This window comes from Silurus meridionalis, chromosome 4 (assembly GCF_014805685.1).
Source record: "Silurus meridionalis isolate SWU-2019-XX chromosome 4, ASM1480568v1, whole genome shotgun sequence".
NCBI lineage: Eukaryota > Metazoa > Chordata > Actinopteri > Siluriformes > Siluridae > Silurus > Silurus meridionalis.
Genome location: NC_060887.1, coordinates 27237812 through 27341188, shown reverse-complemented (window position 1 = coordinate 27341188; position 103377 = coordinate 27237812). Strand labels below are relative to the sequence as shown.

The following is a 103377-nucleotide window of genomic DNA, read 5'->3' as shown; positions in this document are numbered from 1 at the left end:
TCATGTATACTGTATCTTACATACTGAACATCATGTATACTGTATCTATATATACCTTACATACTGAACATCATGTATACTGTATCTATATATACCTTACATACTGAACATCATGTATACTGTATCTATATATTCCTTACATACTGAACATCATGTATACTGTATCTATATATATACCTTACATACGGAACATCATGTATACTGTATCTATATATATATACCTTACATACTGAACATCATGTATACTGTATCTATATATACCTTACATACTGAACATCATGTGTACTGTATCTATATATACCTTACATACTGAACATCATGTATACTGTATCTATATATCTATCTATCTATCTATCTATCTATATATATATATATATATATATATATATATATATATATATATATATATATATATATATATATATCTATATATATATATATATCTATATATATATATATATATATATATATATATATATATATATATATATATATATATATATATATATATATACCTTACATACTGAACATCATGTATACTGTATCTATATATACCTTACATACTGAACATCATGTATACTGTATCTATATATACCTTACATACTGAACATCATGTATACTGTATCTATATATACCTTACATACTGAACATCATGTATACTGTATCTATATATACCTTACATACTGAACATCATGTGTACTGTATCTATATATACCTTACATACTGAACATCATGTATACTGTATCTATATATATACCTTACATACTGAACATCATGTATACTGTATCTATATATACCTTACATACTGAACATCATGTATACTGTATCTATATATACCTTACATACTGAACATCATGTATACTCTTTCTATATCTACCTTACATACTGAACATCATGTATACTGTATCTATATACTGTATACCTTACATACTATAAGTTTCGAATAGACTACAAACTATTACTTCTTACTTATAAAGCCCTAAATGGTTTGGCTCCCATGTATATCTCCAGTCTTTTAACTCGCTACAAACCGTCACGCTCCCTGAGATCTCAAAACTCTGGGCTTCTAGTAGTTCCTAGAATAGCAAAGTCCACTAAAGGTGGTAGATCATTCTCACATTTAGCTCCTAAACTCTGGAATAGTCTTCCTGACAGTGTTCGTGGCTCAGACACACTCTCCCAATTTAAGTGCAGATTAAAAACATATCTTTTTAGCAAAGCCTACACACAACACGTCTCACATCATAACATTGTGCTCCAGAACATCTGATCACATGCACATTATCAACTTGTTCTGTTAATATCATGAACAGCAGCTAATTTCTCTCCACTGCTTCTCTTTCTCTCCCATCCCAAGGCATCCTGAGGTTTGGCCAGCTCCAGTCACGTCCCACATCATGAAGATTATAGACCTTTAAAGAAGTAAATGCCGAACGCGCAAACATCCCGAACCATCTAGAGACCTACCAGTGCCAATTGGATCCCACTACATGTGTGGAGTTTTGACATTGGACCTCCTGGAATGTTTAAAGGCTCTGGCATGGAGAAGCTGATGCTGGATCTGTGATGATCACAAATGTTGAGCTCAGTAGCTCCTAGTTCTATAACCATATAGACTGTATAAGACTGTAGAGAGAACATTACTTATAATCTTATACTCCAGTACTTATGTTAGTTCTCACTCTCCAGTGTTCTGTATTGTTGAAGATTTATGATCTTGATGTCACCCAAATGAGGATGGGTTCCCCCTTTTGAGTCTGGTTCCTCATAACATCTAAGGGAGTTTTTCCTTGCCACAGTATATACCTTGCATACTGTGCATCCTGTGTACTGTATTTATACATACCTTACATACTGAACATCATGCGTACTGTATTTTTTACATACCTCACATACTGAACATTATGTATGCTGTATCTATATATACCCTACATACTGTACATCCTGTGTACTGTATTCATATACAGTGAGGAAAATAAGTATTTGAACACCCTGCTATTTTGCAAGTTCTCCCACTTAGAAATCATGGAGGGGTCTGAAATTGGTCATCGTAGGTGCATGTCCACTGTGAGAGACATAATCTAAAAAAAAAAAATCCAGAAATCACAATATATGATTTTTTTTACTATTTATTTGTATGATACAGCTGCAAATAAGTATTTAAACACCTGAGAAAGTCAATGTTAATATTTGGTACAGTAGCCTTTGTTTACAATTACAGAGGTCAAACGTTTCCTGTAGTCATGATTTCAAACCATGACGTCTTAGTGTATTACCAACAGTAACCTTGGAAACGGTGGTCCCAGCTCTTTTCAGGTCATTGACCAGCTCCTCCCGTGTAGTTCAGGGCTGATTTCTCACCTTCTTTAGGATCATTGAGACCCCACGAGGTGAGATCTTGCATGGGGCCCCAGTCCGAGTGAGATTGACAGTCATGTTTAGCTTCTTCCATTTCCTAATGATTGCTCCAACAGTGGACCTTTTTTCACCACTTGGCAATTTCCCCGTAGACATTTCCATCCTTGTGGAGGTGTACACTTTTGTCTCTAGTGTCTTTGGACAGCTCTTTGGTCTTGGCCATGGTAGTAGTTGGATTCTTACTGATTGTATGGGATGGACAGGTGTCTTTATGCAGCTAATGACCTCAAACAGGTGCATCTAATTTAGGATAATAAATGTAGTGGAGTGGACATTTTTAAGGCAGACTAACAGGTCTTTGAGGGTCAGAATTCTAGCTGATAGACAGGTGTTCGCATACTTATTTGCAGCTGTATCATACAAATAAATAGTTTCTTCTTCTTCTTCTTCTTTCGGCTGCTCCCATTAGGGGTCGCCTCCCTCACCTTGTCACCAAAACATCCTACATGCGCTGTCCCTCTAATAAACTCATTTCTAATCTTATCCATCCTCGTCACTCCCAACGAAAACCTCAACATCTTCAGCTCTGCTACCTCCATCTCCACCTCCTGTCTTTTAATCAATGCCACTGTCTCTAATCCATACAACATCGCAGGACTCACCACAGTCTTATAAACTTTCCCTTTCATTTTTGCAGATACCCTACCATCACAAATCACTCCTGTCACTCCACCCTGCCTGCACTCTTTTCTTCACTTCTCTAACACACTCTCCATTACTTTGCACTGTTGACCCCAGGTACCTGAATTCCCCCACCTTCTCCAGCTCTTCTCCCTGCAACTGCACCACTCCACTGCCCTCCCTCTCATTCACACTCATGTACTCTGTGTTACTCCTACTGAGTTTTATTTCCCTTCTCTCAAGCGCATATCTCCACCTCTCCAGGCTCTTCTCAACCTGCTCCCTACTCTCACAACAAATCACAATATCATCCGCAAACATCATAGTCAGGAGACTCCTGTCTGACCTCGTCCGTCAACCTGTCCATCACCACTGCAAACAGGAAAGGGCTCAGGGCCGATCCTTGATGCAGTCCAACCTTCACCCTGAACCAGTCTGTCGTACCTACTGCACACTTCACTGCCGTCACACTGTCCTCTTACATGTCCTGCATCACCCTCACATACTTCTCTGACACACCTGACTTCCTCATACAATACCACAACTCCTCTCTTGGCACCCTGTCGTACGCCTTCTCTAAATCCACAAATACACAATGCAATTCCTTCTGTTCTTCTTTATACTTCTCCATCAACATTCTCAAAGCAAATAAGGCATCTGTGGTGCTCTTCCTCGGCATGAAACCATACTGTTGCTTACAGATGGTCACCTCTTCTCTCAGCCTGGCTTCCACTACTCTTTCCCATAACTTCATGGTGTGACTGATCAACTTAATTCCCCTGTAGTTACTGCAGGTCTGCACATCTCCTTTATGCTTAACGATTGGTACCAGCACACTTATTCTTCATTCCTCAGGCATCTTCTCACCTTCCAAAATCCTGTTAAACAATTTGGTCAAAAACTCCACTGCCATCTCTCCTAAACATCTCCACGCTTCTACCGGTACGTCGTCTGGTCCAACCGACTTTCCACTCTTCATCCTCTCCTCACTAGTCAACACATTTCCCTCTCCATCCTTTACTGCTCTAACTTGCAGTACATCCTTCCCAGCTCGGTCCCTCTGCCTGGCCAATCGGTATAAATCCTTTTCTCCTTTCTTAGTGTCCAACCTCTCATACAGCTCCTCATATACCTTTTCCTTGGCTTTTGCCACATCCCTCTTAAACTGCAGCCCCATCTCCTTGTACTCCTGCCTACTTTTCTCATCACTCTGTCTATCCCACTTCTGTTTTGCCAACCCCTTTCTCCTTATGCTCTCCTGCATTTCCTCATTCCACCACCACGTCTCTTTGTCTTGCTTTCTATTTCCAGATGTCACACTAAGTACTTTTCTAGCTGCCTCCCTCAACACTCCTGCAGTAGTTGCCCAATCATCCAACACCTCCTTAACACCACTGAGCCTCTGTCTGACCTCCTCCCTGAACCTCACACTACACTCTTCCTCCTTTAGTTTCCACCATCTTATTCTTCTTTCAGTCCTCACTCTCCTCCTCTTCTTCTTCTCCTCCAAAACCATCCTACAGACCACCATCCGATGCTGTCTAGCTACACTGTCCCCTGCCAACACCTTACAGTCTCCAATCTCCTTCAGGTTGCATCTCCTGCATAGCACATAGTCCACCTGTGTGCACCTTCCTCCACTCTTATCGTCACCCTATGATCCTCCTTCTTCTTAAAATAAGTGTTCACCACTGCCATTTCCATCCTTTTAGCAAAATCTACCACCATCTGCCCTTCCACATTCCTCTCCTTAAAACCATACCTACCCATCACCTCCTCATCACCTCTGTTCCCTTCACCTACATGCCCATTAAAGTCTGCCCCAATCACCAATCGTTCTTTCCTAGGTACACCATCTACAACTTCATCTAATTCACTCCAGAATCTTTCCTTCTCCTCCATCTCACAGCCAACTTGTGGAGCATAGACATTGATGACATTTATCATCATCCCTTCAACTTCCACCTTCACGATCATCACCCTATCAGAAACTCTCTTCACCTCCCCTACACTCTTACTGTACTCTTCCTTCAGAATCACCCCTACACCATTTCTCTTTCCATCCACACCATGATTAAACAGTTTAAACCCACCTCCAATGCTCCTGGCCTCACTCCCTTTCCACTTGGTCTCCTGAACACAGAGCATATCTACCTTTCTCCTCTCCATCATATCAACTATCTCTCTCCCTTTACCCATCATAGTACCAACATTTAAAGTACCAACCCGAACCTCCACTCTCCTGCACTGCTCCTTTCCCTGCCGTCTCTGTAGACGTCTTCCTCCTCTCCTTCTCCTCCTTCGGCCAACAGTAGCCGAATTTCCACCGGTACCCTGTCAGCTAACGATACCTGTGGCGGTCGTTGTTAACCCGGGCCTCGACCGATCCGGTATGAAATTCTCATTTGTGATCCGCATATTTGATTTGGCACATGTTTTACGCTGGATGCCCTTCCTAATGCAACCCTCCCCATTTACCCGGGCTTGGGACCGGCACTAAGAGTGCACTGGCTTGTGCATCCATAATGGCTGGGTTCATCCATAATGGCTGGGTTATCTTTAACTCTGATTATCTCCGCTTTTATGGCTTATTGTTTTATTAAGTAAGCATGATTAACAAAAATGATTGCAATATAAACTGACTTCAGTCAAAATCAATTTTCAATCAAATTTGTAATTTTTTTATGTATTTTGTACAAAAGCACAAATATATTTGTAGGTTTCACATGTATTTGATGGCAGGTGTCTATCCAGTACTTTGTACTGCAGATCCTAAATCACAAAAAACAATTAGAGAACAAAAGTACTTCTTGAATTATAGGGTTCCTCTGTCTGTTTAAAAATCGAGAGAAAGAACAGCACAAATACCTTTTAAGTGAAACCATGGGTGATGCTCTATCTGCTCCAGACTCGGACGGCCTGCTGGTTTGGTGCACAAACACCAACGGATCAGATGCATGCATTCTGTTAAACAATACACAAATACATAAATCAGTAAAACATAGAGAAAAGAATAGAAACTTCACCTAATAAAGATCATGCTGTATAATATTTAACCTCTTAAAAACAGTTATGTATAATATAGAAAACTCTGAAATAAATATTATTGATTGCATATTAAATTATTTACACTTATAGCTGTAATAAGATAAAACAAATAAATGCTTCTTTCTCTGTTAAAGTAAATGTACAATATAAACTTCAGCCTGCTTTGACTTATTTCATAACTTATCAGTCTTTGCAGTTTCATACCTTCAGAATGACTTCTGGAGAAACACACATGACCATGTTTCAATTCCTTCCGGGTGTTGAACGGCAAAGAGCCACACACCAGTCTGTACAGTGTCACACCCACAGACCAGACAGTCGCTGGGTCTGCCAAATACTTTTTCTTTTTAAACCACTCAGGAGGAGCGTAGCTGAGTGTGCCTGTTCATGACATTCCAGTTAGTAAAAGAAGCACACATCTCATTGCCATGCAGAACTCAGATAAGTTTTCAGAGCTTTCAGATAATATACCTGTAAATTCTTTGTAAGTGTCCTTGACCAAGTCTCCGCACCCAAAGTCAAACAGCTTAACGTTAAGGGTGTCTGTCTGAACCATGATGTTTTCTGGCTTGACGTCACGATGCAGAATTCCTCGGCTCTTGCAATGCTTCAGTGCATCTATCAGCTGAACCATCACTAAACGAGCCACAGTCTCAGGCAAGCAGCTGCCATACCTATTGCAGAACTGGTGGAGGTTTTCACATGGTTCGGGTCGTTCCAGAACTATGTAGTAGCACTTTGGCTCTTCATACCACTCCAGAATCCGCAGGATGTTTAAACAGTATGGTTCTGTATTTACGATGGACATTAAAGCTACCTCAGTGGGCAGGAAACCATGTCCAGGCTGTAGAAAAGAACGAGTGCTACATATTATAACCCCCACACTGCTTATAAAAGTGTTCTGTATTATGTGATGATGATGATGATGATGATGATGATTATAATTATTATTATTATTATAGTATAGGTTATAGTTTATTGTTTTATGTACATTAAGACATCTAGAAGAAACTTACGATTTCCAGTTTTTCAGGTGCTTTACGTTTGGAGATGTACTTGATTGCCACCTGAGAACATACGAATGTGTTCTGTAAAATTAGATGAAATTATTCCCATAAATGATCTAAAAAGGATCTTATTTTTTATTTGTCCTTAGATGTTATATAATTTTAGCTGATCATAAAAGTGTAGTAATTACATCTGCAGTTTAATTGAAAATCCTACATTGAGCCATGATGCTTATAACAATCAGCCTCTTTCAAAAGACACAATCACGTATCAGTGAACACTGCCATTCCTGATCTCATGATTAAATATTCAGCATTATGACTAAAAACAGGCCTTCCCTAATTTGTATATTAAATTAAGACATATTATAAAGTCAGAGAAATAGAATAAAACAAGAGAGAAAAGATTTACTGGCAATCCGTCTGCTTTACGTACACCAGCATACACAGAGCCAAATCCTCCTTTGCCCAGCAGTTCTTTCGTCTCATAAACCTCCAACAAATGTGCTGTGAAAAAACATCCAAAGATGAGTGTCTAATTCACATAACCAGTCCCACTGCTGTTCATTCACTTCAACTTTCTTTTGCCTTACCAATGCCTAAACGTTTAGGAGGTAGTTTAGTTGTGTTGGAGACATCAGTTTTCTCTTCTATAGTCTGTGTTTTCTGTCTCTTCTGCTGAGGCTCATTTACAGTTGGCAAGTTTGTAGATTTCCTTTTGCCACTTGTTGTTGGCTGATCAGATGCCCTCTGCTTTATATTCCAGCATCTAGTGTGCTGGTTGATGTATAAAACTAAATAAAGAAAAAACAAATAATTATTATCTGTATGAATAATGTAGAAATAATGCAGCAACACACACAAAGAAAGCAATGTACAGATTTTCCTAAGTAGACAGTGAGGGTACATCACTTTCACAAACCCTTAAAAACACTTAGATTTTTTGTACCTAGTTTAGTTTTGTTGGAGACGTCAGTTTTCTCTTCTATTATCTGTGTTTTCTGTTTCTTCTGATGAGACTCATTTTCATTTGTCAAGTTTGTTGATTTCCTTTTGCCCCTAGATGATGACTTGGGCTGATCATATGCCCTCTTCTTTATGTTCCAGCATCCAGTGTGATGGTTGATGTATAAAACTAAATAAAGAAAGTGATAATAATAATTTTTTTTTAATGATGGAGTAACAATGCAGCGTGCACACACACACACACACACACACACACACACACACACACACACACACACACACACACAAAGTGTATATGAATATAGAGGTGCTTCTAATGAAGGCGACAATGAGGGTACATCACATTCACAAACCCTTGGACAAGTTTGCATGTATTTTTTTACCTAGTTTAGTTGTGTTGGAGACGTCAGTTTTCTCTTCTATTATCTGTGTTTTCTGTCTCTTCTGATGAGGCTCATTTTCATTGGGCAGGTTATCAGATTTACTTTTGCCTCTAGATGATGACTTGGGCTGATCATTTGCCCTGTCCTTTATGTTCCAGCATCCAGTGTGCTGGTTGATGTATAAAACTAGATAAAGATAAAGATAAAACTAAATGTGATAAGAATTATATTTTTGCATAAATAATGTGGTAATAATGCAGCAACACACACACACACACACACACACACACACACACACAGAGTAAATAAATGTAGGTGTTCCTAGTAAATTAAGTGTACATCACATTTACAAACTCTTTTTTTTTTTTTTTTACCATGATATGTTTTGCCCAATGTAGCTGCCATTTTGTTTACAGTTTATTTTCAGAATCTTAGTTTTGGTTCCTTGGACTTTTTACTTTCCAAGACTGAACTCAGAAATAAATTTAGATCAGTGAGATTTAAGATACAGAGGTTTGATCTGAAGTTTCCCACTTTGCCAGTATTTATACTAATTGGGTAGAGTTTATTCTGGTGACATGGGGCATACATTTCTTTTTAACTTTCCATCGACAGAAACATTACGGTCAGGAACTGGACATTGAGTCCGTTTTAAACAAGGATGTTATGTAGTGTTTAGCGTCTTACATTTTTTGTGAAACATTACAGCAGATGGCGCTTTATTCTCGGTTTTATTTCCTTCTTGCCCAAAATAACGCATCCATCAGATATCGTTGTCCAGCAGTGAAAAGACGTCGCGTATCCATGGCAACATTTGATATTGATGCCGAAACAGTATGTGTACAGTTTTGTCTCCAGGTAACGCCCCTGTTTAGTTTAAATCTGAGGGATTCCACTACCACTGCCCTGTATTTACACATTTATATATATTCACTCAAGAACAAGAAGATGCAAAGTGCGAATAAATAAAAAAGAAGTCCAAATGAATTTACTATTTGTTGTGACCACATTTTCTCTGCAAATCAGCATTAATTCTTCTAGGTATACTTGCACACACTTTGAAAAATTCTGGACAGGTATTTTGTTCCAAACATCTTGAAGAACTAACCACAGATCTAGATCTACATGTAGGCTGCCTCAAATTCATCTGTCTTTTGACTTGTTGATGCTGAGAACAGGGCTCTGTGGGGGGGCCAAAACTTTTACTTCCAGCACTCCTTGTTCTTCTCTATGCTGAGTTAGTTCTTAATGGTCTAAGGGTTACTTACTGTATCTGTAAAAACTTTATCTATTTCTTCTTTATATTCTTGTATTTTTCAATATATATTATATATTTCTCTTTTTCTTTTCTTGTTAACTTCTACATCTTTACTCTCAGGGATAAATAAAGTGATCTGTTTTTCTGTCTGTCTATCCGTCTGTCTGTTTAAAGACATTACTGGGGTGGCTTCCATTTTACCACAGTCTGGTTGTAGCGTTCATGTTACTTAAAAAAATATATATTACCTTGATTACCTGATAATACCTTGATTCTTTAATTTAAAAAAAAAATGTAACCCCTGAACAGATACAGATAGTGCCACTGGTTTACACTCCTGTTTGAGACAGTCTTTTGTAATTTAGGATGTTTTATATTACTTTATATGATAAATAGAATTCCTTAAATTGTATTAAATAATAATTGTAAATAGCACGTAATATAACTGAAAAATAATAATAATTTCTGTAGAGAAATGGCAGTTATGTACACTTATTTAAATCAGAAAACTGATTCAGCCTTTCCAAAGACTGAGTTATCCACATGCCCTGTCAGAGAAAGTGCTCAGGGTTTCATATTGTATAACATTTTAAATGTTTTTATTATTATTATTATTATTATTGCTTTACTTCCAGTGTTGTAACTTGTCTTAAACTATTAGGACACTAATGATGGAGAGTCACACACTGTGTCAAAAACATGAACACCTCTATTTTTTTTTTTTATTAATCTAGTCTTCGAACAGGAATTACTCTTACATGAGTGTGTGAAGTTCTGACACATTGTTCTGACTTTTAGGTTCTGCTGGAGCACATTTCTTCCTGAAATTTTGGAGCTTCCAAGATGGTACTTTTTGGCCACATGGTTTTAAGTCTATATAGTACCTACTACTACACTACATAATTCAAAAAATCCAGTGTAAAACATGCAGATGTTTAGCAAGTCACGAATCAGAAACTCATAACTGATCGATCGATGCCCGGGTTACCAACGACTGCCACAAGTATTGTTAGCCCACAGGGTTACGGTGGAAACGCTGTTAGCCGAAGGAGGAGAAGGAGAGGAGGAACACGTCTACAGAGACGGCAGGAAAACTAGAAGTGTAGGAGAGTGGAGGTTATGGTGGGTACTTTAAATGTTGGTACTATGACTCGTAAAGGGAGAAAGTTACAGTGAGGAAAATAAGTATTTGAACACCCTGCTATTTTGCAAGTTCTCCCACTTAGAAATCATGAAGGGGTCTGAAATTGTCATCGTAGGTGCATGTCTACTGTGAGAGACATAATCTAAAAAAAAAAAATCCCGAAATCACAATATATGATTTGTAAACTATTTATTTGTATGATACAGCTGCAAATAAGTATTTGAACACCTGTCTATCAGCTAGAATTCTGACCCTCAAAGACCTGTTAGTCTGCCTTTAAAATGTCCACCTCCACTACATTTATTATCCTAAATTAGATGCACCTGTCTGAGGTGGTTAGCTGCATAAAGACACCTGTCCACCCCATACAATCAGTAAGAATCCAACTACTAACATGGCCAAGACCAAAGAGCTGTCCAAAGACACTAGAGACAAAATTGTACACCTCCACAAGGCTGGAAAGGGCTATGGGGAAATTGCCAAACAGCTGGGTGAAAAAAGGGCCACTGTTGGAGCAATCATTAGAAAATGGAAGAAGCTAAGCATGACTGTCAATCTCCCTTGGACTGGGGCTTCATGCAAGATCTCACTTCGTGGGGTCTCAATGATCCTAAGGAAGGTGAGAATTTAGCCCAGAACTACACGGGAGGAGCTGGTCAATGACCTGAAAAGAGCTGGGACCACCATTTCCAAGGTTACTGTTGGTAATACACTAAGACGTCATGGTTTGAAATCATGCATGTCACGGAAGGTTCCCCTGCTTAAACCAGCAGGCACGTCTTAAGTTTGCCAATGACCATTTGGATGATCCAGAGGAGTCATGGGAGAAAGTCATGTGGTCAGATGAGACCAAAATAGAACTTTTGGGTCATAATTCCACTAAACGTGTTTGGAGGAAGAACAATGATGAGTACCATCCCAAGAACACCATCCCTACTGTGAAGCATGGGGGTGGTAGCATCATGCTTTGGGGGTGTTTTTCTGCACATGGGACAGGGCGACTGTACTGTATTAAGGAGAGGATAACCGGGGACATGTATTGAGAGATTTTGGGGAACAATCTCCTTCCCTCAGTTAGAGCATTGAAGATGGGTCGAGGCTGGGTCTTCCAACATGACAATGACCCGAAGCACACAGCCAGGATAACCAAGGAGTGGCTCTGTAAGAAGCATATCAAGGTTCTGGCGTGGCCTAGCCAGTCTCCAGACCTAAACTCAATTGAGAATCTTTGGAGGGAGCTCAAACTCAGTTTTTTTCAGCGACAGGCCAGAAACCTGACTGATCTAGAGAAGACCTGTGTGAAGAAGTGGGCCAAAATCCCTCCTGCAGTGACTTTCTCAGGTGTTCAAATACTTATTTGCAGCTGTATCATACAAATAAATAGTTAAAAAATCATACATTGTGATTTCTGGATTTTTTTTTTTAGATTATGTCTCTCACAGTGGACATGCACCTACGATGACAATTTCAGACCCCTCCATGATTTCTAAGTGGGAGAACTTTCAAAATAGCAGGGTGTTCAAATACTTATTTTCCTCACTGTAGCTGATATGATGTAGAGAAGAAAAGGTAGATATGTTGTGTGTTGAGTAGACCAAGTAGAAAGGAAGTAAGACCAGGAACATTGAAGGGATTTTATTTTTCTTTTCATGGGACATCATAGACAAAATAAATTATAGTATTTTGAATACTTAAGTATATTTGAAGGCACATACTTTAGTACTTTTACTTAAGTGAAAGTTTAAAAGGGAGCACTTCTACTGAAATATAGTTCACCCAGTGCATCTCTACTTTATCTCTAATACATGGTTTGTTTACTTTGTCTAACACTGTACATATATTCAAAATATATTGCTATTATGAGTCATGTGTATTAGTTTAAGAAAGTTTACCCAAGCTGTTTATTTTTTTCTACTTTCTACAATGTCAAATAATTGCTGTTGCTCATGGTTAGAGCCTGGACACAGAAAGTATCCATTTTATCTCTTTGTAATGTGATTACTGAACACCATCTACTGGATTTGAGCTTCTTACAATCTTAAGCAACACAGGCTTTAATACATTATATACAGTGCAAAAAATAGATAAAATCATTTCACCTTTTTCTAAGATTTTTTGTTTAATTATCCAGCAGTGCTGCAGTAAAAGTTAAAAGTTACCTGGATGGTGACATGGATCTATTTCCATTTAAGGTGATTTATGGCAAATCAAGTGCTGTCCTTTTATTTGTTAGCAGCATGCCATCCTGTCCCTATCATGGTGAGTTTATTTCCGGTCGGTGGCCAATTCCTACTCCAATCTTTCTGAAAAATCATCATTGTTGAAAATCAATCTTTATGGAAACACCAAAAGCTAGTTGGGATAGTTTAGGTATTAGCCTTGCTACACAACAAAACCAGTTATACTATGTGTAAAGTGTCTTAAAAAAAATCAATAAAACATGCATATATATGAGGTTTCCATTGCCGCTGTGTCAATGGATCTCCAACGTCCTGACAAACAGATCACAAGCCATACAGGTGGGTTCTGAGCCCCCCTGCTGAACTCACTGTACACATATAACTGTGTGGACACTTCCAACTCCACCACCATCATCAAGTTTGCTGACAACACTGTTGTGGTGGGCCTGATCGCCAACAATGATGAGACGGCCTACCTACAGTCTATTAAAAACCTGGAAAAATGGTGCTAGGAGAACAATCTTCTCCTGAACGCCAGCTAGACTAAGGAGTTAATAGTCGACTTAAGCACGAAGCAGGAGCAGTCAAACCAACCGCTAAAAATCAACGGGAACCCAGTGGAGAGAGTGGACAGTTACCGGTACCTAGGTGTTCACATCACATAGGACCTGTCTTGGTCCTGTCACATCAACACCCTGGTGAAGAAGGCCTGGCAAGGGACCTTAAACTACCCTCTTTTAGGTGCTAAGGACCTTTTACATTTGCAAAATTGAGAGCGTCCTGACAGGTAGCATCACTTTGGGAACAGCACTATGCAGGACAGGCGAGCCCTCCAGAGGGTGGTGTTCAACTTAACGTACTATCTGCACCGAGCTCCCTGACCTACAGGACATCTACAGCACGCAGTGCCGGACCAGAGCCAGGGAAATTGTGAAGAACCTCAGTCATCCCAACAATGGATTATTTTCTTTGTTGCATTCAGGGAAGCGCTTCCGCTCCTTGAAAGCAAACTCAGAGAGAACAAGGAAAAGCTTCTTCCCGCAGATCATTTGGAGTTTAACTTTTTTTGCACTATTGAGACACCTTAACTCTGGACTGTCACTTCAACTCTGGACTTAAACAGCACAGTGCCACTTTATATCTCACCACACTGCACATGGACACTTTGTCAATTTAATTTGTACTGTCAATATCTTCCATACTCATTCATGTATATACAGTGGAACCCGCTTATCTCAACCTCGGTTAACTCGACAACCCTATTAAGTCGACATTTTTGAAGTGGAACCGCCAAATTCTCGCTTTGTCTAAGCATTTTTTTATCGGTTATGTCGACTTTTCCATGTCACTGAACCCTGATATCTCGAGCACAAGGGGGGAAAAATTTGCCATTTAACGTCGGTTATCTCGGTGCAGCCGCAGAAGAACTTGCGAAAGTGGCGGAAAAATCAAGCCTTACAGATGCTACAGGTGTTGTATTGTATACTGGTGAATCTCTGCTGTTAGTTAGTGCTAGTGTTCGTAGTGTTAGTAGGGCGCGCGGCTTTGGGAAGAAAAGCGCAGCCGTTGAGAGAGTGCCGGTGGGAAGACACGTACCGGGATACGCATGAGCGATAACAACGACCGTCGTGAACCAACATATACCAACAATAACGGACGGTGAGAGTGTGGAAGTTTAAATAGGAGCTGGTGATGATGATAAACAAGCACCATATGTGCGTGATTGAAGCCGAGAGCTTCAGAGAAAGCACCTGCCACGCCGAACGGGGCGCCGAAGGGGGCGTGGCAGGTGGATTCCTGACAGTTAACAAACATGTACTGTATGTACATTTTTATAGCATGCCTTCATCAAACAAATCGCGGCAACGCTGTTGTGTAAAACCCTCCAAAAACACGTGCATGCACATTCTCATTTATTTAACGCACATCATGTACATAAAGAAATTTCAAGCACGTTAATATACTGCCGCCATATTGATTTTCGTTTATCTCGATCATCGGTTACCTCCATGCTTTTTGGCAACCCCCTAGGACATCGACATAACCAGGTTTCACTGTACATATATTTTTATATATTTTCTATAGTTTATACTTTTTATTTATCTACTTTATTATTTTTTTCATCATTAAATTCTATTGCTTTTTATGCTTAAATTTTGGACGGTCGTACAAAGCATTTCACTGTTTTGATTTTATTTTATTTTTAATAAAAGAATTTATATCCTTCATGATACACAATTTATATACATTCCTGTTACGTTCCCCCTTTGACCTCTAAGCTTATCACCAGAGATTTCAACCATGTGAATCTCAGGACTGTACTCCCTAAACTCCATCAGCATGTGAACTTTGCAACGAGAGGGGCGAACACGCTGGATCTTGTTTACACAAACATCCCCAGCGCGCATTGTGCGGAGCGCCGCCCCCATCTCGGCTACTCAGACCACTGCTCTGTTATGTTAATTCCAGCATACAGACCGCTCATCAGACGCTCTAAACCGGTTCTGAAACAGGTAAAAACCTGGCCAGGAGGAGCTACTTCTGCTCTTCAGGACTGCACTGACTGGGACATGTTTAGGGAGGCTGCAACCAACGGCGATTCCATCAACTTGGAGGAGGACACATCAACAGTGACCAGCTACATCAGCAAGTGCGTTGATGATGTGACCATCTCCAAGACCATCACTACACGCTCCAACCAGAAGCCGTGGATGACTGCAAATGTGCATGTGCTGCTGAAACAAAGAGACTCTGCCTTCAGAACAGGGGACAAGACGGCCTTAAAAACAGCAAGGGCCAAACTGTCCCATGCCATCAGAGAGGCAAAGCGCGCACATGCGAGGAAAATCCACGACCACTTCCAGGACAGCGGAGACACCTGGCGCATGTGGCAGGGCATCCAGGCGATCACAAACTACAAGACAACATTACCTGCTTGTGACCGTGACACCTTCCTCCCAAATGCGCTAAACGACTTTTACGCCCGGTTTGAGATACAGAACAACGTAAGGCGAGGAAGACATCCCTCCTCCCACTGACCAGGTGCTCTGTCTAACCACAGCTGAAGTGAGGAAAACTCTATGCAGAGTTAACCCACGGAAGTCTGCCTACCTGACCTGACAACTTTCCTGGCAGAGTGCTCAGGGAATGTGCAGAACAGCTAGCAGCTGTCTTCACTGACATCTTCAACATCTCCCTGAGCAGCGACGTTGTTCCTATGTGCCTCAAGACAACGACCATTGTTCTGTTGCCGAAGAAATCTACTGTCTCCTGCCTCAATGACTATCGTCCCGTCGCACTCACACCCATTGTGATTAAGTGCTTCGAGAGGCTTGTCATGAGACTCATTTTAACTGTGTACTGTGTACCACTGTGTATAGTAGGAATGACAATAAAAAGCCTCTTGACCTTGAAGCTAAGGGGTGTTTTGTTTTCTTCCCGTGCACTGAAGAAATATAGTGATAGTGACAATACATTGACTTTCCTTTGAATTGGTCCAAACAATCATCTTTAACTCTGATTATCTCCCCTTTTATGGTTTATTGTTTTATTAAGTATTGCAATATAAACTGATTACAGTCAAAATCAATTTTCAATCAAATGTTAAATTTTTTATGTATTTTGTACAAAAGCACAAATATATTTGAAGGTTTCAGATGTATTTGATGGCAGGTGTCTATCCAGTAGTTTCTAGTGCAGATCCTAAACCAGTGTAGCTCGGTTTGCCTGTTAATGACATTCCAGTTAGTAAAAGAAGCACACATTTTATTGCTAGGCAGAACTTGTGACAGATTGAAAAAGGTATTTAAAGTCATAAATCTGTGAAGCAGTACAAATATTTAACAACTGTTGTGAATGTTTACAACTGTTTATAAAATCTGTAATGTAAATAATGTAATTTGTTTGTCATTTCAGTTCATCTGTGTTCTATTAGTTTGGTACAATTAGATCGATTGCTTTTGCCTGCTTGATCACTAGAGGGAGAACTTGCGGGTTTCTTCATTTCACATAAAGTTTGCAGTGGAGAAACTTCAGCGTGTTCATGCTTTTTCATCTCCCTCTTTTCAGAGGTATTATATTTGGAGGCACCGCTGGGATTTACTCTTCGGAGGGTGGTCTTTGCTTACCTGGCAGACAATGTCTGATGCAGTACATCCCCTAAAACAACCCAGATCAACAGTGGAGTGGAAAAAGTTCCCGCAGTAAAGGCAAGAAAGAGATAAAGAACCATCAACCTCATGCCACAGAGATCATCAGGTGAAACTCAGTGTTTGTGGCATGTTAAATCCCCTATCCAAAGACCAACTTCTCAGTGTTTGTGAGTTCCTGAACATATCAGATCGAGAGAAAGTCCCATCTAAATCACGCATGTCTCTGATCCCTCACATCCTTCAACATCTTGAAGAGGACATAGCAGAGCTAGAAGATGGTGGCATGTCTGTGCTGTTAAGTGTGAGAGATAAAATAATAGAACTGAGTACAGTCACTGAAAATGAGTCAACAAAACAGAGCCAATGCACAGAAAAAGGTAGATTGCAAAAGGAGTTGGATGAACTAAAGTGTGCAATGAAACAAAAATTGAGTGAAATGCAACAGATGGACGAATTCAGCACAAAACAAAGCATTGTCCAGCCTCAACCACAAATAGCTGCACCCTTGGTGAATGTCCAACATTCAAGCTCACCTTGGCGCAAAGATTTTAAAAATTCCTGGACAAATCGGTGAGCCAGGTCAAAAAGAAAAATTGACCTTTTCAGGTTTGGCACACCAGATTGAGAACGGTCTGAGCAGAGGCTACCCAGAATGTGAGATTTGTGATGCAGTCATTCAGGCCATTTCCACTGGCTTACAGTTACAAAGCTATTTAGAGGGAAAACCCAACCTGACTCTACCTACACTCAGACGAATTCTGCCTTCTCCCTTCCAAGAAAAAAGTGCAACGGAACTTTACAAACAACTTACCTCTGAATGCCAAGGAAACAGAGAAACACCTCAGAGTTTTCTAATGCTTGTTCTGGATCTGCATCAGAAAATCTTGTTTGCATTTCAAGAAGCAGAATGAGGCTTTAAATACGATCCAGCATTAGTTCAGAGCATGTTCTTATATACTGTACACACTGGTCCTCAAAGTGACAGCATTAAAGTAGACATGCAGCCCCTCCTTCTTGATACGAAAACCAGGTTCTGTTGGTTCTGTTGGAGAAATTAAACATTGCTTGTGCTAATGAGGCAGAAAGACAAAGGAAAAAGAAAACCAATGTGCAGCACACAACTACGGTTGTCCATTCAGTTAAGTCCAGTGATGAAACCACTGATATGAAACCCAGGGTGACTTTAAATGCACCAAAACCATCTTCCAGTGTGCTGTCAGAACTTAAAGAACTGAGGACTGATGTAGCATCACTAAAAACACTGTGCTGAAATAGCTCACATTCGGAATTATTGCAGCAACCAGCCTTTGCCTCACCCCAATGCCCAGTTCCTACACCGAGAGCCTTTGACAGAGAAATTGTTCAGTGTCCAGTGCAACCATATTGGACATCACCGGGTGCCAACCAAACAAAAGTGAACACTCAATTTCAACCCCAGTATATACCTCGACAATATTTTACACAGACTACTCGTTCCCAAGCAAGAAAGTGCTTCAATTGTCAGCAGCAAAGAACAGAGGACCCTTGCATGAACTTCTTTAAATGTGGCAGTAGTGAGCACTTCTAAGCAGGATGTAGAATCCGTGGCATTGAGCCTGCAAGAGAGAGTTCTTTAAATGGAGAGGGGTTACTTCAACGGGACAGGGAGTAACCAGATCCACTGAACAGTCCCAAAGATTTGCAGCCTGTGGAAGAACAGGGAACCAAATGAAGCAGTGTTCACGATGTAAACAGGTACTGTATTGTTCTAAAAACTGCCAAACTCACCATTGGACTGAACACCAGCGAACTTGTATTAACTCAGAGTTCAGTGTCAAATTCCTGCATAACCATGACTGTTCATGCCCCTGGCAGAACCCAAGTTAATCAGCATTCCCCTGTAACATCATTAGTTGGGAGGCAATGTCTCATTGAGTGTTACCTGCACAGCCAACAATTTCAAGCACTGTGGGACACAGGCTCTCAGGTATGTGTCATTGTTGAACTGTGGAAAGAGGAATACTTACCAGAAGTCCCATTGAGAGATGTTTCCAATATCCTTGAGGCTCCAAATACATTGAACCTTGTGGCTGCCAATAGCATTGACCTGCCCTATATCGGATATGTTGAAGTGATATTTAGATTATAATCACAGCCATCGCACCAAGCTGAACTTGTCATTTCTATGCTTGTAGCGAGGGGTCAGAACCTCTCACACCCTATCATAGGTTTCAATGTGATAGAACAAATTGTACATAACATTGAGCAAGCACAACCAAACACGGTAAACAAATTTAAAACAAATTTATCCAACTTGTGAGTGCAGAGAGCTTGTGTGAATACATAGTAAAAACTACAAAAGTGCATGTTAGCATTCCCAAACGTAGTACTGTGCAGGTCTCATGCCGAGTGTACATGCAGCCAGTTAAAGAGGACAGAACACTCATTTTTGAACCTGATGTGAACCCCCAATGGGCTTCACAGACTAGTCTAGTGAGGCTAAAAAATGGAGCTTCAACAAATATAATAATTGAGTGTACAATGACACGGATCACGATGTAATGGGCCAGACCCCAATCGGTACATTACAGCTTGTCAAGAATGTTTTCCCTGCTAGTATGTTTGAGGTGCCAGCAAACCCTATCTCTGTTGGGGTATGTCACATCCAGACTGCAGATAACTGTCATGATAAAAACAGTCCTGATGAATGGGTTCTGCCTGTTAATGTCAGCCACCTGAAGAAACACCAGAGACAGGTAGTACAGCAAATGTTAAGAGAAAAGTGCCATTCATTTTCTAAGTCAGACAACGACATTGGGTGCATTAGAAGTTTGCAATTGGAAATCTCCCTTAAAGATGATGAACTAGTCAATCGTACTTACATGTCTGTACCAATGCACCTGTATCGTGAGATAAAAGAATACTTACATGACTTCATAGCACAAGGCTGGATTGAAAAATCCAACTCATCATTCTCTTCTCCATTCATTAAATTGTGCATTAAGTGCATTAAAAAGGAAGATTGCAGCCTCCGTTTATGTATCGATTATCGGGACCTAAACAGAAAGACTCACCCAGATAGACAGTTAATTCTGAGGTTGCAGGACATTATGGACAGCTTTGGTGGTAGTTCTTTGTTTTCGTCAGGAGAAGGCCTACCACCAGGGGTTCATGTCAAAGGAGAGTAAACACCTAACGGCTTTCGTGACACCCTAGGGCCTATATGAATAGGTGCGTATCCTTTTCGGGCTAACGAATGGTCCCGCAGCCTTCCAGCGCAGTATGGAAAAGTGTTTAGAAGGCTTGCGAGGTGAGATCTGCATCCCATACCATGATGACATCTTGGTGTTTAGTAAGACTTTTGAGAACCATGTCCAGGATGTCAGAAAAGTACTGCAACGTCTTAGGCAACATGCCGTCAAACTTAAGCCAAGTAAGTGTGAGCTGAAATCTGAATTCCGCTATCTGGGTGGAATAGTCTCTGCAGAGCAAAGTAAAGTTGATCCTGCAGACACAGAAGCTGTCCGATTCATGAAAGACAAACATCCGAAGAATGTTGGTGAGCTGAGGAGAATGCTTGGTCTACTTAGCTACTACAGACAGTACATTAAAGATTTCTCTCACATTGATAGCCCTTTGTATGACCTGTTAAAAAGTACTCCAGAAGATAATCCCCACCTGGAAGAAAGCCAGAAACGATCAAAGACAAAATGCATGAAAACTGGTGTCCCATCAAGTCCCATTACCTGGACTGAACTACATCAGAGCACTCTTGATCAACTAATTGACTGTTTGCTCCAACCCTGTATTAGCTTTCCCTGACTTTTCACAGCCTTATATACTGCATACGACGCGTCAGCTCAAGGCTTAGGTGCAGTATTATACCAGGAACAAAATGAGAAACTTTGTGTGATTGCCTATGGATCCCATACTCTATCAGCCGCTGAGAAAAAACTACCACTTGCACTCAGGCAGCTTGAATTTCTCGCTTTGAATTGGTCAATCACCGAAAAATTCTGTAATTACTTGTATTATGCTCCAACTTTCATTGTATATAGTGATAACAACCCCCTTACATATGTCCTGTCAACTGACAAATTGAATGCCGCAGGTTGCAAGTGGGTTGCGGAATTGGCAGTTTTCCACTTCACAATCATATTGACCAGGCCGTGAAAATATTGATGCAGACACGCTGTCCCGATTACCCCTTGACATAGGAATGATGAGGAAAGAGTGTTCTGAGGAGTTGTCATCTGATGTAATAGGTGCAACAATTCAAGCTGTAGAAGCTCAAGAAGGTCCCCGCATCCCATGGTCCATCTCAACCAACTGTGCATCTGTTGAAGCCTGTCCAGCAGTACCGACGATAACACCATTGTCAGTGAATTAGATCAGAGAAGCTCAAATGAACCACCAGGATATCAGTCTTGTATATGAATGCAAACTGTCTGGAACCAAACCACAAGTAAAACGTCTCAAAACGTACAGCCTCAAAACAAAATGCCTGTTTCGTGAATGGAGAAAGTTCACCATTAATAAGGACGGTATCCTCTGCCGATTCACGTCCACACGCACAGAGTTGGTCCTCCCTGAGAAATTTAAAGGAACAGTCTTGCGGGAACTTTATGATGAAATGGGCCACCAAGGTACCAATCGCACTCTTTCACTTATCCGTAAACATTTCTTTTGGCCATATATGCAGGCAGACATTGAGCATCATGTCACAAAAACATGCAGATGCCTGAAACCCTATCATGAGACAAAAGCCCCATTGACAAACATTGCTACGACTCAACCCTTTGAATTGAACTCATTTGACTTTCTCCACTTAAACCGCTGCAAAGGATATTTTGAGTATATTTTTGTGGTAGATCATTTCACACGATTCGCCCAAGCATACGCCACAACCTCAAAATCAGGTAAAACAGCTGCAGATCGTATCTTTAATGACTTTGCCTTGAAGTTTGGCTTCCCTTCTCGCATCCATCATTAACAAGGTGGAGAGTTTGAGAATCAATTGTTCTAACAGCTCCAAAAATACTGTGGCGTCATAGGCTCCAGAACGACCCCATATCATCCGCAAGGCAATGGCCAAGCCGAACGTTTTAACAGAACGTTGTTACAAATGCTAAAAACGCAAACAGAAAGTCAAACATCTAACTGGAAAGACTCCTTGAATAAGCTACTGTATGCTTATAATTGTATCCGCTCAGAATTTACAGGGATTTCTCCTTTTAACCTATTATATGGAAGATCTCCAAGACTGTCGGTAGACATGTTGTTTGGCTTGAATTCAGAAATGCCTACCTGTAATCAGAAATAGAGAACCTAACACCACAAGGGGGCCCTGGAAAACTTTGTAATTTCTGGGAAGAAAATTTTTTTATAGTTGAGACAAATGGGTGGTGAGCTCCCAGTTTATAAAGTAAAGCCAGAAAAGGGAAAGGGACGATCCAGAGTCCTCCATCGCAACTTATTAATGCCTTGTGATTACCTAACCCTTGAAAATGCTCTGCTTATAAAGATCAGACCCAAATGTACATTGGAAAAGCCTCAAGTCAGCCATGTGGAATCTGACGATGAGAGAGAAGGTGAATTCGATTTCCAATATGTACCACTGCAAGTATCTCAACCAAAACATGTTGTTGAACCTGAAAGTCTCAATACCTACCACAGAGTCTGATGAGCAGCCAAGTTGGTTTCTGGAACAAGTTGCTGCTTCAAAACTTACTGTATGTGTCTGCTCATGGTTTGTCGACATGGTTGCCACCTGTTCAGCATTACTGTTACCAGTTGCCTTTTGTGTATGTAGTCCACTAAATGGGAACTATGAACTGTTAAACTTGCAATTTGCATTATGAACTGTTACATACTGGCACCTGGAACTGATGGACTGTTCTGTTTTAGGAATATTGCCTTGAACATTCTTCAAACTTTTAATGTTTGGAAAATATGGACTGTTTTGTCTAAGGAATATTGCGTCTAACAGTGTTGGGGAAATTGAAATTTTGAGAAAGCACTGGACTGTTGAACTCTTTAAACAGTCCAGTGATTTCTCAAAATTTCAATTTCCCCAACACTGTTAGACGCAATATTCCTTAGACAAAACAGTCCATATTTTCCAAACATTAAAAGTGAACGAGTGAGTTTGGGACAATCCATGGACTGTGAAAAAAACGTTTAAAGAACTCTTGCACTACAACATTTTTTTGTGAGTAAAAGACTCGAGACGACATTTATTTTGTAAAGGAGTGTGTGACAGATTGAAATAGGTTGATTGCTTTTGCCTGCTTGATCATTAGAGGGAGAACTCCCGGAATTCTTCATTTCACATAAAGTTTGCAGTGAGGAAACTTCAGCGTGTGAATACATTTTCTTCTCCCTCTTTTCAGAGGTATAACAAACTCATAAGTTTTCAGAGCTTTCAGATAATATACCTGTAAATTCTTTGTAAGTGTCCTTGATCAAGGCTTCACACCCGAAGTCAATCAGCTTAACGTTAAGGGTGTCCGTCTGAACCATGATGTTTTCTGGCTTAACGTCACGATGCAGAATTCCTCGGCGCTTGCAATGCTTCAGCGCATCTATCAGCTGAACCATCACTAAACCAGCCACAGTCTCAGGCAAGCAGCTGCCATACCTATTGCAGAACTGGTGGAGGTTTTCACATGGTTCAGGTCGTTCCAGAACTATGTAGTAGCAGCTTGGCTCTTCATACCACTCCAGAATCCGCAGGATGTTCAAACAGTATGGTTCTGTATTTACGATGGACATCAAAGCTACCTCAGTGGGCAGGAAACCATGTCCAGGCTGTAGAAAAGAACGAGTGCTACATATTATAACCCCGAACTGCCTATAAACGTTTTCTGAATAATGTGATTATTATTAGTTTGATTATTATTATTATAGTATAGGTTATAGTATACTGTTTTATGCACATTAAGACATGTAAAAGAAACTTACGATTTCCAGTTTTTCACGTGCTTTACGTTTGGAGATGTACTTGATTGCAACCTGAGACAATACGAATGTGTTCTGTAAAATTAGATGAAATTATTTACATAAATGTACTAAAAATTATCTTATCTTTTATTTGGCCTTAGATGTTATATAATTTTAGCTGATCATAAAAGTGTAGTAATTACGTCTGCAGTTTAATTGAAAATACTACATTGAGCCATGATGCTTATAACAATCAGCCTCTTTCAAATTTTCATCATTATGACTCAAATCAGGCTTCCCCAATTTGTATATAAAAATAAGACATATGATGAAGTCAGAAAAATAGAATAAGACAAGAGAGAAAAGACTTACTGGCAATCCATCTGCTTTACGTACACCAGCATACACAGAGCCAAATCCCCCTTTGCCCAGAAGTTCTCTCTTCTCATAAACCTCCAACAAATGTGCTGTGAAAAAACATCCAAAGATGAGTGTCTAATTCACATAACCAGTCCCACTGCTGTTCATTCACTTCAACTTTCTTTTGCCTTACCAATGCCTAAACGTTTAGGAGGTAGTTTAGTTGTGTTGGAGACGTGACGTCAGTTTTCTCTTTTATAGTCTGTGTTTTCTGTCTCTTCTGCTGAGGCTCATTTACAGTTGGCAAGTTTGTAGATTTCCTTTTGCCACTTGTTGTTGGCTGATCGTATGCCCTCTGCTTTATATTCCAGCATCTAGTGTGCTGGTTATTGTATAAAACTAAATAAAGAAGTGAAAAAGTGATAAGAATGATATTTTCTTTTATATTTTTTGCATAAATAATGTGGTAATAATGCAGCAACACACACACACACACACACACACACACACACACACACACACACACACACACAGCCGTAAATCCCGGTGGGGGGGGGCGGGTGTATGGAGGGGACATGTCCCCCCCATCCGAGGGTTGTCCCCCGCATCCGAGGTTTGTCCCCCCAAAAAATTAATTAAAAAATATCGCACTCTCTATTGTGAAAAATATATGTATGTACCTAAATAACCGTGTGAATAGGAAAAAAAACCCGCAAAAAATGCATTTAGAAACAGTTGAGTTCCCCCTCCCCTTCCTCACAGTGGTTTGACCCACTTCCTGCTTTCCCAGTTCATCTCACCTACTCTGTTCACACGAGTCAGGTGTGTGTCTGCGACTCAATTAATGTTCCATTATTTATGGTATTTTATTCACTTTAAATAAAGCGATTCTCTTTAATGTAGTTGATGCAGACTCATTCATAAATTAGTTGCGGCAACAATCCTGATTACTGATATAAATTTCCATGAATCTGCTCTATTAGCGATTAAAATATGACTTATTTAGTGAACGTTAGCTTGTTTACAACAGCTTGTAGCATAGTGCACTGACACTAACACACCAAAGCCGTTTCCCATGCAGTGTTTTATTTGGGACGACTTGGTATAATGTTAACATTAACAGCCACAATTAGCATATTGTTTATCTGTGCATTTATTAAATGAGACTGTGCTACGTTCGGACTGACCCTGCTGTATTTTTTTTTTTTTTTGTATAATCAATTTCTATTCTGTTCTTAAGTGTCTTCATTAATTTTAAATAAAATGTTAAACCTTTTTTTAATTCCTTGTTTTGCTTTGTCATTGAACCTGAGAAAAACTTATATAACCATATATAACCATAAGACGCAGTCTGCATGCTACAATAATAATGATAAAAGCAAAGTTTTTCACTGTGGGGACACTGTCTTTATAAGTACAATTTGACTGTATTATTTGTGTCCCCTCCAAAAATTGCTCATGAGAAATTTTAGATTTATTCTCCCCCCCCCCTTTTTTTTTACATTGAATTTACGCCCATGCACAAAGAGTTAATGAGGTGATACCGGAGAAACTGCACCTCTTCAAGTCAAGTCAAGAAGCTTTTATATATAATCAGAGACATTTTACAGATTTGAATGATGTATTGTTTTTATCTGTATGATCAATAAAGACAGTCATTAAAGTTCATTTTGTGCAAAACCCACAAAACGGCACACAGAGTATTAATTGTGTGAATCATGGCGTATTTGTTGTTTGGATTGAGACTTGGCGCATAAATAAAACAAATGTTTACTGATTAAAAATATTTTTGGGTGGAGTTTATTTTTTAATTTTATATCTAAGTGAAGAAAGGACGTTGTGAATGACTATGTTGTGCTGAAGGTTTTCATTTCGCCTCTTTATATTTAGTTATGTATTTATATTTTTTATAAAAATGGTAAAAACAGAAATGCGTGCTGAATTGATAGTGTGTTAATAAACTTTAATGCCGTTTAAAAGAATTTTTATTTTGACAGCCTAATATATATATATATATATATATATATATATATATATATATATATATATATATATATATACACAAAACTAATTAAAAATGTTGTTACCTAATGGATGTGTCCAGGCTGAACATTCACATATAGAACACAAGCAGAGAAAAGATGATGATGATGATGATGATGATGATAATGATGATCATAATGATGATTAGGGATGTCTCTGTTCTCAGTCATGTTTACATCACTGACTCCCTCTGTCTTATCCACGTTAGCTTGACTTCTTGTTTCTTTCTGCCTGCTTATTCTTAGCTTCGTAAACTAGTCTACGTCTGTGGTGAGTGAGAGACAGGACTTTATACACCAGTGGATTGAAAAAGACGCACAATTACAGGAAATCTGTTGGTGGGCTGAATTCCGCGCGCAGTGAAAATAAAAAATATTGACATTTCACCAAATCAATGGATTAAAACTAAAGTAACTAAGCTGTTTTGAAAATGTAAGAAGTAAAAAGTACAGATATTTGTGTAAAAATGTAATGAGTAGAAGTAAAAAGTTAAATAAAATAGTGGAGTAAAGTACAGATACCAAAAAAATCTACTTAAGTACAGTAACAAACTATTTGTACTTCGTTACTTCCCACCTCTGCCTGGCAGCATATAGTGCAGAACACAATGAATCCAACTTTTCTATTATTCCTTTTTTTATTTGTTAGCAGCATGCTGTCCTGTCCCTGTCATGTTGAGTCTATTTCCGGTCGGTGGCCAATTCCTACTCCAATCTTTCTGAAAAATCATCATTGTTGAAAATCGATCTTTATGGAAACACCAAAAGCTAGTTGGGATAGTTTAGTATTAGCCTTGCTACACAACAAAACCAGTTATACTATGTGTATAGTGTCTTAAAGAAATCAATAAAACATGCATATATATGAGGTTTCCATTGCCGCTGTGTCAATGGATCTGCAACATCCTGACAAACAGATAACAAGCCGTACGGGTGGGTTCTGAGCCCCTGCTGTACTCACTGTACACATATAACTGTGTGGACACTTCCAACTCCACCACCATCATCAAGTTTGCTGACAACGCCAGCTAGACTAAGGAGTTGATAGTGGATTTAAGCACAAAGCAGGATCGGTCACACCAACCGCTTAACATCAATGGGACCCTAGTATATAGAGAGGACAGTTTCCGGTACCTAGGTGTTCACATCACACAGGACCTGTCTCCAGACTTAATCACACTCACCTGGGGCTCATCATCACTCCACCCCGCTTCTACATAAACCCCTCACTCACACTCACTCCCTTGTTCGTTATTGTATGTATTCATGGTTTCATGCAGGACTCTATGTGGTCCGTTCCTTTCGGACTCCAATATCCTGTACCGGCTGCGCGTTTCCTTTCAGCGCATCTCGGATGAGCTACACTTCTCCACAAGCCCACCTCGGACTCTCTCAACCCAAGGACTGCCACGTGTGTGTGTGTGTGTGTGTGTGTGTGTGTGTGTGTGTGTGTGTGTGTGTGTGTGTGTGTGCTAGCGCGTGCGCGCGCTCTCTCTCTCCCTCACTCTTGTCATTGAAACCCGAGCGAGCTGTACTTCAGCTTCAGTCTCTGTTTCATTCGCACCGTGACAGTGTGTATGTGACAAATAAAATGTGATTTTATTTTATAAAAAAAAAAAAAAAAAAAAAAATTGATATCCTTTATGATGCACAATTTTTGTACATTCTTGTTATGTTCCCACTTTGACCTCTAAGCTAAGGGGTGTTTTGTTTACTTCCTGTGCACTGTAGAAATATAGTGGTAGTGACAATACAGTTCCTTTCCTTTGAATTGGTCCAAACAATCATCTTTTACTCTGATTATATCCGTTTTTATGGCTTATTGTTTTATTAAGTAAGCATGATTAACAAAAATGATTGCAATATAAACTGAATCCAGTCAAAATTGATTTTAAGTTATCTTTTTTTTTTTTATTGTATTATGTACAAAAGCACAAATATATTTGTAGGTTTCAGATGTACTTGATGGCAGGTGTCTATCCAGTAGTTTGTACTGCAGATCCTAAATCACAAAAAACAATTAGAGAACAAAAGTACTTCATGAATTATAGGGTTCCTCTGTCTGTTTAAAAATAAATAGAGAAAGAACAGCACAAATACCTTTTAAGTGAAACCATGGGTGATGCTCTATCTGCTCCAGACTCGGACGGCCTGCTGGTTTGGTGCACAAACACCAACGGATCAGATGCATGCATTCTGTTAAACAATACACAAATACATAAATCAGTAAAACATAGAGAAAAGAATAGAAACTTCACCTAATAAAGATCATGCTGTATAATATTTAACGTTTTAAAGATGGTTATGTATAATATAGAAAACTCTGAAATAAATATCATTGATTGCATATTAAATTATTCACACTTATAGCTGTTATAAGATAAAACAAATGAATGCTTCTTTCTCTGTTCAAGTAATTGTACAATATAAACTTCAGCCTGCTTTGACTTATTCCATAACTTATCAGTCTTTGCAGTTTCATACCTTCAGAATGACTTCTGGAGAAACACACATGACCATGTTTCACTTCCGTCCGGGTGTTGAACGGCAGAGAGCCACACACCAGTCTGTACAGTGTCACACCCACAGACCAGACAGTCGCTGGTTCTGCCAAATACTTTTTCTTTTTAAACCACTCAGGAGGAGCATAGATGAGTGTGCCTGTTAATGACATTCCAGTTAGTAAAAGAAGCACACATATCATTGCCATGCAGAACTCAGATAAGTTTTCAGAGCTCTCAGATAATATACCTGTAAATTCTTTGTAAGTGTCCTTGATCAAGGCTCCACACCCGAAGTCAATCAGCTTAACGTTAAGGGTGTCTGTCTGAACCATGATGTTTTCTGGCTTAACGTCACGATGCAGAATTCCTCGGCTCTTGCAATGCTTCAGTGCATCTATCAGCTGAACCATCACTAAACGAGCCACAGTCTCCGGCAAGCAGCTGCCATACCTATTGCAGAACTGGTGGAGGTTTTCACATGGTTCGGGTCGTTCCAGAACTATGTAGTAGCAGCTTGGCTCTTCATACCACTCCAGAATCCGCAGAATGTTTAAACAGTATGGTTCTGTATTTACGATGGACATTAAAGCTACCTCAGTGGGCAGGAAACCATGTCCAGGCTGTAGAAAAGAACGAGTGCTACATATTATAACCCCAAACTGCTTATAAAAGTGTTCTGAATAATGTGATTATTATTACTATTATTATTATTATTATTATTATTATTATTATAGTATAGGTTATAGTATATTGTTTTATGCACATTAAGACATGCAGAAAAAACTTACGATTTCCAGTTTTTCAGGTGCTTTACGTTTGGAGATGTACTTGATTGCAACCTGAGAAAATACGAATGTGTTCTGTTAAATTAGATGAAATTATTCCCATAAATGATCTAAAAAGGATCTTATTTTTTATTTGTCCTTAGATGTTATATAATTTTAGCTGATCATAAAAGTGTAGTAATTACTTCTGCAGTTTAATTGAAAATCCTACATTGAGCCATGATGCTTATAACAATCAGCCTCTTTCAAAAGACACAATCACGTATCAGTAAACACTGCCATTGCTGATCTCATGATTAAATATTTAGCATGATGACTAAAAACAGGCTTCCCAATGTGTATATTAAATTAAGACATATGATGAAGTCAGAGATATAGAATAAAACAAGAGAAAAGATTTACTGGCAATCCATCTGCTTTCCGTACACCAGCATACACAGAGCCAAATCCTCCTTTGCCCAGAAGTTCTCTCTTCTCATAAACCTCCAACAAATGTGCTGTGAAAAAACATCCAAAGATGAGTGTCTAATTCACATAACCAGTCCCACTGCTGTTCATTCACTTCAACTTTCTTTTGCCTTACCAATGCCTAAACGTTTAGGAGGTAGTTTAGTTGTGTTGGAGACGTCAGTTTTCTCTTCTATTATCTGTTTTTCTGTCTCTTCTGATGAGGCTCATTTACAGTTGGCAAGTTTGTAGATTTCCTTTTGCCACTTGTTGTTGGCTGATCGTATGCCCTCTGCTTTATATTCCAGCATCTAGTGTGCTGGTTGATGTATAAAACTAAATAAAGAAAGAACAAATAATTATTTTCTGTATGAATAATGTAGAAATAATGCAGCAACACACACGAACAAAGTAATGTACAGATTTTTCTAATAAAGTAGACAGTGAGGGTACATCACTTTCACAAACCCTTAAAGACGCTTAGATTTTTTGTACCTAGTTTAGTTTTGTTGGAGACGTCAGTTTTCTCTTCTATTAACTGTGTTTTCTGTTTCTTCTGATGAGACTCATTTTCATTTGTCGAGTTTGTTGATTTCCTTTTGCCCCTAGATGATGACTTGGGCTGATCATATGGCCTCTTCTTTATCTTACAGCATCCAGTGGGCTGGTTGATGTATAAAACTAAATAAAAAAGTGATAAGAATTATTATTTTTTTAATAATGCAGTAATAATGCAACACACACTCACACACACAAATTGTATATGAATACAGAGGTGTTTCTAATAAAGGGGACAGTGAGGGTACGTCACATTCACAAACCCTTGGACAAGTTTGCATGTATTTTTTTTTTTTTTACCTAGTTTAGTTTTCTTTTCTGTTATCTGTGTTTTCTGTCTCTTCTGATGAGGCTCATTTTCATTGGGCAGGTCATCAGATTTCCTTTTGCCCCTATAAGATGACTTGGGCTGATCATGTGCCCTGTCTTTTATGTTCCAGCATCCAGTGTGATGGCTGATGTATACAACTAAATAAAGATAATGATAAGAATTATATTTTTTTGCATAAACAATGTTGTAATAATGCAGCAACACAAACACAAACACACACACAAACACACACAAACACACACACACAGAGTAAATAAATGTAGGTGTTCCTAGTTAAGTGTACATCACATTTACAACTTCTTTTTTTTTTTTTTACCTCGACATGTTTTGCCCAATGTAGCTGCCATTTTTTTTTTTTTTTTTTTACCGTTTTTTCTCAGAATCTTAGTTTTATTTCCTTGGACTTTTTACTTTCCAAGACTGAACTCAGAAATAAATTTAGATCAGTGAGTTTTAAGATACAGAGGTTTGATCTGAAGTTTCCCACTTTGCCAGTATTTATACTAATTGGGTAGAGTTTATTCTGGTGACATGGGGCATACATTTCTTTTTAACTTTTCATCGACAGAAACATTACGGTCAGAAACTGGACATTGAGTCCGTTTTAAACAAGGATGTTATGTAGTGTTTAGCGTCTTACATTTTTTGTGAAACATTACAGCAGATGGCGCTTTATTCTCGGTTTTATTTTCTTCTTGCCCAAAATAACGCATCCAGCAGATATCGTTGTCCAGCAGTGAAAAGACGTCGGGTATCCATGGCAACATTTGATATTGATGCCGAAACAGTATGTGTACAGTTTTGTCTCCAGGTAACGCCCCTGTTTAGTTTAAATCTGAGGGGTTCCACTACCACTGCCCTGTATTTACACATTTATATATATTCAATCAAGAACAAGAAGAATGTGATTGATTATATATATATATATATATATATATATATATATATATATATATATATATATATATATGTATGTGTATATATATATATATATATATATATATATATATATATATATATATATATATATATATATATATATATACATATATATATATATATATATATATATATATATATATATATATATATATATATATATATATATATATATATACAGTACTCTGCAAAAGTTTTAGGCAGGTGTAAAAATGCTGCAAAGTGAGAATAATTAAAAGAGAATTCCAAATTAATTCACTATTTGGTGTGACCACATTTTCTCTGCAAATCAGCATTAATTCTTCTAGGTATACTTGCACACACTTTAAAAAATTCTGGACAGGTATTTTGTTTGAGACAGTCTTTTGTAATTTATATTTATTTATATATTTTATATTACTTTATAAGATAAATAGAATTCCTTAAATTGTATTACATAATGATTGTAAATAGCATGTAATATAGCTGAAAAATAATAATTTCTGTAGAGAAATGGCAGTTATGTACACTTATTTAAATTAGAAAACTGATTCTGCCTTTCCAAAGACAGACAGAAATGCTGAGTTATCCACATGCCCTGTCAGAGAAAGTGCTCAGAGTTTCATATTGTATAAAATTATAATTATTCTTTTTTTTGTTGTTGTTGCTTTACTTCCAGTGTTGTAACTTGTTTTCAACTATCAGGACACTAATGATGGAGAGTCACACACTGTGTCAAAAACCTGAACGCCTCTATTTCTTTATTAATCTAGTCTTAAAACAGGAATTACTCTTACATGAGTGTGTGAAGTTCTAAAACATTGTTCTGACTTTTAGGTTCTGTTGGAGCAAATTTCTTCCTGAAACCCTGAAGCTCCCAATATGGTACTTTTTTGGCTTCATGGTTTTAAGTCTATATAGTACCTACTACTACACTACATAGTTCCAAACATCTTGTCCTTAATGAGTGCAGGGGATCAATGAGGCTGCAGATGATAAACACTGTTTTATATGAAGCAATTCAAGCTTATTTAATCAAAGGTCCTGATGTAAAAAAAAATCCAGGGTAAAACATGCGGATGTTTACCAAATCACGAATCAGTAACTCATACCGGATCGGTATGATCGGACCACTGTACATATATTCAAAATATATTGCTATTATGAGTCATGTGTATTAGATTAAGGAAGTTTACCAAAGCTGTTTAACTTTTTCTACTTTCTACCCTGTCGAATGAATGCTGTTGCTCATGGTTAGAGCCTGGACACAGAAAGTATCCACTTTCTCTTATTGTAATGTAATTGCTGAATGCTGTTTATTATGGTGTAACACTATCTACTGGATTTGAGCTTCTTACAATCTTAGGCAACACAAGCTTTAATACATTATATACAGTGCAAAAAATAGATAAAATCATTTAACATTTTTCTAAGATTTTTTGTTTAATTATCCAGCAGTGCTGCAGTAAATGTTAAAAGTCATCTGGATGGTGACATAGATCTACTTCAATGTAAGGTGTATTTTATGGCAAATCAGGTTCTGTAGAAGGGACATAGTATTTTATTTACAAGCCGTACGGGTGGGCAAATGCATCTCATCCACCCTCACCCTCAGCACTGGAGCTCCCCAGGGTTGTGTTCTGAGCCCCCTGCTGTACTCACTGTACACATATGACTGTGTGGCCTCTTCCAATTCCACCAACATCATCAAGTTCGCTGACAACACTGTTGTGGTGGGCCTGATCTCCAACAACGACGAGACGGCCTACCTACTGGAGATTAAAAACCCAGAGAGATGGTGTCAGGAGAACAATCTTCTCCTGAACGTCAGCTAGATTAAGGAGTTAATAGTGGACTTCAGCACAAAGCAGGAGCGGTCACACCAACCGCTAAACATCAATGGGACCCCAGTAGAGAGAGTGGACAGTTTCCGGTACCTAGGTGTTCACATCACACAGGACCTGTCTTGCTCCTGTCACATCAACACCCTGGTGAAGAAGGCCCGGCAAGGGACTTTACACTACTCTCTTAGGTGCTAAGGGCCTTTAACATTTGCAACATTGAGTGCCTCCTGATGGGTAGCATCACTTCCTGGTTCGGGAACAGCAACATGCAGGACAGGCGAGCCCTCCAGAGGGCGGTGTGTTAAGATGAACGTACTATCTGCACCGAACTCCCTAACCTGCAGGACATCTACAGCATGCAGTGCCGGACCAGAGCCAGGAACCTCAGCCATCCCAACAATGAATTATTTTCTTTGTTGCGTTCAGGGAAGCGCTTCCGCTCCTTGAAAGCAAACTCAGAGAGAACGAGGAAAAGCTTCTTCCTGCAGACCATTTAGAGTTTAAATTTTTTGCACAATTATGACACCTTAACTCTGGACTTGAACAGCACAGTGCCACTTTATATCTCACCACACTGCACATGGACACTTTTTCAATTTAATTTGTACTGTCAATATCTTCCATACTTATTCATGTATATACATATATTTTCATATATTTTCTATAGTTTATACTTTTTATTTATCTAGTTTATTATAAATTCTTTTCCTTTTTATGCTTAAATGTTGGCACCTGCACACGCTACCTTTCCTCAGTTAACATTCGCTTCTCGCGACTTCTGCTATCCTACCTCACAGCTCCCTGGTTCTTGGACTGCACTTTTTTTGTCTTCAGGAGGACATATTGTCTGATCAGCCTCCGCTGGACATGCTCATCCTCAGCCAGGTTAGCTTGGCGAGCCGCCCACGCTCGCACTCCTTTTTTTCTATAGACCGCACGCCTGCTTCTTTTACCTTTTTTTCATGGCGCTTTCTAAAGAGGCACCGGCTACACCGGTGGCCAACCTATCGCGAGCATGCCCGGCCACGTGTGTTGCACTCATCGCCGTGAGGGATTCCCATCCCTTCTGCGTTGTCTGCATGGGTCTCAAGCATGCACAAGAAGCTATTGACCTCCCGGAGAACTGTAACCATTGCCTGGCGCACCTGAAAGCTCCTGCGTCGCAGGCTCAAAACAGCCGCTTCACAGTGTGGCGATTTCGAGCTCTCCGACTCAGAGGGGGAAAAAGGCGACGCCGCTGCGCACCCGGGGGCGACTTCCTCTGACTGGGCCAACCTGTGTCCTTCCCCGCTCAAGGATTTGCTACCGGTAGACAACCGTTTCCCCGAAAGGACTGACAGGTTCTGGGATGAGGTCGAGGTGGACCTTCTCGACGGCTCGAATGACGAGGAAGCCACCCCGTCTTCCGCTGTACCTTAGGTTTCCTCCACCCCACCTCAATCGGTACTGCTGGAGCTTTGTGAATGCGCCGCCACGCGGTTTAGCATCAAATGAATGCTTCGGATCAGGAGAGAGACGTATATGAAGGTAAGCTTCTGGGACTTCCTACTGGCCAGAGAAAGCAGCTTCTTCCCGTCCTCCCTGCATGTGCGAAACACATGAAATATTGCTGGGGAGATCCGCTCGATCTAAGACGCGGTCTTGCAGGGCTTAAAGTTAAGGATAAGGCGAGTCTCGGCATGGGCGATCCCCCAGTTATCGAGCCTTCCATCGCCAGCCCGTCATTACGAGTAAGATGGATCGCTTCTCCGCGTCGATTCATCAGGCATTGTATAAAGCCTCAGCTCTTTCTATTCGAGCCCTCAATGTCTCCTCGCTCTTGTCCACGTATCAGGCCGAACTCAGGCCGGATAATGACCTTGTTCTCCGCAATGCCCGTCAAGCTGTCCAAGCGAGCAGGCGCTCTATGGCTTTATCGGTGGTCGGAGAACGCACGCTGTGGCTCAATCTATCCGGTCTCCCTGATAGTGAGAAACATTGCATCGCAGGAGCGCCGGTTGAACCTGGTCAAACTCTTTTTGGCCTGGCCGTGGCGCTGATGCAGCAACGCTGCGATGATAAAAAGAAGGAGGACAAGACTTTTAAATTGTGTCTTCCTAGGAAGCCGGCGCAGCACCAGACGCCATCTGGGCGGTCGCCTAACGCTTCTGCTGCGGGACGTCATTCCCACTACACTGGCAGAACTAACAAACCCCGCGGCAAACCACTGGCTCGGCAGAGCGGGCCCCCTCCCCCTCCCCCTCCCCGCTAGACCCTGGGGTAAGATGTCCTTCGCCGCAGCTGCCCCCCAAACCCCGCTCCTTCTGGTCCTAAACTAAAGCGGCCGACCTAATGCTTGGCTGCAGGGGTTTTTCGACCTGCGTTCATGGGCGGCCAGCCCTCCGGACACCTGTTCTACCCTCCAGGTTCGCTCCATCTGAAAGACGGAGGTTCTCTTTCAGCGAGGTCAGCCCCCCCTCGCCGGCGAGGGTCATTCTCTGTTCCGCTCAGGCTTCACTGTTCCCCGTGTCGTCCAGAGTGCGTTTCCCCGTTCCACTGGGGAAGGATGTGAGATTAAGTGCAGAAGCAGTGTCACCAAACACCCCCTTCACACTCCTTTCACAAATCTGTAGTTTGGCCAATAGATGGCGCCATAGCATCATTAATGAGCGATCCAGCCGAATCGGCTCTCGGCATTCCACCGGGCTGTGTGGGGACGCCAGGGAGTCACGAGACAGGCTGGCTGTCTGTCTCAGCCTCCGATTGGGTGATTCACACAGTCACGAGGGGTTACAGACTTCAGTTTGCCAAAACACCCCCACAGTTCAACGGATTGGTATGGTCCCATACGGACGAGAGCTCCGCTCACATTCTGAAAGACGAAATCTCATCTCTTCTCGAGAAGAGAGCGACTTAAGTTGTATTTCCGCATCTAAGCAATCAGGGTTTTTACTCTTGCTATTTCCTGGTCCCGCAAAGGACGTTTCTCTTCGTCCTATTTTGGATCTCAGAGTGTTGAACAAACATTTAAGGAAATACAACTTCAGAATGTTATCACACAGCTCTCTCATACGTTCAATAAAGCAGAACCATTGGTTTTGCTCGATCGATCTGACCTCCTTGCCCAAGTGAACAGGGAAATCTATCATCCTCACCCAGACAGGGTGGCTCTCTGGGCCTGGCCTTTGAGAGGGCAAATTTAAACACTTTGGGGCTTTCCCCGCATGTTATTGCCACAATTCAGAATGCCAGGGCCTCTTCCACACGTTCTCTCTATGATTGCAAGTGGCGTGTGTTTGAGGAGTGGTGCACGAAGCACTAGCTCGTTTCATATCTGTGCTCAGTTGCTGATATTCTGGGCATTTTGCAGGACCTTATTGATCGTGGCAGAACCTTTTAGACGATTAAGGTCTATTTAGCAGCTATTGCTGCATGTCACACCGGGTTTAGCAACACTACGGTGGGACAGCACCCCCTTATCAATGGATTTATGAAGGGCGTGCGCCGCTCCCTACCAGTCACCAGAAGTGTAGTCCTGGATTGGGATCTCTCCATGGTGCTGGAGGTGCTGGCCCAACAGCCTTTTGAGACCCTGGGGGATATCTCCTCAAGCTGCTGTCCTTCAAGATGGCTCTGCATCTGGCTTTGGCTTCTGCCAAACATGTCAGTGATTTGCATGCGCTCTCAGTTCATTCCTCGTGCACCAGATTCTCGCTCACTCCACTAGAGACATGGCTGCTTCTTGGGCTCTGTTTGGGGGAGTTCCCTTGTGAGCTGGTCCTCTCCGCACACCTTGGTTAGGTACTACCGGCTTGATGTTACCCGGACCCCGGTGGCTCATGCGGTCTTAAGTGTGGGCTCTTTGTAGCCACGTGCTACTAGGCCTGCACTTCTTTCAACCCTGTCTGCCCGGCCTAGTTATGTATGTTTCAAGAATATAGTCTCCCCTTTTCCTGACACCCAGGTTGGTCCATTCACATGTTTATAAACATGTTCTTCTTCCTGCAGGCGACCCGCTTGTTGGACATCAGCGGGGTTCGAACATGCGTGTTACCACATGTCGTGTTTTTTTCATGGCTTTTTATCCCGTGCAGTATGTTATGTCTGCTGCTTTGTGACGTGCCGAGCACCACCTTTTTGGCCATCCTCTGGCTTACAGGGCCTCGCTGTGAGTGTATTGGGCAACCAGGGAGTTGTCTATATCTCCCATAGGTGGATCTCGAACACGAGATGATGAAAGAGAACAATAGGTTACCTTCGTAACCCCGGTTCTCTGAAACATCGAGTGGAGAGATCCACCAAGTTTGCCCCGCTTGCTGCACAAGAAGCAAATATGCTCACTGAGAAAAGGTAGCGCTGTCTGATAAGCCAGACTTAGTGCAATTGGATGCTTCTGCAGAGGTCAGGTACGGATGCCCTTCCCATAGGTGGATCTCTCCACTCGATGTTTCAGAGAACCGGGGTTACGAAGGTAACCGATTGACTCCAGTCAAAATCAATTTTCATTCAAATTATATATATTTATTGTTTTTTTGTACAAAAGCACAAATATATTTGAAGGTTTCAGATGTATTTGATTGCAGGTGTCTATCCAGTAGTTTGTAGTGCAGATCCTAAATCACAAAAAAACAATTAGAGAACAAAAGTACTTTATAAATTATATGGTTCCTCTGTCTGTTTGAAAATAAAGAGAGAAAGAACAGCACAAATACCTTTTAAGTGAAACCATGGGTGATGCTCTATCTGCTCCAGGCTCGGACGGCCTGCTGGTTTGGTGCACAAACACCAACGGATCAGATGCATGCATTCTGTTAAACAATACACAAATACATAAATCAGTAAAACATAGAGAAAAGAAAAGAAACTTCACCTAGTAAAGATCATGCTGTATAATATTTAACCTTTTAAAGACAATTTTTTAATCAGTCTACACTGGCTCCCAATCAAATCTCGCATTGATTATAAAATATTACTACTGACGTATAAAGCACTTAACGGTCTCGCACCGCAGTATCTGAGTGAACTTCTGTACCAGTATGACCCTCCACGCCTACTTAGATCAAAAGGTGCTGGCTATCTGTTGGTTCCTCAAATAATGAAGACTACAGCAGGGGGCAGATCTTTCTCTTATAAAGCCCCACAGTTATGGAACAGCCTTCCAACCAGTGTTCGGGACTCGGACACAGTCTCAGTGTTCAAGTCGAGGTTGAAAACTTATTTATTTAGTCAAGCCTTTGATCAGTAGATTTTTCTTAGGTAAAGGCTCAGATCTGGAGGGAGCATGGATATAGAGTGTTTGGTGAACTGGTATATTTGTATGCTGTCGTCCCCTCACATTCACACGTTCACTCGGGTTTGTTGACGGTGGTGTGGTGGGTCGTCTCTTATCCCAGAGATCCCTCATGTCTGTGTTACCTTCTGGTTCTCCTTTTAGTTATGCTGCCATAGCGAGTCTTGCAGTCCAAACTGCACAGTGACATTAACTTTCATACACCAATAGGGACACTTAATAATCCATATCCTTCTCTCTCTCTCTCTCTCTCTCTCTCTCTCTCTCTCTCTCTCTCTCTCTCTCTCTCTCTCTCTCTCTCTCTCTCTGTCGGTCGAGTTAAACATGCTCCTGAGGTTCCAGTGACCACTGTTCCTGCCCCTCTCCCCTCCGTGAATCTTCACACTTCTGTGCAGCTTGGGATGGTATCTCATCAACAACTTGGGTGGTTCCATGTAATTCCGGAGTAGAACGGGTGCTTTTGAGGACGGATTGGACTGTAGTTGGTTTTGGCGGTCTGCTGCACTGACTCGGGAGTGCAGTTTGCTTCTGATCGTCATCACTGTACCCCGCAACTTTGTATATCTGCTTCAAATGGACATTTGGTGCAACACAGATGAGGATGGGTTCCCTCTTGAGTCTGGTTCCTCTCAAGGTTTCTTCCTTATGCCATCTCGGGGAGTTTTTCCTTGCCACAGTTGCTCATCAGGGACAAACCTACAAAGAACATATTTACGTTTAATCACCACATTATCTGTGTAAAGCTGCTTTGAGACAATGTTCATTGTTAAAAGCGCCATACAAATAAAAATGAATTGAATTGAATTGAATTATGTATAATATATAAAACTCTGAAATAAATACCATTTCTTTCTCTGTTCAAGTAAATGTACAATATAAACTTCAGCCTGCTTTGACTTATTCCAGTCAGTCTTATTATCAGTCTTTGCAGTATCTTACCTTCAGAATGACTCCTGGAGAAACGCACATGACCATGTTTCAATTCCTTCCGAGTTTTGAAAGGCAGAGAGCCACACACCAGTCTGTACAGTGTCACACCCACAGACCAGACAGTCGCTGGTTCTGCCAAATAATTTTTCTTATTAAACCACTCAGGAGGAGCGTAGCTGGGTGTGCCTGTTAATGACATTCCAGTTAGTAAAAGAAGCACACATCTCATTGCCATGCAGAACTTGTGACAGATTGAAATAGTTATTTAAATTCATAAATCTGTTTGAATGATAAAATGGTATAATGTTTGTATGTGATGATGATACAATGTTTAAGAGTGTGTAAATGTTAGAATTATACCGATTGTATATGAGTGAGAGAGAGAGAGAGAGAGAGAGAGAGAGAGAGAGACAAAGAGAGAGTTGATTGGTTAATTTGCTGAAAAAAGGTGAATATATTGAGAAATGTGAAAAGTGGATTACAGAATTTAAGATATTGGTGTATTTTCAGATGCGAGTTATTTCAAGAGTATTCATGTTAGTTTGAATTGTATGTATCAGATATTTCTAAAAAGCTGTATTAATTAATTTATGTATTATTGATTATAAATACCGTAATTTCCGGACTATTAAACGCATTCAAATATAAGCCGCACCCACTGAATTTTACAAAGATTTTTATTTTGAACAATAAATACGCCGCACCTGTCTATAATGCCAACATTGGAACTAATAACCTTTACACGGGCTTTAATGAAAGACAGTGCCTGTTACACGGCTTGTATCTAAACAGTAGCCTACCAAGAAAGTCATTGTTCACTGTCTTCCTCCTTCCTGTCACAACAATTTCTCTCCAGAGTTTTCTTTTGGCATCGTCGTGCGTTTAAAAGAAGCTTTTTTCCCAATGCCGTGCAGCTCAGAACACAGGTGAAGTGTGTTTTTTTCATGCTCGGTTGTTTTCAGCGTGACGAATCATTCGCATTTCTTGTTGCCAGTCCGAGTGAGCAGCAGGTCAAACGTCAGAGGAACTTCATCCATATTTATGATGTGGCGCTGCCCGATTCAGTGGGAGCACATCTGATTTAATATAAAGAGTTGGTCTAATGTTATGGGGCTCAGGTTTTCGGCATGAAGCTTGTAAAACCGGGAAAAACCTAGAAAAAATCCATAAATTAGCCGCTTCAATGTTTAAGCCGCGGAGTTCAAAAAGTGGAAAAAAAGTAGCAGCTTATAGTCCAGAAAAAACGGTAACTAAATATTATATATATATACATACCTAAAATGGTATATAATTAACAGTTTATGTAAAATGTTTAAAATGAAAAAGAAGACAGTTGATGAGGTTTTGCAAAGTTTATTGTTTGTTATGGCAATTGTTATGAAAATGATTTCACATAAAGTTTGCAGTGGAGAAACTTTAGCGTGTTCATGCTTTTTTATCTCTCTCTTTTCAGAGGTATAACATTTGGAGGCACCGCTGGCATTTACTCTTCGGAGGGTGGTCTTTGGTTACCTGGCAGACAACGTCTGATGCAGTACATCCCCTAGAACAACCCAGATCAACAGTAGAGTGAAAAGAGTTCCTGCAGTAAAGGCAAGAATAAGATAAAGAACCATCAACCTGAGGCCACAGAGATCATCAGGTGAAACAGACAAGTTCACTCAGTCCAAAGTAAGCCACTACTCAGTGAAAAGGTCCACTCTAGTGTCAAAATGACAACAGTGGTAGAGGAAATGGAAGTGGAGGTCATCGGCATGTTAAATCCCCTATCCAAAGACCAACTTTTCAGTGTTTGTGAGTTCCTGAACATATCAGATCGAGAGAAAGTCCCATCGAAATCATGCATGCCTCTGATCTCTCGCATCCTTCAACATCTTGAAGAGGACATAGCAGAGCTAGAAGATGGTGGCATGTCTGTACTGTTAAGCATGAGAGATAAAATAATAGATCTGAGCACAGTCACTGAAAATGAGTCAACAAAACAAAGCCAACCCACAGAAAAAGATAGCTTGGAAAAGGAGTTGGATGAACTAAAGTGTGCAATGAAACAAAAATTGAGTAAAATGCAACAGATGGACGAATAGAGCACAAAACAAAGCATTGTCCAGCCTCAACCACAAATAGCTGCACCCTTGGTGAATGTCCAACATTTAAGCTCACCTTGGCGCAAAGATTTTTAAATTTCTGGACAAATCGGTGAGCCGGGTCAAAAAGAGAAATTGACCTTTTCAGGTTTGGCACACCAGATTGAGAACGGTCTGAGCAGATGCTACCCAGAATGTGAGATTTGTGATGCAGTCATTCAGGCCATTTCCACTGGCTTACAATTACAGAGCTATTTAGAAGGAAAGACCAACCTGACTTTACCTACATTTAGACGAATTCTGCGTTCTCACTTCCAAGAAAAAAGTGCAACCGAACTTTACAAGCAACTTACCTCTGAATGCCAAGGAAACAGAGAAACACCTCAGAGCTTCCTAATGCGTGTTCTGGATCTGCATCAAAAAATCTTGTTTGCATCCTTCAAGAAAAACATGATTTTCATGCAGGACAATGCTCCATCACACACGTCCAAGTACTCCACAGCGTGGCTGGCAAGAAAGGGTATAAAGAAGAAAATCTAATGATATGGCCTCCTTGTTCACCTGATCTGAACCCCATTGAGAACCTGTGGTCCATCATCAAATGTGCGATTTACAAGGAGGAAAACAGTACACCTCTCTGAACAGTGTCTGGGAGGCTGTGGTTGCTGCTGCATGCAATGTTGATGGTGAACAGATCAAAACACTGACAGAATCCATGGATGGCAGGCTTTTGAGTGTCCTTGCAAAGAAAGGTGGCTATATTGGTCACTGATTTGTTTTGTTTGGTTTTGAATGTCAGAAATGTATATTTGTGAATGTTGAGATGTTATATTGGTTTCACTGGTAAAATAAATAATTGAAATGGGTATGAATTTGTTTTTGTTAAGTTGCCTAATAATTATGCACAGTAATAGTCACCTGCACACACAGATATCCCCTAAAATAGCTAAAACTAAAACTACTTCCAAAAATATTCAGCTTTGATATTAATGAGTTTTTGTGTTCATTGAGAACATGGTTGTTGTTCAAATTAATCCTCAAATAAAATTAATCCTCAAAATACAACTTGCCTAATAATTCTGCACTCCTGTATATATATATATATATATATATATATATATATATATATATATATATATATATATATATATATATATATATATATACATACCTAAAATGGTATATAATTAACAGTTTATGTAAAAATGTTTAAAATGAAAAAAGAAGACAGTTGATGAGGTTTTGCAAAGTTTATTGTTTGTTATTGCAATTGTCATAAAAATGGTTCCCCGTAAAGTTTGCAGTGGGGAAACTTCAGCGTGTTCATGATTTTTCATCTTCCTCTTTTCAGAGGTATAACATTTGGAGGCACCGCTGGGATTTACTCTTCGGAGGGTGGTCGTTGCTTACCTGGCAGACAACTTCTGATGCAGTACATCCCCTAAAACAACCCAGATCAACAGTGGAGTGGAAAGAGTTCCTGCAGTAAAGGCACAAAAAGAGATAAAGAACCATCAACCTGAGGCCACAGAGATCATCAGGTGAAACAGACAAGTTCACTCAGTCTAAAGTAAGCCACTACTCAGTGAAAAGGTCCACTCTAGTGTCCAAAATGACAACAGTGCTAGAGGAAATGCAAGTTGAGGTCATCGGCATGTTAAATCCCCTATCCAAAGACCAACTTCTCAGTGTTTGTGAGTTCCTGAACATATCAGATCGAGAGAAAGTCCCATCTAAATCATGCATGTCTCTGATCTCTCACATCCTTCAACATCTTGAAGAGGACATAGAAGAGCTAGAAGATGGTGGCATGTCTGTACTGTTAAGCGTGAGAGATAAAATAATAGAACTGAGTACAGTCACTGAAAATGAGTCTACAAAACAAAGCCAACACACAGAAAAAGATAGATTGGAAAAGGAGTTGGATGAACTAAAGTGTGCAATGAAACAAAAATTGAGTAAAATGCAACAGATGGACGAATAGAGCACAAAACAAAGCATTGTCCAGCCTCAACCACAAATAGCTGCACCCTTGGTGAATGTCCCCAGCTTAAAGAGGACCAAAGTTCAGACATTTATCCAACTTGTGAGTGCAGAGAGTTTGTGTAAATACATAGTAAAAACTACAAAAGTGCATGTTAGCATTCCCAAACATAGTACTGTGCAGGTCTCATGCCGAGTGTACATGCAGCCAGTTAAAGAGGACAGCACACTCATTTTTGAACCTGATGTGAACCCCTAGTGGCCAGATGGGCTTGAATTCACAGGCTAGTCTGATGAGGCTGAAAAATGAAAATGAAAAGCTTCAACAAATATCATGATTGAGGTGTACAATGACACGGATCACGATGTAACTCTAATGGGCCAGACCCCGATCGGTACATTAAAACTTGTCAAGAATGTTTTCCCTGCTAGTATGTTTGAGGTGCCAGCAAACCCTATCTCTGTTGGGGTATGTCACATCCAGACTGCAGATAACTGTCATGATAAAACAGTCCTGATGAATGGTTTCCGCCCGTTAATGTCAGCCACCTGAATAAACACCAGAGACAGGTAGTACAGCAAATGTTAAGAGAAGAGTGCCATTCATTTTCTAAGTCAGACAATGACATTGGGTGCATTAGAAGTTTGCAATTGGGAATCTCCCTTAAAGATGATGAACCAGTCAATCGTACTTACATGTCTGTACCAAAGCCCTGTATCGTGAGATGAAAGAATACTTACATGACCTCATAGCACCAGGCTAGATTGAAAATACAACTCATCATACTCTTCTCAAATCGTGTGCATAAGAAAGAAGGATTGCAGCCTCCGTTTATGTATCGATTATCGGACCTAAACAGAAAGACTCACCCAGATAGACAGTCAATTCTGAGGGTGCAGGACATCATGGACAGCCTTGGTGGTATTTCTTTGTTTTCGTCATTAGATCAGGGGAAGGCTTACCACCAGGGGTTAATGTCAAAGGAGAGTAAACACCTAACGGCTTTTGTGACACCCTAGGGCCTATATGAATGGGTGCGTATCCCTTTCAGCCTAATGAATGGTCCGGCAGCTTTCCAGCGATGTATGGAAGAGTGTTTAGAAGGCTTGCGAGATGAGATCTGCATCCCATACCATGACGACATCTTGGTGTTTAGTAAGACTTTTGAGAACCAGGATGTCAGAAAAGTACTGCAACGGCTTGAGCAACATGGCATTAAACTTAAGCCAAGTAAGTGTAAGCTTTTCAAATCCAAAGTCTGCTATCTGGGTGGAATAGTCTCTGCAGAGGGAAGTAAAGTTGGTCCTGCAGACACAGAAGCTGTCCGATACATGAAAGACAAACATCCGAAGAATGTTGGTGAACTGAGGAGAATGCTTGTCTACTTAGCTACTACATAAAGTACATTAAAGATTTCTCTCGCATTGCTAGCCCTTTGTATGACATGTGAAAAAGTACTCCAGAAGATAATGCCCACTGGGAAGAAAGCCAGAAACGATCAAAGACAAAATGCATGAAAACTGGTGTCCTATCAATTCCCATTACCTGGACTGAACTACATCAGAGCACTCTTGATCAACTAATTGACTGTTTGCTCCAGCCCCCTGTATTAGCTTTTCCTGACTTTTCACAGCCTTATATACTGCATACGGATGCATAAGCTCAAGGCTTAGGTGCAGTATTATACCAGAAACAAAATGAGAAACTTCGTGTGATTGCCTATGGATCCCGTACTCTATCAGCTGGTGAGAAAAACTACCACTTGCACTCAGGCAAGCTTGAATTTCTCGATTTAAAGTGGTAAATCACAGAAAATTCTGTAATTACTTGTATTATGCTCCAACTTTCATTGTATATAGTGATAACAACCCCCTTACATATATCCTGTCAACTGACAAATTGAATGCCACAGGTTGCAGGTGGGTTGCGGAATTTGCAGATTTCCACTTCACAATTAGATATCGACCAGGCCGTGAAAATATTGATGCTGACACGTTGTCCCGATTACCCCTTGACATAGGAACGATGATTAAAGAGTGTTCTGATGTAATAGGTACAACAATCCAAGCTGTAGAAGCTCAAGAAGGTCCTAGCATCCCATGGTCCATCTCAACCAACTGTGCATCTATTGAAGCCTGTCCAGTAGTCCCGATGATAACACCATTGTCAGTGAATAAGATCAGGGAAGCTCAAAACAACGACCAGGATATTAGTCCTGTATATGAATGCAAACTGTCTCGAACTAAACCACAAGTAAAACATCTCAAAACATACAGCCTCAAAACAAAATGGCTGTTTCGTGAATTGGGAAAGCTTACCATTAACAAGTATGGTATCCTCTGCTGAATCACGTCCACATGCACACAACTGGTCCTCCCTAAGAAATTTAAAGGAGCAGTCTTGCGGGAGCTTCATGATGAAATTGGCCACCAAGGTACTGATCGCACTCTTTCACTCATCCATGAACGTTTCTTTTGCCCATATATGCAGGCAGACATTGAGCATTATTGAGCATGACAAAAACATGCAGATGCCAGAAGCAGAAAAAGCCCTATCATTACAAGAGCCCCATTGACAAACATTGCTACGACTCAACCCTTTGAATTGAACTCAAATGACTTTCTCCACTTAGACCGCTACAAAGGAGGTTTTGAGTATATTTTTGTGGTAGATCATTTCACCCGATTTGCCCAAGCATACACCACTACCTCAAAATCAGGAAAAACAGCTGCAGATCGTATCTTTAATGACTTTGCCCTGAGGTTTGGCTTCCCTTCTCGCATCCATCATGATCAAGGTGGAGAGTTTGAGAATCAATTGTTCGAACAGCTCCAAAAATACTGTGTCGTCATAGGCTCCAGAACGACCCCATATCATCCGCAAGGCAATGGCCAAGCCGAACGTTTTAACAGGACGTTGTTACAAATGCTAAGAACGCAAACAGAAAGTAAAAAACCTAACTGGAAGAACTCCTTACTGGTAATAAGCTACTGTATGCTTATAATTGTACCCATTCAGAAGTTACAGGGTTTTCTCCTTTCTACCTGTTATATGGAAGGTCTCCAAGACTGCCGGTGGACATGAAAATGTGGAGAAATGGAAACGCGGAATGGAAGAGGCATATAAAATCGCTAGAGTGTGTGCTCAAAAATCTGCTGACAGGAACAAAAAGATATTTGACAGTAAGGTATGGAGTACCTCACTGCAACCAGGTGATCGTGTTCTTGTAAAGAACCTAACACCACTAGGGGGGCCCTGGAAAACTTCGTAATTTCTGGGGAGATAATATTCATGTAGTTGTGAGACAGATGGTGGTGAGCTCCCAGTTTATGAAGTAAAGCCAGATAAGGGAAAGGGACGATCCAGAGTCATTCGTCGCAACTTATTAATGCCTTGTGATCACCTACCCCTTGAAAATGCTCCGCTTTCAAAGATCAGACCCAAATGTACATTGGAAAAGCCTCAAGTCAGCCATGTGGAATTTGATGATGAGAGTGAAGATGAATTCGATTTCCAATATGTACCACTGCAAGTACCTCAACCAAACAATGTTGCTGAAACTGAAAGTCTCTACCTACCACAGAGTCTGATGAGCAGCCAAGTTGGTTCCTGGAACAAGTTTCTGCTTCGATGTCGTCTGTGAAGAGTGACCAAGAGGATCAAGAGCCACCTGCGGGGACCGAGAGTGCAGATCAAGAGTTTAACTTACCTGCTGACGAACAAGCTCCTGTTTCCATGTCATCCCCTGAACGCGACTAAAAGAGTCAAAAAGAGGAAACCTACCAGCCACCTAGAAGGCAAAGATACCCACCAAGAGTAATTACCTATGATGAACTTGGAGCACTGACTTATATTGTCAGGCAAATAAATCTTGCAGACACCACAACAGAACTTACTGTATGTGTCTGCTCATGGTCTGTCGACATGGTTGCCACCTGTTCAGCATTACTGTTACCAGTTGCCTTTTGTGTATGGAGTCCACTAAATGGGAACTATGAACTGTTAAACAATTTGCATTATGAACTGTTACAGTCTGGCACCTGGAACTGATGGACTGTTCTGTTTTAGGAATATTGCCTTGAACATTCTTCAAACTTTTAAAGTTTGGAAAGTATGGACTGTTTTGTCTAAGGAATATTGCCTCTAACAGTGTTGGGGAAATTGAAATTTTGAGAAAGCACTGGACTGTTTGCCTCATAGACTAGTTTTGGAGGCTGTTGAACTCTTGAAAATCAAAGAAAACATGTACTGTTGTTTCTTACCTCTTTACAGTTTTGCACTTTAAAACATTGAGGGACTGTTCTTTCAGATAAATTTTTTTTATTTGCTCCAGAAAGTGAACGAGTGAGTTTGGGACAATTCATCGACTGTGAAAAGAACGTTTAAAGAACTCTTGCACTACAACATTTTTTTGTGAGTAAAAGACTGTGTTAAAAGGGAAAGATAATGTCGAGGCAACATTTATTTTGTAGGGAAGTGTTTGACAGATTGAAATAGGTATTAAAATTCATAAATCTGTGAAGCAGTAAAAATATTTAATAAATGTTGTAAATGTTTACAAATGTTTATAAAATCTGTTATGTAAATAATGTAATTTGTTTGTCATTTCAGTTCATCTGTGTTCTATTAGTTTGGTCCAATTAGATCGATTGCTTTTGCCTGCTTGATCATTAGAGGGAGAACTCGCGGGTTTTTTTCATTTCACATAAAGTTTGCAGTGGAGAAACTTCAGGGTGTTCATGCTTTTTCATCTCCCTCTTTTCAGGTATTAGTTTGAATGATAAAATTGTATAATCTTTGTATGTGATGATGATACAATATTTAAGAGTGTGTAAATGTTAGAATGATACCGATTGTGTTTTGTTGAGGATGTTTTAATGTGTACTATTTTGGAGATGCACGAGCTCAGTTGTGAGATGGCGCAAGGCTATATATATATATATATATATATATATATATAGAGAGAGAGAGAGAGAGAGACAAAGAGTTTAACATTTGCATTGTATTCAGTGTTTAATTCTGTTAATTTAGTGTTGATTGGTTGATTTGCTGAAAAAAGGTGAATATATTGATAAATGTAAAAAGTGGATTACAGAATTTAAGATGTGTATTTTCAGATGCGAGTTATTTCAAGACCATACATGTTAGTTTAAATTGTCTATCAGATATTTCTAAAAAGCTGAATTAATGAATTAATGTATTATTGATTATAAATAACTAAATATTATATATATAAATAACTATAAATAGTATATAATTAACAGTTTATATAAAAATGTGTGAAATGAAAAGAGAAGACAATTGATGAGGTTTTGTAAAGTTTATTGTTATGGCAATTGTTATAAAAATTATTTTACATAAAGTTTGCAGTTCAGCGTGTTCATGCTTTTTTCATCTCCCTCTTTTCAGAGGTATAACAAACTCATAAGTTTTCAGAGCTTTCAGATAATATACCTGTAAATTCTTTGTAAGTGTCCTTGACCAAGTCTCCGCACCCAAAGTCAAACAGCTTAACGTTAAGGGTGTCTGTCTGAACCATGATGTTTTCTGGCTTGACGTCACGATGCAGAATTCCTCGGCTCTTGCAATGCTTCAGTGCATCTATCAGCTGAACCATCACTAAACGAGCCACAGTCTCAGGCAAGCAGCTGCCATACCTATTGCAGAACTGGTGGAGGTTTTCACATGGTTCGGGTCATTCCAGAACTATGTAGTAGCAGCTTGGCTCTTCACACCACTCCAGAATCCGCAGAATGTTTAAACAGTATGGTTCTGTATTTACGATGGACATCAAAGCTACCTCAGCGGGCAGGAAACCATGTCCAGGCTGTAGAAAAGAACGAGTGCTACATATTATAACCCCAAACTGCTTATAAAAGTGTTCTGAATAGTGTGATTATTATTATTATAATTATTATTATTTATCTACTTTTTTTTTTTACTTATCGTTAAATGCTATTCCTTTTCATGCTTAAATGTTGGACGATCGTACAATGCATTTCACTGCATGTTGTACTCTGTATGTATGTGTATGTGACAAATAAAATTTGATTTTATTTTATAAAAAAAAGAATTTATATCCTTTATGATGCACAATTTATGTACATTCCTGTTATGTTCCCCCTTTGACCGCTAAGCTAAGGGCTGTTTCGTTTACTTCCCGTGCACTGAAGAAATATAGTGATAGTGACAATACAGAGACTTTCCTTTGAATTGGTCCAAACAATCATCTTGTACTCTGATTATCTCCTCATTTCCTCTTTTGTTTTATTTAGTAAGCATGATTAACAAAAATGTTTGCAATATAAACTGACTCCAGTCAAAATAAATTTTCAATCTAATTTTAATATTTTATTGTATTATGTACAAAAGCACAAATATATTTGTAGGTTTCAGATGTACTTGATGGCAGGTGTCTATCCAGTAGTTTGTACTGCAGATCCTAAATCACAAAAAAACAATTAGAGAACAAAAGTACTTCTTGAATTATAGGGTTTCTCTGTCTGTTTAAAAATAAATAGAGAAAGAACAGCACAAATACCTTTTAAGTGAAACCATGGGTGATGCTCTATCTGCTCCAGACTCGGACGGCCTGCTGGTTTGGTGCACAAACACCAACGGATCAGATGCATGCATTCTGTTAAACAATACACAAATACATAAATCAGTAAAACATAGAGAAAAGAATAGAAACTTCACCTAATAAAGATCATGCTGTATAATATTTAACCTCTTAAAAACAGTTATGTATAATATAGAAAACTCTGAAATAAATATTATTGATTGCATATTAAATTATTCACACTTATAGCTGTTATAAGATAAAACAAATGAATGCTTCTTTCTCTGTTCAAGTAATTGTACAATATAAACTTCAGCCTGCTTTGACTTATTCCATAACTTATCAGTCTTTGCAGTTTCATACCTTCAGAATGACTTCTGGAGAAACACACATGACCATGTTTCACTTCCTTCCGGGTGTTGAACGGCAGAGAGCCACACACCAGTCTGTACAGTGTCACACCCACAGACCAGACAGTCGCTGGTTCTGCCAAATACTTTTTCTTTTTAAACCACTCAGGAGGAGCATAGATGAGTGTGCCTGTTAATGACATTCCAGTTAGTAAAAGAAGCACACATATCATTGCCATGCAGAACTCAGATAAGTTTTCAGAGCTCTCAGATAATATACCTGTAAATTCTTTGTAAGTGTCCTTGATCAAGTCTCCGCACCCGAAGTCAATCAGCTTAACGTTAAGGGTGTCTGTCTGAACCATGATGTTTTCTGGCTTAACGTCACGATGCAGAATTCCCCGGCTCTTGCAATGCTTCAGTGCATCTATCAGCTGAACCATCACTAAACGAGCCACAGTCTCAGGCAAGCAGCTGCCATACCTACTGCAGAACTGGTGGAGGTTTTCACATGGTTCGGGTCGTTCCAGAACTATGTAGTAGCACTTTGGCTCTTCATACCACTCCAGAATCCGCAGAATGTTTAAACAGTATGGTTCTGTATTTACGATGGACATCAAAGCTACCTCAGTGGGCAGGAAACCATGTCCAGGCTGTAGAAAAGAACGAGTGCTACATATTATAACCCCAAACTGCTTATAAAAGTGTTCTGAATAATGTGATTATTATTATTATTATTATTATTATTATTATTATTATTATTATTATAGTATAGGTTATAGGTTATTGTTTTATGTACATTAAGACATGCAGAAGAAACTTACGATTTCCAGTTTTTCAGGTGCTTTACGTTTGGAGATGTACTTGATTGCAACCTGAGAAAATACGAATGTGTTCTGTGAAATTAGATGAAATTATTCACATAAATGATCTAAAAATGATCTTATCTTATATTTGTCCTTAGATGTTATATAATTTTAGCTGATCATAAAAGTGTAGTAATTACTTCTGCAGTTTAATTGAAAATCCTACATTGAGCCATGATGCTTATAACAATCAGCCTCTTTCAAAAGACACAATCACGTATCAGTAAACACTGCCATTCCTGATCTCATGATTAAATATTTAGCATTATGACTAAAAACAGGCCTTCCCTAATTTGTATATTAATTTAAGACATATGATGAAGTCAGAAAAATAGAATAAGACAAGAGAGAAAAGACTTACTGGCAATCCATCTGCTTTACGTACACCAGCATACACAGAGCCAAATCCTCCTTTGCCCAGCAGTTCTTTCGTCTCATAAACCTCCAACAAATGTGCTGTGAAAAAACATCCAAAGATGAGTGTCTAATTCACATAACCAGTCCCACTGCTGTTCATTCACTTCAACTTTCTTTTGCCTTACCAATGCCTAAACGTTTAGGAGGTAGTTTAGTTGTGTTGGAGACGTCAGTTTTCTCTTCTATAGTCTGAGTTTTCTGTCTCTTCTGCTGAGGCTCATTTACAGTTGGCAAGTTTGTAGATTTCCTTTTGCCACTTGTTGTTGGCTGATCGTATGCCCTCTGCTTTATATTCCAGCATCTAGTGTGCTGGTTGATGTATAAAACTAAATAAATAAAGAACAAATAATTATTATCTGTATGAATAATGTAGAAATAATGCAGCAACACACACAAACAAAGTAATGTACAGATTTTTCTAATTAACTACACAGTGACATCACTTTCACAAACCCTTAAAGACGCTTAGATTTTTTGTACCTAGTTTAGTTTTGTTGGAGACGTCAGTTTTCTCTTCTATTAACTGTGTTTTCTGTCTCTTCTGATGAGACTCATTTTCATTTGTCGAGTTTGTTGATTTCCTTTTGCCCCTAGATGATGACTTGAGCTGATCGTATGCCCTCTTCTTTATCTTACAGCATCCAGTGTGATGGTTGATGTATAAAACTAAATAAAAAAGTGATAAGAATTATTCTTTTTTTTTTATAATGCAGTAATAATGTAGCAACACACACACACACACACACACACACACAAAGTGTATATGAATACAGAGGTGTTTCTAATAAAGGGACAGTGAGGGTACATCACATTCACAAACCCTTGGACAAGTTTGCATGTATTTTTTTTACCTAGTTTAGTTTTCTTTTCTGTTATCTGTGTTTTCTGTCTCTTCTGATGAGGCTCATTTTCATTGGGCAGGTCATCAGATTTCCTTTTGCCCTAGATGATGACTTGAGCTGATCGTATGCCCTCTGCTTTATATTCCAGCATCTAGTGTGCTGGTTGATGTATAAAACTAAATAAATAAAGAACAAATAATTATTTTCTATATGAATAATGTAGAAATAATGCAGCAACACACACAAACAAAGTAATGTACAGATTTTTCTAATTAACTACACAGTGACATCACTTTCACAAACCCTTAAAGACGCTTAGATTTTTGTACCTAGTTTAGTTTTGTTGGAGCGTCAGTTTTCTCTTCTATTAACTGTGTTTTCTGTCTCTTCTGATGAGACTCATTTTCATTTGTCGAGTTTGTTGATTTCCTTTTGCCCCTAGATGATGACTTGAGCTGATCGTATGCCCTCTTCTTTATCTTACAGCATCCAGTGTGATGGTTGATGTATAAAACTAAATAAAAAAGTGATAAGAATTATTCTTTTTTTTATAATGCAGTAATAATGTAGCAACACACACACACACACACACACACACAAAGTGTATATGAATACAGAGGTGTTTCTAATAAAGGGGACAGTGAGGGTACATCACATTCACAAACCCTTGGACAAGTTTGCATGTATTTTTTTTACCTAGTTTAGTTTTCTTTTCTGTTATCTGTGTTTTCTGTCTCTTCTGATGAGGCTCATATTCATTGGGCAGGTCATCAGATTTCCTTTTGCCCTAGATGATGACTTGAGCTGATCGTATGCCCTCTTCTTTATGTTCCAGCATCCAGTGTGATGGTTGATGTATAAAACTAAATAAAGAAAGTGATAAGAATTATATTTTTTGCATAAACAATGTTGTAATAATGCAGCAACACACACAAACAAAGTAATGTACAGATTTTTCTAATTAACTACACAGTGACATCACTTTCACAAACCCTTAAAGACGCTTAGATTTTTTGTACCTAGTTTAGTTTTGTTGGAGACGTCAGTTTTCTCTTCTATTAACTGTGTTTTCTGTCTCTTCTGATGAGACTCATTTTCATTTGTCGAGTTTGTTGATTTCCTTTTGCCCTAGATGATGACTTGAGCTGATCGTATGCCCTCTTCTTTATCTTACAGCATCCAGTGTGATGGTTGATGTATAAAACTAAATAAAAAAGTGATAAGAATTATTCTTTTTTTTTTATAATGCAGTAATAATGTAGCAACACACACACACACACACACACAAAGTGTATATGAATACAGAGGTGTTTCTAATAAAGGGGACAGTGAGGGTACATCACATTCACAAACCCTTGGACAAGTTTGCATGTATTTTTTTTTACCTAGTTTAGTTTTCTTTTCTGTTATCTGTGTTTTCTGTCTCTTCTGATGAGGCTCATTTTCATTGGGCAGGTCATCAGATTTCCTTTTGCCCCTAGATGTTGACTTGGGCTGATCATGTGCCCTGTCCTTTATGTTCCAGCATCCAGTGTGATGGCTGATGTATACAACTAAATAAAGAAAGTGATAAGAATTATATTTTTTTGCATAAACAATGTTGTAATAATGCAGCAACACAAACACACACACAGACACACACACACAGTAAATGAACCCTTTTTTTTTTTTTACCTTGACATGTTTTGCCCAATGTAGCTGCCATTTTGTTTACAGTTTATTTTCAGAATCTTAGTTTTGGATCCTTGGACTTTTTACTTTCCAAGACTGAACTCAGAAATAAATTTAGATCAGTGAGATTTAAGATACAGAGGTTTGATCTGAAGTTTCCCACTTTGCCAGTATTTATACTAATTGGGTAGAGTTTATTCTGGTGACATGGGGCATACATTTCTTTTTAACTTTCCATCGACAGAAACATTACGGTCAGAAACTGGACATTGAGTCCGTTTTAAACAAGGATGTTATGTAGTGTTTAGCGTCTTACATTTTTTGTGAAACATTACAGCAGATGGCGCTTTATTCTCGGTTTTATTTCCTTCTTGCCCAAAATAACGCATCCAGCAGATATCGTTGTCCAGCAGTGAAAAGACGTCGGGTATCCATGGCAACATTTGATATTGATGCCGAAACAGTATGTGTACAGTTTTGTCTCCAGGTAACGCCCCTGTTTAGTTTAAATCTGAGGGGTTCCACTACCACTGCCCTGTATTTACACATTTATATATATTCAATCAAGAACAAGAAGATGCAAAGTGCGAATAAATAAAAAAGAAGTCCAAATGAATTCACTATTTGTTGTGACCACATTTTCTCTGCAAATCAGCATTAATTCTTCTAGGTATACTTGCACACACTTTTAAAAATTCTGGACAGGTATTTTGTTCCAAACATCTTGAAGAACTAACCACAGATCTAGATCTACATGTAGGCTGCCTCAAATTCATCTGTCTTTTCACTTGTTGATGCTGAGATCAGGGCTCTGTGGGGGCCAAAACTTTTACTTCCAGCACTCCTTGTTCTTCTCTATGCTGAGTTAGATCAAATGTTAAATAGTTAAAATGGCTGTTAAAGGTGACCAAATAATTTTCAGATTTTAATGGAGCAAAATGGAGCACTCTATATGTGCTCATAGAAACTCATAGGCAGGGCCACTAAGGGTTACTCACTGTATCTGTATAAACTTTATCTATTTCTTCTTTATATTCTTGTATTCTTCATTATATAATAATTATCTCTCTTTTTCTTTTCTTGTTAACTTCTATAGCTTTACTCTCAGGGATGAAAAAGTGATCTGTTTTTCTGTCTCTCTATCCGTCTGTCTGTTCAAAGACATCAAAGACTTTACCACAGTCTGGTTGTAGGGTTCATGTTACTTAAAAAAAAAAAAAAAAAAATTTAAAATAAAAATAATAATAATAATAATAATAATAATAATAATAATAATAATAATACTGCAACCAGATGACCTAGACAATGTTAATACCTTGATTGTTTATTCATATATATATTTTAAACCCCTAAACAGTGCCAATGGTTTACACTCCTGTTTGAGACAGTCTTTTGTAATTTAGGATTTTTTTTATATTACTTTATATGATAAATAGAATTCCGTTAATTGTATTAAATAATAATTGTTAATAGCATGTAATATAGCTGAAAAATAATAATAATTTCTGTAGAGAAATGCCAGTTATGTACACTTATTTAAATCAGAAAACTGATTTTGCCTTTCCAAAGACAGACAGAAATACTGGGTTATCCACATGCCCTGTCAGAGAAAGTGCTCAGGGTTTCATATTGTATGCAATTATTAATATACAACCTGAACACCTCTTGCCTTATTAACACACCTGTTGCTTTATTTGCATGATTTTTCTTTTTTTTTAAGTAGTTGAAAACATTTTGGGCTCATGATTATCGTTATAATAGATATCAATTTGTGGTTAACTAATTAATATCAGTCTATTAATAGATCAGTGTGCTAAGAGTAACATTAGAGTCTTTTTACATAAACTGAGTTGACATGAGACATAAATTATAATAGGACATTATAGCCAAAATGAATCATAGTACTTTGAATACTTAAGTATATTTGAAGGCACATACTTTAGTATTTTCACTTAAGTGAAAGTTTAAAGGGGAGCACTGCTACCGAAATATATTTTACCTAGTGCATCTCTACTTTATCTCAAGTACATGGTTCGTTTAATTTGTCCACCACTGTACATTCAAAATATATTGCTATTATAAGTCATGTGTATTAGTTTAAGAAACTTTACCCAAGCTGTTTAACTTTTTCTACTTTCTACCCTGTAAAATGAATGCTGTTGCTCATGGTTAGAGCCCTGGTTCTAGTTACTGTACACAAAAAGATCTTTAAATTACATAAAATCTTAGAACTAAAGAATGTGTATAGTGTCTTAAACAAATCAATAACAATGTGCATATATATATGAGGTTTCAAATTTTTAAAGATCATATCCTTTATGATACACAATTGATATACAGTCCTGTTATGTTCCCCTTGTGACCTCTAAGCTAAGGGGTGTAACATGGGTTGTTTTTATGATGTAGCTGGAAGAAAAAGAATAAATGAGATCCAGTAGCAGTTTTTGTTTCCGTTCACTTTCCCTTGCACTGAAGAAATACAGTGATAGTGACAATACAGTGACTTTCCTTTGAATTATTGTGTTAAGGTAAGTAAGCATGATTGAAATAAATGATTGCAAAATAAACTGACTCCAGTCAAAATCAATTTTTTGGATTTTTAATTTGTATGTATTTTGTACAAAAGCACAAATGTATCTGAAGGTTTCAGATGGCAGGTGTCCATCCAGTAGTTACTCCATCCAGTAGTTACTCCATCCAGTAGTTTGTAGTGCAGATCCTAAATCACAACAAAAGAACAAAAGTACTTCATGAATTATAGGGTTCCTCTGTCTGTTTAGAAAGAAAGAAAACCATAAATACCTTATGCCTTAAACTAAATAAAGTGCAGGAATTCTTTTTTGTATAAATTCAACATACACACAAAGTGTATATGAATGTACAGATGTTCCTAATAAAGTGTGTGTAAATTACATTTACAAACTTTTTTTTTTCATCGACACGTTTTGCCTAATATAGCTGCCATTTTATTTAACATTTATTCTCCCAATCCTAGTTTTGGTTCTTACTTTCTAGGACTGAACTCATAGGTTTCAGAGATACAGAGGTTTGATCTTAAACGTCCCACTTTACCAGTATTTATACTAATTGTGTAGAGTTTATTCTGGTTACATAGAGACATACATCTTCTCTTGTTTTTGACGTTTCGATTTAACCCATTTCATCTAAGTGACATCATACAGGGTAAAAAACTAGTTCATAAAACTCCATTCTAAACAATGATGTTATATAGTGTTATACAGGGTCTTATTTTTTTCTCAAACCTTACAGCAGGTGGCGCTTTATTCTCAGTTTTATTTCCCTCACCCAAGATGGCGCATCTTCCAGATATCGTATTTTAGCAGTGAAAATGTGTTGCGTATCCATGGCTAATTTGGTCTTGATTTTTTTTTATCATTTACTGTTTTGTCTCCAGGTTACACACCTGTTTAGTGTGAAGGCGAGCTAACTCAGGGGTTCCACTACCACATCTAAACATCTAACTGATGGCAAATCCAGTAGACAAATCCATCTGTCTCTTGATGTAATCCAAGACAGACTGTACGATATTAAGATAAGGGCTCTGTTGTGTCTATTACTCTAGACAGAGCATGTGTGTACCTGTGTCCCACTGGTTTCTGCCTGATTAGACTGCTGGACATCGTTCAAGGTTGATAAGAAATAAGCATGATGCTCTTTCATCCACTGCATTAAGTTTTCTTGGTGGACCAGGGTCTACTGGTACTCTAGAGAGCCCATTTCTTTGTGCTTCTCGAAATAGCTTAAACACAACTTGTGTGCTTTAAAATCTTTGCCTGGGAGAGACCTTGCTGATGCAGTATAACTATCTTTGTGTGCTCAGTCTTGCCATAGTGTGTAATCTGTAACACCTCACCTTAGAAGCAAGGTTTTGCTGATCATTCAGTTTTAAGTCTCCTACACAGCTGTTTCTGTTTCAGTTCATCACTGTGTTTCAGCCTACATGAAATTGATGATCATTAGCACCCACTTGGTTTAGTTTGTTAACCAAAGGGTAGTCGCACCAATATTGATTTGGAATTCTGTTCGTTTACTTTCCATTTCTTTAGTTGATAATAATAAATCACTTATTTCTGAAAGTATTCCCACTATACAGCATTTTTTCCACAACTGCCTAAAACAATTGCACAATGCTGTATATATATCACATGAATAGTAGAAGTGTGCAGTAAATCAGTAATGAACTATCTTAGCAGTTGTTAGCTAGTTTTATTTAAGCTAGCTAGCTATAGTGATAATGGTAAACTTTGTAAACATTTTAAATATATACAATTTAGATTGTATGTATTTTGTACAAAAGCACAAATGTATCTGAAGGTTTCAGATGGCAGGTGTCCATCCAGTAGTTACTCCATCCAGTAGTTTGTAGTGCAGATCCTAAATCACAACAAAAGAACAAAAGTACTTCATGAATTATAGGGTTCCTCTGTCTGTTTAGAAAGAAAGAAAGAAAGAAAGAAAGAAAGAAAGAAAGAAAGAAAGAAAGAAAGAAAACCATAAATACCTTATGCCTTAAACTAAATAAAGTGCAGGAATTCTTTTTTTGTATAAATTCAACATACACACACAAAGTGTATATGAATGTACAGATGTTCCTAATAAAGTGTGTGTAAATTACATTTACAAACTTTTTTTTTTCATCGACACGTTTTGCCTAATATAGCTGCCATTTTATTTAACATTTATTCTCCCAATCCTAGTTTTGGTTCTTACTTTCTAGGACTGAACTCATAGGTTTCAGAGATACAGAGGTTTGATCTTAAACGTCCCACTTTACCAGTATTTATACTAATTGTGTAGAGTTTATTCTGGTTACATAGAGACATACATCTTCTCTTGTTTTTGACGTTTCGATTTAACCCATTTCATCTAAGTGACATCATACAGGGTAAAAAACTAGTTCATAAAACTCCATTCTAAACAATGATGTTATATAGTGTTATACAGGGTCTTATTTTTTTCTCAAACCTTACAGCAGGTGGCGCTTTATTCTCAGTTTTATTTCCCTCACCCAAGATGGCGCATCTTCCAGATATCGTAGTTTAGCAGTGAAAATGTGTTGCGTATCCATGGCTAATTTGGTCTTGATTTTTTTTTTATCATTTACTGTTTTGTCTCCAGGTTACACACCTGTTTAGTGTGAAGGCGAGCTAACTCAGGGGTTCCACTACCACATCTAAACATCTAACTGATGGCAAATCCAGTAGACAAATCCATCTGTCTCTTGATGTAATCCAAGACAGACTGTACGATATTAAGATAAGGGCTCTGTTGTGTCTATTACTCTAGACAGAGCATGTGTGTACCTGTGTCCCACTGGTTTCTGCCTGATTAGACTGCTGGACATCGTTCAAGGTTGATAAGAAATAAGCATGATGCTCTTTCATCCACTGCATTAAGTTTTCTTGGTGGACCAGGGTCTACTGGTACTCTAGAGAGCCCATTTCTTTGTGCTTCTCGAAATAGCTTAAACACAACTTGTGTGCTTTAAAATCTTTGCCTGGGAGAGACCTTGCTGATGCAGTATAACTATCTTTGTGTGCTCAGTCTTGCCATAGTGTGTAATCTGTAACACCCCACCTTAGAAGCAAGGTTTTGCTGATCATTCAGTTTTAAGTCTCCTACACAGCTGTTTCTGTTTCAGTTCATCACTGTGTTTCAGCCTACATGAAATTGATGATCATTAGCACCCACTTGGTTTAGTTTGTTAACCAAAGGGTAGTCGCACCAATATTGATTTGGAATTCTGTTCGTTTACTTTCCATTTCTTTAGTTGATAATAATAAATCACTTATTTCTGAAAGTATTCCCACTATACAGCATTTTTTTCCACAACTGCCTAAAACAATTGCACAATGCTGTATATATATCACATGAATAGTAGAAGTGTGCAGTAAATCAGTAATGAACTATCTTAGCAGTTGTTAGCTAGTTTTATTTAAGCTAGCTAGCTATAGTGATAATGGTAAACTTTGTAAACATTTTAAATATATACAATTTAGATTGTTAACTGATTGGCTAGTGTCCGCTGGTTTTTTTTTAATTATTTCTAAATATGACGGTCTAACTGTTTAGTACCAAATATAATAGTTTCTCATAAATCTAGCCATGCAAAATTACATGGTTGTATCCATGTGTTGTGTTCTGTGTGTTTGTGCTAATCTCCAGATCACAATTATGAATGAAACATGAAAGATTGTTTGTTGATATCCACGAACTGTAGTAATCCATCTGTGTGTAGTGCACAACACCAAACCAAACAAGTTGTAAACAATTTCTTTTATATATATACACATATATATTTGTTCCTGAAAATTAGTATCTAACAATTATATGATGGGTTACATTCAACTCTGAGCCCTTTTAAAGTTCTCAATGATGAGACAGACTGGTGAAAGAAATGAGGGAAATACACTACCAAATAAATAATGAAAATTCTCTTGCAACTTCTTACCATTTGCACTTGTTGAAAACAAAACCACATACTTTTGCAAATAATGTAAGAATTAAAGATCAAGCAGCCAAGCAACTCGCATCACTATGAAATTATGAGCAATGAACTGGTTTTGTTGTTAGTTTAAATCCAGACAGGTGGTCCATGCAATAGCAGAACCCCATCTTCATCATACTGACTTGGTACGTGGTACAGGATTCAACTAGTGCAAGCAGATGTTCATATCCTCTTGTTTGAAGATTAGTCACAATACTTCACTTTACTCGACTGCAACTCCTGTGTGTGCTGACCTTGCACGTTGTCTGATTAATTGACACAAGAAATTGCTGGTAGTTGTTGGGCTGGAGCTGAAAATTATTAACGAAATATCTACACAAGCAACATACAAAAAAGATTGGACTGAAAGGTGATGATTAGACAGACGTTGTACAGTAGTTCCTCAGGTCTGCGGTGATTCAAAAGTATAATTATAATACCAACTAATTTTCAAGAAACAAATGTTTGCCTTTTGATATTAATTTTCTCATTGCATATGAATGTAGAGATCTCAAACAGTCTCAGCCCAAAAAACAAAAAAACATTTAATTTCCCTTTTCAATGTCAGTTGTGAAAGTCATATGACAAATCCTTACTGAGACACAAAGCTAACAAAATGAACAAATGCAGATTAATCTTGCATGTTCAACTGCAATTCTACTTGAAGTCCATGCACTGAATTACACATAAGCTAGATCATGACAGTCTTACAATATTAGAAATGAAACATTACACCCAAAATTCAAAGTATTAGTGCATTTTTAGTCATGTGTGTGATTCCAAATGTAGAACAAGGCAAGGTCATGTTCCTTATAATGCTCTTCATCTCAATTCCTGTTTGAAACATGGGTGTGACCACACGGGTCATTGAAGTGTAGCCCAACTAGAATCACCAGGAGAACTTCTGGGAGGAGGACATCAACCTCTATTGAATTTCAGCACCCAGTTCTGATGGACTATAGCACTAACTTAACAAGATGGCAACAAGATCTTCTGTTAAATACTCTCCAGACAGCACTGGCAAACTATAAACTGGAGTCTAAAGTATCTTTTACACTCGTCTATGTTCCTTCTGAGCTTTACGTGAGTTTAAATACAAAGTCAGATCTCAAGTGAATAAAGTCTAATTGCTAATAGACCAGAACATTTCTTTTATAGGTTCAATCATTTCCACAGAAAAATATTTAAGAAGGCACTGTGGCATTAAAGGCCTTTGTCGGGTTACATTTTGGGACGACGACTTATTATTATCTATAAAATCACAATATATACATTTAACTCAAACAATTTTGATTTGTCATTAGCAAAGAGTATTATTATAAAGGATGAACTAACTGGGAGATAAAGTTTTACATATAAACTCTTTAAAAAAAATATTGATCCTTTCTATATTTCTTCTGTTTTCCCCACTGTAATAAATACAGGTCCTGGTAGGGGTACAGCTAGAAAAGAAATATCATCAGCACCGAAACAGCTGAGTGAACTGTGGAAAAAACAGTGCCATAGCAGTCTATGATTCGTTGGTAAACAAAATAGTAATTTGAGTAAAAAAAAAAAAAAAAATACAAATTATTATTTGGGAAAAAACATAAGTAAATAAATTCAGCTGTACATAAAATAATTTGCTAATTTCAAGCTCTAACATGTTTACACACTTGTTTAGAGATGTGTGCTAGAGGAAAAAGTCACAGTAGTGAACCATTTTATTCTCTTGTGTACCTGATATGAAACTCAAGAAACAAAGAGTGTGATTAACTTGGAAGCATTTTGGATAAGGGAGGGTTGAACATCTGGTGAAAAATAGGCGCCAACCATCCATTCCGTGTCATGGTGATTTAAATGGTTTCTTATATATTTTTTGGGGGAGATTTACCAAGGAAATTCATAAGAAAATATTATGGACTGCTGAAAAGAAAAAAAGAAAATGATATGTTATTTGCAAATGGGATTGCTCAGAATTCCTACAGTTCTGCCAAATGGAATCTAAAAAAAGGCTTAGTGATCCTGCAAGTAATCTTTGTGAATTCAAGAGCACAGGATTCATGCTGGATTTCTCTCATTTGCATATAGTGTCGATGCTTTCAGGGTAAGTTTATTTATGTTTAAAATATTATTTATTTTATATTTTACTGAAAAAAATTTCATCAACAAAAACCCTCACTGAATCTTTGCTCATTTCAAATGGTTCAAAAAACGCAAGACACTAAAGCACTGGGACCTGAAATGAAGATGATATTCCTAAAATAGCAAACGCAAAGGTTCTCCTCCCTCAGTCACTGCTATCGTCTTCATCCTCATCCTCAGACATGTTGCTGGTGCGACTGTACGAGTTCGAACGTGGTGGCAGAGTCGCCCCTGTAGAGAGCTGCTCATAGCAGAACTCGCATACACGCACAGGCTTGGATGACTGGCTGGGCAACAGGAACTTTTTCTCAGAGCAAGGCCCACAGACGACAAAGCCGCACTTTCTGCAGTGGTGGCGCCGGCTGACTGGCGTAAACTTCACCTTTTGGCATCTCATGCACACTGACGCCTCTGAGTCAGGCACCCATACTGCTGCATGCTCGCCCGTGGGCGATTTGCCACTCTTCTCCAGCAGGTCCGACACACACTTGTTGATGTGATTCATCCACTCAGATTTCTCCGTGGCAGTGGCGGCATACACCGCAAAAGACTTTGTTGGTGTTTTGATGAGCCAGCCATTACGCAGCTCACCCTCATCAGCCACTGTGTCGATTGTGACGCTCTCAAGTGGGATGATGTGCTGCTTGTTGTACTTCTTCTTCTGGATAACGATGTTGCCATAGACCAAAATGTCATTGAAGAGGAAAAACTGGCGGGCCTTGGGCTTTTTGCGGCACAGCTTGGTGAGAACGCCCTCGCCAATAAGCACACGGCCTGGGATGGCCAGTGGTTGTCCAGCTGTGCCAAAGCAGCCCTCCACGACTGCAATGCGCTTGGAGTTAGCTTCGCTATTTGCCAAGCGATCCACCATCTTTCAGTAACCTAGCAAACCAGAAGAAAAAAAGAGAGAGTCAATACATTATACAAAATACACTGGACTTAGCAACTCATTACATTAAATGATACTTCTAGTTCTTTTTATGCCCGTTATAATAAAAATAATAATAATACAAATCTTAATTTCTAAGATAGAAAGATTGTAATTAGGTTATTATGTGAATCTAATTTGTTCAACTTAATCAGACTCACATCATAACAATTTACATTTAGAATGTCACCACCCACAGAGAGACAGAAAGCCTATTCAGTGGAGGAAGGAAGAATTCCCAATCAGATGTAAATAAAACACACTATTAATGTTTGTAATATTTCAAGAAACAAAACTGTCAGTTAAAAGTTTCAACATTGGGGCAATTTGAAGGCTGTCTTTATGATTCCTCTTTTAAGTCATGACTGTTTTTATTTTTTTTGTTTGTTTGTTTGTTTTTTTCATTATTACATAATCACTTCACTTTCAACATGAATCACTACACCATTGTGCAAAAGAGAAAGCCTTACCCAACACCTTCACTCTACATGGTTATCAACCATCCTCAACTCTGCCCAGATATAATTACCCACACTGTAATATGCTGCATCTTTATCTTTAAAGCTAAAAAAGAAGTATATCATTTTTTAAATGATTATTAAAAAAACGAAGGTGGAAGTCGCACCAGGGAACAAGGAGCAAACGGCAAAAGTTCCCCCGAGCACTACGCTTCTAATGTCTGCAGATCTGAGTCAGTCAGGTCTTTCTTTTTTCATTGCTCAATTATTTATTTTAATATATTACAGTACAGGTAAACTCCTCGGTGTTTTCAGCACCAAACAAACCCCTTAAATCATGATCACAAATATTAGAAATACAAATATTTTCAGGTCACTTAATTTTAAGCCAGGTTTTTATTTATGTAATATGTATTTAAATTACATAGGAAATACATTACAAGAATTGTGTTTTACACAAGCATGAAAGCACAGCCACAATTTAAATAATTCTCAGACTAGGGTGCTTCTGGACTGATTGATTTTGGTACAGTCTTTACCTTAACCCGAAAAAGGTGAAAGATTTTATCCAGCAGAGAAGAGCAGCACACTTAAAAAACACCACCATAATCTAATACACCCACACCCACGTAGGTACATGTGGAGGCTTGCTTACAAACACGTCCCACACATCTCATGTTGTTTAATGCAGTGCCCAGCATGAAGGTACGATACAATTGAAATAGTTCTCTTTTTTCACAGGTCGGAGTAGAACTAAGAAGTTGTCATCGCAAGAATGATAATGCTGTTAATGAGTGTTATTATGTGATGTCTGGATCTGAACTGCAGAGGCTGCAAACTCGATCTCAGTAACACGTGCTATTTAGTCTCCATTCAGGGCAACTCAATGAGAAGGCAGAAATAAAAGTGGATTTCTTTTTTTTTCCTTTCAGAGAACAATCTAATTCAAAAGAGAACAATGAGATTGATTCCTTCATTAGATGTCCATTTTGCCTGTGGTAAAGCCGCCTTACTGCAAGGGCTTACAAAAATAAAATAAAATTAACTTGACATGCACATTTTAAACATATGTATACATTACGAGCTACTCTGGTGTCTGTAATCGTGCATGCATTTTCAATAAATAGATGCACTGTTGTTGTGTTGTTTGTGTGATTACTAAGTGCAACTCTACCTGTCTAATTTGAAGCAGCAAACTTTTCTCTTGAACGCAAATAAGATTTGTTTTTCAGTTAAAACAAACAAAAAAAGACTGATGGCTGAAAAAGCAAAGGAACACTTAAGAAAGGAAAAACAGCAGTTATTTGAAATGACTAAGAAGGAAACAATTCACATAAATTCTTTGGAAACCCCATTGGAGTTCATCACATAAAACTCTGAAACATGTAAATGACAATTTTCCTTCTTCAGCTCTTTACCTAAACCAAGTCAAGGCAAATGTGGAACAAGTCGTGTGGTGACAAGAATCTCCTCACAGCTGAATCACTTCCCCCTCTCTAAAGACATGAAAGTAACACATGGTAAACCAGTCAACCCTGAGAACTTGGTCTGTAGAAATGGAAATATGCTCACTACAGAAAGCAAATCAATCCTTCAGGGGCCTAAATAGGACGGCATAGAACACATTTTTCTTCCAATACCATGTGCACCTGATATTTATGTACCCCCAATGTTTTCTTGAAAATAAAAAAAATAAAAATACTGAACACATTTTACGTCACACTCGCTATGTAAAGATTAGAAATGGGTATAAATATATTTAAATCAATCTTATTGAAAGGAAATAAGTCATGTTTCTATTTCCAAAAATGTATTTCTCTTCCAAATCCAGTTCTTTGCCATTTGTTACAAAATCTAAAATGCAACATATTTCTTTGATATCTGGTCTACTATTTTGATGGTATTGATGGACTGAGGGTGCATTTGTAGAATGATTAATCAACCATGTAACGCAGAGGGACACTAAACAGCTCATAGTTATATCAGGAAGCATTTGATTTCACAGCAGCTTTAAAAGTGAGTCTGATACTCAGGATCCCTACTGTAAATGCCAAATAAATGTCAGAAAGACCTGCCATATCAATCATTATATCCCTTTCCTAATTTCCAGCTGTTGTGAATAAGCTGTTAGTGTAAAAATAATTATGTATTGCTGAGTGCATTCATATAAACCTTTTTAGCTGGTCCTACTGTCAGAGGTGCTGTTATAGAAAATGGATCAATCTCTTCTGCCCAATTGTATTTATGGTCCATATGAATACATGTTTCTGATGAAGGCTGGAAGGTGTGTGTTCAAACCGTTGTATGTGCCGGAAGCCTGTTCTAAATTAGTGCACTTCAGATACAGTTGCATGCAGAGTGACACAGCAAATGAAGGCAATTTATTCAATTACAATACTTGATCTGTGTATGATATAGAGCGGGCACAATTCTAGATCTAACAACCTGTAAATAAAATAACAGTGACAAATATTTTGGATTCTGGTTTGTATTTTGCTCACTGTTACCACTACCACTGCTGAGTCCAAATACTTCAAATCTTCAGCTATAATCATTAAAAAAAAATAAAAAAATAAAAAAATAATAATAAATATATATATATATATATATATATATATATATATATATATATATATATATATATATATATATATATATATATATATATATATATTATAGTAAATATACTATTTATATGTCAAAGTGTGCTCATTGTTAATTACGACCTAAGATGCTTTCAGTGCTGTTCTAAATATTAAGTGTCGCGACAAATGACAAATGTATTCGTCTAGAAAAGGACAAGTTATCATTCTATTTTCTTTATCTTCTCTTCATCTGACGTAAAAATTACTACAGAGAAGTTTACAATAAAAGCCATCACTGAAAATGAGAAGCAGAAGTGGAAGTGACATTTGAACTGAAGCGCACTACAGTCTTCCCCTGTGTCTTTTTACACGTAAAATCAAAAAGTAAAGCTACTAATAATACACTGCTCCCACGTGCTCCATCGATGAAAGAACAGCAGGGCAGGACGGCACTAAAGGCACTGAAGCAAGTAGTTTCTAAAGCTAAAAGTCTGGCTTCCACTGAACCCTATTCTCTGAAGCATGGTTCTGCTGTTCAGCCAACTTGGGCTTACATATTATATATACATTTATATACTACATTTATAGAACTAATAACATCCCATAACCAGTACTACATTACTACTCACAACCATGGCAGCAGGTGTGAAACTTTTAGTCTTCTCACCAGAAAAGTATAATGAGATAATCAGTCATGGCCAGAGCCCACAGAAAGCCACTGACCACAATCTCATTTAACAAGAAATACAAGTGTGGTCTCTCTTGTAAAGCATTACACCACAATTTTGCTGAATTCTTGATCCTGATTGGTCAGAAAAAAAAAGTGATTAAATATTGTCAAAGTGGTATAGCTCTAAATCAAACCTTAGACTTAACACCTTCTGAGGTTAAAATTGATCAGAGCAAGTGCAATTTTATTTAAGATACAATTGTTTCATTTAGAACATAATTAAAAAAAATATTCTTCAATCCATGACCTCAAGACAATTCAGAATGTAGATCCTAGGGCCAGCGCTGTGTAAACATGAGCCATCAAGCCAGACCTATCTATTTTGGTATCACACAAAGGAACTAATCACATAATACTCTAAAGCAATGTTCTTACAGGTGGTAGGCCACTGCAGGGGCATGTAGGAGAGCAACTTCAATAACTAGCTACATTTATTTTCCCATTGTGCAACAAACAACTGTACAAACAACAAGTCGAAAATACTTAATACTTAGCAACTCCTGTTTTGGCATTTGGTTCTCCATTGGAACCGTGGTCCAGCTAACAGGTCAAAATACATCTAGACAAAATAAAGGCAAGGTGAAACCAGAAGTGCCTGCACATTTCATATCCCATGAAGTTTCCCCTTTCGGGGAAATGGCTTTTCTGCTAAGCATTTTATACAGGCTGAAAGTTAAACATTGAAATGTTTACAGCACATTATTTTATTTTAAACGGTAGTGATGACTAGAGTCTGAAAAAGAAAATTCAAAATGATGTTTTGATTTCGGTTTTGGCTGCACTGTCTGTACTTATGTAGTCAGTGTATATGGCATCTTTTACTGTCCGTCATACAGCAAACTCCATTTCTCTATGGAATATTCCATGTTTCTTTACTGTTGAATAACTGAAACACGTATTTGTGATACAGGCATGTTCAGACATGGGTCCTGGCTCGAATGCTTCATCCAACTCTATGTTGCAACTTGTAATTTCCAACCTCCAACCAGTCAAACCAAAAGAAAACGCCCTATTAATTAACTTAGGGTGGCCTTTTTAACGATGCCTTCCCTCCCTGCTGATTAAGGGCTGGGAAGTCAACAGACATGTACACTTATTAAATCTACACTACTGACTATGGTGAAACAGTTGATCAGACTCTGACAAATATAAAGGATTTACTGAAGATGATTAAATAATTGTGCTATGATTTGCAAGGTGAAGAATTTGAAGTTTGCATAACAAGACTAACAAACATTTATTAATGAGCTTGTTGAATAATGATACAATTCTGTTGAAAAATAGGAAATGTGCCTCTATCACTCCAAATATGACTAACCCACATTGCTGAACTTCTGTACCGTTCAACCGAGTCATTACAATAACAACTATCAGATAATAGAAAGTCTTTTTTCCTCAGGCACACATGTGGAAACTAAAAAAAAAAAAAAAAAGTCCTGTCAGATATTATCCAGCTGAGATTTCCTGCATTTTGTGCAAGTAATCACAAGTTCGTTTCTCAGGCTTTTCCTCCTTGGCCTTTTTCTTCACCTCTCAAAGCTTTCGGCAGATTGGCACAGGGCCGAGGAAGAACAAAAGCTCAGGAAATAATGTGAATGAATCCATGTGTGAACAAATCCCTGCATACAGTGAGTAATCTCTTTGCCTCTCCTAATGCGACATCTTACAGAACCAGTCTTGCGATTTATAAAACAAACCCAAAAAAAAAATCACCCAAAGTAAAAAACAAGAACATTGTGTGTGTGTGTGCTTCTCTCAAGGCAGTGTGTGAGAGCAGTGTTCGGATAAGGGAGCAGCAGCAGGTGCAGAGCGTCTTCTCTCTGTGGAATGCTGATGCATCATTAAATCCACAGTAGACAGCTGATCCTTCAGAGACTGTCCTCTAGCTACACACCAACAGCTAAACATCGTATACATAAGCAGACTCCAGGCCAACATCCATTCACCTTCAAGAGTTTTAAAACATTTCCAAAATATTAATCAGTAAAAATGTAGCTGCTTCAATAAATTTATTAGCACTAGTAATCTTCACATTAAGTGTTAGTAACCATTGATTCCTGGTGTGTATACACACACACACACACACAGGCGATCAAAATTAGAGAACAATTTATAAACAATTGAACAATTCTGAAATAATGTCATCTTCACTGCTCAACAGTTGAAGGAGTTTTTGTCCTGTCTATACCATGCTACCAGAACACCTTTTCCACAAAATAACTAAGGCATTTAAAAAAAAAACATTATGTTGCAGAAAACACACTGATCAAAATTAGAGAACAACAATGACTGTAGCATTGAACAACAAAATGCTCTGAATGACTTCAGCACATCTGTGGCCACAGGACAGCACTAGTCTCTCACACTGCTCTGGTGTGATTTTGGTCCACTCTTCTTCCAGTCTCCTCCACAGTTCGGTGACTGTAGTGGGTTTCTTGGCCATAACTTTGTCACCAAGGATTTTCCAGAGGTTCTCTATTGGGTTGAGATCAGGACTCTGGGCAGGCCATGTCATTATTTCAATGTTTTCAGTTTCAAGGAACTGCTTTACCCGTTTTGCTGTGTGACATGGAGCGTTGTCCTGCATGAACACTGCGGGCTGATTGGGTGATGAACGCAGGGAAGAAACCATATGTTGTTGAAGAAGGTTCTGATAAACATTTGCATTCACTCTGCCATGTAGCTGTATAAACGGCCCAACTCCTGCTGCAGAAAACACGCCCCAAACCATTACACTTCCTCCTCCACTTTTCACTGACTTCTTTACACACTTTGGGTTCAGTCTTTCTCCTGTTTGGCGGGAGAAAAAATCGATTCACCAAACTATTGTGATTCTTTTTTAAACGATTTTGAGATCGATTTGCTTACCTCAGAATCGATATATATTTAATTATTTTACATTTCCAGAGAGGTGGTGGGAAAACGTTACCACTTTTATTCCAACAGAGGGCCAAACGTATTTTGTTGGTGTCTGTATTAAATGACGTCATATCCGTTTTAAGCAGGCGAGAGAAATCCAAGGCAGGGAAGTAAAGCTGTTTGAGAATTGTTTCACGGATAAAGACCCTGCTTTAGTCACAGAAAATGCGTCTAATATGGTTATCGCTGCCCAATTAACCGGCTTTCTCCATATTAAGTGCTACGCGCACACTCATAATCTGGCTTTACAACGCACACTGAAGCTGCCCGCTGTCGCGAAGTTACTCGGACGAGTACGACGCATCACTGGATTTCCAACAAAAGTTACTGGAGCTCCCTGTGCACAAACTTATAACAGACATTTTAACGAGATGGAATAGTGCCTATGACATGGTTGAATGTTTTCTGGAGCAACAGGCTGCAGTAACAGCTGCACTGCTCTCACCTGAGGTGAGGAAGAAAGAGAAGGATATTAGCACCTTGACTGAGTTGGACATTGGAACAGTTTAAACAGCACTTTTATTTTATTTTAGAGAGTATTGTTTTTAGTTATTTTGTTGCACATTTAAATATTATAAAGTTTTTGGTACTTGAAAGTTTTATGGTTCAAGGTTCTTTATGCTCTATGTATGTGTGTTCCCCTGAAATAAAAATTCAGAAAAATGTGATGCATTGTTTTTGTTAATATAACTCATATACAGTCTCTTTAAGGGTATGATCAAGTATTTGTCATTGTCTAATCTTTATTAAGCAAACAAAAATCACAATTTAAACAATGAATCGCAATAGCTACAGAATCGCAATATGTATTGAATCGGCACAAAAGTATCGGGATAGTATTGAATCGCGAGATTAGTGAATCGTCCCAGCCCTAACATATAAATATATATATATATATATATATTATAGCACTGCCCCCACAGTCTTGTACGGTGGAAACTAGGCATGATGGGTGCATCAGTTCATCCGCCTCTCTTCTTACCCTGATTCGCCCATCAGTCTGGAACAGGGGCAATCTGGACTCATCAGACCACATGACCTTCTTCCATTGCTCCAGAGTCCAATCTTTAAGCTCCCTAGCAAATTGAAGCCTTTTTTTTCCTGATAAATGGTTTTCTTAATGTTACACAGCTGTTTAGTCCCAAACCTTTGAGTTCCCTTCGCATTGTGTGTGTGGAACACAACGATCATTCAAGATTATTTTTACCACATTTCTTCTTCAAAGATGATGGTTCCCCACTATCCTTCCAGTTTTTAATAATGCGTTGGACGGTTCTTAGCCCAATGTTAATAGTCTCAGTTATCTCCTTAGATTTTTTCTTAGCTTGAGACATGCCAATAATATGTTTCTTCTGAAACAGATATCTTTTCCACAACCTATTTTGATAAATAGTTACCCGGGGTATTCGGGGGTATGTCACATCTGTACTGATAATACAGGTGTTTGCTCATTATGCCTTTTTTGTTATATTTCTCATTTTAACTTTCTCTTTCCAGTTTGTCAAATTCATCTTGTGTCTTTGCCCATTTAGGAAAATTGCCATAATCACTATATAATCTAACTGACATGCAAAAATAATCCATTTAGCTCAGTCACTTTGTATGCAACTATAACTAAGTTACTATAGGCTGCATATTCTTTTAGAACCCTGATTGAACTGATTGGAACTCCCTGTGAATTCACAGGTTTGTACACACACCTTCCAAGCCAGTCATAATTGAGTGTTCTGACAGACCACAGTATAACTATATTTATATGCAAAACAGTTGGAGATGCCAAGCTTGCTCCTGCTCACATGTGAATGTGGAAATGCAAGTCAGCTCTAGTTGAGGTAATGTAATAAGAGTGCTGGAGGATCAGGTTGCCTGCATGCTTAATTGATGAAAGATGTGTTTTCTGGGTCTCCATGCATCTGTGAGCATTGGTAACTCATGTCTTAACTGTCTGCATAAGGACAAACAGGGCAATAAAATGGACATACATTACACCGATATATTATTCAATGGGGCTTAATAAAATGTAACAGGTTCAGTTTCCGAAGTGATTGGATAATATGATTCAAATATTATTAACAGAATACGTACAAAAAAACAAAGTTCAAAGTACCATTTCAGTTTGTACTAATAAATTACATAAAAAAATGTATTATTGTATTATTCATTTACAGTAGTAAATAAAACAAATTCGCAACTTTTGTTGAGTTTGCAATACAGTACATGTACAATTCCCCTTTAATAAGGAACTATCAAAAAAAAGAGTCAAAACCTCGCAATTCTTTTTCATAGAACATAACCCCCGTGAGTATCGAGGTTGCTCTGTGCTAAAAAAATAAAGAAACTCGTATCAATTTTAAAGTAATGTGCAGCTTGTATAGCAGTACAGAGTTACTGTCCTCTGAAAATGAATCAACATAGGCATTGTCAAAATAGTTCTTAACAAAAGTAAGTACACCCTAAGTGAACATGAGTCCGTATGTCCAAAGTGTCAATATTGAGTCCGTATGTCCAAAGTTGTTGCTGGAATACTCTTTATGACATCACAGAGCTGCTAAATGTTAGACACATTGCGCTTCTTCACGTTCCATTGGAGGATGCCCCGCAGGTGCTCAATGGGTTTCAGGTCTGGAGACATACTTGGTCACTCAACCACTTTCACCTTCAGCTTATTATGTTGGAAAACCTAGTTTCTGAAGGGAGGGCATCATGTTTAGCTTCAGAATGTCACAGCACATGTTGGAATCTATGTTTCCCTCAATGAACCACAGAGAGGCTCCTTCTGGGACGATGACCATGCAAACCGACTTGCTGCAGTGTACAGCGTGTGGTCTAAACACTGACAAGCGGACCTTCTGCTACTCCAACCTCTCAAGCAATGCTGGCAGCACTCATCACAGCACTCCTCGACTGGTAGCACCTTCTCTCAGAATGAGAATTAAGTATACTTAAAGGCTCTTCTCTGTTCTGGCACCGAGGTGGTGGAATGAACTTCCCCTAGATGTCCATACAGCGGAGTCCCTGGCTTGAAGTATCTTCAAACAACGATTGAAGACATTTCTCTTCCTGAAACACTTAAATTAGCACTTTCCAAGTTTGCTTTGTAGAATTCAAGAGTTATATTTATATTAAGTTTGTAATCTTGGTACCAGTGTAGATTTATTCATTGCTAGAGACTCAAAGCACTTTTGTACGTCGCTCTGGATAAGGGCGTCTGCCAAATGCCGCAAATGTAAATGTAAATGTCATGAGTCTGTTTTTTTAAGCCAGCTTCTGCAGCTGATGCACAGCATAAGGACTTAACATCTTTGATGGACCCTTGCGAGTCCTGTTCTGAGGGGAACCCGCCTTGGAAAACCTCTGTATGACCCTGGCCACTGTACTGTAACTCAGTTTCAGGGTCTGATCTTCTTATAGCCTCAGCCATCTTTGTAGAGAGCAACAATTCTAATTCTCAAATCCTCAGAGTGTCTTTACCATGAGGTGCCATGTTGAACCCGAATCCAGTGATCAGTTTGAGAGAATTGTACTTAAAGAACCAAGTTTTAACTGCTCTAATAAAAAAATACTTGATTTTGTATGGTCCTGTCAAGCAGACAAAAAACATGAACATGATGAATAGGACATGTGGCTTTGCAGGGTTACACGATGTACAGCTGTTCTCATTCAGGGTGTACTCACTTTTGTTCAGCTATTTTGACAATAATGGCTGTATGTTGTTGATTTTTTAGAAGACAGTAAATCTAAACTGCTATACAAGCTGCACAATGAGTAAAATATATCCAAGCTTTATTTTTATAGCACTCTCCCTTGAGAATTAGGGCTGCAACAATTAATTAATAAAATCGATAATAATCTATAGTGAAATCCGTTGAAAACAAACGCCATTATCGATTAGTTGGTTTGCTCAAGTTACAAGTTTGCGTGACGGCACGATATCACAGCCCCTTGAAATGGCAGCGAGTACAGGCCAACCGGCTGCAGGAAAAAGTGTCCCCAAGTCATCCAAGGCATGGGAGCATTTATTATTAAACACAACAAAGAAGCCTGGACATGGAAGAACCACAATGATGCACGAGCACATGAAAAAACACTCTGATGTCATGGATCAAGGTGAAATATCAGCACTGTAAGCAAAAACTGTATAATCCTCATCATGTAAAAATGAAATAGTTTAAAGAAGTGCTATTGTGTAAACTGTTCTGTAAACGCAAAGACCTGTTCTGGCGTGACTCTTGAGCATCAGATCTCGCGAGCAACATAGTGATGGATTTCAATAAAACGGTGCGAACGAACAAACAATCTAAAAGCAGCACATAACAGCAGCAGTAACTGATTACATTTTTTTAGCCGATGTTTCTTTTTGATCCAAGCCTGTTAGCTTGCTGCGTTTCTCCATTCCATTCTCTTTTTATAGCATTTGTCCACTACAACAGTAACTTATCTGTTTTTAAACATGAGTTACTGCAGCTGTTCGAAATGCTTGTTTTCAGTGTTTGTATATTTAATTTATGCATATTTTACTAAACTATTGCAAAAAAATAAAAGTCACTATTAGTTATTTTAATTAGTAATTCTAGACGCTTATATCTTCACAACTGCACAAAATGTGTGTATTTCTTTCAACAAAAATCTGTCAAAACTCTGTTGTATTATATTTTATTTGGATTATTTTAAGCATGGTTGTCAACTTTTAATCTGCAATTAACATTAAAAACAATACAAATGTTTTTTTGTTTTGTTTTATCCAGTAACAAAAATGTGCATTTTTTTTTTTAAAGTACATGCATACATAAATAAACTGAATTAAAGTTTTATATAGTTATAATAAGCAAAACAACTCAATAAATACAATTTATTTTACCCGATTAATCAAGAAAAAAGTCAAATTACAGGTAGTCGTCGACTCATGACCACGATTGGGACCGACAGACCGGTCGTAACACAATTTGGTCGTAATTAGAATAGGCTATATGTACAGTACTGTGAAATGATGCTGGAAGCTGGTAAAAAAATAACGTACGCCGTGGCTAGCGATTGTGGTCGAATGGTTGTTAGTTGCATATGTCGTAAGTCGACGACTACCTGTATTCGATTATTAAAATAATCATTAGTTGCAGCTCCATTGAAACGATATAGGAATATGGTTGCTGAAATTTAAGGGGTGTACTCACTTTTGTGAGATACTGTACTTGTACTGACAAAATGAATCAACAATTGAACAGAAAAACATGCAAATAAAAAAACATTCTGTATAATATTAAAGATGTATATCTGCACAGCTAATCAACTACATCCAATTAGAGTCCATCTAAAAAACATTTTCATTCACCAGAAAAATGAATTATGTCATGATTAGTACTTTATTGCTTTTACACTCATGATATGATTAGACAGACAGCAGACGGGTGTAAAATGGACAGAGTGTGTTAAATTCCAGGAGTAGATGAGGATACTGGAACTCCGTCAACTGCCTGTAAATTTCCTCTCATTCAGAAAGTAATTCTCTGAAAAGTAGATTTACCATTTCTACTTTTTCCATTAAAAATGGATAGTCTAATTTTAATATATATTTATACAACTTGCTTTATTTCAATGAAATGCCCCTAAAAGGTGTGAGTTTTTAATCTAAGGAAGGGCCGATGCCAGCTGACTCGATGCTAATTTTGTCAACCTGGCTTTGGACTAAAATAATGTTTTCATGAACTGTGATTGATGGTTTTAGAACAATGTGGCTGGCCCAGAGACTAAAGACAACCAACAACAGTTTTTTTTTTTACATTGTTATCTGATTAAATCTTAGTATGTGGCTACCCCTATGATGCTCATTTGAAAGCCACTAACAGGAGCATTGCATAAACCTAAACAAAACTCATATTGTAGTGGTGATGGTGACGCATGAACAAAACATGTTATGGACAGAAAAATATATCCCTATGACGCTCTTGTTTCAATGTTTTTTGCTCATGTATACACTAATATCTGCTAGAGAACAGCGTGAAAACATATGTATAGCAAAGACGTCTATTATTAAAAGATCTTTATCATATAGGCTTAAACTGACATGAAGTACAGCATTCTCTCATACGGTGTGATAAAAAGTCTTAAAAGGTTTAGGCCAGTGACAGTGCTTTGATATCTAACGACTGTGCCTGTAAATAAATGTTATGAGATGACTGACTATGTAAGGCAGTAGACATCACTTAGTAACCATTGCCACGAAACCATGAACTAGTCACTAGTGTGTTAAATTGAGTACCACTGGGGAAATACCTAGAACATTTTTTTACTTCAAAAGCTATTCCCTGTTAGAAAATCACATCAAAACTGTTACACATAACAGACCATAACTCGAAATACACAGACACTGTGCCAGCGTTTCTTGCAAAGGCATTTTCTAACAGACTGGCAGCTGATGCACAGGGAAAGTGCGAATATACATCCTTATAAAGACATCCTACATGACAGCATTTAATACACCTCATTCAATCATGCTTCAAGCTCTTGCTGTTTCTAAATCCCTTTGTCCTAGTATGCGGCATTTCTATGTTCCATGTTCCATGTTTCCGCATCACAGGTCTCTTAAAATGAACAAAGTCATTTGTTTTTCTTTTAGGAAAACATTGACATTTTTACAGCTAAAATTGCATCCAAGAAAGCCATCATCTTCTTCTTCTTCTTCTTTCGGCTGCTCCCATTAGGGGTCGCCACAGCATCTCATCTGTCTTCATACCCCCTGTCCTCTACATCTGCCTCTTTCACACCAACTACCTACATGTCTTCCTTCACCACATCCATAAACCTCCTCCTCTTTTTCTCCTTCCTGGTGGCTCCATCCTCAGCATTCTCCTACCGATATAATTTATGTCCCTCCTCTGCACATGTCCAAACCATCTCAATCTCGCCTCTCTCACCTTGTCTCCAAAATGTCCTACATGCGCTGTCCCTCTAAAAAACACATTTCTAATCTTGTCCATCCTCGTCACTCCCAACGAAACCCTTAACAACTTCAGCTCTGCCACCTCCAGCTCCACCTCCTGTCTTCTACTCAATGCCACTGTCTCTAATCCATACAACATCACAGGTCTCACCAAGATAGATAGATAGATATTACATCAAAATACAAATACATTTACTTTTAAAATGTCCCTCTGCAGTGACCGTGTAAAATAAGTAATGGGAAACGTTTAATGAAACTCAATTATTCTCACTCATGGATTTATTTATTAAATCTCACACAGTATCGGAATGCGGTTTTCTGGTCTCTGGAAAAGCTGCTTGAAATTTTCCAAACACTAAATCCGTGTATTTATCGCCAGTGCTCCACTACCTACTGCACAATGCCACTGTGGGGGGGACTTTATAAATAAAAAATATAAAAATCTATTTCAAATTCCTTTAAAAACGGTAACTGCACCTTTTTTAAGTTTGAAATGATCCCGAACTTTTCCGCCGTTTAATTTGCTTCGATGGATTTTTGTAATCGAATTACTTAAGGAATCATTACAGCCCTACTGTGAACCAATCACATGAAAACATCTCCCACCCAGTACCAGCACCAGATATACCCAAGCCAAGCAATAAAATACACAAGTGCCAGATATAAACATGCACAGGCTCTGGAAATTCTTAAGTGAACTGAAATGATAAAAAGTCCAATAGTAAATACTGAAATTAGGCTATATAGTAATATAACACAACAACAACATGAGAATAGACAGTCACACCCCAAAACCTTTGACTAATCTACATATGTAAGTTTCACCCCACCTGAACAAATTACACAACCTCACACAATCCCAACACCTTCCCCTTTATTAACCAGCCAAGCAGGGTGAAGACATGATGGAACACCTCAAGAACACGTTAAGGCAACTACATTACAAAGATTATTCAACCAGAATATAAGTGGGGCAAAAGCAACCAGCATGTATATCAAACACATAAAAAAGAATCTCCCTTTGCTCTCATAACAACATTAAAACTTCATATCATAGATTTCATAAGGTGTTGGATGCATACTTTTAAAATTCTGGTCCATGTTGTACCTGACTGCATCATGCAACTCCTGCAGTGTTTTCACGTTCGTTATCATGCTGTGAAACTCCTTTCACCACATCCCACAGGTATTCAATTGAATTCAGATCTTGTGACTAGAAAGTTCCCTGAAAAATGTCACAGCCTGTTTAAATATTTGTGTTCATGAAACCAGTTGAAGATAATTTTTGCATTGTGACACAGTGCATTATCATGCTTGAAGTAACCATTAGAAGAAAACTCTAACTCTGGCAATGAAGGGATGCACATTGTCTGCAAAAAAACATTCTAACAGTCTGTGGCAGTCAAGTAATGTCTGGTATTACAGCCCCAAAAGTTTGCCAAAAAAATATTCACCACACCATTATACCACCTCCACCAGCCTGGACTGTTGACACAAGGCAGATTGGGTCTGTGGAATCATGCTGTTAGTGCCAAAGTCTGAACCTACCATCTGTGTCTTTCAGCAAAAATCTGATTCAGACCAGTCTAGTTTTTTCTTGTCTTCAACTGTCCAGTTTTGTTGAGCCTTGGCCCACTGCAGCCACAGCTTTCTGTTCATGGAAGACAGGAGTGGAATGCATGACTTTATGCATTGCATTGCTGCTACACCATCAGCTAATTAGACAATTGCATGAATGAGTGTTTGACCAGTGTATAATTTTATTCATTTTCATGAAACATCTCATATCTTTTGCAGTCAGGGACCTCTTTGACGGGTCAATAAATTCCACAGATGGCCTCAGAACAAATTTAGCCTACGTCATGTACGTCATTTAAATGTGCGTATTTTGCCTAATTTCTACAAGCATATGGCTTTATTTTCTGAACATTCTATTGACAAACAAATTACATTCAAGCAGACATTATTTATAGGTTTACTTGCTTATTGGTTGGATTGAGCCCATTAAAATCAGAGTAACAGACAAAAAGGTTAACACTTATAATACTTTAATTATAAATATAATAACTTTCATAATGGATAACGGTAATTTACATTGCCCTAACTTAATAAAATGCATCCCCTGGCTATGTTGACAGAACCTGGAGGTCCTCGAGTCATTAGTTTAAAGAATGTATTTTTAACCACAATATCAGGGAGACAGAAATAACAGTTCTAAATAAAGAACTGCTAAGACTGAATCTTGCGATCACAAATTTAGATTAAAATGTGCTTTTGCACATGCAGCCAAACTATGTTAGAACCACACACACACACACACACACACACACACACACACACACACACAAACATCCTGTTGAACCAAACCATCATAGAGATAAGGTCTACTTTGGCATTTTCATGCATCAAAGCTGGTTTTGAGGTAAAAGTCTCACCTGTAGCAATGTTCACTGAAGGATATAAACTTTGTTGGGTTATTTAAACGCTGCCATCATGATTAAACTCTTCAAACCCTAAATTTGACACACTGGCCCTTAAGAGATAAGATCACTTATAAGACATCACTTATAAGCCTTTTTGCACTTTACCCAACACTGTAGTCTGCCATTTGACTACGCTTTACTATAGCCACAAAATATATAAATAAAGTGAACATCCTGCTGGTCTCAGAGAATACACAAGATTAAAAATAGACTTCAACCTTCTGTGTTGCTTTCGAAAACTAGACGAACACGTGAAGCCGCACAAAAATGTGTGCAGTTGAAGCCAGCTTTTTGCTAACTCTGCTGTTTCTACTGGAGTCGAGAAATCCAACAAGTAACTGGAAAATGAAGAATGCAGGATTCAAAACACATCTGGGTTCAGAGCGAGCTGTGTGACTGAGAGCAATAGTGGCAGTGAAATTAGGAAAAGCTCTGTGCTTTAGACACAACACCTTTTGATTTATGCCAGGAAAAGTTTAGCCATGTTACATTTTATGCATAGCATTTTTTTATTACCGCACTTTTTTCCCACGTTTTGAACCCTGCGGCTCATTTATGAATTTTTCCTGGGTTTTTCCCGGTTTCACAAACTTCAAGCCAAAAAACTGAGCGACATAACATTAGACAATTGAAATTTCCGAACGGAAACGAAAAAAACGCACCTCACCTGTGTTCTGAGCTGCACGGCATCGAGAGAAAAAACGTTTTTTTTAAACGCACGACTATGACAAAAGATAAACTCCTGAGAGAAATAGTTGTGAAAGGAAGGAGGAAGACAGTGAACAATGAGTTACTTGGTAAGCTACTGTTTAGATACAAGCCGTTGTAACGCGTTGAGTCTGGGTCATGGGAGAGCTCGCTAACTCCAGTTGCAACAGAAATCATATAAGCACAGACAGGTTTCCAAAACTCGTGCTTTTTTATTTTTCTTGGCAACAGCGTTACGGGTTAGTCAAAGAAACTTAGAAATGAGCATCAGAAAATAATAAGGACATATTCCTCGGTCTTGCACACACGCAGTAATACTGGAAAAATGCGGCGGCAGGCTATTCCCAAAATGGCGATCTGCTCTTAAAGGAGCCACAACATATTTCACCCGTGTAACAGACACTGTCGTTAAAGCCTGTGTAAAGTTCATTAGTTTCAGTGTACGGCTTATTTATGTTCAAAATAAAAATCTTTGTCAAATTCAGTGGGTGCGGCTTATATATAGGTGCGCTTTATAGTCCGGAAATTACGATATATATAATGCTCAGTATGAATAAAATTACTTAAACTCTGTAACATTATTAAATTTTTTATTAACTAAAAATGAAAACCTGGGGCACGTACACAGTCAGTCAGTGCTTATTCCCCCACTATAAAAAAAAACTTACTGTAGCCAGACACCACCGTACTGTATTCAATTTCACCTAAAAACATTCCTACTATTATTTAACATCAAAAGCACTTAAAAAAGCAGAAAACAAAGGCAATAAACTACTGTCGATTTATTTCTCGCCGTAAAAAAAAGATTGTTTCACTTACGTGAGACAACAATATAATTCCACAAAATCCACAGATTGCGAAGCAAAGGAGTGAAAGGCTGCACCAAGCACCCGAGAAAAGAGAGCACACAATCTCCTATAGCAGTGTCCACATGACGACAACAGCAACGTGACGTCTCTTATCACCTGAAAGTCACACAGGCCATCTCTATTTCTGCCATTTTTCACTTCTCCACTCTCACCACGTGGTGCAGTCACTGCTTAAACGCTAAGCAAATGAAAAAAAAAATTTAATGTAATCTATTTACCTTCACAGCCTTTACTCTAATTCTACACTGAATCAGATGTATAATTAAAAGTTGGTAGGGTTATAAGCATTTTTTTTCCCAAGAAGGAATTCAAACACAGACAATCAAATAAATACAGAGGAAAAAAACAGATTAACATACAGTAGCGTGAAAAAGAGTTTGCCCTCTTCCTGATTTCTTATTTTTTGTCACAATTTAATGTTTCGGATCATTAAACTAATTTAAATATTAGTAAAAGATAACACAAGTAAACACAACATGCAGTTTCTTAAATAAATGTTATTATTGAGGAAAACCAAAATCCAAAACTACATGACCGTGTGTGAAAAAGTGTTTGCCCCTAAACCTAATAACTGGTTGGGCCACCCTTAGCAGCAACAACGGTCAAGTCAAGAAGCTTTTATTGTCATTTCAACAATATATAGCTGACGCAGTACACAGTAAAATGAAACAATGTTCCTCCTGAACCCTGATGCTACATACAACAAAAATCACAGAGAACAGAAAACACAGGGCCAAGGACTAGTAAGTGCATGTGTGCAACCTGGTGCAAACAGTGCAAAGACAAACACAAGACAGTGCTTTTATACACAAAACACTAATTACAAAATAAAAAAATAGCTCTGCCAGTAAACCTGTTGTAAAGAGATGTCAAGTGAACAGTAACAAAAACGTAAACAAAACAAAGATGTGCAAAAACGGCATGTAAACAGTTTATGGTAATATAGTGATGTAATGTGAGTGGTCCTGAAAAGACATGGGTGTGCAAAGTGAGTATGAGTGTGTGTTGAGTCAGAGACAACAATATTGTTGTACAGATCAGTTACACAGTGTGTGTGTGTTCAGTTCAGTGTTGGCTGATGGCTTGAGGGAAAAACTGCAATCCAGCGTTCGTGATAACATGCAATGAGTGTTACAGCACTGTGGAGGATTTGGTTCACTCATCTATGCAAAGTTGTTGTAATTTAGCCACATTGGATGGTTTTCGAGCATGAACCACCTTTTTAAGGTCATGCCACAGCATCTCAATACGATTTAGGTCAGGACTTAGACTAGGCCACTCCAAAGCCCCAGACCATCACACTACTACCACCATATTTTACTGTTGGTATGATGTTCTTTTTCTGAAATGCGGGGTTACTTTTACGCCAGATGTAATAAAACACACACCATCCAAAAAGTTCAGCTTTTGTCTCGTCAATCCACAGAGTATTTACCCAAAAGTCTTGGGGATCATCAAGATGTTTTTTGGCAAAACTGAGACGAACCTTTATATGTTCTTTTTGCTCAGCAGCAGTTTTCATCTTGAAACCATTTTTGCCCAGTCTCTTTCTTATGGTGGAGTCATGAACACTGACCTTAACTGAGGCAAGTGAGGCCTGCAGTTCTTTGGATGTTGTTGTGGGTCTTTTGTGACCTCTTGGATGAGTCGTCGCTGTGCTCTTGGGGTAATTTTGTTCGGCCGGCCACTCCTGGGAAGTTTCTCCACTGTTCCATGTTTTTGCCATTTGTGAAAAATTGCTCTCACTGTGGTTCGCTGGAGTCCCAAAGTTTTAGAAATGGCTTTATAACCTTTTCCAGCCTGATAGATCTTAATTACTTTCTTTTTCTTTTGTTTCTGAATTTCTTTGGATTTTGGCATGATGTCTAGCTTTTAAGGATCTTTTGGTCTACTTCACTTTGTCAGGCAGGTCCTTTTTAAGAGATTTCTTGATTGTGAACAGGTGTGGCAGTAATCAGGCCTGGGTGTGGCGAGAGAAATTTAACTCAGGTGTGATAAACCACAGTTTTAACATGGGGGCAAACACTTTCGCACAGGGCCATGTAGCTTTGGATTTCGTTTTCCAAAAATAATAAAAACCTTCATATAAAAACTGCATGTTGTGTTCACTTGTGTTATCTTTTATTAATATTTACATTAGTTTGATGATCTGAAACATTAAAGTGTGACAAAAATGCAAAAATAGAAATCAGGACACAAACACTTTCACACCACTGGATATCTGAATTCAGGTATTCCTCTACTTACGATGGAAATATGTTACGACGACCCCAAGTTGAAGATGGTACAACGACTGTGACAGTCTTTCCTGCTTCGTGCTGATTTATAATTTTTCTTTTCTGTTTTAAACTGAGGGCTTTCCTCTACATTTTTTCACTACCAGCAGGTGACATACTTGGGCGCTTAGAGGACATGTTTTTATCACTAAAATTGCTGTTTACAACAGAACAAATACACACCGAGGCAACTTTACTCCGTGGGCCGCTAGCGAGAGTGGGGCATCTCACCGGGCGAGAGATTCGCTCATCCCAGCTGCGCATCCAACGTGTCATACATCGTATGCTGCTGCCTGTGCCTGTTGCGTGAGATTTTAATATCGCTCTCGTCATCGTAAGATCTAACCCATCGTAACTCGGGGACCATCTGTAGATACAATACTGTGGAAATGGTTTTAGGCAGGTGTGATAAAAACGCTGTAAAGTAAGAACGCTTTCAAAAACATACTTTTTAATTATAATAATTTTTTTTTTAATCAATTTATAAAATCCGAACCGTAGTTGGTGCAACTACCCTTTGGCTTTCAATTCTTACACTTGAACAAAGTCAGGGATTTTGTGGGATCAGTCAGGTGTATGATTAACCAATTATACCAAGCAGGTGCTAATGATCATCGATTTCATATGTAGGTTGAAATAGAATCAGTAACTGAAACAAAAACAGCTGTCTAGGAGGTGTTGTAGATTTTTTAGTCTCGCTCCCGCAAAAAATATGTTCTCGCCTGCTATATTTGAGGTTTTTCCCGTCCACAAAAAAGCCTGCAGGTAAAATGTATAAGTAGATTTATTTCAATGCACTGACTGCTTCTTCCCGCTACTCTGCTTTTTAGTTTCACTTACTTCCCTTTTAAATATGAATGAAAGAGAAACGGAAAAATGAACAAACAAGGTTTTTTTTAGTTTGACTTTTTGTGTAAATGATGAACATGGACATGAACAAGGAACTTTTCAGAACATCAGCTGAAACGATATCATAAAAAAAAACTACGCCAATGTTTTGTTGTGTTCTGTGTTCCTTTCTTTAATAATGAAGTAATATCTGTAGCACTCAGCGATTCTCCTCTGTCTTGCGCTTCAGACGTTGTGCCTCGGTGTGCTCTACTAGTTAGCGCACGTGAACCACGTGACAGATGGCTTCCGACCCTGTGCCTGTAAATTGTTTTATATTATTTTGGTTGCCATTGTTGCTTTTGTGCAGTGGATAGATAACCAGTTAATTGTTTCTAGTAATTTATTTATTTATTTGTAATATTTTTAAGACCACTCTGCATGAGTCACCAGAATATTTTTTTTCCCTGCAACCCGTATACACACACACACACACACACACACACACACACACACACACACACACACACACACACGGGTATTTTGCCGCCCGCACTTGCACCCGCACCCACCCATCAAATCTTGTCCCAGGCCGCACTTGTTTGTGTCGGGTCTCGCGGGAGTGCAGGTCTCGATTTCAGATGAACTGTGTCAAAGATGTGCTTTGCACTTTACAGTAAATACACTATGTTCATGAGCATGAAGAAAAATAAATAGAAAATTTTAAATAAAACAGTAGAAAATAACACAGTCCGGTTGCATATAAAGAAAAGGAACATGCATGTGTCTCTCAAAGATGATAAAAGTCTAGTTGTTTCCTATCTTTTGACACACTTTGCAGCATTAAATGTACAGTGGGCTTGTTCAAGGGTGTCATTTTTAACAGACAAAAGAATCTCGTGTGAAACTGTCAACAACATTATATATCAAATACTAACACAAGATTTTCCATTTTCTCTAATAGTGACTATTTGTGGTTGCCAGATTAAATATTTACAGACAATATGTACTAAAGAAGCATCAACTGTTTAAGCTAAACAACTTTTATTTACCTGTGTATTGCACGGTTTATATGATCATACGTCAGTAGTCAAAGCTAGGACGTATTAACAGTCTGATGAGACACGCGCATGGAAAGCGAATCCTGTTACAAAGACACGTTTATAACCTTTTCTGACCTTTCGACTATTCTGGAATATACCTCAGGCAACTTTTGATGAAAAAAATTAAATGTAAATAATAATAAGAAATATTTTTTTTAATAAATATCATGTTTTATGTTGCTACAAAGCTGACAAATCTCACAATGTTGGAAAATGGAATAAAAAATCTTTGTTTAAATTTGACTATGATTAATAAATAAACAGTCAGTTGGTTAAAAAATAAAATAAATTGCAAAATGGCAAAAAAAAAAAAAACCTTGTCAGAGGAAAGGTCAAGGTTAAGATATTGTAGTATTTAGCTATAGTTTTGAATATGATGACACTTTCAGATTTCTCATTGGGTTAAATGTTATTGGCATTAAAATAAAAAAATAATTGTTATATGTACCGATCCATTTGAAGATTTTACACTACAGGATCACAAACTAGCAAAAAAAAACAAGCCTTCAAACAGGAACTTCAAATAAAATATTCTTCAACTTTCATTTTTTCCCCTCACCCCAGCATACATGCAATCTTTTGAAAAATTGGCATGTGGAAAGCATTTCTCCTTTTCTATATTGGCTTGACATTTGACCAAGTCTCTGAATGCTGTAGGCGTGTTTGCTATGTGTGGTGCAAAAGTGTGTCATCGCTGCCTTTCTGCCACTGCTAAGGTTTCCTTGGCGTTTACGAAGAAATTCCTGATAAGCCTCTATGACTTGTGCTAGTCAGTTCATGTTCAAGACAAGTTTTGCTAATTCCTTTTATTTTTTTCTGTTTCACAACACTCCACTGAAACTAAATATGCAGAATTATGTTGTTTTTGTCATACAGCACTTGTCACTTTATGCCAGCTGACATGATGTAGTAAAACCAAACATTTGTCCAAAACAATTCCTGATATTCCATGCACGAGGTGTACAGATGTATTTCTATTTCTGTCTCATTTATCGGTCAGCGTACATAATCATGTTTATATGCAGCACTGCTCCCTCACCCTGGCCAGTCACTTCCAATCTGTAAAAAAAAATACCTCACAGCTTCCTTCCATTTACAGTAATAATATGTTGCCGTCATCAAAAGTAACAGTGGGGAGGACAAAAAAATGTAGCAATTAAAATTAAAAGTAAAATAGAAAAATGCTCACACCATTAATAAAGACAGAAAACAAATTTAGCTTAAAGGATAAAATGTGAAAAAAAATGACTTAAAATGACAAAGGCGATCTACACTTTCTTCTAAAATGCATTACCTATATTCGATGTTAAAATACTATTTTTTATAATAGTTCTTTAATAAGCTGTGTGTTGACGTGTTGTTCGTGTCAGGTTACGTGATAAGCAGACTCTCATGTTAGTTGTGTGATTTAAGAACATTGCTATGTCACATATGCATCACCACCTAGTGTGCTCTTATCTCAGCATGTGCTAAAATTTAGGCTGAATGACCACAAACATTCTTCAATATGAGCTTTAGGTGATAAGCAGATGTTTGGTTTTTGTTAGCATGTGGCACTGGCACTAGCAGAACTTGTTCATCAACCGCCTTTTGGCTCAATGGCACGAAAAACAACGTCAACAATATTTTTTATAGGATCATTACATAATCAACTTGAGAGTATGGCTAAAACGATTCCTTGAGTAACTCAAGTAATTCGAATATTTGCCTCAATGCTTCGTTTAGTCAATTTAACTACACACGGAGCACTGTGTTTGCCCACGGACCATTATTACTGACGCACCACCTGCTGGACCGTTTTAGGGTGTTGCCAGTTCCCGGTCTCACCTTCTCTGTTTCCACGCAGGACACTTTCTCCCATCGAGGCCGAAAACATACGTACACCACTTTCCACACAAAGCTAAACGTTTATAAATGGTGTTATACCATGGACAGGTAAACACAGAAGACACTGCGGAATGAAAAAAGGCGGAACGGGGGAAAAAAGTAGCGAGGGGCAAGGAGAAGATTCAGGCCAAAGAACACAACAGAATGTTTGCAAAGTTTGTGGTCATTTTAAAGTAAAAAATAAAGAAGACACCATATTTACACACCATGTTTACCTTTTTTTTTTTTTTTTTTGGTAATTTCAGATTGATTTTTTTTTTATATTTTTATTTACGATTTTTTGGTTATATATTTGTATTCGCATTTTGATGTAATATGGCAATTAACTGCACTAGATGGTTTTAGTTTTCGCAGATTGCAATGTCAGCAATAAAAATGTCATTTTTCTGAAAAGCAAAACAAACAACTTGTTCATTTCAAGCGGCCCGTCTTTTTTTTCTCTTGTTTATTAAGTATTGCTCTGTAATGAAGAAAAAATACTTCTTATCCGATTACTGTCTAATCAGTAAAATACTCAATTACTAAAATAATCAATAACTGCATCCCTACTTCAGAGTGATACTGGCACATCACACTTTGCGGTCAAGTAATAATTTCCTATAACTACATGTCCTGTTGTGTTTTATTTCTTACATTTTTGAGTTTTTACAAATATTTGACAAGGCCTATAAATAATATCACCTGAAATCTAAATGTCCACATTCATAAAATTGAATTACTGAATACAAAAAGCTCAATGAAAGCAAAGTCTAGCCGAATAGCACACATCTAAACATCATTATAAGCTGTATTTGGGTTAGTATAACTCAGCCATATTCATAGACCGCATGCATTGAATTAATCTTAATCCCAATATCCTCAGTGACACAAAAGACAAAAAATGTCAAATAAAGTCAAATTAGACCTAATGTGTTCTGTCGGGGGAAAGTTCAGGAATAAAAATAGGCGTTATGACTCTAATAACATTCATAATCTACACTAAATGTGTACTAAGGGTGCCTGTGGAGATTATTATAGAGCTAAATGATAACTGATTGCAAACAGTTTCAAATTTGATTATCTAATACGCGGAAGAAATCACCTGAATGTTAGAAGTTATCTGGAAAAGTCGTTTTTGTTCTATTAAAACTAATAATAAAACTCAGTCAGCTCTGTGATCCATGTGGCTCGGGGTTTTTTTTTACACTAAGCTTCAGATATTTATGCCACTAATCCACTGCACAACACTGCTAGAAAACATATCCATTTCCCTGCATAAGGAACACCTGCAGGATATATTAAATATTTATATTCCCATGAAATACTAGCAAACAGAGGACAAACAAGGCCATATTAAGTACTAACTTCTTGTTCAATAGTTTGTACATTTTAGGTGAACTCATAGATGAATTCTATGCAAATCATAGACGAACCCAAACCTCAGTTTTTTACCAAAACGTTTTCCATACCGAGCCTCAAGCAGTCTTGAATACAGACTAGTCTCCAGCTAGAGGCAGAGCTTTACACACTTTTACACGAACAAAACCAGCAAAAGAAAAAGTCCTGTACAAAGCGACAAGGACAAGTTTAAGGGGACTGGATGGCATTCGGTCGGTTTGCACCGTCAGACAGTTCCGCTACTGGCCTGCTAGCGATACGATACTAATCATCGACCCGTAAACAAGTGTTACATGTTTACCGTCTTGCTCAGAAAAGTGTCCGAATCAGTGTTAGATCCGCTAGTCATTGTGAAAAGGAGAATATCTGGACGACCTGGAGGATAAAAGTATGAAAAAAGCTGTCGGTATCATTTAGCTGCAAGCTAATCTATACATGTCTAATCCAAAGCAGTTGCTTAGCTTTGATCTAACTACCAATACAAAACAAAAAAATTGGTACTGATAAGTGGTATATTAAAAAATGTAGTTTTTAAGGATTGTACCCTGGTGTGTGGGTGACGGTAAAGTCAGTGGTGAAAGTTGTTAGACGGTACACCCTGAGCTGAATATCAACATTGTGCTAGCAAGTTAAAAACTCACCCAGCGCAGGAACCGCAATGTTAAAACCGGAGAACAGCCGCGTGTACACCGCTGTCCTTTTACACCTTTAGCCGCTTTAATAGAAATGTATATAGAAGTAAATATAATCCAAACTCGCACTCGCGGTTAATCCGGAAAGTTTAATCCCTTCTGAACTTCTAAGCCGCCAGCGGTAGGACCACAGTCCACTGTGATCAACAACAATATGGCTGAGTTCAGTGGAGAGGGGAAAGAGCGACACACACTTTCTCAGTGTGAGAGACTGAACTGCTACTAACTACTGATTCCAACTACTGTTTTTAACTGTTGCTTCTAACGACTAATACTGAGTAATGCTTTTAACTACTGATATTAAGTACTGTTTTTAACTACTGATACTAATTATTGATACTAATAAATGCTTCTCACTATTGCTTCTAACTACTAATACTAAGTAATTATTCTAACTCTGATACTTACTAGTGATACTGTTGCTACTAACTATTGCTTTTAACTACCAATACTAAGTAAGTATTTTAACTACTGATACTTAGTAATACTTCTTACTACTGATACTAACTGGTGATACTGTTGCTACTAACTATTGCTTCTAACTACCAATACTAAGGAAAGTATTTTAACTACTGATAGTAACTAGTGATACTGTTGCTACTAACTATTGCTTTTAACTACTGCTTCTAACTACTGATACTTAGTAATTCTTCTAACTACTGATACTAACTAGTGATACTGTTGCTACTAACTATTGCTTTTGACTACTGCTTCTAACTACTGATACTAAGTCATTATTCAAACTACTGATACTAACTAGTGATACTGTTGCTACTAACTATTGCTTCTAACTACTGCTTCTAACTACTGATACTTAGTAATACTTCTAACTACTGATACTAACTGGTGATACTGTTGCTACTAACTATTGCTTCTAACTACCAATACTAAGTAAATATTTTAACTACTGATAGTAACTAGTGATACTGTTGCTACTAACTATTGCTTTTAACTACTGCTTCTAACTACTGATACTTAGTAATTGTCTAACTACTGATACTAACTAGTGATACTGTTGCTACTAACTATTGCTTTTAACTACTGCTTCTAACTACTGATACTTAGTAATTCGTCTAACTACTGATACTAACTAGTGATACTGTTGCTACTAACTATTGCTTTTGACTACTGCTTCTAACTACTGATACTTAGTAATACTTCTAACTACTGATACTAACTGGTGATACTGTTGCTACTAACTATTGCTTCTAACTACCAATACTAAGTAAATATTTTAACTACTGATAGTAACTAGTGATACTGTTGCTACTAACTATTGCTTTTAACTACTGCTTCTAACTACTGATACTTAGTAATTGTCTAACTACTGATACTAACTAGTGATACTGTTGCTACTAACTATTGCTTTTAACTACTGCTTCTAACTACTGATACTTAGTAATTCGTCTAACTACTGATACTAACTAGTGATACTGTTGCTACTAACTATTGCTTTTGACTACTGCTTCTAACTACTGATACAAGTCATTATTCTAACTACTGATACTAACTAGTGATACTGTTGCTACTAACTATTGCTTCTAACTACTGCTTCTAACTACTGATACTTAGTAATACTTCTAACTACTGATACTAACTGGTGATACTGTTGCTACTAACTATTGCTTCTAACTACCAATACTAAGTAAGTATTTTAACTACTGATAGTAACTAGTGATACTGTTGCTACTAACTATTGCTTTTAACTACTGCTTCTAACTACTGATACTTAGTAATTCTTCTAACTACTGATACTAACTAGTGATACTGTTGCTACTAACTATTGCTTTTGACTACTGCTTCTAACTAGTGATACTAAGTCATTATTCTAACTACTGATACTAACTAGTGATACTGTTGCTACTAACTATTGCTTCTAACTACTGCTTCTAACTACTGATACTTAGTAATACTTCTAACTACTGATACTAACTGGTGATACTGTTGCTACTAACTATTGCTTCTAACTACTGATACTAAGTAATTATTCTAACTACTTATATTTAGTAATTATTCTAACTATCGATACTAACTAGTGATACTGTTGCTTCTAACTAGTGATACTAACTAGTGATACTAACCAATGATTCTGCCTACTGATTCTAACAGCTACTAGCTAATGTGTTAACTATTCATACTAACTACTGATTCTAACTATTACTAGTAACTAGTAATAGTTACTAGTAACTACTGATGCTTAATACTATGTTTAACTACTGTTTCTACCTACTGCTTCTACCTACTGCAATGAATTACTGCTACTAACTACTTATAATAGCTAATAGTTTAAACAACTGCTTCTAACTACTGCTACTAACAATTGCTTCCACCTACTGAGTCTATCTACTGTTACTAACTACTTGTATTAACTACTGCTTCTAACAACTGCTGCTAATTACTGCTTCTAATCACTGCTATTTACTACTGCTACTATCTACTGCTTCTAACAATTAATAATAACTACTGCTACAAAATCTAGCTAGCTAACACATAATATTTGTGAACAGTTATGCATTTTTATGTATTTTTTGACTGGTTGAGATGATGTAATGTAAATCTCTGAGAATGCAAACCAAACATTGTAGTAAAATCTCTGTTGTGTCCAGCTGTGGCAAATGCAAGCTTATTTAATTTCAGCTAAAACTGCTTTCCTTAATGTTAGCAATCTTTATTTTTTTTCTAACAAGAGTTCGTCCCTCTAATCAACATGTCAGTAAATTTTGTTTTAACACAAACAATCACACACTTGAAATGAATGTGGGGAGATGCTTCTCTGGTATAACTTGTTAAAATGAGATATAAGTTAAAGAATCTGAGCTTCTGCTTGTGCAGCACCACTTCTGTCAGCTATTACAAAATAGCACTTACTGACAAATGCCAAGTTATCAAAGGTTTTAGTTTTTGTCCATCCATTCTTAGAATATAAAATAATTTTGGGGGTTACAAATAATCTGGAAGCAAAACAAACTTGGCAATGGTTACAAATACTTCACCAGCAGTTACACATTATTCACCAATCTCAATAACTGTGAAAACACTCACACTATCTTACCTCCTGCTTGGGCCCTTTCTTTTCTGAACACTTTCTTCGCACAGATAGATCACTCTCTGCATTATTTCTTAGTGAAATCCATTTAAAAGGTTCTTTGGTAGTTAGAAGCTAATAACACAGACAATGATAGCACTTATTTCAGTTGTACCATAGCGGAGAAAAATGTTAGTAATTGAAACTCAATTTTATGGTCTATTGATCTGCTAGTTTTATAGAACAAATGACCACATCAGGCTCTAAATCAGTTTAAGGTTCAGACAAATCTTTTCTATATCTATAGTCACTTCTGATCTGGCATTTTGTCAGTATGTAACAAACCATAAGCTCTGGGTAAAGTATAACCAACTACTGGTGTGAATTATGAAAAGGTTGTGAAAGGACACAAAAATTAATGGACAAAGACATTTAAAAAAATATATTTTGTGGTTGTATTATAATTCTTAAGTAAACTAATCATATCACTGGTCATATCACGTTTTTATGAGTTTATTTAGAATGTTCACTCTTTATTTTTTCCCAATTTACATCAATTATTTGGAAAGGTCATTTATTTATTTGTACAGATGATACATCCTGATGATGCACCTTTCAACACCACACATTCACGCCTTGTAGCAATTTAGTGTAGTCAATTTCCCCTATAGGAGGAAACCAGAGAACCCAGATGAAACCCCATGAACAAAGGGAAAGATGCACAGAATCTCCAGACAGAAACCTGAGCTTAGATCATGAATTTCTCAGACAGTAATAATTCTCCAGGTAAACCAACAAACAAACAAATGAGAAAACTATAGTATGTTTGCACCAGTGGCGGCTACTGGTCTGTCAGAGAGGGGAAGCTCATTTTCGGCCTACATCATAAAATTGTCTATTTATTTAAAAGTAAATTCTGCCCTACGTTCCTTTTCAAGAAAATGGTCTGTGACCCTGTCGTACCAACTAGGAGTCTTTTCAAGTGACTTGACCAGTGTCCTCTCAATGGCCAGCAGAGCTAGGCTGCTTAAACGGCCTTGGCCCATTGTGTTTCGGGTGTAGGACTTGAGTCGCTTTAAACAGGAGAAGCTCCTTTCTACACCTGCAGATGTAGCTCCAATTGTTGCCACTAATGAGAACAGTTTGTAAAGCTGAGGCATTGCACTGTCCAACTCCATGTCTTTAAGGAACACCAAGTAATCACACAGCTTTCCCCTGTTACCCTGCAAGTCCTGATCTGAATACAGGACTTGAAGTTCTGACCTCAGTCTTCCTGAATCAAAGTGATGGCCATGAATGAAGGAATGAATGAATGAATGAATGAATGAACGATCTAAAAAAAAAATATTAAACTCTGTAAAACTGAAACAAGGAATGTGGTGTATAATTGTGTGAAATGTATGATGAAAATCAAGCAATTTCGCCAAGCAAATATCAAAGAAATAGGTTGCAGCAGTTTTATTTCGACTGAACTTGAGAAATCCGCGATGGGACTGAGCGCGAATAGCTTCAGTGATTCCTTATAGTACAGAATCGCTGTCAGTCAAAAGGAGATGCAGTCTTTCGACAGACCCTCCAATCATCACGCAGAAGCTCGGAGTCCGGGCCAGCCCACTCCCATTCACCCCAGAGACGCTGAGCGTCCGTGGGCGGGACATAATCGCAGCGTTTATCCAATGACCGTCTAGTTTCGAAGCGCTGAAAAAAACCGTTCAAAGCAGCCCCATTGAAGTCAATGGACGCTGGGCTTCAATAGGGAAATGCACTGTGACGCTGCGGGAATGTATGAGAAGGAAATCGAGTCAGCCGTCCTGCTATATGTAACTGATTCTGAACGAACTCGTCTTTGAGATGAACGTTTTCTAACGCATTTTTAGTCAATAAAATGTTAATACAATAGTACATATTTGACCATTAATTTTGTGACATTATAAGGGAAGCCGAGCTTCCCTTGCAGTCTTAAAGAAATCGCCTCTGGTTTGCACCCTCCTCTGCTTTGACCAGCACGCGCGCGCACACACACGCGCGTGCGCACGCACGTCAAAGCGCTCGTTCCAGCTGTGATTTAAGAGCGCGCGCATGAAGCCCGGAATTTGTACCTCCAGAGAATTCACATAAGTCGAAATGACACTTGTGGATGATTTTTTTGCTCGTGATTTTATTTTAAAAGGTTTTTCGAAGCATGGAGGACGGAAACACGGCGTAGATGCACAAATCCGGTTGATATTGGAATTCTCCTGTGATGATGTCTAGGTATGAATAAAACGCGCGCGCATTCACGCACTTCATCACTTCATCATATCAGTAATTGTGAGTTGGTTACTGCCAATATTGTGGACTACTGTTCATGTAGTAACTGTCTGCTTCATGCTTTGGATTGAGGAGAACTTTTACGCACAGGAGATGCTGGAAGAGCCGACAAACTGCAGCATGTGTTGCTGCACTACTCTGAACAAAATACTGACCCTCGCCTTCATGGTCGTACTGATGTTTGGGATATTGTGTGGAAACTCGCTGACTTTGGCCGTGGTGCTCGGAACGAAGCATTTCCACACACCCCAGGGATATCTGAAAGCCTCATTAGCAGTGGCGGACATGTCCGTAGGGATTCTTGTGGTTCCTCTGTCCGTGTACGCAGAGATCAGACTCCTGTTGCCGGATGCGCCCCCGGGCTGGACAGCGCGCGATTCCCAGCACACGCGTTTCCACCCGTGCATTTTGATTGGTCCTGTGTTTGCAGGCTGCACTCTGGTTTCCATCACCACCGCGTTTCTGCTCACGATTGAACGCAGCATTGCTGTTCTAAAACCTTTGCACAAAGACGCAGTTATTACCAGACGAAGGACGTGCATGCTGATAGTATGTTCCTGGACGGGCAGCTTCTTCTTGGCGCTTTCCCCGCTGATCTTCAGCAGCGAGATCGCGCTGGAGTATAACGCATGCAGCAGAATGTGCAACTACGCGTTAGGAGCCGCCGAGTTTCCGTCCCGAGCTTGGCACATCCTCTTACTTTTCCCAGCGTTTGATTTTACACTTCTCGCAGGCACTGTTGTGACGAACATCATATCCTTCACTACGATCCGCCATCATTCGAAGAAAAGAAGGCGTCTGGCTCAAGCGGGCTGCCAGAGCACATCAGGACCGACTTTCTCCGACATCAAGGCTGCAAAAACAATCGGCGCGCTCACGCTGGTCTTCACCGCCTCCTTCACTCCTGTCGCGGTGTTCGTAGTGGGAAACGTGACTGGAAAGACATGGTGCAACTTCTCGTTTTTTGCTTTCTGGATCCTTGCAGCAAGTAGTTGCTGGAATGTCATCATTTACAGCGTAAGGGACCAAAAGTTTCGACTCCGAGCGCGTCGGCTTTTGGTCTTCTCAAAAATTAAGGATTCACCCTGAAGCTTCACAATCAGGACTTACAAATGAGTTCTTCACATTTCACAGTGATTTTTATATAGAAAGCTATAGGACATATCATAATATAATATTGCACCAGTCAAGTTTATTTCTATAACGCTTTTCACAACAGACATTGTCTCAAAGCAGCTTTACAGAATTCAACAGTTAAGGTGAATGATGTGTGTTTATCCCTGATGAGCAGCCATGGCCAAACATAGGATGTAGGATGTTTTGGAGACAAGGTGAGAGAGGCGAGATTGAGATGGTTTGGACATGTGCAGAGGAGGAACATGGGGTATATCAGTAGGAGAATGCTGAGGATGGAGCCACCAGGAAGGAGGAAAAAAGGAAGGCCAAGGAGGAGGTTTATGGATGTGGTGAAGGAAGACATGCAGGTAGTTGGTGTGACAGAGGCAGATGTAGAGAACAGGGGGGGTATGGAGACAGATGATCCGCCGTGGCAACCTCTAATGGGAGAAGCCGAAAGAAGAAGAGCAGCAATGGTGTCTGTGGCAAGGAAAAACTCCCTTAGATGTTATGAGGAAGAAACCTTTAGAGGAACCAGACTCATAAGGGGAACCCATCCTCGTTTGGTTGACATCAAGAGTGTGATTATAAATCTTTAAACAGTACAGAACACTGGGCAGTGAGAACTAACTAGCAGAGTTATAGTGAGGTGTGATATTGAAGCTGTGTGAATACTGACTCATCTGATGTCTGAGTGTTTTTCCTCTAGGGGTTCTGATAAATCATGGCAAACCAACAAACAAATGATTTATTTGAAATAATCCAGAACATCAAGATGTATTATAGTGAACATATATGGCTTAGCACATCAAAATCAATACAGTGCTATATATATGTGATGAATGTATTAATATTCAGCATAGTTCTGGTCAACGTTTTTGTATATTGTATATAATGTGTAACATTTTATCCATTTTACTGAACCTATAGACCTGTACAGTCTAAGCAAAACCTTACAGTTGTGTTATTTCATCCATATGGTTAATCAAAGGTCATGCATTTAGTATTTGTCTTATATTTAAACGTATTTGATTTGTCTTGTATTTAAGAATATTTTCATTGTGTAATATGTATGATTATTTTTTATACATCTGGAAAAAAAAAGATCCTATCCAAAATGTTACCAGAATGAGAAAGATTTTGATGTTGACTACAAATTTAGTTTTTCTTCATTGTTGCCGTTGAAGAAAACAGGGTGACCCTGAATGTCTTGATGCATGTTTCTCAGAGCTTACTCTCATGATAATATTACTGATAAGTCTTTCTTCTCAATGTTTCCCCCTGGCCCGTGTTTACCTTAACAGATGGAATTTGCTGAATAATGGTTTGTATCGACATGGGATTTCTGGTTAACTTGCTTTGGCAAACTATACCATGTGGTTTTAGTGCTCAACCACACAAATCAAACAAGTTTGTGTTTAAACGGGATTAAATCAAATTTATATAACCTTTCTAAATATCCTTTAGTTTCATATTCTATGTCTCACTCATGAACCTTACACGCATGTAACAAAAACAAGTGCGTGAATGCTCCATTTGTTAACATTCTATACAATTTGGATATACATCTTAGAAACATTCTTAAATAATCATGGTACAACTTCATTTTCTATACATAATAATTTAATGCTAATATTTCAAATTGTATCGATATTTGTATAACATTTTAAAGGCTGGCAAAAAAACAATAACCTCAAAACTTGTCTTTTCCTCCTATATTTTGTATATGCAAGATCCTATGCCTTGGGTGGGAATGACTTTTGAATAGAATGCCATGTTTTCCTGTGAACACACGAACACACACACACGCAAGCACGCACACACACACACACACACACACACACACACACACATATATGTTTGTGGGAGAAAACATACAAAGACACAGAGGGAATAGTTAAAAAAAAAAAATATCCTGAACACTTGATTGAACCAAGAAAATTATTTTGCTTCAGCTTGGAGAAGATGTGGTCTGCTCAGCTCCTCTACATTTTGAATTCATTGTGGGATTAGTTTATTAAGGTATGATATTTCAGAGTATAAATCAAAGCAGCCTATAAAAGAAAAGAGAAACTGTAAAATAGACAAGGTTTCGGTGTTGAACTGAGAGAAGTGCAACTCTCAACATTTCTAAACAATAAATGTAGAAATAGGAAGAGTTACGCAAAATGTGTTTGAACTGTGTAATGTGTCATGATCAACATTTTAGCATTTGCTAATTTAGCTATGACTACAGACATCCTGGACTTTGAGTTACTGTAGCATGTACAGCCAGTAATTAATTAATTAATTAATTAATTAATTAATTTTTTTTTCTTTCTTTCTTTTATCTTTCTTTCTCTCACTCTCTCGCTCACACACAGACACACAGACACACACACACACACACACACACACACACACACACACACACACACACTTCGGAAAGAATTTTGAATCACTTGGATTCTCATATTAAATAAATAATCAAGTCTACATAATGATAATTTAATTGCACTTCGGAGTCACTGGCAATCAAAATTAGAGAACAATTTATAAACAATTAAACAATTCTGAAATAATGTCATCTTCACTGCTCAACAGTTGAAGGAGTTTTTGTCCTGTCTATACCATGCTACCAGAACACCTTTTCCACAAAATAACTAAGGCATTTAAAAAAAAAACATTATTTTGCAGAAAACACACTGATCAAAATTAGAGAACAACAATGACTGTAGCATGGAAAAAGATTACAACAAAATTTTCTGAAGGTTACAACAGTCAGCAATTAGTAGGAAGTGTACACGCCTCTGCTCTGAATGACTTCAGCACATCTGCGGCCACAGGACAGCACTAGTCTCTCACACTTGTCACCAAGGATTTTCCAGAGGTTCTCTATTGGGTTGAGATCAGGACTCTGGGCAGGCCATGTCATTATTTCATTGTTTTCAGTTTCAAGGAATTGCTTTACCCGTTTTGCTGTGTGACATGGAGCGTTGTCCTGCATGAACACTGCGAGCTGATTGGGTGATGAACGCAGGGAAGGAACCATATGTTGTTAAAGAAGGTTCTGATAAACATTTGCATTCACTCTGCCATGTAGCTGTATAAGAGGCCCAACTCCTGCTGCAGAAAACAAGGCCCAAACCATGACACTTCCTCCTCCACTTTTCACTGACTTCTTTACACACTTTGGGTTCAGTCTTTCTCCTGTTTGGCACCGAACATAATGTTTCCCATCGGACCCAAATAAATTAAACTTGCTTTCATCACTGAAGTGAACTTTGGACCAGTTCTCCTCTGTCCACACAATATGCTCCTCAGCAAAGCTTAGTCCAGCCTTTTGATTCTTTTTGCTAATGAGAGGTTTGGTCACTGCAGAGTGGGCTTTCAGTCCAAATGCTCTTAAACGTCGAGACACTGTATGACGAGACAGATCCTTACCCTGTTCAGCGCTGAACTGGTGAGCAATTCCAGCTGCAGTGTGGAAACGATTGCCCATTGAGATCCTCCGCAGTATCCTGTCCTCTCTTGTATTTGTCTTCCATAGACGACCAGCCTTCTTGGCGGACTTGAATGAGTTTGTGATATTGTAAAGATTCAATATTCTTGAAACCACAGATTTGGAACAACCAACTTGTCTTGCTATGGCTGATAGGGTCATCCCTTTGTCCTTCATCTGGACAACCTGCTGCCGGAGGCTTTCAGTCACTTTAGAACTGCCCACCATCTTGCAGAGTCAGTGAAACTGGAAGTTAGGCTGCCAGTTAAATAGGGGTTGACAGATAATAAAGGAAATTAGCACCAGGTACCAGATTAACACCAATAACTGGGAGGTATCAGAGTGTTCTCTAATTTTGATCAGTGTGTTTTCTGCAAAATAATGTTTTTTTTTTAAATGCCTTAGTTATTTTGTGGAAAAGGTGTTCTGGTAGCATGGTATAGACAGGACAAAAACTCCTTCAACTGTTGAGCAGTGAAGATGACATTATTTCAGAATTGTTCAACTGTTTATAAATTGTTCTCTAATTTTGATCGCCAGTGTGTGTATATATATATATATATATATATATATATATATATATATATATATATATATATATATATATATATATATTTTTTTTTTTTTTAATCTTGCCAGATGTCTCTTTCTACTCTGAAATTGTATTTGCTAGCAGAGGTGGCAAAAGTACACATATCCTTCACTTAAGTAGAAGCACAGATTCTCATGATTTAAAATATTCCCGTAAAAATTGAAGTACTGACTATACTTTTTTACTTAAGTTAAAGTAAAAAAATTTGGGGTCTGATATGTACTTAAGTGAAAATTACCCATTACTATTACCTGTTTTAGTGTCACGCTGGCAAGTGGACCTCATGTCATATTAATATTAGGGCTGTCAATCGATTAAAATATTTAATCCAGCCATTAGGGTTGCACAAGCCAGTACACTCTTCTCAACCCCAGATAAATGGGGAGGATTGCGTTAGGAAGGGCATCCAGCGTAAAACATCTAATCTCACGAATCAGAATTTCTTACCGGATCGGTTGAGGCCCGGGTTACCAACGACCACCATAGGTATTGTTAGCCAACAGGGTACAGCTAGAAAGGTACTTTATGTTACATCTGGAAATAGAAAGGAAGACAAAGAGACATGGTGGTGGAATGAGGAAGTGCAGGAGAGCATAAGGAGAAAGAGGTTGACAAAACAGAATTGGGATCGACAGAGTGATGAGAAAAGTAGTCAGGAGTACAAGGAGATGCAGCAGCAGGTGAAGAAGGATGTGGCGAAAGCCAAGGAGAAGGCATATGAGGAGCTGTATGAGAAGTTGAACAGTAAGGAAGGAAAAAAAAAGTATTTGTACCGATTGGCCAGGCAGAGGGACCAAGCTGGGAAGGATGTGCTGCAAGTTAGAGCAATAAAGGATGCAGATGGAAATGTGTTGACTAGTGAGGAGAGTGTGCTGAAAAGTTGAAGGGAGTATTTCTTTAGCGGCTGATGAATGAGGAAAACAAGAGAGAGAAAGTTGGATGATGTGGAGATGGTAAAGCAGGAAGTGGATAGGATTGGTAAGGAGGAAGTGAGAGCAGTGATTAAGATGATGTGAGTGGAAAGTCGGTTGGACCAGATGACATAGCAGTAGAAGCATGGAGATGGCAGTGAAGTTTTTAACTAGTCTGCTCAGCAAAATTTTAAAAGGTCAGAAGATGCCCTAGGAATAAAGAGTGTGCTGGTGCCAGTTTTTAAGAATAAGGGAGATGTGCAGAAGGAGTTGCACTGTGTGTTTGTGGATTTAAAGAAAGTGTACGACAGTGTACCGAGAGAGGAGTTGTGGTATTGTATGAGAATAAGGTCAGGCAGAGAAGTATGTGAGGGTGGTGCAGGACATGTATGAGGACAGTGTGACAGCAGTGAAGTGTGCAGTAGGAACAACAGGCTAGTTTAAGGTGGAGTTTGGACTGCATCAAGGATTGGCTCTGAGCCCTTTCCTGTTTGCAGCAGTGATGGACAAGTTGACAGACGAGGTCAGACAGGAGTCTCCATGAACTATAATGTTTGCAGGTGATATTGTGATTTGTGGTGAGAGTAGGGAGCAGGTTGAGAAGAGCCTGGAGAGGTGGAGGTATGTGCTGGAGAGACTGGAACTGAAAGTCAGCAGGAGTAAGACAGAGTACATGTGTGTGAATGAGAGGGAGTGCAGTGGAGTGGTGTGGTTGCAGGAGAAGAAGTGGTGAAGGTGGAGGAGTTTAAGTACCTGAAGTCAACAGTGCAAAGTAATAGAGAGTGTGTAAGAGAAGTGCAGAAAAGAGTGCAGGCAGGGTGGAGTGGGTGGAGAAGAGTGGCAGGAGTGATTTGTGACAGAAGGGTATCTGCAAGATTGAAAGAGAAAATGTATAGGACTTTGATGAGACCTGCGATGTTGTATAGTTTAAAGACAGTGGCATTGACTAAAAGACAGGAGTTGGAGGTGGAGCTGGAGGTAGCAGAGCTAAAGATGTTAAGATTTTCATTGGGAGTGATGAGGATAGACAAAATTAGAAACAAGTTTATTAGAGGGACAGCGCATGCAGAACGTTTTGGGGACAAAGTGAGAGAGGCCTGTTTGAGATTGTTTGGACAGGTACAGAGGAGGGGACATGGGGTATATAGATAGGAGAATGCTGAGGATGGAGCCACCAGGAAGGAGGAAAAGAGGAAGACCAAGAAGGAGGTTATGGATGTGGTGAAGGAAGGCATGCAAGTCATTGATTTGAAAGAGGCAGATGTAGAGGACAAAGTAGTATGGAGACGGATGATCTGCTGTGGGGACCCCTAGAGGGAGCAGCCGAAAGATAAAGAAGAAGAAGAGGAAGAAGAAGAAGAAGAGGAAGAAGAAGAAGAAGAAGAAGAAGAAAAGGAAGAAGAAGAAGAATTGATTAAAATATTTTATCGCAATTAAGCACATGATTGTCATGAGTTAACTCCCAATGTTTTAATGTTCCAAATGTGGACAAATACGGATGCTTTATGCAAATGTATGTTTATTATTGAAACCATTCTCAACATAGAGCATGAAGACAAAGTATTCTTGTAAATGTTTAAAAGTAATTATGCTGTTTTAAATTAGGTAAATCATCAGGACACCAAAAGGAACCTTTACTGTTTCCACACAGACGGTTAATGAGTTGATACCG

At 38.5% G+C, this 103377-nt stretch overlaps 4 protein-coding genes and 2 long non-coding RNA genes across 10 annotated transcripts; 1 reads left to right on the top strand and 5 right to left on the bottom strand.

Annotated features, from left to right (window-relative positions):
* Window positions 1–5776: 5776 nt before the first annotated feature.
* On the bottom strand, window positions 5777–31847 carry LOC124384529 (serine/threonine-protein kinase pim-1-like). 3 transcript variants are annotated; one of them, XM_046847465.1, is made up of 11 exons: window positions 31765–31847; window positions 31094–31261; window positions 8444–8629; window positions 8044–8229; window positions 7688–7888; window positions 7507–7601; window positions 7104–7154; window positions 6559–6931; window positions 6292–6468; window positions 5908–6003; window positions 5777–5811 (listed from the first exon to the last, which is right to left on the bottom strand). In XM_046847465.1, exons 1-11 carry the CDS (start codon window positions 31835–31837, stop codon window positions 5786–5788), a joined length of 1632 nt encoding a protein of 543 aa, XP_046703421.1. In that variant the 5' UTR covers window positions 31838–31847; the 3' UTR covers window positions 5777–5785. The 3 variants fall into 3 exon arrangements, with proteins under 3 accessions (XP_046703421.1, XP_046703422.1, XP_046703423.1); XM_046847466.1 differs by having other exon boundaries at window positions 7531–7601; XM_046847467.1 differs by lacking the exons at window positions 31094–31261; window positions 31765–31847 and adding an exon at window positions 9131–9242.
* Window positions 31848–38427: 6580 nt separating this feature from the next.
* LOC124384562 lies at window positions 38428–40107 on the bottom strand. The gene is made up of 3 exons (XR_006925417.1): window positions 40095–40107; window positions 38578–38673; window positions 38428–38478 (listed from the first exon to the last, which is right to left on the bottom strand). It is a non-coding gene; the product is annotated as an uncharacterized LOC124384562 (long non-coding RNA).
* A 9091-nt stretch (window positions 40108–49198) lies between these two features.
* Window positions 49199–53278, bottom strand: LOC124384561 (serine/threonine-protein kinase pim-1-like; the record flags this gene model as incomplete). Its single annotated transcript, XM_046847516.1, has 10 exons — window positions 49199–49980; window positions 50556–50595; window positions 50695–50790; window positions 51079–51255; window positions 51346–51718; window positions 51890–51940; window positions 52293–52387; window positions 52474–52674; window positions 52829–53014; window positions 53200–53278. Coding segments are annotated over 9 exons (1284 nt in total), but the record flags the coding sequence as incomplete, so codon positions are not given.
* A 4166-nt stretch (window positions 53279–57444) lies between these two features.
* Window positions 57445–58927, bottom strand: LOC124384870. The gene is made up of 2 exons (XR_006925631.1): window positions 58462–58927; window positions 57445–57580 (listed from the first exon to the last, which is right to left on the bottom strand). It is a non-coding gene; the product is annotated as an uncharacterized LOC124384870 (long non-coding RNA).
* Window positions 58928–61890: 2963 nt separating this feature from the next.
* On the bottom strand, window positions 61891–90476 carry plekhf2 (pleckstrin homology domain containing, family F (with FYVE domain) member 2). Of its 3 annotated transcripts, none has more exons than XM_046847849.1 (2): window positions 90220–90476; window positions 61891–64375 (listed from the first exon to the last, which is right to left on the bottom strand). In XM_046847849.1, exon 2 carries the CDS (start codon window positions 64362–64364, stop codon window positions 63639–63641), a length of 726 nt encoding a protein of 241 aa, XP_046703805.1. In that variant the 5' UTR covers window positions 64365–64375; window positions 90220–90476; the 3' UTR covers window positions 61891–63638. The 3 variants fall into 3 exon arrangements, with proteins under 3 accessions (XP_046703805.1, XP_046703808.1, XP_046703806.1); XM_046847852.1 differs by lacking the exon at window positions 90220–90476 and adding an exon at window positions 82058–82081; XM_046847850.1 differs by lacking the exon at window positions 90220–90476 and adding an exon at window positions 79596–79699.
* A 4736-nt stretch (window positions 90477–95212) lies between these two features.
* On the top strand, window positions 95213–96876 carry LOC124384868 (trace amine-associated receptor 7d). The gene has a single exon (XM_046847848.1). The coding sequence runs from the start codon at window positions 95663–95665 to the stop codon at window positions 96692–96694; it is 1032 nt and encodes a 343-aa protein (XP_046703804.1). The 5' UTR covers window positions 95213–95662; the 3' UTR covers window positions 96695–96876.
* The last annotated feature ends 6501 nt before the right edge of the window (window positions 96877–103377 follow it).

Coding starts and splice junctions, on each gene's coding strand:
- LOC124384529 (XM_046847465.1), bottom strand. CDS start 31,837: ATGCGTTATTTTGGGCAAGAAGAAAATAAAACCGAGAATAAAGCGCCA. Junction 31,262..31,764: donor TGTAATGTTTCACAAAAAAT/GTAAGACGCTAA, acceptor ATCTTTATTTAG/TTGTATACATCAGCCATCAC. Junction 7,889..8,043: donor CTCCAACAAAACTAAACTAG/GTACAAAAAATC, acceptor TTCTTTATTTAG/TTTTATACATCAACCAGCAC.
- LOC124384868 (XM_046847848.1), top strand. CDS start 95,663: ATGCTTTGGATTGAGGAGAACTTTTACGCACAGGAGATGCTGGAAGAG.
- plekhf2 (XM_046847849.1), bottom strand. CDS start 64,364: ATGGTGGATCGCTTGGCAAATAGCGAAGCTAACTCCAAGCGCATTGCA.